The 126450-nt window shown below is 40.5% G+C and overlaps 2 protein-coding genes across 2 annotated transcripts; one reads left to right on the top strand and one right to left on the bottom strand.

Annotated features, from left to right (window-relative positions):
• Window positions 1–1373: 1373 nt before the first annotated feature.
• Window positions 1374–6195, bottom strand: LOC139376182 (myosin light chain 1, cardiac muscle-like). Its single transcript, XM_071118460.1, has 6 exons — window positions 5963–6195; window positions 3409–3436; window positions 2565–2714; window positions 2118–2291; window positions 1785–1862; window positions 1374–1673 (listed from the first exon to the last, which is right to left on the bottom strand). The coding sequence occupies exons 1-6, from the start codon at window positions 6062–6064 to the stop codon at window positions 1645–1647; spliced, it is 561 nt and encodes a 186-aa protein (XP_070974561.1). The 5' UTR covers window positions 6065–6195; the 3' UTR covers window positions 1374–1644.
• A 54108-nt stretch (window positions 6196–60303) lies between these two features.
• On the top strand, window positions 60304–118323 carry LOC139377047 (parathyroid hormone/parathyroid hormone-related peptide receptor-like). Its single transcript, XM_071120104.1, has 13 exons — window positions 60304–60477; window positions 75468–75570; window positions 87189–87299; window positions 87820–87944; window positions 90892–90986; window positions 95187–95373; window positions 97228–97381; window positions 102965–103025; window positions 105201–105267; window positions 105448–105542; window positions 115421–115562; window positions 115973–116014; window positions 117812–118323. The coding sequence occupies exons 1-13, from the start codon at window positions 60304–60306 to the stop codon at window positions 118184–118186; spliced, it is 1731 nt and encodes a 576-aa protein (XP_070976205.1). The 3' UTR covers window positions 118187–118323.
• The last annotated feature ends 8127 nt before the right edge of the window (window positions 118324–126450 follow it).

The following is a 126450-nucleotide window of genomic DNA, read 5'->3' as shown; positions in this document are numbered from 1 at the left end:
CCCAGGCCAACGTCATGACTAAGGCCATAGTAGCACACTGTACTATATGTGCTATAGAGCAGTATTTGGTTCACAATGTACAGTACCTCCACGAAACGAGTGACGGGAGATGTCCCATCCAGAGCAGGTTTTTCTATCAAGTCATTCAGGCTTAATGAATCTTTATGTTAGTTATTACAGAGAGCAGCATTCAGGGGGTCTTCCTGGGGTTGAGCCATGGGGACTGGGGCTAAAACAACATGTCCGAAGTGCTACAGTACATTAGGACAATGAGTTGAGAGACTGCTGTTCACTCTACAGTACTCTTCCTAGGAGTCAGATAATCAAATTAGCAAGACGTTATCCACACGAAAGGTAAATAAGTTACAATGTATACTGAAATGGAAATATTGGGGGGGGGGGGGACATCATGTGGACACTGGTGACTGATGTGGACCTACTGATCTGTAACCGGACAGTTATCCAATCATCTTAAATCCGATTTGTAATACCAGGTGATTATGGTGTGTTTTCCTGCTGAGAACAATCAGTTAAACAAGCCAAACACAGATGCTGAAAGGTCTCTGGTTTTCAGACCACGGGCTTAATCTATTTGTGGAAGGTAAGAAGCCAGTTATTATAATGTACATACACTACATTGGAATATTTAAAACAAACTCTTTAATTTTTATAAACTAGTTTGATTTTTTTTACAGTTCATACTTGAAATGAAGCTCTTATTCATCCTGATAATATATCAATTTGGCATTTCTCTGACATATTAATAGTCATTTTTCTTTCAGTACTTGATACATGTCTGCCCTCTTGTGTCTGCAACCAGGAAAATCAAGTGGCATCATTAAGGTGGCATAGGTTGTGTGGTTTGATAAACCAAAGAAGAGAAGAATGGAGACATGAAAAGGTGGAACATGGTGTCTGCCTGGAATGTGAATGTATGTGATAGAGAGACTACAATGGCTACTGACTGTGTGTGAATGAAATATATTACATGTCAGAGCACACATGTCCAACTGAGTCCATCTCTTTTCGCCATAAAGATTTTGTAAGATTGTTCATGAAGCTTAACTTGATGCAGTACGAAGAATTGTCATTGTTGATGTATGATTATGAAGGACCTCCATACGGAGTTTGCCTGTTCCTTTTCTGTATTTTATTTTTTAGCAGTTTCTTTTCATGTATCACTGTGAGCTGATTGTTTGGTGAAGTATATTAGTTAGACCAATGACACCCTCTATTGGATGTAGGCTACATGAGGCTGCATTGACTTTAGACCCCAGTACAGTATACCGTCACATGGCAAGGAAAATATGACTAATGAACATCAGTTACGATAGGTAAAATTCGGAAGTACAGTATTGCACAATACTATAATAATGAATCATTCTGTTTAATCACACGTTTTGATCCACAAATGAATAGTACAATCACATTTGTTATTTGAGTGAACAAGATGGGGAGCAAATGAAAACAACAAACAATTAGTTTAAGTTAATTGGTCCCGTCACCTGATGGAATTGTAATCCAATTGGGCACATAGGGATGAGCACATGAGATGAGCACATGGGATCAGGGACATGGTGTGGACTTTCCATAAACATATGAACAATCCCCAGTCTTCAACTATCGGGTGTCTTGGCAGCCTTTTTAAGATGCCATGACGTGTTTTACAAAATCTGAGAGGAAAAATAGACGAGGGAGTTACATACAGAAATCTTGATTGATTTAAAAGCTATGTTTTGGAATGTTTAGTCAACGATAGCAAGAAGAGGGTATCATTTCTTAACCTTCGTAGTTTACACAGCCGTTGGCGTCCTCCTGGTTTGTCATGAGCTGCTCAACCTCATCCTCCTTCATCTTCTCACCTTCAACCAATCAACAATACTGTTCAATTCCCTTTTCTAATACCGTTGAACTTGAGTCTGTCCTAAAACCTTTATGGCCTACTTTAGCCTGGTCCAATAATGAATGTGCTTCAGCCAACTCTTCTAACGTTGTCAACGGTATGACAATAAAGAGTTGGTTACAGCACATACATTGTAGGACCAGGCAAGGTCAAACTATTTTTGTTTGTATTATTGTATGGTGTATGTTAAAGATGTCTGAGGCGTTGGAATCACCTAGTGAAGCCAGAACGTGCCTGAGCTCAGCGCCCATGACTGTGCCATCGCCCAGTTTGTCGAATACCCTCAGACCCTCAACAAAATCCTCATATGTGCCGCGGTCCTTGGCTTTGCAGATGTGTTGGTGGATTGGCAGGAAGCTGTCGAAGTCCAGCATCTTTGTCGCCATCTCTTTGTATGAAACAACAAAGTCAAATGTCATTGAGACCGTCCACACCATCACCAACACAGGGGTTAGAAATGTATAACATTGACTTAGATTGAATTAAAATAATACATATTAAATGTATGATTACCTCTATTACATTTCAAATATAAAAAGTAATAATAGCTAAATGTTAAAAGCTTATTGATGAAACATCGAAGAAAGCAAACTGAGCAGTATGTTTTTATTTGAGAAAAACGCTAATAGAAAACTGATCATAGATTGTTGCGTGGACTTACCCTCAGCCTTGGGCTTTCCAAGGACGTACGTGATTTCAGCGTTGGTAGGGTTCTGCCCCAGTGCCCTGATCACATCGCCACACTGTCCGTATGTGATTTTCATCTCATTGAGTGGTGTCCTGTCAAACAGCTGGAAAGCATCCTTGAAATCTGTGGAGAGAGCAACACGAAAGTATCACTGTGTGTCTAAAATCTGTTCCGCTTAGCTTTCCGAGTGCAGTGAGTGTCTGGCAGGGCCCTAAAAGCAGGCAGGTCTCACTTTGAGGAGAGGCTGGAAATGCCACAATCTGTGGTATGCTAACAGTGTGCCGCCACGTGTTGATGTGGTGAGGAAATCAAAGGGGGATTGCCTCCTGCTTTCAATATATAACTTTTTTCCTATATGTAATATAAGCCATTTAGCAGACACTTATATCCAAAGCAACTTACAGTCATGCATGAACACATTTTGCATGTGGGTGGTCCTGGGAATTGAACCCACCATCGTGGCAATTTAAGCACCGTGCTCTACCAACTGAGCTACGAGGACCTATCTCTTGCACTATACTGTCAATAGAGAAAAGTTATCATTGTTGTCATCTGTCACACACCACTGTAAATTAATGTAAATTGATATCGTTGCACTCAGAACACTTCCACAAACCATCAATTTAATTTGCTAATGACTAGAGAACAAGCTCTCAGCCTATCAAATGCCAATAGTTTCCAATTAGTCATCTCAACTGTATGAGGCACTTCTTGGTATTCTCATGTTCAAAAATACTAAAATACAACCCCAAAACAACCTCTATTATAATAAGTGTACCATTCTAGGTCACAACTGTAACTACAATCTCAATCTTACCCTCAATCTGCTCAGGAGTGAATTCAAGCTGAAAGGAAAAACAAAAATAACATTTTGGTTCAGGATGTGGACACAAAGTAGTGATTTAAAATGGCCAACAACATAGTTAACTGCATGTTGTGAGCAACAGTAAAAATGACTTTAAAAAAACTGAGGTTAAATACGTAAAGCATGACTCTTTGGCCTTGATGGTAGTAGTATCCCCCACTCTGAATGAACCTAAATGTAAAGTGAATGGAAAATGGAGGAGTATAGGCGGAGAAGGACATGAAAATGTAATTGTGCTTCACCAACCTTTCAGGTTATCTGAAAAATGTCAAAGGTCTAACCTAAAACTGTATTAAAATCAAATCCTATTTATATTCATTTGATATCCTTCATGTAATGAAGATAGGAAAGGAACGTCCCTCTTGCACTTGTTCACCATTGTAAACGCTCTTGACGATTTTCCTATTGTGTATGTTGTGCGAAAATATTTTCAAATACCACATTTTTGCAAGTTTTAAAATATTTGGCCTTGGTTAGAAATATATATATTTATCTTTGCAGTTATTTCTTATTTTTGTGCACAAATAAGGCATTCCGATTTGGGTGGTCTGCTATGCATGGCCATAATTAAAATCACATTAAATGGTTTTAACCTCACTACATAATACAGCTGTTCCCTCAACCATGAAAATGTTTACTTATATAGAAGAGGCAGAGTCAGCAAGAAACAAACTTTGCCTTGTGTAAGCCAATATTCTCCCAACTTTAAGCTCCATCAAGTTCAAGCTACTGTTGCTTAAGTACAAAATAATGGGACTTGTGACGATGTAAATAGTAGTATGAAGATAACATGCTCTATAAAGGTCTTGAAATGCATGTAGATATTTGCCTGTCATGTTAATTATCATTGTTCCTCTTCAATCTGTCATGCTACTCGTATTATCTTATCTTTAAAGTAAAAAACTTGATTTTATATATATTTCCACAATATGAGGTTGGAATAGTACTGTGAAATTGTGACAATTATGATAATTCCCTTTTAGTGTAAGAGCTGTTTGAAATGACTGCCTGAAATGTTTTGGCCTGACTTTTGACATCACCAGGTGGTAAATTAGTTACTAGACCAATAAGAAAGAGAGTTCCAAACCTCTATACCAATAACAGCTAGTTCAATTTTCCCCTACCCACTCCGTCCAACCACTCTTTGCTAAGAAGCATTTAGATTTGTTTTTTGGACATTTTAATTGAAAACAGTCACACTAGCTAGGTTTCCATCCAATTGGCGACAGATCTTCATGAGACTATTCTAAAATCCGCATGAAGAAGATATGCGCCTTTTCCGCAACTGACTTTTTGCGGAAAAGTCAGTGAGTGATGAAATAGTGCACACAATATATTATTTTTTTCTTATGTTTTCATGTACCGAATTCAAATCTAAAGTTCAATGTGTTTCCATCATATGTTCAACTCTACCGATAGTTTTGTCGCAAAAACTGCTGCGTTAAATAGCCGACAGTTCGCAGATATAGGGTGGTCTACATGGTGAGTTAACTATGGATAAGAACAAGAATATGTTTATTTGTCAAACGGCAGTCAAGCATCAATCATCATGTCACCAGAATATGACCCTCGCTATTTATTGAAAATGAGCATCAAGCTCATTACCATGTACTTTCTCCACCCTGTGAAGTTCATCATAACGTATCTAATCTGTAGCCTAATAAACTGCATGGTTTCCCTAGTCATAGTGGTTGGACCACACACTATACCATCGCGTGACTCCAAGTTTACTTCGGTATGATGGTTATCATATCAATATTTGCACATAAAAGCATTTCCACCACCATTTCTCGCATAATACATTTTACCTACGCAAAAAGATACCACCATGTCAAACGAACAAATGACCTGTCGCCATTTTCAAAATTGTGCCGAAACTACCTGTTTCCATCATAGTTTTTTTATTTTTTATTATTATTATTTTTTTTATCTACGGTGACTTCATTCACATAAAACACTGTGGATGGTAACTTGGTTAGTAAGATACTTAATTGTTACACAGACATTTTTTGATAGTGACTTGAAAATGGCTGCATTGGACCTTGTCCAAACGGCTAAACTGTAGGACTCCTATTTGCATGCACTGCACTGTTCACGTCACACGGTGTCTCTGATGTTCTTGAAAAACACAGATGACTATCAATGGAAGACCAAACTGTTATTACCATCTCTGGCTTGATGTTGAGATTAACAATATTACATTTTTCTTATCAATTTGATGAATATGAAAAGAATGGAACCTCACCCAAATGATAGTGAAATTATGTGCTGTAGGATAGCCCAGTTACAATTTTAGCATCTAACAAATACATGAGTAACACACCTTTTTAGTCTTAAATAAATCCCTAATAAAACAAATCATTTTAAACACGTTCGAAGATAACAAATAATCAAATAAAAACATTGTTATGTTGATGTTTCCCCCATCCAACACCTACATCCAAAGCTCATCATATTTTCCCTATTCCCTTCATGCAAACCAGTGAAAATAGGAGTTATTCTGTACCACGACTTCTGTGGGGTTAAACTCCGGGATCTTGACTGGCTCAGGCTCTGGGGCCTTGGGTTTGGGTGCTTCTTTGGGCTCTTCCTTCTTCTTGGGCGCCATTGCGATGCACGACTATACTCAGGGCACACAGGAGGAATGACACTGCTAACACACACTGGGTAGAGGTGTCCTGGAGTGTCTGGGACCCTTTATTCTTTCTTCACCCCCTCCCTGACTGCAATGCTGCCAACAATAGGGGGACTACTATAAAAGGCCATGCTTTGTGCTTCTATTTAAGACCTACAACAGGCTGCGGATGCATATCATCAAGAAGGCTACTAGGAAACCAATTTGGATAGAATTCCCCCGCCTGGATCCTCATCCTTGAATCCAGCGATTTCTATTGAGTCCATTTATGTGTTTCGGTCTGTTTAAAAGTCCATCACAGTGTTGTAAGTGCTTTGATCTACCAGTTCATTGAGCTAAAGGTGTTCACTGAGGGCAGGTGACCATCTGAGAAACAGACGGTGAATGCGACTCAAATTATCCTGCCATAATAATATTGAATGATACCCTGCAAATACTCTACACTCCGATTAAATATTGTCTAATGACTGAGTATTGTCTCCTAAGGATAGGACAGGACCGGAGGACGTGTGTGTGGGCAGGCATGGCGGGTCTGTGAGATTATTATATATTTATGGGACAGATGTTCCTATCTGCAAGGATTTACAGAGTGTTAGTGGCAGAGGGGAGAGACATTTGAATAGTCACTCTGCGGGCAGTAGGCCTGACGGCATATACATTTTTCTTCGACTGGACTTTTCAGATGGCAGTTTATGGACCTCCAAAAAAATGGATGCAGCAACTGCTGCTTGACCCTTTAAGGCCAACACTGCTGATTTCATTAACACCAGTTGTGATAACCCATAAATTATATTTCATATTCACATTTTTAACGTTGATAATTAATCGTTGCATTGTTGTGCCAAACATTGATGATGAACTGTCCCATGTGGCTCAGTTGGCAGAGCATGGTTTGATTCCCACGGGGGACCAGTATGAAAATGTATGCCCTCAGGAGCGTCTGCTAACTGATGTAATGATGTAATGAACTCTAGTATTGTCATTGCTGGTTGCACTTGCACTTGAACAGAACCCCAGCCAGTCAATGAGTGTCAACCTACATAGAGAGACAGATGGAAACTCAGTGTGTCAGTCAGGTTATAAATGGATCAAGCCCTGCATAGCTCTAACTGCCATCCCATGAACATTATATCAGGTGATTTTCATTGAAGACAGCTAATGCAACCATCCCAGTATGTCCACCCCATGGGAAGCTTGTAAAACATTCAGGTCCTGTCATGATTGCTATTTTGGTGCCTGCCCGTTGTTCGCTATGGTATGTACCTTGGAAAGGCTCCAGACGATTTACAACGCCAATTGTTATTTGACCCCCAAACAAAGCAAAGCAACCTTCAGTGCAGCTGTAACAGGGGCAGTTTAGTTTAGCAAGCTAAAGTCATAAGTAAGTATAGACACATACACTTAGTTTGGACTTTACTGGTTGGATCCAATTACAAGAGACTGAGACACAGTAACGTTCCTTTAATCCAGTAGGGAATCACAGAGAAGGGTACTAACTAAGATTCATTCATTTATGAAATGTACACTGTATATTAACAACTGTACACTCTTCCAAAAGGGTTATTCAGCTGTCCCCATAGGATAACCATTGTTGGTTCCAGGTTGAACCCTTTTGGGTTCCATGTAGAACCCTCTGTGGAACGGGTTCTACATGGAACCAAAAAAGGTTTTACCTGGAACAAAAAATGTTTCTTCAAAGGGTTTGCCTATGGAGACAGCCAAATAACAATTTTAGGTTCTAGGTAACATGTTTTTTTTAAAGAGTGTAGCACACATTTATCAGGGAAATTCAGAAGACTCAAATTAGGTTTCATTTAACTATTTGCATAATAGTTAAATGGCCAGGACGAGACTGGCTAATTAGAGCTTTCCTACACCGGAAATCCACATTTTCTGAAGAACTATTTAAGTGAAATAAACTAATTTTACTCATGTGAAACTCATGTTTTACATGTTTGTATATTGAGAGTCACAATGGTCAATATCGCTGACAAACTTTTAAAGACAATTCAATTTGCCTTGCTGTAGCATGTTGTACACATGCATTGCTGAATAATGTTGAACCAAGTCTCCAATCAGATAGTAGTTTCTAAGAAATGATGGTACGAGCACAGTTTGCAGTACACTACAATGGAATCATAGTCGTCACACTGTGCCATCCTACTGTGGCAATTTAATGGTAATAGTTAAGATTGATCAACTTTCAGTGAACTTTTTGTAACCTTCACATGTGCAACCGCATCATGTTCAGAATGAATGTTATGTTGATGACAATGTGGTTGGCATTTACCTCTGGAAAAATTGTTCCTCCAAATTGGTCTTTCAGTGCTCATAGAAACAACTGACTCATGGTTCAAGGCTCAGCTCCTCTTAGTGTTGTCCTTTACTGAAAGAGAAACAAATAAAATAAAGAAGCATATTTCAAAATAAAGGATAGAGTATTACACAAAAAGTAATTTCACATCCTGAGGGATATTATAGGTTTAACCCAACAAGCTGAACATATATTACTTTCTGAGTTTATTAACTTTCTTGTATATTTATTTGTCAGTGGGGTCTTGTATTTGGATTTGCTTGTTTCTGATTGGAGTAATTCAAGGTGTTCCAATTGCAATGTACCAATTGCCCTCGGCCTCTCCTATAGGACTGTTTTGATGGAACTCACAAGTTATTCCGATTTATTGTTACAGCATAGCATGGATGAATGTATATCATATACAATATGTATTTGCTGAAGACCTGCAGTATTGAAAGCAATCTTGTATGCTGTCACTTAAAGAATGTAAAACTATTATGGGCCAGCTCAACAGTCTAACGGTTGTCTAAATAGAGACAGTTACCTAATACCGGATCACTTTATAGTTTTCTAAAAGGCATTGTCTTTTAGCAGTGTGCTGTGATATCTGAAAATAACAAATGTGCTTATCATGCTACTGTACTTTTATTATGAAATTAATTGAAGTTAGGGTCTCATTTTGGATCGAGAAAACAGAAACTAACACGGGCTACATAGATTTGTGTTGATCCTTTTGAATCTTACTTTAATTAACAAAGTAAGGGTTGGATGGTAACACAAGGTAGAGCATACTAAAACAAAGGCTACAGAATCCATTCAGCCATTCAATTTTGTACCTTATGTTCTCCCAGCAAATTTGTCTGACGCTTCATCTGAGCTGTAAATTGTCTCCAGTCCACATCCCTAAGACAATCAGACATTTGGAAGTACGTTGCTATCAGGCATACACTGACTGTACAAAACACCTCCCTAATATTGAGTTGCACCCACGTTGCCCTTAGAACAGCCTCAATTGGTTGTGGCATGGACTACAAGGTGTCGAAAGCGTTCCACAGGGATAGTGGCACATGTTGACTCCAATGCTTCCCACAGTTGTGTCAAGTTGGCTGGATGTCCTTTGGTTTGCGGACCATTCTTGAAACACACGGGTGTTTGCAGTTCTTTTTTCTTTCCACTTTTTTTATCCCCAATTTTGTGGTATCCAATTGGTAGTTACAGTTTTGTCTCATCACTGCAACTCCCGTACAGGAGAGGTGAAGGTCGAGAGCAGTGCGTCCTCCGAAACACAACCCAACCAAGCCGTACTGCTTCTTGACACAATGCTCAATTAAACCGGAAGCCAGCCGCACCAATGTGTCTGTGGAAACACCATACACCTGGCTACCGTGTCAGCGTTCACTGCACCTGGCCCGCCACAGGAGTCACTAGTGCGCAATGGGACAAGGACATCCCGGCTGACCAAACTCTCCCCTAACCCAGACAATGCTTGGCCAATTGTGCGCCACCCCATGGGTCTCCTGGGTCGCTGCCGGCTGAGACAGAGCCTGGACATGAACCCAGAATCTCTAGTGACACAGCTAGCACAGAGATGCAGTGCCTTAGACCACTGCGCCACTCGGGAGGCACAGGTTTGCAGTTCTTGACACACTCAAAGCCGTGCGCCTGGCACCTGCTACCATACCTGTTCAACGGCACTTACAGTACATCTTTATTCTTGCCCCTTCACCCTCTGAATCGCATACATTCACAGTCCATGTCTTAATTGTCTCAAGGCTTAACAATCTTTTTTTAACCTGTCTCCTCCCCTTCATCTACACTGCTTGAAGAGGATTTAACAGGTGACATCAATAAGGGATCATATCTTTCACCTGGATTCACCTGGTCAGTCTAATCTTTTGTACAGTCAGTTTATGCTTTCTACAGGAACTCTGTGCTCAGGTCTGATAGTCTCTTTTCCCCTCTATTCCTCTCTGACCATTGAAGTCCACTTATGTCGAATAATATGGGGTTATTATGCATTCAGTGATAGGACTAGACCTCAGGATTCCTGATTAGATTTACATATGAAGAAGACATTTTTTCTTTAATAAAAAAAATCCCCATTTTGAACTCCCTGACAACAGTGAATTGTATGGTATGTACATTACATTGTCTGGTAATTATGAACATTTCAAACCATACAACAGAGAGCAGCACTGAATAGAAAAAAACATTCACTGAACATGAACCTGCTACTATGAGGCAAGCGCCACACTGTCAAACTGTCACCAGGAAAAACGGGACCACAGTGCCCTCCTTTGGCTAAAAAGTTAAATATGTGAGATGGAGTCAACACCCACTTACTTTCTGTGTGACAGATGAGGAACAAGCTGTACAATTTTATATGAATGAAAGCTGTTGAATAAATGAAAGTGTGATTAAATGACCCACTCATTATAATTATTGGAGAAAGTATCTGAAGAAAACTTTACAAGAGCTCTATTCAAGCTTACAATGCCATCACTTGAACAAACTTTAAATTTTACATTAAATTAAACGTTACATTACATTAAACGTCAAAACAAAGACTACCTGCACAACCCTTGCCTGAGAGCCCTAGAAACTCAGCAGCTATTCTCGCTGTGCTCAGATCTAGTTGAGGGCTCTGATTGAAGCCAAAGTGGTTCCTTGATTGCCAGGGCCGGCCCTGGACATAAGCAGCAGCTAGGGGGCCTGTCATGCCAAATAATGTCCCCCAGCCAAAAAGTGTCCCCCTCTGCTGGGATTTAATGAACTATTAGTGTCCGTTGCTATATCAACGGTGTGATGACCTAATGATTCGAATTTTGGATATCATGACAGCCTAAATTATATTATTTTCATCATCGCTATGCAAACAAGGCTGATCTCCGTGATCATTTTGCTGTTTAAACAAGTTTCGTTTAGCTAATAAAATGAAACCTTTACTTCAAACTACTTTTGGGTACCTTGGTAACATTACAACATAAAAACAACATGTCTTAAATGTTGCTTCATTTCGGAAATGGCAATCTGCTTGTAATCTGCTTGACACAAAGTTACTCACCTTACAGATCAAAAAGTCATCTAATTTCCACTCCATTCTTATGTAAATCCACCTGATTCATACACCAGATTGTCTGGCTGTAATGTTTTTATTTTAACCTGGCCTTCCCTTATCTACACTGAAATAATATTATTTCAGTAAGTCCTCCTCATTAGTACACCCTTGTGGCTGAATATAAATGTATCTACTGTAGATACATATTGTAGATCCTAGGATACAATGAATAATGTTGAACAAATAAATATAAATACCATCAAAGGATACATTACAACTTACAATAATGAACACCTTTTTTTTAAAGATTATTGTCACACCCTGATCTGTTTCACCTGTCCCTATGATTGTCTCCACCCCCTCCAGGTGTCGTTTATTATCCCCAGTGCATTTATCCCTGTGTTTCCTGTCTCTCTGTGCTAGTTCATCTTGTATGTTTAGTCAAGTCAACCAGCGTGTTTTTTTCCCCGTACTCATTTTCTATTCTCTTTTGCTAGTCTTCCCGGTTTTGACCACTGCCTGACTCTGGACTACTTTCCCGCCTGCCTGATCATCCTGCCTGCCCTGACCTTGAATCTGCCTGGACTTCGGTACCAATTGGACTCTGAACTGGTTTTGACCTTTTGCCTGTACACAACCATTCTCTTGCCCTTTTTAAACCCCTTTTTGGGTTAATAAACATTGTAAGACTCCAACCATCTGCCTCCTGTGTCTGCATCTGGGTCTCTCCTTGTGCCTTGAGCCTCAGAAGTGGGACTTGAAGAGTGAGACGGCAAAGTCTAGGCAATACTGCTCCCTTTGTTCTGAATGTTTGCAGTGCTAGTGTTTTTGGTTAATCTGTGTGTCTCACATATTGTGTGGCCAGTATAATAGAGCAAAGAAACATTCTTAGCAGATAATGACAACATGACAATAACAGTAGCTGTAGATGATGTAATGAAAAGTTGGAGGGTGGTTGGTAATGGAGGACATGAGGTGGATCCACATCTGGGCGTTGGGCAGAACCCCTAGGTCCTGGAGAACAGGAGCAGAGTTAAAGGGAACAGGGTAGGTGATGTAAACAAACAAACACACAGGTAACACTTTACTGTGAGAAAATGTGATGGATTAGTGCAGTGTTATAAATGGGAGATATGTACTTTTCAACACTTTTGGAAGGTATAGCCTACCTCATGCTGGTACCCCTCCGACTCAGAGCACAGAGAATCAGACTGATCCAATCTCACTGGTTCTGGTGGATGGGATACCTCCTGGGGGGCTCGGAGAGTCGATGGTCTTAAAGTCATTTGGAGAGGTAAATCAAAGAGATACATTTTTATAAGCTCAGCATAACTACCATTTATTGCTTTCTCAAATGTCAATCAAAGCTTACTTTCTCAAATGTCAACCAAAGCTCAAGCTTTTATCTGATAAAAAACCTCCACATCCTTCTCAGTCCGTGCCTGAAGGTGGTCCTCAAAGGCTTTCTGATCTGGTTCGACAACTTCCATCACATCAGGTGGAGCTTTAGTGATCTGAAAGTACGTTATACAAAAATAGCAATAGACAAACACGAAGTCAATCACAAATTTGAAAGACTACAGTGTATGCAATAAATTGTATATACAAGTGCATTGTTTACCTCAGTCAACAGCTGCGGCTCCCGTCGATACAGAGGCCTGGATGCTGCTGTTGTGTGCAAAAATAATTACATTCAGATTGTTCTCCCACCCTTCCTGGTACAAATCAAGGGTCTTGCCCATGGCGGTCTTGAGGGTCTGTTTGTTCCATTCACTAAACCTGGAGGAGGAGGTAGGAAAGCAATATCTATTGACAATGTAAGATATTGAAATATGTCCTATTATGTACCATGAACAAAAAGCTAGAAAAGAAATAAAACAAACCATTGGTGACAGAATATAATCCTATAACATTCAAACCTTGTTCCAGCGTTCATGACAACGGTCACTCAAGATGACCTCAGGAGACCCGTGGGTGTTGAAGATGTCCACCATCGCCTTGGAGGTGGCTTCGCCAGTCTCGTCCTTAATGGGTATCAAACAAAACTAAAATCTATTATTGGTTCCAAGCACTATTTTTAATGTGCTACAGAAGGGAATTTAGAGTAAAGCATGTACTCTTCCTTTACTGACCTAACTAGACAGGGTACTGACCTTTAAGCAAAAAGTGACAAATTGAAACATTGTGTGCTCTCTGATGTGATTTTTTTTTTAAATCATAATAATTTCAGATATAATAGAATGTGATTGATAAACAAAAGGTTTACATTTGCCCAGCTTTCCACCTCGTTGACAATCCCCTGTCAGAAGAAGTGTAGGTTGATTTTTGCAATCATATGCTTAACTTCGAAACGGCCAGCATGCATCTCGGTCAGCACGACCCCCCTTCTCCTTAGTAAAAATCACCCTCCTGTGTGGCTGGCCATCCTTCCCCCGTAGGTTCATATGATTGCCTGTCAAGTTGTAAGGGGAGTTGTTGAAATACTCAAGTCCAAGTACATTTGCACTGCTGGCTTTCTCTCTCTCTGTTTCTCTCTCTCCATCTCTCTCTCTGTCTGTCTTCCACTCTGTTTCCATCTCTCTCTCCCTCTCTCCCTTGTATCCTTTCTTTCTTCCTCTTCCTCTCTCTCTGTGTCTGTCTAGTGAAGAAACCTAGTAAAGAGCATTTTAAATCACCATAATTGCTTACACCTATCCATTTGATTGATCAGGTTTAACTTCTCATTTACACCTACAACCTCGCCAAGATAAAGCAAAGCAGTGCGACAAAACAACAGTTACATATGGGATAAACAAACATACAGCCAATAACACAATAGAAAAGTATATGTACAGTGTGTGCAAATGTAGTACGATTAGGGAGGTAAGGCAATAAATAGGCCATAGTGGCGAAATAATGACAATTGAGCATTAACACTGGAGTGATAGATGTGCAGATTATGTGCAAGTAGAGATAGTGGTGTGCAAAAGAGCAAAAAAATAACCATATGGGGATGAGGCAATTGGGTGGGCTATTTACAGATGGGCTGTGTACAGGTGCAGTGATAGGTAAGCTGCTCTGACAGCTGATGCTTACATTTAATGAGGGAGATTTAAGTCTCCAGCTTCAGTGACTTTTGCAATTAAATGGTATCACATTGAAACCACGCGTTTGACACCTTTCTAGACATTATTAGAGCCATCCTCCCCTCATCAGCCTCAACTGAACTATATGTATAGCTAGCAACATGTAAATGACCAACTACCTAGATGAAAAATGGTAGTTGAAAAATGGTTGTACATAGCTACAGTGGGGCAAAAAAGTATTTAGTCAGCCACCAATTGTGCAAGTTCTCCCACTTAAAAAGATGAGAGAGGCCTGTAATTCTCATCATAGGTACACTTCAACTATGACAGACAAAATGAGAAAAAAAATCCAGAAAATCACATTGTAGGATTTTTTATTTATTAATTTGCAAATTATGGTGGAAAATAAGTATTTGGACAATAACAAAAGTTTATCTCAATACTTTGTTATATACCCTTTGTTGGCATTGACAGAGGTCAAATGTTTTCTGTAATGCTTCACAAGGTTTTCACACACTGTTGCTGGTATTTTGGCCCATTCCTCCATGCAGATCTCCTCTAGAGCAGTGATGTTTTGGGGCTGTTGCTGAGCAACACAGACTTTCAACTCCCTCCAAAGATTTTCTATGGGGTTGAGATCTGGAGACTGGCTAGGAGACACTGCAGTGTGTTACTGATGGTAGGCTTTGTTACTTTGGTCCCAGCTCTCTGCAGGTCATTCACTAGGTCCCCCCGTGTGGTTCTGGGATTTTTGCTCACCGTTCTTGTGATCATTTTGACCCCACGGGGTGAGATCTTGCGTGGAGCTCCAGATCGTGGGAGATTATCAGTGGTCTTGTATTTCTTCCATTTCCTAATAATTGCTCCCACAGTTGATTTCTTCAAACCAAGCTGCTTACCTATTGCAAATTCAGTCTTCCCAGCCTGGTGCAGGTCTACAATTTTGTTTCTAGTGTCCTTTCACAGCTCTTTGGTCTTGGCCATAGTGGAGTTTGGAGTGTGACTGTTTGAGGTTGTGGACAGGTGTCTTTTATACTGATAACAAGTTCAAACAGGTGCCATTAATACAGGTAACGAGTAGAGGACAGAGGAGTCTCTTAAAGAAGGTCTGTGAGAGCCATAAATCTTGCTTGTTTGTAGGTGACCAAATACTTATTTTCCACCATAATTTGCAAATAAACTCATTAAAAATCATTAAAAGTGTACCTATGATGAAAATTACAGGCCTCTCTCATCTTTTTAAGTGGGAGAACTTGCACAATTGGTGGCTGACTAAATACTTTTCTAAATACTATATCTGTCCAGTTATCTAATAGTAGTTAACTGCTTAACGTTACCCTGAATTGTGAATTTCTCTGAATGTTGCTCCTCTTGTCGAGATCAGTGGTGCCTTCATAGTACTTCGCCTGGTTGGAAAGACAAAATAAAATCTCCTTGAGGGATGCCATTGTAGTGCAAACCAACAGTTACAGTAGCTAGCTAGCTAACGTTAGCTAAATAAAACTGTCTGGCATGCCTGCTAGCTAGCTAGCCAGCGTCAACAGCTAGAAATGATTCCTTCCTATTTAACAATATTTAACGTAAACTCACTCACTTTTGTACATCGCCTTGGTCCGTACAATTGACCTTATTTTAGCGCCCAAAAAACATACATAATACTTCCAGATCAACTGTAATGTCAATACCATTGTAAAGCACAATTTCTCCCCTTTCCAACAGAATTCATGCCGAGACCTCCACGCTGCCTGTTTCTGCATGACTGAAGAAGGCAATGAGCTCCTTCGGATCTTTTTAAAAATGGCGGGTGGGGAAGCGAAACTAATGCGTGGTAGAGAGAAGGAGAGGAGATGTGTGGGAAAATGCTATTTTTTCACTCGATCTGTCCAACTTATCACCTTATCACCTCTAAAATGTAAATAAAACACTAAAGAGTTTATATAATGTGTCATTACATACCTATTTGAAGGTTTGTGTCGAATTTGAATCGGGTTTTTAGGACGGTGCTAAAGTGATCTTCAGAAGTTAACAGCGGCTTTGAGAGTGACAATCGCTTACAGTGATGACGCAAAAAATGACTAGGTATCCCCCCCCTTACCCCCGTTACTGTCCATTTATTGTTTATAAACAATGAGAGAAGTGCTATACCTGGTGGAGATAGATTGTAAGACAGAAATAGTTGCTTTATGCATGCTGTACGTTACGGCATGACACGTCACAATGTAACGGAGGGTCAGTTTTTTCCAACTTTTCTCCAATACTATAGAGCCATTACCATGTCGATCAACGCTTGAATAGAAACGTAGTTCACACCCTAAATTTTGAAGTCAACACAGTCGCTACAGTCCCATTAGTTTTCTTTGCAGCCTCGTTTGAATGTCGCGGTTACATTACATTTGTACGGCATGGGGTTACTTATATAAAGACAAATATATGGTAAAGAAAGAGTGTTCTCTTTCCAGTCTTTTCGGTCCTCTGAAGCAGCAGGTAGTCAGCAGGTTATCACCGTCAAAAACACTGTCCTTGGAGAGCAATTCTGAGGTAATAATTTTGCTTGGACTTAGCGAACGTTTATGAGGTGAAATAGAACTATAACTGCCCGTGTCCTCCTTCCTTCGCGACTGCTACAAGGTAAAATAGAGCCAAGCAACCAGCCAAGCAACGGACGCTTTGGGGGCGGGGGCACTTTTTTGGCCACTATGTGGCATGACAGGCCCCCAACCAAAACTTAGTTTGGGTCTCAATTTACTGTTTAGAACTAGAATACACAAGGTGCAATTTCAAAATTTGGTAGTGCATCAGCAGTTTTTCTCTTGTAATGTCACTGACAGTCACTCAATTAGCCTATGTCAGCAATTATTTTGTTGTTGTTTAGTCTAGCCAGTTATCTACACCTGGTAGTAATCATTGCCAAATTAATGACCAGGAATACAGGGCATGTGCCCAGGGGCCCTGATATCATATGAACATGGCATAAGTCATGGCAAAATGGGTAGAATTGCATGAAATTCATTTTAAAAAACTGCAACATTTTGTTTCCACCCCATAATAACATATTAAGAATAGCAGGAAATTAGCTGTAAAACTGCTACATGTTCTGTCCGCCCCATGGCTCAATGAGCAGAATTTCACAAAGTTAGTTTTAAAACTGCAACATTTTCTCTCTGCCCCATGGCATAATCTGTAGAATTGTAGAACATGCACTTTAAAATCAAATCAAATGTATTCATATAGCCCTTTTTACATCAGCTGATATATCGAAGTGCTGTACAGAAACCCAGCCTAAAATCCCAAACAGCAAGCAGTGCAGGTGTAGAAGCACGGTGGCTAGGAAAAACTCCCTAAAAAGGCCAAAACTTAGAAAGAAATCTAGAGAGGGACCCGGCTATGAGGGGTGGCCAGTCCTCCTCTGGCTGTGCCGGGTGGAGATAACAGAACATGGCCAAGATGTTCAAATGTTCATAAATGACCAGCATGTTCAAATAATAATAATCACAGTAGTAGTCGAGGGTGCAACAAGTCAGCACTTCAGGAGTAAATGTCAAACTATCACCTGTTCTCTATGCCCCATGCAAAATGTAGAGAATTGCAGGAAATTAACTTTTAAACGTACATTTCTTCTCTCCGGTGTAAATAGGGGGGCCACAAAAAATATTTTACAAGCAAGGTGGGGTGAACCAGAAACTAAATCTAGTTTAGGGCCCCCAAAAAGCTAGGGCCGGCCCTGTTGATTTCCTTCCAACCTCAAACCATGCTCCTCCAGGTTTTCTATGTAATTTTACACTTGGGCAGTGCTCAGAAGGGACCAAACACCCCCACAGTGCTCTAATAGGGCCCATGCTCCTCCATGTTCTCTATGTCATTTTACACGTGGGCAGTGTAAAGCTTTGATGTGGAGAGTATCCTTGTGGGTAGGCTACTAGGCTGTAGATTTATCCAACAGTATACCGTTTCCTAAATCAAGAAATATCCTGGATTTGAGTTCATTTTGATTTAGATTTCTTTGGATAATTTTTGGGGGGGTTCATCGTCGGTTTGTTTTTGTTTGAAATTAATCAAGAAATAATCTTATTTGTAGGTCTATATATCAATAAATGTACATTGTTTGAAGCACACTTTTAGTGTCTCAGTTATAAATGAAAGTTCCAATAAGCCCCTTATGGTGAATGACATGTGAATGAGAGGATTGTAGAATCATGACTCTTGAGTTTCAGTTCATCGTTCGCCTGTAGGGGGTCCTGCGTGCTCTGTGCATTACTGACTGAAATTAACTAATTGAGTTGAAAGATTTGTTCTTTTGGCTGAACGAATCGAAAAGATCAGAGTCAGCAAAAATAACTTCCTGTCACTACTCCCAGGCGGAGAAGTTTGAAAAAAGGAAAAAGTGGCTAGGTCAATCACATTCAGGCCTGTCTCGGCCAAAGTAACCTAACTTAGCAGGCTTAAAACAAATGTGTGAAACTAGATCCACTACATGCTGGCCTTGATGAGAAGCCAAAAAACTGTCATGGGAGGTTCTCTTCTGCACTGCTCAATCAATCCAGTAATTGTGGAGGAGGAGTTAAGACGTAGTGTCGCCTTGACGTCCAAATGCGGAAGTCACGTCACAGGCATCCACCGAAAGCTGGAACAACTGGTTGTTGGGGACTAGGCATAGGCTACTGCCTATGCAAAATGGTTTGTTTCAAAAACAATTTTGAGATGGAGGTTTTACTGAATGTTTTTTCTGAAATGTATGCTTTGGCCAAGCAAAGGACAATTGAACAACGTTATGTGGGTATGAGCAAACAGAATATGAGCTTTTAAAAATGACATTTTTACTGGACAGTTACTTTCAATGAGATCTCTAGTATTGAAAATAGATAGATGGTATGTGATGTTATGATTGCGTCTGCTTCTATACGTTTGTATAGCCTTCAGCTTGTAAATGAAGTTTCAACCAGTTATAATTGGATGAGTCAATGTTTTCCTCCCCACGTAGTGATGCAAGGTAGGCCCTATTTCTACCTGGCATTGCCAGTGATCTCTAAGTACTGATGGGTAGACTACTAGGCTGTAGATTTGTCCAAAGGTATACCTGTCATGTACTGTCATGTTGTGTCTTGTCTCTGTCCTTTCCCTTCATCCTGTCTCCCTCTGCTGGTCGTTGTTAGGTTACCTTTTCTCCCCCTCTTTCCCCCAGCTGTGCCTTGTCTCCTCCTAACCACCTCGTCACCCCTTTTCCCACCTGTTCCCTTTTTCCCTCTGATTAGGTCCCTATATCTCTCTCTGTTCCTGCTCCTGTCCTTGTCGGATTCTTGTTTGTTGTGTTTCATGCCTGAGCCACTATCGTCATGTTTGCTGTAACCTTGTCCTGTCCTGTCGGAATCTGCCGGTCTATCTGAGCCTACCTATGTTTGGTTATTAAAGAAGCTCTGTTTAAGTTAGTTCGCTTTTGGGTCCTCATTCACTCACCATAACAGAAGAATCCGACCAAGAATGGACCCAGCGACTTCGGATCCTCTCCACTCAGCCGTCGGGATCCAGGGAGCGATGCTAGGCAGACACGAGCAGGAAGTGTCCGCTGCTCGACATGCCGTTGAGACCCTGGCCACCCAAGTCTCCAACCTCACAGAACAGGTTCACCATCTCCGCCTCGATCCACCGGCCACTTCCAGGGCTTTCGAATCTCCGGAGCCCAGAATCAATAACCCGCCGTGTTACTCTGGGGAGCCCACTGAATGCCGCTCGTTCCTCACCCAGTGTGATATTGTGTTTTCTCTCCAGCCCAACACTTACTCCAGGAGCACTGCTCGTGTCGCCTACGTCATATCTCTCCTTATTGGACGGGCTCGTGAGTGGGGCACGGCAATCTGGGAGGCAAGGGCTGAGTGTACTAACCAGTATCAGGACTTTAAGGAGGAGATGATACGGGTTTTTGATCGATCTGTTTTTGGGGAGGAGGCTTCCAGGGCCCTGTCTTCCCTATGTCAAGGCAATCGATCCATAACAGACTACTCTATTGAGTTTCGCACTCTTGCTGTCTCCAGTGGCTGGAACGAGCCGGCCTTGCTCGCTCGTCTTCTGGAGGGTTTCCGCGCAGAGGTAAAGGATGAGATTCTCTCCCGGGAGGTTCCTTCCAGCGTGGATTCCTTGATTGAACTCGCTATTCGCATTGAGCGACGGGTTGATCTTCGTCACCGAGCTCGTGGAAAGGAGCTCGCGCTCTCCGTCGCCTCCCTCTCCGCATCACTACCATCTTCCTCTGCCGGCTCGGGTGCTGAGCCCATGCAGCTGGGAGGTATCCACATCTCGACTAAGGAGAGGGAACGGAGAATCACCAACCGCCTCTGTCTCTATTGCGGTTCCGCTGGTCATTTTGTCACTTCATGTCCAGTAAAAGGCCAGAGCTCGTCAGTAAGCGGAGGGCTACTGGTGAGCGCTACTACTCCTGTCTCTCCTTCAAGATCCTGCACTACCTTGTCGGTCCATCTACGCTGGACCGGTTCGTCAGCTTCCTGCAGTGCCTTAATAGACTCTGGGGCGGAGGGCTGTTTTATGGACGAGACCTGGGCTCGGGAACATGACATTCCTCTCAGACAGTTAAAGGAGCCCACGGCCTTGTTCGCCCTGGATGGTAGTCCTCTCCCCAGGATTCAGCGTGAGACGCTACCTTTAACCCTCACTGTTTCTGGTAATCATAGTGAAACCATTTCTTTTTTAATTTTTCGTTCACCTTTTACACCTGTTGTTTTGGGCCATCCCTGGCTAGTTTGTCATAATCCTTCCATTAATTGGTCTAGTAATTCTATCCTCTCCTGGAACGTCTCTTGTCATGTGAAATGTTTAATGTCTGCTATCCCTCCTGTTTCCTCTGTCTCTTCTTCACAGGAGGAGCCTGGTGATTTGACAGGGGTGCCGGAGGAATATCACGATCTGCGCACGGTGTTCAGTCGGTCCAGGGCCACCTCTCTTCCTCCACACCGGTCGTATGATTGTAGTATTGATCTCCTTCCGGGAACCACCCCCCCCCGGGGTAGACTATACTCTCTGTCGGCTCCCGAACGTAAGGCTCTCGAAGATTATTTGTCTGTAGCTCTTGACGCCGGTACCATAGTCCCCTCCTCCTCTCCCGCCGGAGCGGGGTTTTTTTTTGTCAAGAAGAAGGACGGGTCTCTGCGCCCCTGCATAGATTATCGAGGGCTGAATGACATAACAGTGAAGAATCGTTATCCGCTTCCTCTTATGTCTTCAGCCTTCGAGATCCTGCAGGGAGCCAGGTTTTTCACTAAGTTGGACCTTCGTAACGCTTACCATCTCGTGCGCATCAGGGAGGGGGACGAGTGGAAGACGGCGTTTAACACTCCGTTAGGGCACTTTGAATACCGGGTTCTTCCTTTCGGCCTCGCTAACGCTCCAGCTGTCTTTCAGGCATTAGTCAATGATGTCCTGAGAGACATGCTGAACATCTTTGTTTTCGTTTACCTTGACGATATCCTGATTTTTTCACCGTCACTCCAGATTCATGTTCAGCACGTTCGACGTGTCCTCCAGCGCCTTTTAGAGAATTGTCTTTTTGTGAAGGCTGAGAAGTGCACTTTTCATGCCTCCTCCGTCACATTTCTCGGTTCTGTTATTTCCGCTGAAGGCATTAAGATGGATCCCGCTAAGGTCCAAGCTGTCATTGATTGGCCCGTCCCTAAGTCACGCGTCGAGCTGCAGCGCTTTCTCGGCTTCGCGAACTTCTATCGTCGTTTCATCCGTAATTTCGGTCAGGTGGCAGCTCCTCTCACAGCCCTTACTTCTGTCAAGACGTGCTTTAAGTGGTCCGTTTCCGCCCAGGGAGCTTTTGATCTCCTCAAGAATCGTTTTACATCCGCTCCTATCCTTGTTACACCTGACGTCTCTAGACAGTTCGTTGTCGAGGTTGACGCGTCAGAGGTGGGCGTGGGAGCCATCCTTTCTCAGCGCTCCCTCTCTGACGACAAGGTCCACCCATGCGCGTATTTTTCTCACCGCCTGTCGCCGTCGGAACGTAACTATGATGTGGGTAACCGCGAACTGCTCGCCATCCGGTTAGCCCTAGGCGAATGGCGACAGTGGTTGGAGGGGGCGACCGTTCCTTTTGTCGTTTGGACTGACCATAGGAACCTTGAGTACATCCGTTCTGCCAAACGACTTAATGCACGTCAGGCGCGTTGGGCGCTGTTTTTCGCTCGTTTCGAGTTCGTGATTTCTTATCGTCCGGGCTCTAAGAACACCAAGCCTGATGCTTTGTCTCGTCTCTTCAGTTCTTCAGTAGCCTCCACTGACCCCGAGGGGATTCTCCCTGAGGGGCGTGTTGTCGGGTTGACTGTCTGGGGAATTGAGAGGCAGGTAAAACAAGCGCTCACTCACACTCCGTCGCCGCGCGCTTGTCCTAGGAACCTTCTTTTCGTTCCCGTTCCTACTCGTCTGGCCGTTCTTCAGTGGGCTCACTCTGCCAAGTTAGCCGGCCACCCTGGCGTTCGGGGTACGCTTGCTTCCATTCGCCAGCGTTTTTGGTGGCCCACCCGGGAGCATGACACGCGTCGTTTCGTGGCTGCTTGTTCGGTCTGCGCGCAGACTAAGTCCGGTAACTCTCCTCCTGCCGGCCGTCTCAGGCCGCTTCCTATTCCCTCTCGACCGTGGTCTCACATCGCCTTAGATTTTGTCACCGGACTGCCTTCGTCAGCGGGGAAGACTGTTATTCTTACGGTTGTCGATAGGTTCTCTAAGGCGGCTCATTTCATTCCCCTTGCTAAGCTTCCTTCTGCTAAAGAGACGGCACAAATCATCATCGAGAATGTTTTCAGAATTCATGGCCTTCCGTCAGACGTCGTTTCGGACAGAGGTCCGCAATTCACGTCTCAATTTTGGAGGGAGTTTTGCCGTTTGATTGGGGCTTCCGTCAGTCTCTCTTCCGGCTTTCACCCCCAGTCTAACGGTCAAGCAGAACGGGCCAATCAGACTATTGGTCGCATCTTACGCAGTCTTTCTTTTCGTAACCCTGCGTCTTGGTCAGAACAGCTCCCCTGGGCAGAATACGCCCACAACTCGCTTCCTTCGTCTGCGACCGGGCTATCTCCTTTTCAGAGTAGCCTCGGGTACCAGCCTCCGCTGTTCTCATCTCAGTTCGCCGAGTCCAGCGTCCCCTCCGCTCAGGCTTTTGTCCAACGTTGCGAGCGCACCTGGAAGAGGGTCAGGTCTGCACTTTGCCGTTATAGGACGCAGACTGTGAGGGCTGCTAATAAGCGTAGAACTAAGAGTCCTAGATATTGTCGCGGTCAGAGAGTTTGGCTCTCCACTCAGAACCTTCCCCTTAAGACGGCTTCTCGCAAGTTGACCCCGCGGTTCATTGGTCCGTTCCGTATTTCTCGGGTCATTAATCCTGTCGCAGTTCGACTTCTTCTTCCGCGATACCTTCGTCGCGTCCACCCGGTCTTCCATGTCTCCTGCATCAAGCCCGTCCTTCGCGCCCCCGCTCGTCTTCCCCCCCCCCCCCCCATCCTTGTCGAGGGCGCACCCATCTACAGGGTCCGTAGAATTTTGGACATGCGTCCTCGGGGCCGTGGTCACCAGTACCTCGTAGATTGGGAGGGGTACGGTCCTGAGGAGAGGAGTTGGGTTCCCTCTCGGGACGTGCTGGACCGTGCGCTGATCGAGGATTTCCTCCGTTGCCGCCAGGTTTCCTCCTCGAGTGCGCCAGGAGGCGCTCGGTGAGTGGGGGGGTACTGTCATGTACTGTCATGTTGTGTCTTGTCTCTGTCCTTTCCCTTCATCCTGTCTCCCTCTGCTGGTCGTTGTTAGGTTACCTTTTCTCCCCCTCTTTCCCCCAGCTGTGCCTTGTCTCCTCCTAACCACCTCGTCACCCCTTTTCCCACCTGTTCCCTTTTTCCCTCTGATTAGGTCCCTATATCTCTCTCTGTTCCTGCTCCTGTCCTTGTCGGATTCTTGTTTGTTGTGTTTCATGCCTGAGCCACTATCGTCATGTTTGCTGTAACCTTGTCCTGTCCTGTCGGAATCTGCCGGTCTATCTGAGCCTACCTATGTTTGGTTATTAAAGAAGCTCTGTTTAAGTTAGTTCGCTTTTGGGTCCTCATTCACTCACCATAACAATACCAACTCCTGGATTGAGTTCAGTTTAATTTAGATTTCTTTGGAGAAATATTTTCTTGTTAGTTTGTCCTTTTTGCTTAATTTGCCAACATTCTTTTCTATCCTAACCACTGCTACCATTACTATCCTTATTTTGTAAATGAAACCACCATTTTTGCATCCCATTGCCTCATTCCTGCCTGCTGCATGCCCTTATTAAGACTGCAAGACACACTTACATTTTCACATTGTCGGAATAAGACATGGACCATTTATTGTACATTATCAAACCATAAATTATATGAAACACAAAGAAAAAATACTTTGGAGTACCTTAAATTATATAATGTGCAGAAAACCCAATTAATCACTTTCGTTCATTGAAGTTGATGGGTCACTTATAACAAAACCTTTCAATATACTCCTAGGTATAAAATCAGATGGTCAATTATCATGGTCAAGTAATATTGCTAAAGTTGTGGTGAAGATGGGGAGGGGTATACTGTATCTGTTATGCAAAGATGTTCTGCATTTTTGACACACATCAACTGTGCTAGTTGTTCAGGCTCTGGTCTTGTCCCATCTTGATTTCTGTCTGGTAATATGGTCAAGTGCAGTAAAGAAAGACCTAGAAAAATGGCTCAAAACAGAGCAGCATGTCTTGCCCTGAACTGCACATACAGAACTAACATCAACAACATGCACGCTAGTCTTTCCTGCTTGAGGGTTGATGAGAGATTAACTGCATCAAGTATTTATATATATATATATATATATGCATATTATTATGTTGAAATGTCCAAATTGTCTGTATAATCAATTTACATATGGCTCTTACAGACATACCTACCCCAAAAGACATGCCACCGGGTGTCTTTTTACAGTCCCCAAATCCAAAATAAATTCAAGGCCATGATCACATGGAACTCCCTTCCAGCTCAAATTACTCAAGCAAACAGCAAAATGAGCTTTAAAAAACAAATAAAACAACACAACACCTCTCCCTTATCTGACCTAGTTGTAATGTATGTAAATTGGTAAGTGTTTTTGTCCGTAATGTTTGTTTTTGCTATGTGTCAAACCCGAGGCAGACTAGCTATCGCCATTGACGTCGGCTCATGGGGAGCCCAATAAAATAAAATAATTGTAATTCCATAGTCGGAGTTTATTTTCTCTCGCTTCTGCTACAATAATGGCCGCCATTGATTTCACCAAATGTTGAGTAATTGTTTTGTGGTTGCGTCATATTTGTTTGCGTACTTAACATTGAAACTTGCATCGATGCATTCTTTAAAATATGTACAAACATAGTACGCATTCGAGAAGTACCCTCTGGTCTCTGTTTCGTATACTTAGATTTTTACTCATACTCCGACTCTCCCGTCCAATATGAGTGTTCGGAGCACGGCAGTATGCATTTGGTAAAAAATTCTTTATGTTCCTTATTATTTACTTAGTATTATCAAACTTCATCCAGATATTACACTGTTGATGTGTATGGAGTAGAAAATCACTTTGCTTGCATTCGCCAAACAATAACACCAGTGTTACTGTAACAGAATGTGTATACTGAAGTAAAGGTTATAGCCAAGAGAGGAGGAAGTTGTGGCTTGTTAGAACACAGCGATGGTTATAATTTCAGTGGTGCTCATGAGGATCCCCATAACAATTCTATTGTCAATGTGGCCCACCTCAAACATATTGTAACATAGGAACCCCTCATGTGATCAATGTGTGATAGGGCCCTGAGCACAGGAGTAGACTAAAATGAACCTCTGGGCTTTCTGTACATTATAATCATTTATTTTCCATTCCATTGTTTGCTTAGCTTGTAATTGTAGTTGGTTACATAAACATGAGTTTATTTTTTTTACAATTTCATCCACATCCTCCCTTTATGTCAATATTACAATATTGCCAGCTTGCTCGGCCTCTGCTTGGTTCAGGCTATGTGCTTGGCCTGCATCACACAGCCCAGGAGTCCTCAGTCCTGTAAGACACATGAAACACATACAGTAGGTTGTTGAATTGTCATTATGTCTGTCATGGATCTTGCCCATACATGACTGTTGAGCTGTTCTCAATTTAGCCCAGAGAACTGAGAATCAGGTAGGGATTCCTGCTCTCTGTATACAGTCAAGACAATGCTGTCGGGTTCCTACCCACATCAACACCCGGGTCAGGGCCACCCATGATTGTGCAGCCTTGTCATAGTCCTGACTCTACTTTACTTCACCTAGGTGGTGTAGGGATTTTCGGAGGGTTGGATAATCATGGGAGAGAGATTTTTGGGAGAGAGAGAATCCTGGGCGTGTGCGAGTTATGATGTTATTTACAGTGACATAGGCCTACTTTCACAATAAGCTACTCAAATAAATGTGTACACCGCATTTTTTCTGGAAAATCTTCGGTGAGGATTGATTGTTTTGTCTGTTGACTCCTGAAACACAGACACAAAAGGGGAGTAAGTGAATAGACACATTGTAAGATTGTCTGTCTGTCATGGATCAATGTACAGCCTAAATTCTATGAACTTGACAATGGCATACTCAAACATTCTCAGTGGAGAGGAAAGTGTCTGTCTGGCCATGGTTTTACTTCTGTGGCCATGCAGAGCAGAGGGGGATGGCAAATAGGCAACTACAATATTAGTTCTCACATTTGGTGATTGTTGGACAGGACAGAATGTTACTCTGCTAAACACAGAAGTGCACAAATTGAGGGATGAACACATTTCACTAGCTACATACATCCAATCTCTCAACTTTGAGCAAGCTAGCTAGCTACAGAAACTAAAACCAAAACTGAAAGGAGTCTCTACAGTAATAAACCTAGCTGTCAAAGGGGATGTGCTGACTGGCCAATGTGATACACAATGCTGCAAAATAATATCAAAACTTGCAAAGGACAAGACATAATTATGACGCAACTTTGCGTTTGCTGACAAAGCTAAGCCGATGCGGTAGTGTTAGTATTGGTAAAACAGTGGTTTACTCACTGAGTTATAAATTAACTTAATTCACATGGATTTACTTCACTGCACAGTTAGATATGCTAGCTATAGCTAGCTAGCCAGACAGCCAAACTTGTATAGTTAGCGAGCAACTGCTACTTGCTAGCTAGCCAGCTAGCTGCACGCATACTGTAGCGCCACCATGCACAATGTGTCTCCAGAAACAATGAGGTGTCCCAGCTGTGTTGACATTTCTCCGATCCACTTCATCCACTCATCAGAATAAAATAGCTACAGTGGCTTGCGAAAGTATTCACCCCCTTGTCATTTTTACTATTTTGTTGCCTTACAACCTGGAATCTAAATAGATTTTATGGGGGTTTGTATCATTTTATTTACACAACATGCCTACCACTTTTGAAGATGCAAAATATTTTTTATTGTGAAACAAACAAAAAATATGACAAAAAAAAACAGAAAACTTGAGCGTGAATAACTATTCATACCCCACAGTCAATACTTTGTAGAGACACCTTTTTTCAGCAATTACAGCTGCAAGTCCTTTGGGGTATGTCTCTGTGAGCTTGGTACATCTAGCCACTGGGGTTTTTGCCCATTCTTCAAGGCAAAACTGCTCCAGCTCCTTCAAGTTGGATGGGTTCCACAGGTGTACAGCAATCTTTAAGTCATACCACAGATTCCCAATTGGATTGAGCTCTGGGCTTTGACTAGGCCATTCCAAGACATTTACTGTAAATGTTTCCCCTTAAACCACGAGTTTTTCTGTAGCAGTTTGCTTAAGGTAATTGTCCTGTTGGAAGGTGAACCTCCGTCCCAGTCTCAAATCTCTGGAAGACTGAAATAGGTTTCCCTCAAGAATTTCCCTGTATTTAGTGCCATTCATCATTCCTTCAATTCTGACCAGTTTCCCAGTCCCAGCCAATGAAAACATCCCCACAGCATGATGCTGCCACCACCATGCTTCACTGTGGGGATGCTGTTCTCGGGAGGATGCGAGGTGTTGGGTTTGCGCCAGACAGCATTTTCCTTGATGGCCAAAAAGCTTCATTTTTTTGACCAGAGTACCTTCTTCCATATGTTTGGGGAGTTTCCCATATGCCTTTTGGCAAACACCAAATGTGTTTGCTTATTTTGTTCTTTAAGCAATGGCTTTTTCTGGCCGCTCTCCCGTAAAGCCCAGTTATTTGGAGTGTACATCACAAAGTGGTCCTATGAACAGATACTCCAATCTCCGCTGTGGAGCTTTGCAGCTCTTTCAGGGTTATCTTTGGTCTCTTTGTTGCCTCTCTGATTAATTCCCTCCTTGCCTGGACCTTGAGTTTTGATGGGCGGACCTCTCTTGGCAGGTTTGTTGTGGTGCCATATTCTTTCCATTTTTAAATAACAAATTTAATGGTGCTCCTTGGGATGTTCAAAATTTCGGATATTTTTTATAAGCCAACTCTGATTTGTACTTCTCCACAACTTTGTCCCTGACCTGTTTGGAGCATTCCTCTTCATGGTGCCGCTTGCTTGGTGGTGCCCCTTACTTAGTGGTGTTGCAGAACTTCAGAACTGGTGTATATATACTGAGATCATGTGACAGATCATGTGACACTTAGATTGCACACAGGTGGACTTTATTTAACTAATTATGTGACTTCTGTAATTGTTGCACCAGATCTTATTTAGAGAATTCATAGCAAAGGGGGTGAATACATATGCACCACCACTTTTCCGTTTTTAATTCAAGTAAAGTAAAATAAAAGTAATTTTAAAGTTTTTTTTTTTCATTTGACTTCACCAATTTGGACTATTTTGTGTATGTCCATTACATCAAATCCCCCCCAAAAATCTATTTAAATTACAGGTTATAATGAAACAAAATAGGAAAAACCCCAAGGGGGTGGAATACTTTTGCAAGGCACTGGAATACTTTTGCAAGGCACTGTACTTTCTTACTTTAAGTTCCCACTTTGGATTTTCCACTTCAAGCCCAAATGTATCATACTTAGACTCAAATTCGACTTATTTTGCTAAGCTCTACGCATCGTATTACAGCAGAAAAAAGATTTTAGCTGGTGTGGGTGTTTAACGCATCTGTCTGGATGTCTGGGCAGGATATGGTAAATGACCTGATGTCTCATTACTGAATACCACTAAATATATATTCACTCTCTAGTATACATTTTACTGGTTCAGTAAGCAATATGCATTCTGCCTCCAAATGAAGTTCACAGAGAAAACTACAATTAAATCAGTTTAGTTGAGAGTTGCATGTTGTACCCTATTAATGTTTTCCCTAACCATATTAAAATTGCTGCATATTTGGATATAATCAAGTTATGGTGCCAGGCTATCGGCTACAGCTGACCTCCAAAAAGCATGTGAGGAAAATGGTTGTTAGGTAAAAATATATTATTGATGGGTAAAGAACTCAACAGAATAGGCTGCCATAATAACTTAATGAAATAATCAGGTTGTTTGAAACACATAGTATTTTTTACAGCTTGGGGGAAGATTCAGAGATTCCCTGTCCGGCTTGGATCTTATTTCCTGTTTCTTCATTTCACATTGGGAGATCAGAGTGGTGAGCTGCCAAGGCAATACGTATTGCCTTCATATGAGATTGAGTTGACCTAGGTCCTCATTCCCTGGAGGTGTGACTCAACTATTGTTCTGTGGTGTTCAGAGAGAGTGTCCCACCACCTCGTTTTTTTGTTCTGGAACAATAATGAAATCATAATTAGAGGATAAGCCAAAGCATTATGTTGTAATTAAGGGTTTATTACCATCTATTACCTCATATTTCTGTGGTAGAGAAATAATGCCAAAACAAAGCATTAGAGGGGATGAGGGATGAAGGAAACTGGCGGACCATGAGCTTTTACTGTAACTTAATGTATATTGGAAACATATGTACACTGAGGTCCGGAATTATTGACACACTTGATAAAGATGAACAAAAATGACTGTAAAATAAACAAGTAAATTACTGAACAATATTGTATTCTCCAAAAAAATAGGGACATTATATTCCTTTTTAATAATAAATTTGCTCAGAGAAAGGTATTTTGTTTAACAAGTCACCCTTTTATTTTTCTAAAAAGGAATGGGTCAAAATTGTTGACATCCCTGCTTTCAATAACTCACCTTGAGAGGATAATGACACTGAGCCTTTAAAAAAAATGAGTTAGAGAACACATTAGGAGGGATCTTTGACCATTCCTGCATACAGAATCCTTCCAAATCTTTGATATCCTTCTTCTGCATTTATGGACTGCCCTCTTCAAATCAAACCACAGATTTTCCATTGGTTTCAAGTCCGGAGATCGAGATGGCCATTGCAAAGTGTTGATTTTGTTTCCATAACCATTTATTTGTGGATTTTGCGATGTGCTTTAGGTTACTGTCTTGCTGGAAGATACATTTGCGGCCAAGTTTCAGCATCCTGTCAGAGGCAACCAGGTTTAAAAAAATATCTCGGTACTGGGCAAAGTTCATGATGCCGTTGATCTTAAAAAGGGCACCAGGACTGCTACCTTTTTTAGAAAAAAAAGATTACTTGTTAAACAAAATATCTTTCTCTGAGCACTCTAGACCACCTTTACTCCACACACAGAGATGCGTACAAACCTCTCTCACCCTCCATTTGGCAAATCTGACCATAATTGTATCCTCCTGATTCCTTCCTACAAGCAAAAACTAAAGCAGGTAGTACCAGTAACTCGCTCAATACGGAAGTTGGTCAGATGACGCAGATGCTTAAGTACAGGACTATTTTGCTAGCACAGACTGGCTTCATCAATAAGTGCATCGATGATGTCGTCCCCACAGTGACCGTACGTACATACCTCAACTAGAAGCCATGGATTACTGGCTAAATCTGCACTGAACTAAAGAGTAGAGCTGCCGCTTTCAAGGAGCGGGACTTTAACCTGGACGCTTATAAGAAATTGTGCTATGCCCTCAGACAAAAGATCAAACAGGCAAAGCATCAATACAGGACTAAGATTGAATCCTACTACACTGTCTCCGACATTCGTCGGATGTGGCAGAGCTTGCGAACTATTATGGACTAAAAAAAGAAAAGCCCAGCCACGAGCTGCTTAGTGGCACGAGCCTACCAGACGAGCTAAATTACTTCTATGCGTGCTTTGAGGCAAGCAACACTGAAGCACACATAAGAGCACCAGCTGTTGTGGACAAGTGTGTGATCACGCTCTCTGTTGCCGATCTGAGTAAGACCTTTAAACAGGCAAGATGTATACTCAGAGCATGCGCTGACCAACTGGCAAGTGTCTTCACTGATATTTTCAACCTGTCCCTGACCAAGTCTGTAATAACTACATGTTTCAAGCCGACCAACATAGTCCCTGTGCCCAAGAATGCCAAGGTAACCTGCCTAAATGACTACCGACCCGTAGGACTCACATCTGTAGCCATGAAGTGTTTTGAAAGGTTGGTCATGGCTCACATCAACACCATCATTCCAGAATCCCTAGACCCACTCCAATTCACATACTGCCCCAACAGATCCACAATCTCTATTGCAATCTACACTGCCCTTTCCCACCTGGACAAAAGGAACACCTACGTGAGAATGCTGTTCATTGACTACAGTTCAATGAGTGTGCAAAGCTGTCATCAATGCAAAGGGTGGCTACTTTGAAGAATCTGTAAAATATATTTGGATTTGATCACTTTTTTGGTTACTACATGATTACATGTGTTATTTCATAGTGTTGATGGCTTCACTATTACTCAAAAAAAAATAATAGTAAAAACAAAGAAAAACCCTGTAGGTGTGTCCAAACTTTTGACTGGTACTGTACATTGGGGTGGTGAGATGCTCCATTACAGGTGGATGCAAAATCTGTGACTGTGAATCTGTTGACAATTTCTGTGGCAGAGACATAACTCTCCACCATTTATAATAGATATGGACTGGATGGTATCTTACTCCAAATCAACAGTCCCTCACAGCATGTCCCAAGACTGTAACGACCGTTGGTGGAAGAAGGTGAGGACCAAAGCGCAGCACATGTTTGTCGTTTATTAAATAGAACTGAACACTAAATACAACATAAGAACAACCGAAACAGCTCCATCAGGTACAAAACAGAAAGCAACTACACACAAAACCCACGTGGGCAAGAGCTACCTAAGTATGGTTCTCAATCAGAGACAACGATAGACAGCTGTCCCTGATTGAGAAACATACCCGGCCAAAAACAAAGAAATACAAAAACATAGAAAAAGGAACATAGAATGCCCACCCTAGTCACACCCTGCCCTAACCAAAATAGAGAATAAAAGCCTCTCTACGTCCAGGGCATGACAAAGACAATTACTTACTCACATTTCCTTTTCACTTTATGTGTGGTAGGCTACAGGCAAGCTTCTATAAAAATATGCTTTGACTCAGTACTTTTTTTTACCACATGAATAGGCCAGTTTTCTAATAAAGTGATACTGTAGTTATTTGCCTATCTGTTCTAATGAGTAAGCAGTATGATTTACAGTTGTGATCTTACAGTAGGTACTTAGCTACTGACCCTGACCGATGTAAAATGTCTTTGAATTTGTCATCTGAATGTGTTGACATTCTAACAATGCAAGAGAACTGACATAGATGGATTACAGATGCTCCTCTAACAAAACCATTTGATGAACCAATGGTGTCAGACATTTAGCTTATTCTTCCTCTCCCTTTTTGTCCGGAGAAAAGCCTCAATTTGTTGCGGCATGGACTTTACAAGGTGTCAAAAGCATTCCACAGGGATGCTGGCTTACGTTGACTCCAATGCTTTCCACAGTTGTGTCAAATTGGCTGGATGTCCTTTGGGTGGTGGACTATTCTTGATACACACGCAAAACTGTTAAGCATGAAAAACCCTGCAGCCTTGCAGTTCTTGACACAAACCAATGCATTTGCTGTGGGTTTTGGTTGTGTTTCAGACTATTTTGTGCCAAAAGAAATTCATTGTAAATCATGTATTGTGTCATTTTGGAGTCACTTTTATTGTAAATTAAAATAGAATATGTTTCTAAACACTTCTATGATCATGTGAATGCTACCACAGATAGTCCTGAATAAATCCTGAATAATGATGAGTGAGATAAAATCACCTGCTGGACGAATTTGGCCCGCAGTCCGCGTTTTGGGGAACCCTGATGTAGAGGATGCGTACAGTAGGCTACTAGGAAAAAAATAATAAAATTTGACATGTTTCTGGAACATTTTACTCCTCCTATGCATTATGTGTCGATAGCAAATACAGTTAAAGATGTTGGCAGAAATTAATTGGCAACACTCAGAAATCGGTTGAATGTGGAGATTGTGTGGAAAGGGTGACAAAATATGTCGTTTTAGAGTCGTGGTTTAATCTAAAGCAAGAGTGCGCGGACCAATGAGATCCTTTCATGCGCCTGTCTAATACCTGCCTCTTTCCACCCCCACTTTTCATCCACATTACTCACGACTGATTTCGAGCCGCTGTCGTCAACATTTGGAGCCGCGTTGAATATTAGGGATAACTCTTTGAAAGGAAGCTGCCTTTTTAGATGTAGGTGGTTCTGAAATAGGTGAAATGAATCAGTTTGTTTTCTCTCAAATAGCGTAAGTGTGATCTTGGTAGGCGAGTTGGCGTTTTCCTTGGACTGTCTAAATCACCATGCGTAAATCGCGTTACGTTTTGGGATTTGATACATCCACATAGACTGGTATAACTGAAGCTAAACTTTTTATAGTTCGATACAATGTATAGATTGATCATTAGTGTGAATGGGCCAACTATTCTTTTCCGAAATTAATGTCTGGGGGGACAGCCAACGATAAGATGTTTCGCCAAAGCAAGAATCTTATTAGGAAAAGTTCAGAATTTTATGACTGACGTGACGTGACGCTTTGTCTTGAGATGCATTTTGTATGCTAAAATCCGTCATTATAAGCAAGCGTCTTCTGTGAAATTATCATCTAATGAATTTGGCGATAGTTATTTAGTGTGATAGAGGACATGATGAGCCATGCGTTTGTGCACTATATGCAAATTAATTTAGTATTTTAATAAGTTAGCTACATCTTTTCGTATGAGTTTGACCACTTACCAATTAACATTTGGACAGAGTTAGTGAGAAGGAACGTTTGGGGTATGGCATAAAGGCGCACAGCTCCATACTGAAGTGTTTAAGTTAGTCTGAAGGACTAAAAAGACCTAAAAATACCGCGCTGGTTTCTTCTCCACAAAGAATCATTTGAACTTCCCACCGCAGAACGAGAGCGACATAAATAGTTCTGACATGTGGATGTAATTTCAGAAGAAGAAAAAAAACAGACAGACGCAGAGAAATAAAGTGAGCGGGCTCAATTTGAACGTGTTGCGGATTTAAAAAGAGGGAGGGAAAGCGAAGAGATTATAGTTATGATTTTACAAGCCACTATCAAGCCCATAATGAGAGGACAGATGGAGTGAAACATGACTAGCGCTTTTGGAGACAGTTAAAAGTAGATGAAGTAATTTTAACTGAAGCATCAACCTCTGTAAAAATTGCTTTCTGAAACGGGATGGGAGCCACTCTAGTGTTCCACAGTTTGGGCTTTCTTCTCTTCAGCTTGGTCCTAAGTCGTGTCTGTCTGGTAAGTCATTTTCATTATAGAACATGTTCTGCATGTCATCTGTGTATGTAGGCGGCTAACTTCACTCACCCTTACGAAAAAAAGATTGCCGTCAGAGTGCAGAATAACTGCAGTACTTTGCAGTATACCTAGAGTATTCTGCAAATACTGCGTCCAAAATCTTTACAGCAGTAATTTTGCCGTGTAACTGTAGTTAGTGTTCTGCAATTACTGGGTCCAAAATACCACAGTAGACTGCAGTTGCTGCACTTCTACTGCAGTTTCAAAACTGCAATATTTTTTTTGCTCCTGCTTTATGTCTATTCAGTCGTAACAGATTGAAGCTACTTTACTAACTGGGCTTTATCTTTTGAAATATTTCTGAATTTCATTGAACATCCAGCCCATTATAGCTGGATCATTTTGACAGATGATCAACCATCTGAGTGAACTGTCTAGAGAATGCATTTTCATGAATAGTCAGTAATGGCACAAATAAAACGGACACATTCTTGAATATCTCTTCCCATAGCACAGGTAGCGCAAGAGTGCTTCAATAGACATTTTACCTGCAATATGATATCGTTAACTATTCTTCTGCCCTGAGGCAATGCAGTAGGCTCCCCACCCTCCACAGAGGATGCTGTGGATAGATGCCCACCCACTCATTGCATTGCATTCACTTATGGTTGTGCCATAAAGATAATAGGTCAGGTCATTCATTCTATGCGGTGCTATTTCCTTGAATTCATTCTATTAACACACCTCTTATAATGTAGACATTTACTTCATTATATGAAGAATAGTTTTTTTTTACTACGGTAGACTATACTGTGTGTCGTTTGAATAATGCATGAATCATACACGGAGCCCCATCAGACTGAGCGATAAGAGTGCTTGTGTTAAATCGCTATGCTAATCCTTAGCAATGTTGACATGTCTATACAGTACCTAAATACTTCATAGGTGGAGAGAGTCTAAATACAAATGTAGCTTTTTGTTACCATACTTTGCATCCGGCATGGTATCTATTATATTCATAATAACATGCATTCACTTGTAATTACTTGTAACTTCAGTGTGGCCCTTTCTGAGTTAGAATGTTAGTGTACATGTACCACAGAGGGTGCAAATGCTCATTAACATTTTATGTCTGTGTAATGTCATGCTCATGTAGGTATTTTATGTGGCTAGGTAATGCTAACTTATTTTGTAATGCCACAAGGTTGATGATGGTATTTACAAATGTCAGATAATGTCAGTATAACTGTAGCTCTACTCCATAGCCTACACAGTGGCCTTGCCGACAGCATTACAGGCAACTGCAATGGGCAGTTCTGGTCCTGGTTTTTCTGTGTTTTTTGGCTGAGTGTGTTGAGCATTCAAAAGGCAGTTGGCTGGGGCTGTCAGTGCCTTTCCCTAGTGATGTGGTACATCACTGTGCCGCAGTCACTGGACTGCTGGCCTCGTTGGTTTAGATGGCAAGGGAAAACAATTATAACATGGCTAACTGTGTATTTATAGCTGATTCAACATTCAGTCGTTAAAGGCTGTGTCTGTGAATTGTGTTTACCCTTACAGTTTTGATGTTTTGTTTGTGTTCTAAAAAGTTCCCTTTAAGAGTTTATTTTATTTTATAGTGTATGACCAAAGATGACAGATCCCCCCCCCCCCCCCCCCCCAGTTTATGAAGCCGGAGTAATGAACCACTGAGAACATCTATAAATGCATTAGGAATGTCTAAATCCTAACTAATCCAGTTAGTGTGTATCCTTCCATTAAAGCCAGACTTAGGTCTCATTTGCGTAATTTGTGATCTTGAAATACCAAACTGTCGGGGTGACAAACCCAGGCAAGACATAATGTAAACACACCCAGGCAAGACGTAATAACGTGCTCTGTCTGAGACTTCTCAAGCGGCCGCAGAGCCAGCCGCCCATGATCAGTCAGTATCAAGACAGCAGGTGTTCTCGTTTGCTTGTAGCCTATAACAAGCATGTAGACCACTATACTGTATTATAAAAAATTACAATTTATAAGTGGAGTCAGCGACGAACATTACAGCAGTAAAATGTAATTCTAATTTACATAGACAGGTTAAACAATATTGATCGCCAACTGCGGTGCTAAGGTAGCACTGTATCAGCTGGGATCAGCTATATGTTGCGGTGCAAACACTTGCCTGGAAAAGTCGACACTCAGAAACTATAGGGTTGAATTATAAAATAAATTAGACATCAAAAGGTTGCAATAGTAAATGCAACATCCAAGAGGAAAACAATTAGCTAGCTAGCAACTCCAGCAAAGTTTGCATGTAACTGCAATGTTCATTTGTTTGTGGGCTAAATCACCCACCGGTAGGCTATACACATTTTCAAACAATGTGTGTGTGGATCTGTTTGCTAGCCAGCTAAATTAGCTCCCGTAATTTCCAGACTATAAGCCGCTACTTTTTTCCCACGCTTTGAACCTTGCGGTTTATACAATGACGCGGCTAATTTATGGATTTTTCCCGCTTTCACAAGATTCATGCCGCCAAAAAACTGAGCACCGTCACATAATGTGACGTAAATTGAGCGCGCTCAAACTTCCCATCATTCTGATTACGGTAGTCATTTTGTCACCCTCATCATGGCAAAGACACGAAGAAATGCATATGATGCAGCTTTCAAATTGAAGGTGATCGATCTGGCTGTTGGAAAAAGAAATAGAGCTGCTGCACGGGAGATTGGCCTTAATGAGTCGATGATAAGACGTTGGAAACAGCAGCGTGAGGAACTGACTCAGTGCAAAAAGACAACAAAAGCTTTCAGAGGGAAGAAAAGCAGATGGCCCGAACTAGAAAATGAGCTTGAAGACTGGGACAACACACAGAGAGCAGACGGCCGAGGTGTTTCAACTGTGCAGATCCGACTAAAAGCCAAAATAATCGCCACCGCAATGAAGTTTGAGGATTTTAGAGGTGGACCATCGTGGTGTCTAAGATTTACGAGACGTAAAGGCCTGTCCATCAGGGTACGGACGAGTCTGTGTCAGCAGCTCCCTCCCGACTATGAGGAAAAAGTTTCAAACTTCCGCAAATTCACTGATGCAAAGATAGAGGAGCATTCCATCGGCCCGCACGACATCATAAATATGGATGAGGTTCCTCTGACGTTTGACCTGCCTCTCACTCGGACTGTCAACAGGAAAGGCGAATCATCCGTCACGCTGAAAACAACTGGGCATGAAAAAACGCACTTCACCTGTGTTCTGAGCTGCACGGCATTGGGAGAAAAGCTTCCACCAATGTTGATTTGTAAACGCATGATGATGCCAAAAGAGAAATTCCCGAGAGGAATTGTTATGAAAGTCAACAAGAAAGGATGGATGACGGAAGGCCTAATGCATGAATGGCATACGGAGTGTTACGGCAAGCGACCGGAAGATTCTTTCACAAGAACAAGGCATTGCTCGTGTTGGACAGCATGAGGGCCCACATAACAGATTCTGTGAAAGAAGCCATCAAGAGGACAAACTCAATTCCAGCTGTGATTCCTGGGGGCAGAACAAAGTATTTGCAGCCACTCGACATCAGTGTAAATCGTGCATTTAAGGTGGGGCTCCGTGTTCAGTGGGGGGCTTGGATGACAAGTGGGGAGAAATCCTTCACTAAAACGGGCCGCATGCGAAGAGCCACTTATGGTCAAGTCTGCCAGTGGGTCCTGACAGCGTGGAGCATTGTCAAAAAATCCACTATCATCAACGGGTTTTCGGAAGGCTGGACTGCTGCGTGTTGTTGAGGGCAGTTCAGCGGGGAATTCACCTCCGGATGAAAGTGATGAGAGCGACAATGAAAACGATTCAACATCGGATGAAGCAATTCTGAGGCTATTCAACTCCGACACAGTGCCAAGGAGGAGGAAGATGGTGACCAATGACTTTCTTGGTAGGCTATTGTTTAATTTCTGTTACAAGCCGTGTTTCGTTAAAGCCTATTTATTTTTGTTACAAGCCGTGTTTCGTTTAAAGGCTGTGTAAAGTTCATTTGTTTCAATGTACCGGTAGGCACCTGCGGCTTATAGACATGTGCGGCATATTTATGTACAAAATACATATTGTTTAATAATTTAATAATTTGTTTAATAATTATATTCAGGTGCGCTTAATAGTCCAGCAATTACGGTAATTCGTTTCTTCAATTACCAGTAGACAGAGCTGGCTTTCGTGCTTATTATCTATAGTGTCCAGTATGCGGGCACTGGTCGTGCTGAGGAGTCTCAAATATGGTCCAACTAGTAAGTGTTGCACTAGGAAAATATTCTCAATCCCTTGCTGAATGAAAATTGCCCACAATTCCAGTTTTCATTCAAAGTCTCAAGCAAAGCAACTTTGTAACAAGAGACCAAATCTGTGACCCTGCGCATAGTCAACTGTCGCACAGGCAGGCAGACACACTGACAGCCAGGAGCCAATATTATTTACTAATAAGACATGCATTTTTCAGCTAAATTACCCTTCTGTATCAGTCAATTCTCATTTATAATGAGTCTTGTTTGTAATGAGATTGAGATAGCTAGATATGTTTTGCTGTAGTCGTGGATGGATCAGAGGAACATAAATTATCAATAGGCCTATGTGTCATAATTACCTTGAGAAATCTGACCTGTAATTTGCAAACAAAGCTGTTGTACTTATAATTTGTGAAACCTTAATTTATCACTTTGAAGCGACCCAAATTACAAATTAATCCATCTATACATTGAGATATTAAAACCAGAAAAAAGTGACGTTTTATTTTGGACTTGCTAAATCTGGCTTTAAGCTGTACTTTGTCATTTGAAATCCTTTAAAACAAATGTATACTGATGGTGCTTGCTGTAGTTTACATACAGTACATGTATCCAGTAGTGGAAAAAGTGCCCAAATCATACTTGAGTAAAAGTAAAGATACCTTAATAGAAAATTACTCAGGTAAAAGGTGAAAGTCACATAGTAAAATACTAAAAGTAAAAGTCTAAAAGTATTTGGTTTTAAATATACTTAAGTATCAAAAGTAAATATAATTGCAAAAATATACTTAAGTCTCAAAAGTAAGTGTGAATCATTTCAAATTCTTTATATTAAACAAACCAGAAGGCTCAATTTTGTTTTTTAAATTTACAGTTATCCAGGGGCACACGCCAACACTCAGACAATTTACAAACAAAGCGTGTGTGTTTAGTGAGTCCGTCAGATCAGAGGCAGTATGGATGAACAGGGATGTTCTCTTGTTAAGTGCGTGAATTGGATAATTTTCATGTCCTTTTAAGCATTCAAAATCTAACGAGTACCTTTGGGTGCCAGGGAAAATGTATGGAGTAAAAAGTAACATTTATAGAAATGTAGTAAAGTAGAATTTGTAAAAAAAAAAAAAAAAAAAAGTAAAGTACCCCCCCAAAAAAACAACTTAAGTAGTACTTTAAAGTATTTTTATTTAAGTACTTTACACCACTGCATGTATCTATGGAGACATTGTCGTTCTGTTCTCACCCTGACACTTAGTTTAGTGACAATTCACAGACATGGCCAAAGCACTGCTGCCTGCCTAGTAGGATCGCCTTTCCTCAGCGTGAGTGATTCAGAATTTATTAAGAGGAAATGCTACTTTCAGGACCACTGTCGGTGTGCATCGCCATCCAATTCCTTCTGCATGACTGTGTTTTGTCTGTCTGATGACTTGCGCTTGTCATGTCTTCCCCCCAGAGTGAGAGTTAAACACAAAGTAGCCATGTCTGATGTGTGATTCAGTCAATATGTTTATTCAAAAAGCTAATTCAGTGTAAACACATTGATATAGACTTGTACATGCCGAGTCTTGAAAACCTGACGAGCTAGCTAAGTCATGGAAGCCTGACGAGCTAGCTGAGGCATCCTCGGTAGACTCGGCAACAGACGCTTGACCCGCCAACCGATTCTTGACACCCAATGTACCAGCTGAGGCATGAAAACCTGAAGCGTCCTTCGGTTTCCCCGGCAGTGGAACCCAGACCCGACGTCACCTCCAACACAAAAACAAAAAACATTCCCTAATGCTTCCCTTTGGTGAGGCGTTATTCTGTAACAATGGATGCTGAGAGTCGGGAAGCAAGTTCAGGGAGTGAATACATTTAATAAATAAATGAACATGAACAAAACAAGAAACACTAACAGCACACCGACATGAAACAGAAACAAGGGGAAGAAACCAAAGGGAGTGACATAAATAGATCAGGTAATCAAGGAGGTGATGGAGTCCAGGTAAGTGTCAATAAGCGCTGGTATGTGCCGATGGTGACTGGTGTGTGAAATAATCAGCAGTATGGTGACCTAGAGGCCAGAGAGGGAGTATACGTGACAGCTGTGGTTGCTGACACGTATATGGTTGAATCATCAGCATATGTGGACACACAGGATTTGTTTAGCGCGAGTGACATGCCATTGGTAAAAATAGAAACTAGAGGGTAGAGGGCCTAGAGAACTGCCCTGCGGTACACCATACCCTACATTTGACATTAGAGAAGCTTCCATTTATAGAAAACCCTCTGAGTTTTATTAGATGTATAGCTCTGAATCCACGATATGGCAGAGGTTGAAAAACCATGAAACATACGTTTTCTTAACAACAGGTTATGTTCAATAATATCAAGGGCTGCAGTACAGTTCCCTCAATGTTCTTATTGTCAATTTCCTTAAACCTATCATCAGTCATTTGTGTCAGTGCAGTACATGTTGAGTGCCCTTCTCTGTCGTGGAATTATTTTGGCTTCCCTCCTGGCCTTAGGACAAACGCCTTCCTCTAGATTTAGATTAAAGAAATGACAGATAAGAGTGGCTATAGAGTCTGCGATTGTCCTCAGTAGCCTTCCATCTAAGTTGTCAATGCCAGGAGGTTTGTCAATATTGATCGATAACAATAATACAGTATTTCCACCTCTTACCCTAACTTGACAAAATTCTAAAATAAAATGCATTCATTATTTCGTTTTTTTATGCATGAATACTATGGCTCACTGTTCATTGTTGGCATTTCCTGCTTAAGTTTGCCAATTAAGTCATCATTCAAATAATCGGCAACATCAAATGGTTTTGTTATAAATAAGCCATCTGATTTGATGAAAGATGGAGTTGAATTTGTCTTTCTGCCCATAATTTCATTTAAAGTACGTCAACGTTTTCCCCCATCATTCTTTATATCATTGATCTTGGCTTCATAATACAGTGCTGAAATGGGATCCACTGTGCAGCAGACGTATAATTGGCAAAATATGTTTCACTGTATTATATACAGATTAGCTACCTGGATTGGTTGTTGTCCTTTCATCTGATGCAGGAAGAGAAAGCAGTATCATCAGATGTGCATTAGACAGATATTATTGTCTCATCACTTTTTCACTCTGTATTATGCGAATAGGTCAACTTTTCAAGTGCATAAAGAAATAAAGGAGCATTCAATAACCTTTTGGGGTTCAAAAGATTGTAACTCTGGGTAACCTTTTCAGGTCAAAGGTTCCTTGAGGAATCGCTGTGACATTATGCATATATTTTTGCAAAGTGGTGCAGATTGATGTTTATACGCTGATACTGGGCTGCCTGTGTAAAGTTTCAAACAGGTACCCTTTTTTTATGGGAGGGGTTCAATTTTGAACCTCTTTAATAAAATATTATACAGTGGGGCAAAAAAGCATTTAGTCAGCCACCAATTGTGCAAGTTCTCCCACTTAAAAAGATGAGAGAGGCCTGTGGTTGAAAAACAAGTATTAATGTCTCCAACCTAAGCGTATGTAAACTTCCAACTTCAACTGTACCATAGACTTCCAGTAATTTATTGCGTGCTAGTAGATACCATAGACTTCCACTAGTTAGCTCTAACGTCCTTCATACTGGATGCAGAGAATAGTATCCATGAGTGCATCTGAATGCATCTGACTCTGGGGAAGTTGATTAATGACGTCATAGCCAAAATCCACAAGTATCCCTTTTAATATTGCTGATTTATATATAGTAATAAAATGGTAACTATTCCAACATTGGGATTTGCATAGGCTCTTGAGGAACTCATACACCTCTGTAAGCCTCATTACTACAAAACTATTAGTGTTCAATCTTAACATGTAATGACAATACAACAGAACAGATAGTCCGGAATGACATTTACTCTGTGTGGCCAAAAATAAATATCTGAAAACCACGCCCCTAATGAGCCATGTAACTTGTCTTCTGATATGACATGTTGAGTCATATTTTGATAACCCAGCATGGCTGTTTTTTAAAGAAAACAATCCAAATAAGTGACCCAATGCCTGCAACCCAGCAGTCATCCAAACAACCAAGCATTTTCAAGAGTGTAGGCTAGATTGAAGATACTGTAGCTATTGTGCATTCTGAAAGTATTCAGACCCCTTCACTTTTTTCCACATTTTGTTACGTTACAGCCTTATTCTAAAATGTATTACATTGTCCTCCCCCCCCCCCCCATCAGTCGACACACAGTACCCCATAATGACAAATCAAAAACTGTATTTTAAAAAAAATGTTACAGATTAAAAATACAAAATTAACTGAAATATTACATTTACATAAGTATTCAGAACCTTTACTCAGTACTTTTTGAAAGCACCTTTAGCAGCGATTACAGTCTCGAGTATTTTTGGTTATGACGCTACATGTTTGGCCAACCTGTATTTGGGGAGTTTCTCCCATTCTTCTCTGCAGACCCTCTCAAGCTCTGTCAGGTTGGATGGGGAGCGTCACTGCACAGCTATTTTCAGGTCTCTCCAGAGATGTTAAATCGGGTTCAGGCCTGGGCTCTGGCTGGGCCACTCAAGGACATTGAGACTTGTCCCGAAGCCACTCCTGCATTGTCTTGGCTGTGTGCTTAGTGTCGTTGTCCTGTTGGAAGGTGTACCTTCGCCCCAGTCTGAGGTCCTGAGCGCTCTTGAGCAGGTTTCCATCAACGATCTCTCTGTACTTTGGATCCGTTCATCTTTCCCTCGATCCTGACTAGTCTCCAAGTCCCTGCAGCTGAAAAACATCCCCACAGAATGATGCTGCCACCACCATGCTTCACCGTAGGGATGGTGCCAGGTTTCTTCCAGACGTGATGTTTAGCATTCAGGCCAAAGAGTTCAATCTTGGTTTCATCATATCAGAGAATCTTGTTTCTCATAGTCTGAGAGTCCTTTAGGTGCCTTTCGGCAAACTCCAGGTGGGCGGTCATGTGCCTTTTCCTGAGGAGTGGCTTCCGTATGGTCACTCTACCATAAAGGCCTGATTGGTGGACTGCTGCAGAGATGGGAGAACATTCTAGAAGGACAACCATCTCCACAGAGGAACTCTGGAGCTTTGTCAGATTGACCATCGGGTTTTTGGTCACCTCCCTGACCAAGGCCTTTCTCTCCCGATTGCTCAGTTTGGCCGGGCATCCAGCTCTAGGCAGAGTCTTGGTGGTTCCAAACTTCTTCCATTTAATAAGGATGATGGCTACTGTATTCTTGTGGACCTTCAATGCTGCAGACATTTGGTTCCTAGATCTGTGGCTCGACACAATCCGGTCTCGGAGCTCTATGGACAATTCCTTTGACCGCATGGCTTGGTTTTTGATCTGACATGCACGGTCAACTGTGGAACCTTATATAAATAGGTGTGTGCTTCTCCAAATCATGTCTAATCAATTGAATTTACCACAGATGGACACCAATCAAGTTGTAGAAACATCCCAAGGATGATCAATGGAAACAGGATGCACCTGAGCTCAATTTCGAGGGTCTGAATACATTTGCCAAAATTTCAAAAACTGTTTTGTTTTTTGTGGGTATTGTGTGTAAATTGATTTTAGTGTGTAGTATCGTGATGGTATCAAGTATCGTGATACTAAACCTGCTATCGGTATCAAAGTAAAAATTATTGTATCGTGACAACACTAAAGTGTACTAGCAAATGTCCTGACTGGCACACACGTGTGTGTAACTCTGTGTGTGTCATTCATTGCAGACACTTGCAGTGCCTTCAGAAAGTATTCACACCCCTTGACTTGTTCTACATTTTGTTGTGTTACAGCATGTGTCAAACTCGTTCCCCGGAGGGGAGAGTGTCTGTGGGTTTTTGCTCCACCCTTGTATTCGGGTTGATGAATTAAGGTCACTAATTAATAAGGAACTCCTCTTACCTGGTTGTTTAGGTCCTAATTGAAAGGAAAAAACGAAATCTGCAGATACTCGGCCCTCTGCAATATTTGTTTTTCTGTCACTGGCCTACACACAATACCCCATAATGTCAAAGTTGAAATATCTTGAGTCGATAAGTATTCAACCCCCTTTGTTTGGCAAGCCTAAATAGGTTAATAAGAAATTTGCTTAACAAGTCACATAATGAGTTGCATGGACTCACTCTGTGTATAATAATAGTGTTTAGCATGATTTTTTTAACAACTACCTCATCTCTGTACCCATGACCCACAATTAACTGTAAGGTCCCTCAGTTGACCAGTGAATTTTAAATACAGATTCAACCAGAAAGACCAGGCATGTTTTCCAAGGCCTCACAAAGAAGGGCACATATTGGTAGATTGGTAAAAAAAAAAAAACAAAAAAAAAAACAAGACATTGAATATCCATTTGAGCTTGGTGATGTTATTAATTACACTTTGGATGGTGTATCAATACACGTAATCCCTACAAAGATACATGTGTCCTTTGTAACTCGGTTGCCGGAGAGGAAGGAAACCTTTCAGGGATTTCACCTTGAGGCCAGTGGTGACTTTTAAAACAGTTAAAGAGTTTAATGACTGTGATAGGATAAAACTGTGCATGGATCAACAACATTGTTGTTAATCCACAATACTAACTTAATTGACAGAGTGAAAAGAAGGAAGCCTGTACGGAATACAAATATTCCAAAACATGCATCCTGTTTGCAACAAGGCACTAAAGTAATACTGCAAACAAATGTGGCAAAGCAATACACTTTATGCCCTGAATACAAATCCAATATAACACATTACTGAGTACCACTCTCCATGTTTTCAATTATTGTGGTGGCTGCATAATGTTATTGGTATGCTTGTAATCTTTAAGGACTGTGGAGCTTTTCAGGATACAAAAGAAGCGTAATATCCTAGAGGAAACCCTGGTTCGTTCTGCTTTCCACCAGACACTGGGAGAAGCGTAATATCCTAGAGGAAACCCTGGTTCGTTCTGCTTTCCACCAGACACTGGGAGAAGCGTAATATCCTAGAGGAAACCCTGGTTCGTTCTGCTTTCCACCAGACACTGGGAGAGGAATTCTCTTTTCAGCAAGACAATAACTTTAAACATAAGGCCAAATCTACACTGGAGTTGCTTACGAAGAAGACAGTGAATGTTAGCGTCCTAGTTATAATTTTTACTTAAATATTTGGAAAGACCTGAAAATGGTTGCCTTGCAATGATCAACAACCAATTTTACAGCGCTTGAAGGCTTTTGCAAAGAATAAAGACACAAATTCACAATCCCGGTGTGGAAAGGTCTTAGAGACTTACCCAGAAAGACACACATCTGTAAGGTGCTTCTACAAAGTATTGGCTCGGGAGTGTAAATTATATTTTTCTGTATTTAATTTTCAATACATTTGTAAAAACGTCTGGAAATGTGTTAACTTTGCCATTGTGGGGTATTTTGTGTAGACTGGTGAGAATTTCTTCTTTTTTTTAAGTCAAGCTGTAACACAACAAAAATGTGGAATATTTTCTAAAGGCACTGTATGTATTACCATTGTTAACATTGATCTAGTGCTAAATTGATATGGATTACTCCATTGGTGGGTTTGGAGCTTCCAAGAAAGGCATTTCGCTGTACTTGTGCACGTGACATTAAAACGTTAAACCGGGACTGCTTCCTCACATTCCCTTCAGAAGTACCCCTTGTTTTCCAGTCACCAAGACGCACTGAGATATTTGGTTGACATAGGAGGGTTTGGCGGAATGAGAAATGCCTACTATTGTGTGTGTGTTTGTGCACGAGCGTGATAAACTACTGAGAAGTGAAGAGGGCAGTAGGAAACGAGGTAGTCTTTAATGGATGTGACACTGAACCAGTATAATTATTTAATTCACACCCCTCCAGCCTAACATTTTAAGTAGTACAAGGCTTAAGGGGAATTGCAAAAGGTTTATACGTAATTTTCCTCGTTAACATGCAAATTCATGAATCATTATGAACCGTCATAGCTTATTGGTTTGTAATGTATGATCTTCATTTTAATGCATTTCAGTGCTATAAATCTGAGTGCCAAATAGTGATTTCATACTGTATATTGAGAGTTAGTTGTGAGCTACTGCTGTAAACATACTAAATATTCATGGATTGAGGACATTTCTTTTCATTCCAGTCGGTGTGAGAAGGTCAACCACTGTCGTCATTGCCTGGTCTCTTCAAAGTGTGTTTGTGTGATTATTATTATTTTTTTCCTGGGATTAATTTGAGATTCCTCACACAAGTACACTTTTAGAGGCTAAAAACACTCCTTACACATCATTATCCCAATCAAATAGTTGTTTTATGCAGTTTCCTTACATTTTCTTAATAGAGAATTTTAAATATATCTTTGACATTTCTTATATTCAAAATGTATGTCTCTATCTATTATTACACATGCATGTTGACTGACACATAGCAGGGCTTTTGAAAAGGACTGTGACTCAGTCTCATAACAGGCCTGTTAATAGTCAAGTCTTTAGTTTCGTTGGCATGGTAAAGTTATACCATGGCTGTGTTTGACTCAGGAAAGAGCTTGTTTTCTTGACTTTTTTTGACCTTAGCTTTTTTTTCTGAACTTTTCCACTTAAAGAATGCAGGAGTGTGAGTAACTCAATGCCACTTTTACACCTCACTGAAAAAGTTACACCACTAATCAGGTTTCCATCCAACCTTTTTATGCGAGTAACTTACATGTCTGATAAAAAAAAAGAAGTCATGACAGGCCCGATGGTAAACTTTCCTAATGTCGACAAAACAAAATACACTAGACAAGTTGGGATCTAATGTCTGCAAAATGAATTAAGCGAGAAATATTGGTGAAAACACTTTCAATGCGTAATTATTGATATTATAAGTCAACTTGGAGTCACGCGATGACATGTGTGGTCCTCCCAATACGACTCAGGAATGCATGCAGTTGACTAGACCTACAGATTTAAAAAATGCTGATGAACTTCACAGGGTGGTGAAAGAGCAAGGTGGTGAACTTGATTCTCCTTTCCAATAAATATCTAGGGTCGTATACTGTTCACAGGATCATTGATGCTTGGCTGCCTTTAGACCAAATAAAAATAATCTTGCTCTTTTGTCCATAATAACCTTATCATGTAGGTAGCCTGTCTGCGAGCTGTTGGCTAGATCACACGTGCCAATACCAGAGGTTCACACTTGCTATATATATTGAACATTTGATGGAAACCCATTTAACTTGGAATTTTTTTATTCAGTACATGGAAATTTAACCGCAAAAGATATTTGTATGTGCACTACGTCATCACACTCAGCCTGTTATCTACAACAAGTCAATTTGGTGGAAACACATCTCTGGTGGGAAAATGTTGCCAAGTAGATGGAAACCGAGCTACTAACACAGATATTTTAGTGATGTGCCTCTTTTTTTCCATAGGACTTTTGGCGGGTCTCTAATGCTCTTTCTAGCCAAGATAAACCTGTTATTTGGTGTTTTGAATGGACCATTTACATTTTATAGTATACACGTATTGACGTTTCTTGACAGGATTACGCTTAGCACCATGCTTTATTTATGATCCTGTGAGAACAGAACATCTCCGAGTTGTTTCAAAGCTTACAGTCTGATCTGGTGATCCATGGGTTTTTGTCTGGGGAATATATAGTCATTTCTAAGGTTAAATGGTACTTACATTAGTCTGGCTAACACCTAACTCCAAGTCCTCCCGACTTCAGAATCTGGAAAGGCTGATTTTGATGTTGTCGGCACAATGCATCGATAATGGAGGGGGATGTGCTTTTACTGGTTGTTTTTCGTGTGTCTTTCTCACTCAAACATTAACGCGCACAGCCACACACAGCCCCTAAGCTCCACCCTTTCCATTACAACTGTTGGATTTTCCAAACAATGACAAGTCTCAACCCCCCCCCCCCCCCCCCCCAGGGAAAAAAACAACCTTTTGAGAGAACCAATCAATGCTTCAGCTAAATTACAGAGCAAATACTGCATTTACAATTGGCCTCCTGTCCAGACCAGTTTGTCACAGCTCTTCTGCTGCTGTGAGTCACATGAGTCGCATAAGCTAGGCTATACTTAAATAGCGTTATGTTAAAAATATGAATGATCAGCATTGCGTGACAAAAGTTCCAAACACAATTTAAAGTGTGCCCTCTCTGTGGGGAAGACACATAATCCCTGTGGCAATGAATGAGTCCTTGAATCAAAGGGAGCAACCACTTGTGGTGCACAAACAGGTTTGAAAATACATTTCTCAATATAATGGTTGTGTGGGTCGTGGTCGTGAGAAGGGTCATTCCACCGATTCGGTGCCCTTTAAGAAGTGTTACTTGGTAAAAAAAAAAAAAAACTTTGTTAAAATCAAGCATTCATTCATCTTAAGATAGCTATTTTATCACATTCCAAGTGGTTCAGAAGTTTACATACACTCAATTAGTATTTGGTAGCATTGCCTTTACATTGTTTAACTTGGGTCAAACGCTTCTGGTAGCCTTCCACCAGCTTCCCACAATAAGTTGGGTGAATTTTGGCCCATTCCTCCTGACAGAGCTGGTGTAACTGAGTCAGGTTTGTAGGCCTCTTTGCTCGCACACACTTTTTCAGTTCTGCCCACATACATTCTATAGGATTGAGGGCGGGTCTTTGATGGCCGCTCCAATAGCTTGACTTTGTTGTCCTGTGTTTATACTTGCGTACTATTGTTTGTACAGATGAACGTTGTTTGTACAGCTGTTTGGGAATTGCTCACAATGTAGAACCAGACTTGTGGAAGTATACAATCTGTTTTCTGAGGTCTTGGCTGATTGCTTTTGATTTTCCCATGATGTCAAGCAAAGAGGCACTGAGTTTGAAGGTAGGCCTTGAAACACATCCACAGGCACACCTCCAATTGACTCAAATTATGTCAATTAGCTATGTTCAACTTAATAAAATAAATAAGTGTTCCCATCTCAAGAGAAGACTGTAGTAAGTGCCAAATAAAGTAACGGGGTTGACCTTAACAGGGTGTACGATTTCATCTTAAATTAGCCATAAATCCCCTCAGGACAAAGGCAATGGAAGCCTCTTGTGTGCAACAAAGAGTGACAATTGAATGCAAGCTTCACAAAAAAAGATGAAATTCATAAAACATTTCTAGCCTATGGATAACAGGGTTCACTTGTTAGGCTCAATCCACTCAGTTTTCCACGCCAAAATTCACAAACTTACACTGTGATTTGACTATTAAATGTTCAATGTTTCTTAAAACAAATATTTAAGAAGGAATAGTTTCACCATATTAAAACAAGAATTCAGTTCACGTAATAGGATTGACCATACAGCAGAATGAGGGAAATACGTAAAGGACTCACTAGTCACATGAAATAAATAATAATATTCAGAAATTATTTTGTCAAAGCAACAAAATAATTAGGGCTTCACCATAATGGTGAAACTTGGATATTTTGTTGATTTTAAGTGGGTTTAAATCTTCTTAGAAGTGACCCAGGGTTGACGAAAGGGCATGTCAAAATGCTGAATTTTGGCACTTTAGCATACCTTTATTCACATTAACATGAATTATCCATGTGGTCTATATTAAAGGGCACTTTATTTAATATAACAGGCTTTTAAAATGCAACATTGATGAACAATTTCTATTTAAAATATCGAAGTGACGCAAAAGGCACTCATTTTGTGGAATGACCCAGAAAGACCACATAGTTGTGATGTTGTAGGAAAACACGGAGCCTCATTTATACTGGACAGTGAGAGGCTTCATGCCTAGACATGAATGTATGCTCAGACCATACAGTGTACTGTAAATTTGTGTTATCAACTTGTCCAGTACCTCGAAGAACACATTCCAGCATACTTTTGACTTAGACTCTGCTACTTTTTCTCTAGGAACCCTAGTTATTTCTAGTCAATTATAAATACAATGTTTCAAAGCCTCAATACCAGTGGCCTTGAAGTATATGGAAAGTGGAAAAGCCTATGCTGAAAGGACTTTTAGCAGAGCACTTCATTGTAATCTGCCATGTACAGTTCAAGCATACAATGCTGTATGTACACTCTTAGAAAAAAGGGTTCCAAAATGTTTCTGTGGCTCTCCCCATAGGATAATCCGTTTTGGTTCCAGGTAGAACTAGAACTTAGCTGAGAAAATAGAAAATATACTTTTCCCATTACGGAGCGAGTGCGGTTATGAAGTGGCCATGATGGGCATAGATTTAGGGTTATTTGGCAACTTTAGTTGTAAATTTATACAAACCTTTAGAATGTATTGGAAATCAAAACCGATATTGGTTGCATGATGTTACTATAGGCTATTAAAGATTTGAGAATTGTTTTAAAAAAAGCTTGCGCTCTGTTCCTTGACTCAGGCTACACACGCAGTTCTCTCATCAAGTGATCATATTGTCACCCATCAATCTAATCTCAATTTAATCTTGTCTTTACTAATATGTCAAATTAGTTTTGATTTAAAAGGGCCCCTTTTATTAAAGGGTCAGGAACGGGCAGGGGAAGAAATACGTGTCACTGAATTCAATGGAATAGCTAATACAGTCCACTTTCCCGCCAGTTAGTTTTTTTTCAATCAAGCCTGGTAGGCTACTCCGGTTATTTCACTCCTTGACTCAACCACTGTTTGAGGAGTATGCAGACTCTCGCTGTGCGACAGGTGATATTCCGCCCAAACTCTGTACACCATGGGCTATCCAACCCTGTTTTTGCAGCTACCCAGTACTTAATTTGGGAAACCAAGTGCAATCTGTTCAGGAACAGCAATAGTAACATGTTTTCACAACAAGACATTTAATTAAACTGTTGACAGCCCCTCTGCGTGCTCGAAAGGAATGTCATTTACATAAATAAAGTGGTTGTCACACCCTGACCGTAGATTGCTTTCAATTGTTGTTTGGTCAGGGTGTGATTTGGGAGGGCATTCTATGTTTGTATGTCTAGGTTTTTGTATTTCTGTTTAGTGTTTGTTTCACCTTGCAGGACTGTTTCGTGTTTTCCTTTTTGTTATTTTCGTAGTTCCTTTATATGAACACGTATCCCGCTGCATTTTGGTCTGACTATTCCTCTTCTTCCGATGAAAGCCGTTAGTGGTTTGCGAAAGTATTCACCCCCTTGGCATTTTTCCTATTTTGTTGCCTTACAACCTGGAATTAAAATGGATTTTTGTTGAGTATGTATCATTTAAATTAAACATGCCTACAACTTTGAAGATGCAACATTTTTTTTTTATTGTGAAACGAACAACAAATAAAACAAAAAAACAGAACTTAAGCGTGGATAACTATTCACCCACCCAAAGTCTACTCTGTTAGAGCCACCCTTTGCAGCAATTACAGCTGCAAGTCTTTTGGGGTATGTAAGCTTAAGCTTGGCACATCAAGCCACTGGGATTTTTGCTAATTCCTCAAGGAAAAACTGCTCCAGCTCCTTCAAGTTGGATGGGTTCCAATGTTGTACAGCAATCTTTAAGTCATACCACAGATTCTCAATTGGATTGAGGTCTGGGCTTTGACTAGGCTATTCCAAGACATTTAAATGTTTCCCCTTAAACCACTTTTCATGCTGGAAGGTGAACCTCCGTCCAGTCTCAAATCTCTGGAAGACTGAAACAGGTTTCCTTCAATAATTTCCCTGTATTTAGCGCCATCGATTATTCCTTCAATTCTGAACAGTTTCCCAGTCCCTGCCCATGATAAACATCCCCACAGCATGATGCTGCTACCATGGTGTTCTCAGGCTGAAGCGAGGTGTTGGGTTTGCGCAGACATAGCATTTTCCTTGGTGGTCAAAAAGCTCAGTTTGAATCTCATCTGACCAGAGTACCTTCTTCCATATGTTTGGGGAGTCTCCCACATGCCTTTTGGCAAACATCAAACGTGTTTGCTTATTTATTTTTTTAAGCAATGGCTTTTTTCAGGCCACTCTTCCGTAAGCCCAGCTCTGTGGAGTGTAGGCTTAAAGTGGTCCTATGGACAGATACTCTAATCTCAGCTGTGAAGCTTTGCAGCTCCTTCAGGGTTGTCTTTGGTCTCTTCGCTGCCTCTCTGATTAATGCCCTCCTTGCATGGTCCGTGAGTTTTGGTGGGTGGCCCTCTCTTGACAGGTTTGTTGTGGTGCCATATTTTTAAAATTTTTGAATAACGGAGTTAATGTTGCTCTGTGGGATGTTCAAAGTTTCTGATATTTTTTTCTAACCCAACCCTGATCTATACTTCTCCAACACTTTGTCCCTGACCTGTTTGGAGAGCTCCTTGGTCTTCAAGAGGCTCTGGGTGGTTGGGTCAGGGTGTGATTTAGGGTGGGTTATCTAGGGGAATTGTATATCTATTTTGGCCTGATATGGTTCCCAATCAGAGGCAGCTGTTTTATCGTTGTCTCTGATTGGGGATCGTATTTAGGTAGTCATTTTTCCACTGTGCTTTGTGGGATCTTGTCTATGTATAGTTGCCTGTGAGCATTATTATAGCCTCACGTTTCGTTTGTTCAATTTGTTGTTTTGTTTATTGAAGTTTTCTATTCCAAAATAAAGGATGGAAACATACCATGCTGCATCTTGGTCTACTACTTATAACGATCGTGACACCCAGTATCTGTTGCAAAACAGACTGAAGCAAGTTTTCCTGTAGGATTTTGCCTGTGCTTAGCTCTAATCCATGTATTTTTATCCCAAAAACCTTCCTATTCCTTGCCCATGACAAGCACAGCCATAATGTGATGCAGTTGGATTTGCTCCAAACATGACACTTTGTTTTCAAGACAAAGTTAATTTCTTTGCTACATTTATTGCAATTTTCCTTTAGTGCCCTGTTGCAAACAGGATGCATGATTTGAAAAATGTTTTCTGTACAAGCTTGCTTCCTTTTCACTCTATCAATTAAGTTGGTATTGTGGAGTAACTACAATGTTGTTGATCCATCCTCAGTCTTCTCCTATCACAGCCATTCAACTCTGTAAGGGTTCTAAAAGTCACCATTGGCCTCATGGTGAAATCCCTGATCTGTTTCCTTCCTCTCCGGCAACTGAGTTAGGAAGGATGCCTGTATCTTTGTAGTGACTGTGTGTGTTGATGCATCATCCAAAGTGTAAATAATAACTTCAACATGCTCAAATGGATATTCAGTGTCTGCTTTTTTTTACCCATCTAACAATTGGTGCCCTTCGTTGCGAGGCATTGAAAAAACAATCTGGTCTATGTGGTTGAATTTGTGTGAACCATCTGCTCGACTGAGGGACCTTACAGATAATTAATTGTATAATATAAATGAAATTTGAGGTGACCAGCATTAAAATACTATATACATGTGCATGGGGCAAAAGCCTCAAGGTGCAGGGCTGAGTAGCTGGCTACTGATGATCTGTTCATCAGATGGCCTGGTGATAGTAGCTGTTTCTCAGTCTCTCTGTCCCGGCTCTGATGCACCTGTACTGTCTCTGTCTGCTAGATGGTAGCAGAGTGAACAGTGGCTGAGGTCCTTTAATGATCTTCTTGGCCTTCCTTTGACACCAAGTTCTGTAAATGTCCTGGAAGGCAGGCAGTATGCCCCCGGTGATGTGTTGGGCTGCCCACACCACCCTCTGGAGAGCGATGCTGTTGAGGGTGGTGCAGTTGCCATACCAGGCGGTGATGCATCCCGACAGAGTTCTCTCAATGGTTCATCTGTAGAAGTTTGTGTGGTCTTAGGGGCCATGACGAATTTCTTCAGCCGCCTGATGTTGTGAATCAATTCTCATTTGAAATAAAAATGAATGAATAGGATTAATTATACATTTAATAGGATTTTTGCAAACTCTGCCAACAAATTTACTTGTGACGTTTTCTTTATTTGCCAGTAGGCTAGTGATAATAATCTACTAATGGTCCTGTCTTCTTTGTTATGTATCACAAGTTGGGTGACAACGCATCTTCTCCCTCTATGGTCGGTTGTTTCCCACCATCACAGCTCCTCCATGTTTCAATGCCTGGCTGCAGGGCTGTGTGATCAGCACTTGAAAATAAATTATTGCAGTCAAGTCAAAACATGACAGCTGTTGCACTCAGTTTTCTGGCCTTTAAGGGAGATAATATCCCATGAAGATTTATCGAAGGCATGAAATAGTTTGTTATCGTTTGATAGCATGCCTGAAATGTTGTTTTCTATGATGTTTAGTAACTCCATGCTTTCTCCTTATAGCCAAGCTATTTTTGCTGGCCCCTCTAGTAATGCCATTGGGCTGATGCAACATATGCAAATGTGAGTTACTTGTCTCTGTAGAGCTTACAATGCCACCCTGGTTGTTTATCTTATTCTTGAGATAAAATGCCCCTTCATTTTGCTTCAACAAGAGCATAGGACTTAACAGGTGATCTGCAGTTTGCTAAATGTATCACAAATACATTCCAGTTTTAACCATGGATGCATCAATAAGGAAAATCTGGGCCGATACGATAAGTGCACTGGTGGCTGGTCATTTAGTACAATATTGACATAGAATATAGGCTATAAAAATGACTTTTGGCCTACACTGCCGATAATTAACACCTGATGCAATGCATCTGTAATTGTAGCATTAAACCCCATTGTGTTTACTCTCCATGGTCAGCATCTATTAAAGGGTCAAATATCAGAAATCGAATTGATCATAGTACACTGAGCTTTATTACGGGCGGATTACCAGAAAGTTGGTTGGCCCTCCTTTTGATGTCACGTAGGTTGATATATTGCTACGTTTTCATTTATAAAGCCCTTTACAAAAAGTCCCACTGTACTTAACATCTTTACAGAACTTTAGATATATACGAGTTACCACAGTATAAACAGATACTGGGATGGTTAACTCTGGAAATTCCTCTGGTCTTTACTGATTTGGGTAAATCAACTTTTAGTCTCTTGCATCTTATTTGTCGAACATTCTTCAAAATGTTCTCTCATTTTATGTTCTGGTGCCTCTAGGGCAAATTCAGAAAGCTGATTGAGGACCGTATTACTGACGAACGGGTTTGTTTCTTATGACTGCGTTTTTCTTTCTGCTTGCATTTAGTATATTTTGATGTGCATTTTCTGTAATTCAGGGCTCATCTGTAAAATAAACCTTGGTCTCAGTATGACTCCCTGATAAAGTAAAGGGGAAACATTTCATAAAACAGACAACAGACTGAAGGAACATGCATAGCTGTCCTGCTGAGCTTTGCGCTCTCTCAATTTTAGCTTTCACATAAGTAAACCCTTTTTTGATTTGGCTCTTCAGTTTTAGTGGATGTAGCACAGCTCCTCTGCAAGCACTCCAGGCTCCGTTTGACCTTGCCATCAAGGTTCACTTGGAAAAGACCTTTCAACAAATCAAATCAGAGGGGCTGGATGTTTGGGGAACAAGAGACACCTCGGATAATTAAGCAGACGCCGATTATCCTCCAATATGCGATGCAGGCCGTCACGATTAGGGGCATTACACAAACGCCTGATCCTACTCTGCTCCTTTGCTGGAGGTTGGGCACTTATATGACTGTGCAAATTCCCAATTTTTCATGCAAGGGTCGGGGCGTCAAACCCTTTCAGGGAATTGACTGTGCCATGTACTTGGCCCATTCAGAGAAAGATATGGTGATGGTGAAGAAGTCTACAACATGTCTTGATTCATATGACAGTTTCATGTGAGGATTGTGGAGGATAAAGATAGATGGTGCAAATCATTCCAACACAGTCATTTTTCTCCATTATGGGCTTGGGCAATTTGGTATCGCTCTGTTTGGTTTTGTGGGTTATCTCTAATCAAATATTCCACACAGACCGTTAGTAATGTGTTTAGCACAAAATACATAATAGGGGGGCAAAGTTGATTGCCAGCAAACTTTTGTATGTGCAAAAATCTTACTATATTATTTTAGTTTCGGGTGCCATTTTAGTACTAGCTCAGCTATGGTGGCACTGCCAATATATTTACATTTTTCTATCCTGGATTCTACTTTTGGACGTGCAATCCATGTATTCTGAGAAGCATGAACAAAGATAACACATTCTGAGGAATGTTTGAATAAATATGAACTGAAAAAGCATGCTTGAATTAAATCAACCTTAATGTACTGTAGGTAGTTGTTCGTTCATCTGGAATCTTCTCTGGAGCATAACCTAATGCTCTCAGGGGGAAAATAGCTTAACATTTTAGAATGTCCTACAGTGTTCTTCCTCTGGTTAATCCTACCTGACCACACATGCTGTCTGAACCATCTTTTATAAACACGGACTGCCCAAAGAACGGACAAAACAAACTTTTGGATCACTTTAACAACACTTTACTTAACACAGAGGTCAGAACATTATTACTTGTTCGAGGCATTTAAAAATATAACTTTATTTAACTATGCAAGTCAGTTAAGAAAAAAATATAATTTTCAATGACGCCTCAGGAACTGTGGGTTAACTGCCTTGTTCAGGGGCAGAACGACACATTTTTACCTTGTTAGCTCAGGGATTTGATCTTGCAGCCTTTTGATTACAAGTTCAACACTCTAACCACTAGGCTACCTGCCACCCCATTTAGAGGCCTTTATAATGTATAATTATGAGGCTTATAATAGTATATCTATACGTAGAAAATTCTTTATAATTGTTGGCTTTAACAATTGAAAGTGTTACCAAGCTTTTAAAAACAGGTATCCTAGAAATGCGTAAAATCCCCACTAAAAACGACAAGCGTGAGTAATCACTATGATTCCGCTCAGTTGCCATGGCCGTTGGAGGCCTTTTCATATGGTTAAAGGGGCGACACTGGATGATATTTAGTCTTCTAAAAGGTGTTGCGGTGCTGCCTGAGACGCCTCTATTGTAGTATCTGGCACGAGAACCCTCTATTGTAGTAACAATGCTGACAAACCTTTCAGAATAACTTTCAGAGCGATAGAGGTTATGAAGGTAATGAAGGTAAGACCCAGATGCAGACAACGTTGAATTAACAATGGTTTAATAATCCAACAGGGGCAGGCTATAGACAGGCTATAGACCGGTCAAGGCAGGCAGGGGTCAGTAAACCAGAGGTGGGGCAACGGTACCAGATGGCAGGCGGGGTCAGGGTATGCAGAGGTCAATTATCCAGAGGTGGGGCAAAGGTACAGGTCGGCAGGCGGGCTCAGGGTCAGGCAGAGTGGTCAGACAGGCTCAGTCAGGACAGGCAAGGGTAAAAACCAGCAGGGCGAGGAAAAAGAGAGACTGGGAATAGCAGGAGCTGAGAATTAAAATGCTGGTTTACTTGACAGACAAGACAAACTGGCAAAAGACCAACAGAGAACACAGGTATAAATACACAGGGGATAATGGGGAAGATGGGCAACACCTGGAGGGGGATGGAGACAATCACAAAGACAGGTGAAACAGATCAGGGTGACAGAGTAGAGAGGCTATACATGAGATGCCGAAGTGCGACAAACTACTGTACAGTGTCCGTTTAAACAAAGCAGCAACCCTCTCATTCAATCCATTGGGTTGAAGACAAACCAATCACAACTAAGAGACTAACCTGGAATGATAATGGGATGTTAATGTGTTTTGCCCCACGTACAGTACAAAACCTATTGACTTAGCTAGCAGCAGAATGTTGATTGTGGACTTAGATTGGTGTTATGGGAAATGTGCTGGAATGAAAAAGAAAGTGAAAGGCATTTGTCTCAAATTATGATAAAGCTGTAAATGTGAATGTTGAAAACAAGTCATGAAGAAACTTGAACCAGGTTGGGATATTTTAAAGTGGATTGTGGTGAACCTTTTGAGCTCCCCTGTCCTGGCACTAAACTTTCATTCACTGTCATTCATTTATGGTATTTTTTATTAGGTAAAAAAAAAAGAGTACCTGTGGAAAGCTTTTAGACATTTCAGGAGTCTTCCTTCCCTCTTGATGTGTTATTTGTCTTATTTATTTTACGTAACTAACTTTAAAAAATGTATGAATCCATTAGAACACATTTGCAGTCCATCCATGGTAAATATTGTTGCGTCTGGCTTCCTGACTCACCTAGTCTTTTTTCACAATAAGGTTATGTCTATGTGCAAGCGATTCAATGAGTTTGGTCCACAATAGTCTCTTTCCCCTGTTATATACATTACATATGACTTATTACTCATTCCATTTAAAATAAGTAGCACATTACATCACAATATTATTTTGCGTCAAAAGCAACATGGTATATTACTTTGTTACTTTAATGAAAAAAAAGGGGGGGAGGATCTCACTGTTTGTCTGACTGTCGTAGGGAGCAAGGCGAGCCACTCATGCTCTACCAAAGATAGGCTACTTACTAACTCAGGTTAGATCACTAGTTTCTGGGCTGCTTAATTAGCCATATACACTGACTATACCAAACATTAGGAACACCATCCTAATATTGAGTTGAACCCCACCCCTTTAACCCTCAGAACAGCCACAATTCGTCAGGGTGTTGCAGTTCTTGACACAAAACGGTGCGCCTGGCACCCACCACCATACCCCATTCAAAGGCACTTAAATATTTTGACTTGGCTGTTCACCCTCTGAATGGCACACGTATACAATCCATGTCTCAAGACTCAAAAAAAATATTTCTTTAACCTGTCTCCTCTACACGAAGTGGATTTAACCCATAACATTCTAAGCCCAGTCTATGCCGGGGTTGGGGGGGGGGGTTCTACTAGGTTATATGGAATTGTTTTTAGAAGGTCACCGCCTTTCCAACAAGTCAGTCTGTCAAATCTTTGCTCTGCTAGAGCTGCCCCAGTCAAGTGTAAGTGCTGTTATTGTGAAGTGGAAATGTCTAGGAGCAACAACGTCTCAGCCGTGAAGTGGTAGGTCACACAAGCTCACAGAACGGGACCGCTGAGTGCTGAAGTGCATAGCTCAGTTCCAAACTGCCTCTGGAAGTAATGTCAGCACAATAAATGTTCGTCGGGAGCTTCATGAAATGGGTTTCTATGGAAGAGCAGCCGCAATCAAACCTAAGATCACCATGCGCAATGTCGAGTGCCGGCTGGAGTGGTGTAAAGCGCACCGCCATTGGACTCTGGAGCAGTGGAAAGGTGTTCTTGAGAGTGATGAGTCACGCTTCACCATCTGGCAGTCCGACGGACAAATCTGGGTTTGGCGGATGCCAGGAGAACGCTAGTTGCCCGAATGCATAGTGCCAACTAAAGTTTGGTGGAGGAGGAATAATGGTCTGGGGCTGTTTTGAATGGTTCAGGCTAGGCCCCTTAGTTCCAGTGAAGGGAAATCTTAACGCTACAGAATGCAATGACATTCTAGACGACTCTGTGTTCCAGCTTTGTGGCAACAGTTTGGGGAAGGCCCTTTCCTGTTTCAGCATGGCAATGCCCCCGTGCACAAAGCAAGGTCCATACAGAAATGGTTTGTTGAGATCGGTGTGGAAGAACTTGACTGGCCTGCACAGAGACCTCAACCCCATTGAACTCCTTTGTGATGAATTGTAACGCTGACTGCGAGCCAGGCCTAATCGCCCAATATCGGTGGCTGACCTCTAATGCTCTTGTGGCTGAATGGAAGCAAGTCCCCGCAGCAATGTTCCAACATCTAGTTGAAAGCCTTCCCAGAAGAGTTGATGCTGTTGTAGCAGCAAAGGGAGGACCAACTCTATATTAATGCCCCTGATTTTGAAATGAGTTGTTCGACCAGCAGGTGTCCACATATTTTTTGCGACGTAGTGTAAATCTAAAAATGTTTTAATTGATGAGCCTTGCTGCTATTAGCCGTTACAAACGCATTGAATAATAGATAGTCCCCCCAAAAAATGAAAAGGGAAGTTTGTTCTGAAGTGTCTGTTCTATATATGAAAGATATAAGAAAGATTTGTACATGTGTTTAACCCATTCCTTTTTTCAACTGGTACCATGGGACGTGTCTTGTGAGGCCTGTGTGCATTATAGTTTAGTTTTTTAAGCAAAACTATTCGGACGCTACAGACCATTTTTTTTCAGGCTGTCTCATGGTCTGACAAACACTGCTCTAGCTCTGTCACCTTTTCACTGCAGATGCGGAAGTGCGACATCGGCTGATGTGGTGGATTGAGATGCATCCAATGCCAGAAAACGGATATCTCTATCTTAAATTGACCGATTTCTTTGAGATTAGATTCCACGTGGATATCGACTATTTTCTTTACAAGTGACATAAGGGATCATAGCTTTCACCTGGTCAGTCTGTCATGGAAAGAGCAGGTGTTCTTTATATTTTGTATACTCAATGTGTATACTGTAAGCTAAACATCTGTACAGATTTCCTATCTTTTCATTCAAAGTCTTCTCTCAAACCCTTAGTTCTGGTTATAGACCGCAGATACACAGACCCATTTAAGATGTGTATATACTGTACATGCCACTAGACGGGAAATTGTCTCAATGGGCTTTGCTGTCAGAAGCGATCAATGGCAAAGATCAGAGGTGCGCCCTCTATATGTTTCTGCAGCTACAGTACCATGACATTTCCTCAAACAGCCTTCCTCCACTCGCTCAAAAACTAAATGAGGACGCAAGTCGAGATCAGCTAATGGAAACACGCGCCCGGTAGTGATACGGTTCTGAAAGTAACGCACACATTGTTTGAGGAAGTACCTCGTAATGTTACCCAATTTGAAAAAGTCGCACATTACTTTACTCAACTACTCATAGAAGTGATCAGATTACGTAATGCGTTACTTTTGTAACGCGTTACCCCAACACTAGAAATGATACAACGGTGAACGATATAGTAGGCTCTACAATGTACATCATATACATCTGTGAAACTTTCCACTAAGTTGCTCTTATACTTATGTATTAACACTATACTTATTTCAGAATCAACATTACGATGCAATTAAGCAAATGTAATGGAGTCTAGCGTTTTTAAAATGTATTTATTTTTTATGTATCTTTCACACAGTGTTCATGATTTTTAAATAATGAATATTTGCATGGAATAGATAACACACTAACCTGTATGAACAATGTAATTTGAAGGTTGCCTTATGAGTTGACAGGTTACTGTGTCTAATTTATATAGATATATATATAGAGAGTTACACTCAGCTGTATGATCTGGAAAAAAAAATATTTTATTCTATTCTACTGTATTTTGGTCTATGCCGCTCTGACATTGCTCATCCAAATATGTATATATTCTTAAATCCATTCCTCTACTTAGAATTGTATTGTTGTGAAATTGTTAGATATTACTTGTTAGATATTTGTGCACTGTTGGAGCTAAAAACACAAGCATTTCGCTACACCCGCAATAACATCTGCTGAACACGTGTATGTGACCAATAAGATTTGATTTGATTAAAGTGTCACAGTATCAAGAGTAAAACGAACAGGTTCTGTTGCAGTATCTCAAAATAGAAACCTCTTAGGAGAATTTAAAAAATACATATTTAATCCATAATCTAGATAATCTGGCATGTGTATGTCAAAAGAACCACTTCCCTTAACAACATACTGTGCATATACTGCATTCCCTAGATGCATGTAAATATAACCTATTATCATGCTGGCCACCTCCACCCTCCAGCCATCCCTTCCCATGTTAGTCATATCTGAAACGTCCATTAGGATATTATGAAATGTCTGGTGTCTTTAAGTGTTATATAACCATTAGTAGTTTATAAGCTTTTGATAAATTAAAATGCTGTCATCCTGGCTGGTATTGCTTTAGTGACAGCGAGACAGAGAACTCATACACACTCTGTATTAAAGGCAAAGCACTTATATAACTTTAAAATAATACAGTGGGGCAAAAAAGTATTTAGTCAGGCACCAATTGTGCAAGTTCTCCCACTTAAAAAGATGAGAGGCCTGTAATTTCCATCATAGGTACACTTCAACTATGACAGACAAAATGAGAAAAAAAATCAAGAAAATCACATTGTAGGATTTTTATTTAATTTATTTGCAAATTATGGTGGAAAATAAACTTTTGTTCTTGACCAAATACTTATCTCAATACTTTGTTATATACCCTTTGTTGGCAATGACAGAGGTCAAACGTTTTCTGTAAGTCTTCACAAGGTTTTCACACACTGTTGCTGGTATTTTGGCCCATTCCTCCATGCAGATCTCCTCTAGAGCAGTGATGTTTTGGGGCTGTTGCTGGGCAACATGGACTTTCAACTCCCTCCAAAGATTTTCTATGGGGTTGAGATCTGGAGACTGGCTAGGCCACTCCAGGACCTTGAAATGCTTCTTACGAAGCCACTCCTTCGTTGCCCAGGCGGTGTGTTTGGGATCATTGTCATGCTGAAAGACCCAGCCACGTTTCATCTTCAATGCCCTTGCTGATGGAAGGAGGTTTTCACTCAATCTCACGACACATGGCCCCATTCATTATTTCCTTTACACGGATCAGTCGTCCTGGGCCCTTTGCAGAAAAACAGCCCCAAACATGATGTTTCCACCCCCATGCTTCACAGTAGGTATGGTGTTCTTTGGATGCAACTCAGCATTCTTTGTCCTCCAAACACGACGAGTTGAGTTTTTACCAAAAAGTTATATTTTGGTTTCATCTGACCATATGACATTCTCACAATCTTCTTCTGCATTATCCAAATGCTCTCTAGCAAACTTCAGACGGGCCTGGACATGTACTGGCTTAAGCAGGGGGACACATCTGGCACTGCAGGATTTGAGTCCCTGGTGACGTAGTGTGTTACTGATGGTAGGTTTTGTTACTTTGGTCCCAGCTCTCTGCAGGTCATTCACTAGGTCCCCCCGTGTGGTTCTGGGATTTTTGCTCACCGTTCTTGTGATAATTTTGACCCCACGGGGTGAGATCTTGCGTGGAGCCCCAGATCGAGGGAGATTATCAGTGGTCTTGTATGTTTTCCATTTCCTAATAATTGCTCCCACAGTTGATTTATTCAAACCAAGCTGCTTACCTATTGCAGATTCAGTCTTCCCAGCCTTGTGCAGGTCTACAATTTTGTTTCTGGTGTCTTTTGACAGCTCTTTGGTCTTGGCCATAGTGGAGTTTGGAGTGTGACTGTTTGAGGTCGTGGACAGGTGTCTTTTATACTGATAACAAGTTCAAACAGGTGCCATTAATACAGGTAGCGAGTGGAGGACAGAGGAGCCTCTTAAAGAAGTTGTTACAGGTCTGTGAGAGCCAGAAATCTTGCTTTTTTGTAGGTGACCAAATACTTATTTTCCACCATAATTTGCAAATAAATTCATTTAAAATCCTACAATGCGATTTTCTGGATTTTCTTTTCTCATTTTGTCTGTCATAGTTGAAGTGTACCTATGATGAAAATTACAGGCCTCTCATCTTTTTAAGTGGGAGAACTTGCACAATTGATGGCTGACTAAATAATTTTTTGCCCCACTGTAAGTGCTCAATTTCCAATTAGAGACAACACACAGACAGACCTCTTCTGGTCCCATGGTCCCATGCTATGTAAGGCTCTGCTGCAGCACACACAATGTTTCCATCAGGGACAAAAGTGCTGTTCTTCAGGCATATCTGGCCAGGCCAGGGTATAATTAGGAGCTGAATGCTGCTTTAAGTCAGAATGTGGTTTGCAGAGCATTTCCAAAGGACAACCAGTTTTGTGGTCTGTGGTTTTTATCATCAAATGCAAATTGCACAGTTGAAGAGGAGTGGCACTGACTCATAGAGTTTATAATATCCAGGAACTCACGTACGCTAAAACATTAATGCGGTGCAATATGTCAAAAGTAACATTCATGTTTTTTTTTCCCAGATAGTGGACAGGCCATTAAAAACAAGATTCAGCGGAGCTATAATTTACAAGATCCCTCTTTTTTTTCTCTTTTTTTTAAGTGTGGAGGGAAAGTCAAAAAAAGCCCTTGGGATCGCATTTTGAAAATAAGCCAACAACAAGGAAGGAAATGTTAGGCTCTGGTGTAAAGAAGGGCAAATGACCAAAACAAGTACAAAAAACAAACATATACCTGTATTCCCATAATTCAGGCGCTTTACGGGTGCAACAGGGTAAATATTATCTGTATATTATTTATCATCTATGTGACGAAGTGTGATCTGGAGCGGAAAGTCTCACTTTACGTTAAACCAAGAATCCCATCCTCAGTTATTTACTAACCAACAGAAGGAGGATTATTACTAGACTTACTTAAGCATTCAGGAAATTGATCTGAAGCACGTTTTCAATCAAAACGCCTACTGATCAGGAGTTTGGTGTTGACAGGCAAATCACAGAAACTGGAGTTGGACGTCTGAAAGTGGACATAGGACTTTTGTGTCAATAATATACAGTGTTTTCCTTTTTCTCCCCCAGCATTAAAAATGATTTAATGGTTTGGTGGCTGGACTTATCCCGAAATGACCTACGTTTTTGAAAATCCATCAAGTGCAATTTGCCATGAAATGAAAAGCAACGGTGAGATATAAAAAAAAAGTTCCCTTGTGTATGTTGGGTTGTCGGTTATTCACACCGATAGCTGAGCAGAAAGCACAATGGATACTCAATCTTCAGAATGGGGAAGCCGCTATTAACCTTTTATTCTTAACAATTTAAGGTTTAGGGGAGCAGATTTTCCTTCACAAGAAAACAAGCATTATTCTTACAAGCAATACATGCATTTAACACTAATATAAAGTGTTCCTATAGTCAATGTATGTTGTATTTCCGACTATAATGGCCTAGCTGTGTGTATTGAATGATACTTTGTCTGTCTTCACATTTGAACACCCCAACCCCACAAATGGCCCAAAATACACATCATAAACTTTTGAAACACAGCTTGTGGCATATTTTTCTGCAGTAGGCTATTGTATCTCACGTTCAACTTTCTTAATCTTAACCATCCCAGGTTAAGGTTAATGTATTAAATGCATGTCCTTCCGACTTCAACTGTATGTATGTGGAAGTTTACATACATTTAGTTTGTTCATTAAAACTCGTTTTTCAAATAGCCTCTAATACCTTACTCAACAAATTGGATGCAGTCCATCACAGTGCCATGCGTTTTGTCACCAAAGCCCCATATACTACCCACCATTGCGACCTGTACGCTCTCGTTGGCTGGCCCTCGTTTCATACTCGTCGCCAAACCCACTGGCTCCATGTCATCTACAAGACCTTGCTAGGTAAAGTCCTACCTTATCTCAGCTCGCTGGTCACCATAGCATCACCCACCTGTAGCACGCACTCCAGCAGGTATAGCTCTCTGGTCACCCCCAAAACCAATTCTTTCTTTGGCCGCCTCTCCTTCCAGTTCTCTGCTGCCAATGACTGGAACAAACTACAAAAATCTCTGAAACTGGAAACACTTATCTCCCTCACTAGCTTTAAGCACCAGCTGTCAGAGCAGCTCACAGATTACTGCACCTGTACATAGCACACCTATAATTTAGCCCAAACAACTACCTCTTTCCCTACTGTATTTATTTTATTATTTATTTTGCTCCTTTGCACCCCATTATTTTTATTTCTACTTTGCACATTCTTCCACTGCAAATCTACCATTCCAGTGTTTTACTTGCTATATTGTATTTACTTTGCCACCATGGCCTTTTTTTTGCCTTTACCTCCCTTATCTCACCTCATTTGCTCACATTGTATATAGACTTGTTTCTACTGTATTATTGACTGTATGTTTGTTTTACTCCATGTGTAACTCTGTGTTGTTATATATGTCGAACTGCTTCGCTTTATCTTGGCCAGGTCGCAATTGTAAATGAGAACTTGTTCTCAACTTGCCTCCCTGGTTAAATAAAGGTTAAATAAATAAACCACTCTACAAATTTCTTGTTAACAAACTATAGTTTTGGCAAGTCGGTTGGGACGTCTACTTTATGCATGACACAAGTCATTTTACCAACAATTGTTTACAGACAGATTATTTCACTTATAGTTCCATGTATCACAATTCCAGTGTGTCAGAAGTTTATATACACTAAGTTGACTGTGCCTTTAAACAGCTTGGAAAATTCCAGAAAATGTCATGGCTTCTGATCGGCTAATTGACATCATTTGAGTCAATTGGAGGTGTACCTGTGGATGTATTTCAAGGCCTACCTTCAAACTCAGTGCCTCTTTGCTTGACATCATGGGAAAATCAAAAGAAATCAGCCAAGACGTCAGCAAAAAAATTGTAGACCTCCACAAGTCTGGTTCATCCTTGAGAGCAATTTTTAAACACCTGAAGGTACAACGTTGATCTGTACAAAAAATAGTACGCAAGTATATGCGACCGCACAGCCATCATACCACTCAGGAAAGAGACGCGTTCTGTCCTAGAGAATGACCATTGTTATGTTTGGAGGAGAAGAGGGAGGCTTGCAAGCCAAAGAACACCATCCCAACTGTGAAGCATGGGGGTAGCAGCATCATGTTGTGGGGGTGCTTTGCTGCAGGAGGGACTGGTGAACTAAACAAAATAGATGGCGTCATGAGGATGGAAAATTATGTGGATATCTTGAAGCAACATCTCAAGACATCAGTCAGGAAGTTAAAGCTTGGTCGCAAATAGGTCTTCCAAATGGACAATGACCCCAAGCATACTTCCAAAGTTGTGGCAAAATTGCTTAAGCACAACAAAGTCAAGATATTGGAGTGGCCATCACAAAGCCCTGACCTCAATCCCATAGAACATTTCTGGGCATAACTAAAAAAGTGTGTGCGAGCAAGGAGGCCTACAAACCTGACTCAGTTACACTAGCTCTGTCAGGAGGAATGGGCCAAAATCCCCCCAACTTAATGTGGGAAGCTTGTGGAAGGCTTCCCGAAAAGTTTGACCAAGTTAAACAATTTAAAGGCAATGCTACCAAATACGAAGTGAGTCTATGTAAACTTTTGACCCACTGGGAATGTGATAAACAATAAAAGCTGAAATAAATCCTTCTCTCTACTATTATTCTGACATTTCACATTCTTAAAATAAAGTGGTGATCCTAACTGACTTAAGACAGGGATTTTCTACTAGGATTAAGTGTCAGGAATTGTGAAAAACTGAGTTTAAATCCATTTGACTAAGGTGTATGTCAACTTCAGACTTCAACTGTAAATGTTCAGAATTTCCTGCTTTTTTTGTGGAAAACATGATTTCAGTAATGACATACTTGTCTGTTGTTTTTATGTATATAATTGATACATGTTCATTTAATAATCTTGGAACACATACAGGCATTGTTGTTCAGTCTTTGGATTGGAAAACTTCCACTGTCAGCATTTTAGTCATAAATATACAGAGGGAACGATTTCAGAAAATGCTTTCTGCCATTGTAGAAGACTACATGTCTATAATCAAGACTATGGGTAATGTAGTGGGCTCAACTCATTCTTTTTGCAATCTTGTCATCACTCAGACCCCTTGACTTTTTCCCCATTTTGTTACGTTAGACTGATTCTGAAATGGATTAAATGAATGACCAAAGCAAAAACAGGAAATATCACATTTACATAAGTATTCAGACCCTTTACTCTGTACTTTGTTGAATCACCTTTGGCAGAAATGTCAGCCTTGAGTCTTCTTGGGTATGATGCTACATGCTTGGCACACCTGTATTTGGGGAGTTTCTCCAATTCTTCTCTGCAGATCCTCTCAAGCTTTGTCAGGTTGCATGGGGAGCCTCACTCCACAGTTAGTTATTTTTAGGTCTCTCCAGAGATGTTTGATCAGGTTCAAGTCCGGGCTCTGGCTGGGCCACTCAAGGACATTCAGGGACTTGTACCGACGCCACTCCTGCGTTGTCTTGGCTGTGTGCTTAGGGTCATTGTCATGTTGGAAGGTGAACCTTAACCCCAGTCTGAATTCCTGAGCGCTCTGGAGCCAGTTTTCATCAAGGATCTCTCTGTACATTGCTCAGTTCATCTTTCTCTCAAACCTGACTAGTCTCCCAGTCCCTGCAGCTGTAAAACATCCCTGCAGCATGATATTGCCATCCCCTTAGGGATGGTGCCAGGTTTCCTTCAGACGTGATGCTTGGCATTCTGGCCAATGAGTTCAATCTTGGTTTCATCAGACCAGAGAATCTTGTTTCTCATGGTCTGAGAGTCCTTTTAGGTGCATTTTGGCAAACTCCAAGCGGGCTGTCATGTGCCTTTTACTGAGGAGTGGCTTCTGTCTGTCCAATCTACCATAAAGGCCTGATTGGTGGAGTGCTGCAGAGATGGTTGTCCTTCTGGGAGGTTCTCTCATCTCCACAGAGGAACTCTGGAGCTCTGTCAGTGATCATCAGGTTTTTGGTCACCTCCCTGACCAAGGCCTTTCTCCCCCAATTGCTCAATTTGGACTGGCAGCCAGCTCCAGAAAGAGACTTGGTGGTTCCAAACTTCTTCCTTTTAAAAATGATGGAGGCCATTTTGTTCTTGGGGACCTTCAATGCTGCAGACATTTCTTTAGTACCCTTCCCCAAATCTGTGCCTCGACACAATCCTGTCTCGGAGCTCTACAGACAATTTACTTCGACCTCATGGCTTGGTTTTTGCTCTGATATGCACTAACTGTGGGACCTTATATAGACAGGTCCAAATCATGTCCATTCAATTGAATTTACCACAGTTGGACTCCAAGTTGTAGAAACATCTCAAGGATGATCAATGGAAACAGGATGCACCTGAGCTCAATTTTGAGTCTCATAGCAAGAGGTCTGAATACTTGTATGTAAATTTGATATTTCCATTTTTAATTTTTAATACATTTGCAAAACAAAATCTAAACTGTTTTTGCTTTGTCATTATTGAGTATTGTGTGTAGATTGAGGGGGAAAAAACTAATACATTTTAGAACAAGGCTGTAACGTAACAAATTGTGGAAAAAGTAAAGGGGTCTGAATACTTTCCGAATACACTGTATATGTGCATTTGCAACAAAACAAAAATAATCAATATTTTCTGCAGTATTTCAACAGAAACCAAATCTATTCTCTTGTGTTACTCAAACAGAATTGACGACAACTTTGAGTGAGCAGTAAATGGATGCAGTTTTATTTGGTCTATAAACTTAATAAAGCAAGAGTGGATCCAATTGTACTGTATATTCATCAACAGGCAATAGCCATAGTGGTACGACACTGATTGTTTCAATGGTCTTGTCCCTTCAGTCTATATGCAGCAAACTCAATATTGGTCTGCACAGTTCCTTGAAAATAGATTTTATTTAATTCATTTTCTTGAGTCTGTTCATTCAAGTAGTGTTTGTATTTAGAGGACCAATGATGAAAACTCATATTTATATGGTGTGTACTTTCCTCATTTTCTTTTTGGCACGCTGTCAAAAATATTTAACAAAAAGAATACTGTATTTTTTTTTTATATTAAATTCAGATAAATAAGAATGTGCATAGCTTCTCCCTGTAAGACTTATGTTTGTTTTGGTGGTTTGGAGCCTGGCCAGTGGAGAAGGAACCGTTTTTGAACACTATCGTAAGGCACAGGCTTATTACCCACAATACTCCTCTAAAGGGTGGCTCTAATCTGAATTGATATGTCATGATATCTTGACATTATAAAGAGGGATGATTTCTTCTTTACCAAGTCGGCTGCGCTGTCTTCTTGTAAAATATTGTCTGGAGTCTGCGGGCAATTCCATTATACCTGGGGGGCTCTCATTCTCTTTGACCTATTTCTGTCTTAACACACAGCCCCAAATGTAACCCCAATTACTCTTCCATGCAACAGGGTCACAAAACTAAGCCATACCAGAAAGGTCAAGGTTTACAGTAGAATATAGCTTTATTTATCCATTATATAGAGACAACATTTTAAAGGTGACAAAGGTATTTATCAAACTGTCATTTGTAGTTCAGGGGCAGACTCTTCCAGGAAGCCTTAAAAACACATTGCATGAAACTAAGGTTAAACACTGCCCTCTCTCTTACCTGCAGAATCAAATTGCAAAGTAAAAATGGTCTATACAGTTACGTTTAAGATCTTTGTTCTTCAACTTCCTTGTGCATAGTTTCTTTAAAGACCTCAGATGGCTACTTAATGTCAAACTTAATTATTTTCTGAATATGCCATCTTTAGATTTGGAACGAAGATGATGAAGACACCAGTCTTTTCAAGGGCTGACGTCAGCAAGCTCAGTTTAGTTGTTTTTCTGGCCTGTCACTGGCATTACCCCTGCATAAAGCAACATAAGTCAGCAGTGAATTAGATGTGAAAAAGATCTTCGCTTCTTTGGAATAGACCTGTGGAATATTCTATATTGGCATAGCCAGTACAGTAAACAGGTTGTATCTATCCTTGTCGCTGTGTGGTGAAATGTTGTTCCATCTGTGGTTGTTTACCGTCTTAGGCCATAAATGTCTTCTTTCCTCTATAACCCCATTCAGCTCTCAAAATGGACATCCTTATTTCAAGCCTTAAACTAGTGAAAATATTGATGGATCAAGCATTAGGGTTTCAAGTGCTGCAGTGCAGAGGGCCTGGTATGTGTCATGTAATATTATATCCCCTGAATCACATGGCTTCAGAGACAAAACTCACATCTTATTTCCCTAATGATATAAGGTAGATTGAAGTCACAATATGTTGTTTAGATATACAGACAACCGGCGTAGGCATTATAGACTGTACTCTGATACCTATTATTCATTAAAAAAAAACTAAGACTCAAGTTCACTTTCTCCTGGGAGTAGGCCTACATTAAGTCAAATGTCTCCTTTGGGTCAACTTGGTGGCACATTGGAGCATGCCAGCTTTTATGGGGTATATATCCATATCTGAAGGTCCCTACGCTGACATACAGTACCACATGCTGAGATTCTGACACTGGCTGAGGGATGAGGGTTTTATCACTTCTTTTGTCACAGTAGCTAGGTTTCCATCCAATTGGCAACAGATTCTGATGTAAATATGCAAATTTCCAAACAAACTTGATGCGGATAAATATCTGCATGTGGTGATGTAATGCACACAAAAATTAGCATTTTTTTTTTGCATAACATGCTGACCAGACCAGACACGTCAGTGCGCGAGTGTCGCAAAATACATGTAGAAATCCATGTTATCCAATTATTGCACCCACACTGCTCGTGCGCGTCAACGAGCGTCTGCGATGCCAAGGGCTAAAATAGAACTCCTATTTCTGACGCAGATCCCGCTGAAAGTCCTGCCTCTCCCATCTCCTCATTGGTTTATAGAAGCAGGTACCCACGTGCCATCTCCTCATTGGTTATACACACGTGGGTGACTGAAAGACGAACTGTTTTGCCAGTACTCATGGTAATACTATGAAAGTTTAGAAGACAATCACCATATAAGTTCAAAGATTAAAAAGCTGTGTAAGTTCCGTGTATGTTTTCATGTACCGAATACAAATCTAAAGTTCAATGTGTTCCCATCGCATTTTCAACTCCACCGATAATTTTGCCACAAAAACTGTTGCGTTAAATAGCAAATGGGCCTACTCTGGTCTTGGCACGTGCTCTCTAGCCATTAACTCGCAGATACAATGCAGGTAAATTGTGCGGGTAGGCCAGTCTCCATGATGAGATTTGTATGGCTAACAGTGAGAATGATTTTGTTTGTTAAACGGCAGTCAAGCATTGATCATCATGTCACCAGAATAAGACCATTGATATTTAGCATCAAGATCACCATCCATTTTCACCACTCTGTGATGCTCATCATAATTTATTTAATCTGTAGTTTAATAAACTGCATGGTTTCCTGAGTCGTAGTGGAAGGACCATCATCGTGTGACTCCAAGTTTACTTTGATATAATCTTTCATAATGGAACACTATTCACTTGAAAAATGTGTGCATATTTTTATGTATATACTGTATTCTACTGTATTTTAGTCTATGCCACTCCGACATTGCGCATCCTAATATTTATACATTCCTTAATTCCGTTCTTTTACTTTTAGCTTTGTGTGTATTGTTGTGAATTGTTAGATATTACTGCACTGTTGGAGCTCGAATGTATGTCTCGCATAAAGAATGTGGGTGTAAATGTGTTTAGAGAGACATTTTGGTCTAGATTCTAGGGTCAACCTTTTTTTTTTTTTTTTTTTTACTTTTGACATTATCGCAACACTGGCTCAGTTAGACTGTTCTTCCTGCACTTACAGTAAAAATATGTACAGTGATAAATGTAGTTGTGTGCGTTATGTGCCACTCGTTTAAATTCTACGGGATTTTCAACCATACATTTTCAAACAGTTGGAAAGATGCCTGCTGGGAAGCAAGCATATGAAATGTATTGTCATGAATGCCAAAGATGACACTTGTCAAAATCAATAGAACAATATGTGTTGCCGATGCGTTCCGATCCCAGCACTCAGCGTTCTGCCAAAGGCACCTATTAAATCGAATTATTCATCACACACACATTTTACAGCAGGTGTAAAAGGTGCCGTGAAATGCTTATGCGCTAGCTCCCTCAACAATGTAGTACATTGATCAATATCAATAGCCACACTTCCATGCACAGTTTTTCTGTGAGTAAAGTCATACTGTATAAAACATGGAAACAGGAAGGTTCGGTACAATTTTATAATTGCTGATGGTGGGATATTTTTGTGTCTAAAATTAATTATTTGAGAAATGGCGGCGGAATCACCATCATATCAAAGTAAACTTGGAGTAACACGATATGGTGTGTGGTCCTCCCAGTACGACTCTGGAAACTATGCAGTTTAGTAGGCTACAGATGATATAAGTTATGATGTACTTCACAGGGTGGTGAAAGTGCACTGTGATCTTGATACCCCTTTCTAAAAAAGATATCGACATGATGATCGATGCTTGACAGCCATTTGACAAATAAAAATGTTCTCGCTATTATCCATCATAATCTCATCATGTATACTATACCCGCACAGTCTACCAGCACTGTATCTGCGAGCTGTTAGCTAGCGAGCACGTGTCAAGACCAGAGTAGGCACATTCACTTTAACACAACCTTTTTTTGTGACAATACTATCCGTGGAGTTGAAAATGCGATGGAAACAGATTGAACTTGATTTTTGTTCGGTACATGAAAACTTGAGTGAAAAATAACATTTTTCAATTACATTTCATCACGCATGTTATTAGCAAAAAGTCCATTTGGTGGAAACACACCACTGGGTGGGAAAACGTTCATATTTTCTTCATCCGGATTCGAGAGTATTTGCATGAAAATCTGTCGCAAATTGGATGGAAACCTAGCTACTGATACGAATAAAATAATCAAGTAAAAAAATAACAAGTAATAGAGGTAGTATGATGTAATAATGGGCTGTATTTACAAAATAATGATCTAATTTGACTATCTATATATAGTGGGTAGTGAATCGGTCACGCAGTAGAATAAATAGTATACAGTATAATTGAAATGCCTTTGTGTGTAAGGGTTGGATGTATGGGTAGTCAGTGTAGTAATCTTTACAGTGCAGACATTTCATTGGATGGGAAAACCCCACCTGGGATATTATGGCTCTGTCTCCAGCACGGTTTGAAAGTTGAGCAAATGTGAGGTGTAAGACGAAAAGGTCATATCTGATTAGTGCTTAAATGGTACACCAGCCACAGAGTGACTAAAATCACACGAGTACCAGCTGGGACTATAAACAAAGAGCGAAACTGATACTGTTTAGACAAGAAACAGAAACCGCAAGGTCTTTGATAACCCCTTGCCTTCATGGGTAGTTAAGACGGGAATAAAAATATGTAACTGACTATACGTTTACCTAAACCACCGTGACTCACAGTTGGCCAAATGCCTCTTATTTGGTTCATCTTAATTGTACTGTGAAAGAAAATGCTTTTTTTGTGCTTTAGGAAACTGTTAGACTGGGACAATGAGAGGGATGGGGTTTTGATAACCGGGTTGTATTGCATCTATGTACACATTACACATGCTACCCCCTACTGCTGTTGGCTAGGCTTGTTGTTTGTTTACAATATGAGTGTGGTGTGTGTGAGTGTACACAACCTCCCGCTCTGCTATCTGATGTTTGTTACAAACTGTTTGGGTCAACCTCGCATAAAATAATGCTGTCAACCTAGCATAAAATGCTTATTGATATGGGAAATTAAATGTGGTTTCGCAACAAAGCATTCCCGCTCTGCTATCTGATGTTTATTAAACTTTTCCATTGTGTTTATGGAAGAACGATTGCTCCTCAGTGTACGAACTCAGTGTCATTGTCCTTTTTTTATGCAGGTAGAGGCAGATGATGTGCTCACCAAAGAGGAACAGATCGGCCTGTTGTTCAAAGCCAAACGGAAGTGTGAGGTAGCCATCAGGAACAAACACAAGCCTGGTGGTGAGTTTGAAATGGATTTTTAAATGTACTTTTTCTCAGATAAAAGTTCTTTAAACCTGATGTGTCAGCCTACCCCTTTTTCTTTATTGACATGAAAATGGTCCTGTCATGTTGATATTGGATAAATGACATACTGTATGTGGCTCTCTGCACAGTTAAATTAAATCTCTGTTGGTTCACTGCCTGCTCTGTTAACCAGGCATGAATGTAGTTATGTCACATTGACACACATATCATAAGTATAAGCATTATTTTGTCTACTACTGTGTGTTGTCTCAGCAGAAAAATCACACACAGAGCAGAGGAAACAGTCGACTAAGAGCCTGAGATGTATAGATTATTGAGCGAGTCAGAACTCAAAACAGGCATTCTGTAGGAATAATGATTTGACTGACAGAACGCCGGAAAATGGAAGCTTATTTTTTTTAGAGCCTGTCACAAGATAATGAATTATCTTGTGGAGGAAATGGTTTCCTTTGTCACTATTTGAATCATATTAGTCAAATTAGTGTGAATGCTGATGGCATTGATCCAATCCCAGATTGTAGCTTTAATATGGAGCATTCATTCAGGACAATTACGTATAGTACCATGGCTGGACTATAGTTTGAAATTAAGAGTGGAACATTTGATTCTATTTCTTCCTGTATGGTTAGGGTGGTCAGGGGATTTTTGAGAGAAGCTGATCCAGTCTGTATTTGTTTACTTGTGGTTGTGCGAATGACCGTCACTTTCAGGCAGACCCCAGATTTTCCGTGTCTGTGGTCAGTATATTTTTTTCAGTTTGATTATTCTAAAGAGGTTTTTGATTCCATATCCAGACAGTCATATTATTTTCTCTTTAACCCTGGTTCATTGTGGTCTTGTGTTCTTTCTGTGTTGGAAACAGACACATTCTTTCTCGTAAATGATACAATACAAATACAAATTTGTATTGTACTGTAGAACTAAGAAATACAAATGGTTGATGGATTCCCAGTAGTTATATTATCTCTCACAATATTCCCCAAATGTGCACAGATTCTGCAAATGTTCACAGCTTTCAGGCTTAACTTGAAATAGAACTTAAAAGAACATCTTTTTTTTTAAGATCATCAATCATCATCAATCATCATCAATCATCAAAAGACGTGTCGGTACGAGATGGTTTCAGTGTTTAAAAGGGAAAGGGTAAAGCATGCCTGTGGTTCCTCAAAGTGTATTGATCAGAATGATCCCAGACACTAACACTAAGCAGAGCACTTGGAGCCACATTAGAGCTGTCTAAGATGAGCCTCCTTACCACCTCTGACCACCATCAGCCCTAATGCAGCTTGACATGTCTTCTGTGTCACTGTCGAATGAGGCGTTATTACTTTTTCCAGGTTGCTGGGGGGTACAATTCCAGGGTAGATTTCATCCTTCAACAGCTTCCTCCTTCGTCATTTGGGAGAGTATTTGAAATTTTAAATTAAGTATGTGTTAAGTCGACCTAATATTTTATTACCATAGAGTATCTTACCTCCAGTTTTGGTCGGTTTCTTTTTAAATTAGTCCATTTGTGAAATGGACAGAAATGCAAATCACAAATTGAAATAATTGTCTTTAAAAAGCTCTTAAGAATCGGACCCTTTTTTTCCTTTCAATTTTCGCCGAAAATGATATACCCAAATCTAACTGCCTGTAGCTCAGGACCTGAAGTAAGGATATGCACATTCTTGATAACATTTGAAAGGAAACACATTGAAGTTTGTGAAAATGTAAAATTAATGTATGAGAATATAACACATTAGATCTGGTAAAAGATAATAGAAAGAAAAAAACATTTTTGTACCATCTTTGAAATGCAAGAGAAAGGCCATAATGTATTAGTCCAGCCCAGGTGCAATTTAGATTTTGGTCACTAGATGGCATCAGTGTATGTGCAAAGTTTTGGACTGATCCAATGAAACATTGCATTTCTGTTAAAATGTTTGTATCAAGACTGCCCAAATGTGCCTAATTGGTTTATTAATAACTTTGCACAGTTATGAACTTGAAATCTCCTCAAACAATAGCATGGTATTATTTCACTTGGAGCCACATTAGAGCTGTCTAAGATGAGCTACTGTAAATTGCTACTGTAAATTGGACAGTGCAGTTAGATGAACAATAATTTAAGCTTTCTGCCAATATCAGATATGTCTGTGTCCTGGGAAATTGTCTTATTACTTACAACCTCATGTTAATCGCATTAGCCTACGTTAGCTCAACCCTCCCGCAGGGGACCCACCGATCCTGTAGAGGTGATAATACATACACACAACAAGTAGGTCACATGGGGGAGAGGCGTTGTGCCGTGAGGTGTTTCTTTATTTGGTTTTTGAAACCAGGTTTGCTGTTCACTTGCGCTATATAAGATGAAAGGCAGTTGCATGCACTCATGGCTCTATATAGTACTGTATGTTTCCTTGAATCTGTTCTGCATCTGGGGACTGTAAAAAGAACCCTGGTGGCATACCTGGTGGGGTAAGTGTGTAAATGCTGTGTGTAAGTTGGCTATGCAAACAATTTGGAATTTCTAACACATAAATGTTTCTGATATGTTGAACACACCACTCGTGTTGCAAAATAAATGTACACATAAATGTTATTCAATCATTGCACCCACATTGCTCGTGCGCATCAACAAGCGTCTGTGTAGCCAGGTGCTAAAATATAACTTGTTTCTAGTCTCAGAATTTTTTTTACCTCCTCTCACTGTCAACTGTGTTTATTTTCAGTAAACTTAACATGTGTAAATATTTGTATGAATATAACAAGATTCAACAACTGAGACATAAACTGAACAAGTTCCACAGACATGTGACTAACAGAAATTGAATAATGTGTCCCTGATCAAAGGGGGGGTCAAAATCAAAAGGAACAGTCAGTATCTGGTGTGGCCACCAGCTGCAATAAGTACTGCAGTGCATCTCCTTCTCATGGACTGCACCAGTCCATGACTCATGGACTGCACCAACCATAGCTACACAAGCATTTGTGTAAGAGTATTGATAGCTAGCATAGCATTAAGCCTAGCATTCAGCAGGCAACATTTTCACAAAAACAAGAAAAGCATTCAAATAAAATAATTTACCTTTTGAAGAACTTCGGATGTTTTCAATGAGGAGACTCTCAGTTAGATAGCAAATGTTCAGTTTTTCCAAAAATATTAATTGTGCAGGAGAAATCGCTCTGTTTTGTTCATCACGTTTGGCTAAGAAAAAACCCCGAAAATTCAGTCATTACAACGCCAAACTTTTTTCCAAATTAACTCCATAATATCGACAGAAACATGGCAAACGTTGTTTAGAATCAATCCTCAAGGTGTTTTTCACATATCTATTCGATGATAAATCATTCCTGGCAGTTTGGTTTCTCCTCTGAACCAAATGGAAAAATGCACGCAGCTGGAGATTACGCAATAATTTCGACGGAGGACACCATGCGGGCACCTGGTAGTCTCTTATGGTCAATCTTCCAATGATATGCCTACAAATACGTCACAATGCTGCAGACACCTTGGGGAAACGACAAAGTGTAGGCTCATTCCTGGCGCATTCACAGCCATATAAGGAGACATTGGAACACAGCGCATTCAAAATCTGGGGTACTTCCTGTATGAAATTTCATCTTGGTTTCGCCTGTAGCATTAGTTCTGTGGCACTCACCGACAATATCTTATACGGAGACTTGATTACACACAGGTGGATTGTATTTATCATCATTAGTCATTTAGGTCAACATTGGATCATTCAGAGATCCTCACTGAACTTCTGGAGAGAGTTTGCTGCACTGAAAGTAAAGGGGCTGAATCATTTTGCACGCCCAATTTTTCAGTTTTTGATTTGTTAAAAAAGTTTGAAATATCCAATAAATGTCGTTCCACTTCATGTTTGTGTCCCACTTGTTGTTGATTCTTCACAAAAAAATACAGTTTTATATCTTTATGTTTGAAGCCTGAAATGTGGCAAAAGGTCGCAAAGTTCAAGGGGGCCGAATACTTTCGCAAGGCACTGTACATGTCGAGTGCCCTATATAAGCGTGCTGAAATTGTTAATTTGTTACAGAGACATAGTATTGTATTTGGTCAAACATAATTGTTTCCAACAGTTTGCTAAGAGCTGGCAGCAAGCTGATAGGTCTACTGTTAGAACCAGTAAAGGTTGCTTTATCACTCTTAGGCAGTGGAATGACTTTGGCTTCCCTCCAGGCCTGAGGACAAAGACATTCCTCTAGGCTCAGACTAAATATATGACAGATAGGAGTGGCTATAAAGTCAGCTACCATCCTCAGTAGCTATCCATCTAAGTTGTCATTGCCAGGAGGTTTGACATTATTGATCGAAAACAATCGTTTTCCCACCTCTCTCACACTAACTTACAATGCATTTTTTTCATTGTTAGTTTTTTATGCATGAATTAGGATGGCTCACGGTTTTCCCATTTTGCCAATGAAGTAATCGGCCATAGATACCCATTTCATGAAGCTCCCGACGAACAGTTCTTATGCTGACGTTGCTTCCAGAGGCAGTTAGGAACCTGTTCTGTGAGCTTGTGTGGCATTCAAGGCTGAGTCGTTGTTGCTCTTAGATGTTTTCACTTCACAATAACATCACTTACAGTTGACCGGGGCAGCTCTAGCAGGGCAGATATTTGACGAACCTGTTGGAAAGGTGGCATCCTATGACGATGCCACTTCAAAAGTCATTGAGCTCTTCAGTAAGGCCATTCTTCTGCCAATGTTTGTCTATGGAGATTGCATGGCTGTGCTCGATTTTATACGGGTGTGGCTGAAATAACCAGAATCCATTCATTTGAAGGGGTGTCCACATACCTTTGTATATACTGTATAGTGTGTCATTGATCTTGGCTTCATAATAGTTTTTCTTCTTTTTGTTGAGTTTAGTCACATAATTTCTTAATTTGCAGTCAGTCAGCCAGTCAGATGTCCAGCCAGACTTATTACCTACTCCTTTTGCCCAATCTCTTTCAACCATAACGTTTTTAAATTCCTCCTCAATCCATGGAGTCTTACATTCTAATTAATAACCTCTGAAATGTAGTGGCAAAATGTAGATTTCCGCCTAAATATACATACCCAAAAGTAGGTGCTATTCCTGTGTAAATACATGATTCTGACATGGCATATTTGGAAAGAAGACATCTGGGAGATGAAAGAAGACATCTGGGAGATTATGAGGAAATTAGCAGAAGATAGTTTGGCGTTACGTAGGCCAGGATACACAAGATCAAGCACACTCTGTTCTTTTATTTGAATTACTGATGACTAGAGCAGGAAAGACATCAGATGGCTTCCACAACATTGTGAGCAATATCAGAAAAAAATTGGATTTTATAGACCTAACAACTAGAAATGGACAAATGTTGTAGTAAGTGGTGTCAGGTGTGGTCACGGGACGCTTCCAAGTGTCCCTAAACCTCTCCAAAGCGGCATATGTCTGTAAATTATATAATTCCAGTGCTTTTATATATTTGAAATCCCTAAATGCAATTTGTTCAGTAAAAAAAACACAATTTATACCACATCAACCTCACTCAAACATTGTGGTGGTGTTATGGAGTATCCAGGCTACATTCAAGTGTCCTTTCAACCTCTCGAAAGTGTCCGAATGTGGTAATTGGACTGTGTTTGCACACAGGATGTGCATAAAAGTTATTGTTCAGTATTACAAACTAAAGTTCTGCATCGTCAACCTATCTCAAACATTGTGGCGGTGTCTGGGGAAGGACAGGGGATATGGATATCTACATTGCGTAAGCAGGCAACATATTTTTTATGCGCAAAGATATAGTTACTTGGTAGACATTCGACGTTAAGTCATACATCATCAGAAAACAGGCTAGATTTGTTCCTACCAACCTAAGGATTAATTTGATAACTCTCCCCCCCCCCCCCATGTAGCTATAACTCAAACACAGACCAAATTGAAGCTTACCTTGTAAGATGTTTGCTGTTTGGTGAAAACGTTGTGTAATATGAATATTTTGACTCTCAGGGCTGGTGATCAATAACTGTAGGTCACAGGCAGACAAATAAGATATCCTCATGATCTGTGAAGTCCCAGCTTTCAGTTTGTGTTAACTAAAAGCAGGCATCAGAGAGAGCATCCTGACTGGTTGCATCACTAGCTGGTATGGCAACTGCTTGGCCTCCGACCGCAAGGCATTAGAGGGTAGTGCGAACGGCCCAGTACATCACTGGGGCGAAGCTTCTTGCCATCCAGGACCTCTATACCAGGCGGTGTCAGAGGAATGCCCTAAAAAAAATTAAGACTCCAGCCACTCTAGTCATAGACTGTCCTCTCTGCTACCGCACGGCAAGCGGTACCGGAGCACCAAGTCTAGGTCCAAGAGGCTTGTAAAACAGCTTCTACCCCCAAGCCGTAAGACTTCTTAACAGCTAGTCAAATGGTTACCCAGACTATTTGCATAGCCTTTACACCACTGCTACTCTCTGTTGTCATCTATGCATAGTCACTTTAACTCTACCTACATGTACAGTTGAAGTCGGAAGTTTACATACACCTTAGCCAAATATATTTAAACTCAGTTTTTCACAATTCCTGACATTTAATCTTAGTACATAGTACATTCCCTGTCTTAGGTCAGTTAGGATCACCACTTTTATTTTAAGAATGTGAAATGTCCGAATAATAGTAGAGAGAATGATTTCAGCTTTTATTTCTTTCATCACATTCCTAGTGGGTCAGAAGTTTACATACACTCAATTAGTATTTGGTAGCATTGCCTTTAAATTCTTTAAAACTTGGGTCAAACATTTCGGGTAGCCGTCCACACGCTTCCCATAATAAGTTGGATGAATTTTGGCCCATTCTTTCTGACAGAGCTGGTGTAACTGAGTCAGGTTTGTAGGCCTCCTTGCTCGCACACTCTTTCACTTCTGCCCACAAATGTTCTATAGGATTGAGGTCAGCGCTTTGTGATGGATACTCCAATACCTTGACTTTGTTGTACTTAAGCCATTTTTCCACAACTTTGGAAGTATGCTTGGGGTCATTGTCCATTTGGAAGACCCATTTGCAACCAAGCTTTAACTTCCTGACTGATGTCATGCGATGTTGCTTCAATATTTTCACAATTTTCCTACCTCGTGATGCTATCTATTTTGTGAAGTGCACCAGCCCTCCTGCAGCAAAGCACCCCCACAACATGATTCTGCCACCTTCGTGCTTCACGGTTGGGATGGTGTTCTTTGGCTTGCAAGCCTCCCCCTTTTTCCTCCAAACATAACGATGGTCATTATGGCCAAACAGTTCTATTTTTGTTTCATCAGACCAGGTCTTGGCTGATTTCTTTAGAATTTCCCATGATGTCAAGCAAAGAGGGACTGAGCTTGAAGGTAGGCCTTGAAATACATCCACAGGTACACCTCCAATTGATTCAAATGATGTCAATTAGCCTATCAGAAGCCATGACATAATTTTCTGGAATTTTCCAAGCTGTTTAAAGCCACAGTCAACGTAGTGTATGTACACTTGTGACCCACTGGCGTTGTAATACAGTGAATTATAAGTGAAATAATGTCTGTAAACAATTGTTGAAAAAAATGACTTGTCACGCACAAAGTAGATGTCCTACCTCAAACGGTGTCCCCGCACATTGACTCTATTTGTACCCCCCTGTATATAGTCGCTATTGTTATTTTACTGCTGCTCTTTAATTACTTGTTACTTTTCTCTTCTCTGTATTTTTTATAACTGCATTGTTGGTTAGGAGCTCATAAGTAAGCATTTCATTGCACATGGAAAAATCACATTTTATTAGTCACGTGTTTATTTAATTTATGCTTCACAATGCTAACCGGAAGGTAGGTAGCAGCCATCTTGAAATGAGGTCATCGGCTCGGCCTGCCCTTATAAATTAGTGTACTCATATATGGTAGTAATGCTTCTTATTTATCACATCAGCCCAAATATTTTAACATCAATCATTTTTCCCCATATCATTTCAATGAAATTACAATGAACCATGGCGTATGCATCAGACATGACTACTTAACCTGTATACCTGGTGACGCTGTCAGAGAGTAGTAGAATCGACTTAGCCTGGTGGCTGTATCCTGACCCCTTTTTGAAAGGTTGCACACTATCAAGGCGAGACCCAAATGCAAACACAGGAGGCAGATGGTTGGAGTCCTACAAATGTTTATTAATCCAAAGGGGTAGGCAAGAGAGTGGTCGTGGACAGGCAAAAAGGTCAAAACCAGATCAGAGTCCAGGAGGTACAGGCTCATGGTCAAGGCAGGCAGAATGGTCAGGCAGGCGGGTACAAAGTCCAGAAACAGGCAAGGGTCAAAACCCAGAGGACTAGGAAAAAATGCAAAAAGCAAGAGAACGGGTAAACTGCTGGTTGACTTGGAAACATACAAGACAAACTGGCACAGAGATACAGGAAACACAGTGATAAATACATTGGGGAAAATAAGCGACACCTGGAGGTGGTGGAGACGACCACAAGGACAGGTGAAACCGATCAGACACGTCTTCACAATCATAGCTCAGCTGAAGCTGAAATGTGGGTATGCGTATTACCTACCTCTAAAGAGAGAGGAAAGGCTAGGTTGTACTTTCTTCCTGAAAAAGCTTTCAATGCCTTATTTGGTGTGCTTGATTAATTCGGTATTCTTTTTACTTTATAATTTTGAGCATTTTCATTTGAACTTCACTTCATAGGTGGCAAATACTTTGACATCATTATGTTCTGTACAGTATAGCCTATGCTGTAGTTAGTCTCATGATGACCCTGTAGAAATGTGTACCGTTGTACGCTGAGAGTCAGGAAGTTCAGGGAGTGAATACATTTAATAAATAAACAAATGTGAAAAAAAAACGAAAAAAGAAACACTAACAGAGCACCGACAAATACAGAAACAATAATGCCTAGGGAAGGAACCAAAGGAAGTGACATAAATAGGGAAGGAACCAAAGGAAGTGACATAAATAGGGAAGGAACCAAAGGAAGTGACATAAATAGGGAAGGAACCAAAGGGAGTGACATAAATAGGGCAGGTAATCAGGGAAGTGATGGAGTCCAGGTGAGTGTCAATAAGCGCTGGTGCACATGACGATGGTGACAGGTGCGTGTAATAATCAGTGGTCTGGTGACCTAGAGGCCAGAGAGGGAGTATACGCGACAAAATTATGGAGGAAACTTTTGCTGTTAACTGGCCATTATGTTTTATGAATAGTTTTTATTTTTGTAATGTTGACGACATTGGCTAAGAGAAAAGTGCCCTTTATTTGGAATGGGCTAAAGCTCATTCTGGTCTCCTCTATTGTGGAAAAACCTTGAAACTTGCATGCTGACTCAAACTCAAAGAATAGCAACTGAATACATTTTTGAGGTGTTTGTCTTTTCTTCCAGATTTGTCTTAACACCAAAGGGTGCTCACATAAGACATGGTTATGTGCCACTGTAAACTTGTGGTTAGCCAAACTATTAATAGAACTGTGGAGGGATGACTGTTTCAAATGGTTTGCACCGTGTGGTAGTAAAATTAGCAAATAGTAATGAACTGATCCTTCTATTCTAGCTATTTTGAAAGTGGTGGCTGGTAGGGTGGTGGGCCAACCTCAGCCCAAGACCAGGGTCTTGTTTAGTGTTGCAGTGTTTCACTGTGAAGTCCCATCTATTTGTTATTGTTTCTCATTTGTGCCTTAAATACACATGAGTTCTCCATTACTTCCCTGAGACAACGTTTTCATTGAGGGAGACGCTGAGGTTTGCCTGGTTAGGTCAGTGGAGGGATGTGGGCTCAAGACCCCAGACCTTGCAGTGTGTGAAAATAGCTCAGCATTCAAACCTGTGGTCTTGGTGTAAAATCATAAAAGCTTGCAACTATCAAAACTACTGCGATATGTTTTGACATCTGCAAGACTTGAATCAAATGACTGGAGGGAAAAAGAAAGCGTTATTACAAACCTCAATTACATCACCAATCCCGAAGTCCCCCACTCCCCCATAGTCCAATTTATATTTAAATCATGGTCATGGAAATTATAGGAAATTATATACGTGTGTGTGTTCTGTGTTTAATTTGAGCCCGTTGGTAGGTGGTCCGATGGGTTATAAAAGTACAGTGGAAAAAAACTCAAAACCTAAGACCGATTTCACTCCCAGGACATATGGTCATTGATATGGAAAAAACGTGAAGCATCAATGCATCTTCTCTCTCAGTCCAAAACCAGTTGAAAAAAATACAAAGTGTGCTCTCTAATTATGATATCCGAACGATGGGCGATTTTTGAAGGCACATTAAAAATAATGCCGTCATAGCCTCTTTGTAACATTGATTACATGAATGAGAAAGTAATAGATTCCATAGCAAAGAGAACAGTTTTTGTTTTATCCTTATCTAGTTATTAGTGGTGAGTGTGGGGAAGATGTTTTCAATAATAGAAAATGAAAGCGTAGCCAGAAAGTGGCTTCTGCCAGGGATCTGTGGGGAGAGGGTACTACATTCCCACTGTCGCAGGGCTAGGGTTTCTGCACCGTTTGGTAAAGCTAACAATTTAAGAATAATTTGGTTCTAAAATGCTACTGCTGCCCGCATGTATCAATGCGCATAAGGTTGCTTGACATCGATCTACGGTTTGTTCTGTTTGCCAAAGCAACAATTCCTTGTGAGTCGAAGGCGTTTTTTTTGCAAACTTGCTTAAAGTGTACAAACAACAACTTTACCGCGCTGTGCGCATACCCAGGGGGTGAGGAAGAAAGATTTTACAAGAGGGTAGAAATAAGAGAGGTTAGCAGAACCGCTAACTGCTTGACTCTGCTCCGTCTTCAGTGGTGTTCCATAGTATCTTTGTTTTTTCCCAAGGGATCCAGAAACCTGCACCATTGTCGCTGTTGTTTTCTTGATTTTGCCTGGAATTTCTACAAATAAGATCCATATTGAAACCACTTTTAACAGAAGAGATGCGCTTTATGTTGAGGTGTGTGAGTGCTGCGGTAAGATCATAAACATTCAATAAATAGTGCATTTAGGCCTATGCCCCTCCTATGGATCATTAGAAACATGCCTGCATAGGCCTACTCCGTTATTTCCTGACTGCAACATTGCAAGTCTCCTTTTAATGCGGCCTAACAAGCATGTCTTTCTTGTGAGGTGGACGTAAACAGTGGAAGCAGATTCATGCCAAAGCAAAGTACAATTAAAAACATTGAAGTATGATACATTTGCTTGAACATGTTGACATTTTGAGGTGTTTTGGGAATGACATGCTTGTTTGTTTAGCCTTAGTGGTAGTTTTGATGGAGAGCAGCAGCCACACATCTTCTCTGGATGATCAAACATACTGGTGTTGTGAAAAAGGGACATTATATCCATTTCCTACTTACCAACCAATTAGCAGCCTACTGGGGCCATCTTTCTCTACATGCTGTTTATGATCATGACATTAGGTTAACGTTCATTTGTGTATCCTTTTCAGGGGACAGCACAATCTAAAAACAGCTACTCATTGGTGTCTTGGAATACAACGAAGCCTAAGGCGACGTAATGTTGGAGCCAAGGCAGTGAACAGTCAGTCACTAGGCGCAAATGTCACTACTGCTTTGGCTCTATTCCTGCAGATGGTTACTGCTCGCCGGAGTGGGATGGCATTGTTTGTTGGCCTGAGGGGTCTCCTGGAAAGCTGGTGTCCACTGCCTGTCCAGAGTACATTTACGACTTCAACCATAAAGGTAAGACAGGCCCTGGGTAGCCTGCAGTTCAACAGTTCTTTCACTGAGCTCATTTTCAGTTTTACGTCAAATATGCGCACGCACGACTATAAGTCGCTTTGGATAAAAGCGACTGCTAAATGGCATATATTATAGGTAATGGTGGTCACTATTGTACAATTTGAAAACAACCACTTGTCTGCTTTACTCTGGAAGACGGCATGGGGCGTTGCTTTTGAATACATTTCCATAGTTACATCGACACAACACGATTTTGATCTTTAAAAACTTGAGTTCTTCATCTGACAAGGCTGTTACACTGGAAAAAGTACACATGATTTCTGATGTGATAACATTCTACCAAACTCCTAACATACTATTCACTTTGTTTCCTAGAAAAGGCCAACAGCCTTGGACATTTATTCTAGGAAATTGTCACGCATAGTATATCCTAGTATACAACACCAATATGTACTTACAGGTGAAAAGAAATTACACGTGCATTGTCATTCTGTTGTATTCTATGTGTTGTGTTCTACAGGACTAGCCTATCGTCGCTGTGACAACAATGGGACATGGGAGCTGACCACTACCAACAACAAGACATGGGCAAACTACAGCGAATGTGCAAAATTCCTCTCGCACTACAACCAAAATAATGAGAAGGTGAGAGTTGTGTCTATCCTAGCGTGCATTTCTTCACACCATTAGACAATGCCAACTTTGTCAGGGATGTGACACAATAGCAGTGGACAGGGACAATGGCCATTGTGTGTCTTTTCTGAAAAAAAGTGTGACATTTTATGTCTGTTTCAATCTATTCTATTGTTTGAGGGCAGTTCTCGCATTAGCCTACACAATCAATGTGGAGGTATTGGAATGTGTATGATATTGGACGTGTGATCTGATTGGTAAGAAACTAGGCCCTCTTTACTGGTGTAGGCTAGGCCGCTTTTCATTTCTGTCACAATTCAGATGAAGCTGTAGGGGGATTTGTGTGTGAGTGTACTGCAGGAGCTAGCTAGCTACTGCTCTGAGGTCTCAATAATTCTCGAACCTCACATGTCTGTAACTTCTTCTTGAACCTCTACAGTGTTCATTGTCTGTCTGCCATCCCCATTGTTAGACTTGTTTACATTCTGCTTTTTCTCATTTGCAGGAAACCTAACAATAACAACAGATATTTAGAAGATCAACATAAAAACCCTGTTTACCATTTAGATGAAGAATGTTGCCAAATGGAACAAAAGATGTGTCCCCTCAGAAATGTGAGGCTACTTCAAATGAAAAGCAGACATGCTAATTCTTTACTATTGACTTATTTCCCCCTTGGAGATTATGTGAATAATGTTTGGAATTATTATACTTGTGTTTGGACCAAAGAATCTATTGCTAGATGAAGCGAAGCGTTACCTCCATTGCACCCCTTCTTACAATCTGATATGATAGGCTTCTTCCTCTGACTTAAATGAATTGGAGCAGAATTGGATATCGGGATAAAGGCTATATGACCGGCACATCTCTCCAAAAATGGTGCTGTAGCCAGGAATTCGAGGAAAAGATTCAACGTGGAAAATTTAAGAAAAATGTCTTAAACACTTTAAATTAACTTTAACCATAGAAAGATTGCGGATACTGTTACGTCTTTACTTTGCTTAATTCCGTTATCATCACAGAGGTTATTCCAATTCTATTAATTCAATTATGTATTATTTATTTATTATTACATTTTAATTGAAGGCAGTAAATTCAGGAAGCAAGCAAAAATTACAGTTCAATAATCTATTTTTTTGTTGTTTATTTTCAATGACTTCTCAATAAACTGAACAGTAGAAGCTATTTCAAAAGTTTAGACATTTCTGAATTGTTTTATTCAAATCACTTCCTGAATTGACTGCCTTCAATTCGAATTGAGCCCAAGTCTAGTGGTCAGCAGGTTGCCATGGGTAACAGGTTGCCATGGGTAACACTGGGCCATGTAAAAGGAGGCGGTAAGTAATCAGTCCCTGAATGACGAGTCGAGGGCGCTAAGCAGGAAATTGTTGAAAGCTACTCCCCACTCTTAACCTGAGCAAGGTTATTTAGCGGTTAGCTCCAGCCAAGGTTCAGAAAAGGTCATCCTGAGTACTGTAGATTGGATTCAGTCTGGTTTAACCAGGCTATCTGCTTTTGGGCTTACTTCCATAATAACGTGCACCACGGATTGCTTACTGCAACCCAAAATATCTGGCTTCGTATGAATATTCAACCAAACTTCTCTGGTCTCTCCCCGCACGTGCATTCTTCTCTCTCCCTTTTAAATGTGGGTCTCAACATTACGGTTGTGGGCGAGGATGTCATGGGTATCCTTCCATCCACATTTCGAGGAGAGGGCCCCTGATTTATTTCTTCTTATACTTCAAATGTTTGTTGATGGTCTCCCGGTCCCAGGACTCATAGCAGCAGCTATAGTTAATGAAAAATGCATATGCACCAAATTAAACCCTTCAGCCGTGCACCACAACTTAGGAACCCTTGGGTTTGGCACTGGGTCCCCATCCCTAAATGATAACAGCAGTGGAGTAGGCTCTGGTTACAGCAGGCCCCAGAGGAGCCTCTCCACTAGGCTGTGTTGATCCAGCAACCACGGGTAGCTAGCTAGAGTCCAGACCTGGATTCAAACAGTATTTCAAATACTTTGCGAGTTTGATTGAGTCCTGCCTGGAATGCCAGGTGAACAGGATTTATTTTAGACAGGCAAGCTCAATCAAGTACAGCTAAAATATTTCAAATAAAACCAATCCTATTTGAATCCAGGTTTTTTTTTTTGCGTCTCACCTCTCCAGCAGTATGTCCTCTGGTTGCCTGCTCTGTGCTGTTATCTCCAGCTGGAAGCCCCAGCACGCACCACACCCCACCCCACCCAGGGCTTTTGTCAGTGCGGCACATCTCTCAAGCCAAATATTCTGTTTATTAGAAATCTCCAACTCAGTCTGACACTTGGCGGGCATCCCATTGCCTGGTGGGCGTCAGTCCTCTGGTGGGCAGCTCACTGTCAGAAGTATTCGGAAACTAATCAGAGGCCTGAAAATGGTTGCACACCGTGAAATGACCTTTAGACCTTGGAATGGTCGCGCACCATGACAGCACCTTCTTTGAACTTTAAGATGCATAGTGTTTTGTTTTTGGTCCGCAGCAGTTTTCTGTTTAGTAATGCGTAGCCTGTGAGTAATTTTTTTGCCGTGAGTAACATTATCCTCAGTGCCTCTATAAAGGCTCAAACATTGAGGCACAGAGACCCTATGAACGCGTTCAGCAGATTTATGGGGACAATATTGTGTAATTGGAATGTCCTGGGTCAATGACTTTTATGTTGTGAAACAATCAATGTAGCACACCAGGCACACCTATCAAACATCTATCACTTCCTCAAACAGGCTACTGTAAGTAGGCCAACAATTCTGAGTAGACAGTTCACTCCTGACCTGCCTCCTGATATGACTAACAATATCTCTCCTTCATATGACCTTGTCTCTCTCAACAGGAAGTATTTGACCGTTTGTACCTCATCTACACAGTGGGCTACTCCGTCTCTCTTAACATTTCTCCTTCATACGACCTTCTCTCTCAACAGGAAGTATTTGACCGTTTGTACCTCATCTACACAGTGGGCTACTCCATCTCTCTGGGATCACTTATGGTGGCTGTGATCATCCTGGGTTATTTCCGGTGAGTAGTACTTGTTGTCATTGGGAAAATTCCTTCCTCAGTCCATATTGTATCTCCCACCAAATCTCTCATCGAATGTTTTGTGTGGTGAAACAAAGAGACAAAGCCTGCAAAATGTGTTTGTATAATGTTTTACCTTTGCTTTTCCATGAGCGTTTGACTTTTAAAAGGATTAGAGGTGGCTGCCTTTTGAGGTTGTTGCCTTGGAGCCAGCGTGTAATTGTGAATCGTGCCTCATCTTGCTGGCATTTACTGTATATTCTTTGTTATTTTCATACTTATTCATCTCAGACCCCAGAGAAAGCCGTGGTTAGTGCGTATTGTTATTATATTTACTTGGTGGTATGTTTACATGAAGATATGGGCGGCAGGTAGCCTAGTGGTTGAGCCAGTAACCGAAAGGTTGCTGGATCGAATCCCTGGGCTGACAAGGTAGGAATCTGTCGTTCTACCCCTGAACACGGCTGTTAACCCACTGTTCCCCGGTAGGCCGTCATTGTAAATAATAATTTGTTCTTAACTGACTTGCCTACTTAAATAAACATTTATATCAGGTGTGGTGCGCAGTTTCAGCCTAATTAATATTCTGTCATGTCCAGGCAGAAGCCTTTAAGTCAGGCTGGAAGAGAAATGGATTGGCAAATTAATTCTGACAGTCAATTTGATATGTAGTGAATTTGGTTGGATTTTCTAGAGACAGTTACTTTGTTCTTATCATTGCCTTAGCCAAAACATTAATTATTCAAATTCAGCAGCATGAACACTAATCCTTGCACACAAGGTTGAATTTGTTTGACATTTTACATTGAATCGTTTCATTTTTCTTTTAGGTGATTAATGCAAGGAAACCTCCCCGTTATTTACAAATTTTTGTTTAGCGGCGGGAGAGTGTCAAGTCCAGGAATTGGTGTAAAGTTGTGTTTACAACGTGACTTAGAGCCTAAGCCAGGCTTCTCAGAAGGGAGTGAATGTTTTAAGAGAGAGAGAGAGACCCTAAACTGGCACCAGGAAATCTACAGGCCAAATTAGTTTAAACACACGTCTCGAGGGTCCCCGGGGGGTCTGGGCTGACGTCCCAGCAGCGCATTCAGGAGCACTCCAGCTCCGTCTCCCGCTTCCCTTTTAACATGTCAGACACAGGAGAGGCAGGTTCATAAATGTTTTCTGTGGAGAGACCGAGAGGGATGCATACTGCACATTAGCACGGGTGTTTATCCTTCTTCCTGTTCACAAATTAGTTTCCCTCACCACTTCACAAATCAAAGTTCCCCAAAGGAGAGCTTGTCCAATATCTTAATAGCCAGTTTAGAGGTAGCAAGTAGCTTAGTGGTTAAGAGCATTGGGCCAGTAATCCCTAAGCCAATTAGGGGAAAATCTGCCGGTGTACCCTTGAGCAAGGCACTTAACCCTAATTGCTCTTTTAAGTCGGTTTGGATAAGGGCGTCTGCTAAATTACTAAAATGCAGTAATGGGTTTGACTGCGGAGGTTAGACACAAGCAAATAATGATTAATGAGTTTTCTGCGGTTACTTGTTTTATATATATATATATATATACTCACTGCTTGCCACAGTAATACACTGATATAGGGCTGGGAATTGCCAGGGACCGCCCAGTATGATATTATCACGATACTTACGTGCTGATACAATGTATATTGCGATTCTCTCAATTTTTTATGACATGTTATTGCGATTTGATGTCCCAAAAATAATGCTCACTATCTGTCTGCTGCAGAGAGACGAGAGAACATGAGGAAATTCCATCAGTCATGGAAATATGAAAACATAATGGCTCGTTATTCAAAAGATATTGGAGAACAAGCTATGGAATGAAAAATACCAGAGTTTTGGTGCAGGTACAGCCGACTAGCGCCAAATAGCGCTATCTACCAATCGATACTTGGAGTCAAAGTATCAATAAAATATTGTCCAAAATAATATGTAACTGTATCGATTTTTTCCCCCATCACTACACTGATAAGGGTTTTTAGAATATTCTTAGCTAAATTGGCTTCATGCTCAATAATCATTTTATAGCGCTGGAGTATAACATTTGTTACCTACATTGGGTGTCTGAGAAATGCTTGGATTGACATGAAGGCAAATGTCAGAATATAGATAACCGTTTCTAGTTTGGTATAGTCTGTGTATTGACAACACAATACAAGCCAACGTAAACTTCATCAAATGCTCCCTTCAATGTTGGCAAGGGATGTTTTGAGGATAATGTGACAGATAAACTTTTGCTTGTCTGGGAGGAAATACGCATGCTCTTGGATCTGCTCAACACATGCTTGCAATTTTGTTTTTACAGCTCACTTTGAGCCCTGCAATTCAATATTTGTGCTTTTCAAGCCCCTAAATCGCAAGAATGTGTTATAGTCAGCGCGGAATTCAGCTGGCTCTAATTAGGATGAGTATTGTTCTGAAGAGTGTGAAAATACAAACACACGTGCACACACAAACACACACACACACATACGCACATGTACGTGCGCACACATACAGTACCAGTCAAAAGTTTGGACACACCTACTCATTCAAGGGTTTTTCTACATTGTAGAATAATAGTGAAGATATCAAAACTATGAAATAACACATGAAAAAGAGTTCAACAAATCAAAATATATTTTAGATTCATCAAAGTAGACACCCTTTGCCTTGATGACAGCTTAGCAAACGCTTGGCATTCTCTCAACCAGCTTTCCCTGGAATGCTTTTCCAACAGTATTGAAGGAGTTCCCACATATGCTGAGCACTTGTTGGCTGCTTTTCCTTCATTCTGCGGTCCAACTCATCCCAAACCATCTCAATTGGGTTGAGGTTGGGTTATTGTGGAGGCCAGGTCATCTGACACTCCATCACTCTCCTTCTTGGTCAAATAGCCCTTACACAGCCTGGCGGTGTGTTGGGTCATTGTCCTGTTGCAAAACAATTGATAGTCCCACTGAGCGCGAACCAGATGGGTTGGCATGTCGCTGCAGAATGCTGTGGTAGCCATGCTGGTTAAGTGTGCCTTGAAATCTAAATAAATAACAGGCACTGTCACCAGCAAAGCACCATCACACCTCTCAAATTTGGACTCATCAGACCAAAGGACAGATTTCCACTGGTCTAATGTCCATTCCTCATGTTTCTTAGCCGAAGGAAGTCTCTTCTTACTGGTGTCCTTTAGTAGTGTTTTTTTGTTGTTGCAGAAATTCAACCATGAAGGCTTGATTCACACAGTCTTCTCTGAACAGTTGATGTTGAGATGTGTCTGTTACTCATATTATTGGGGCTGCAATCTGAGATACAGTTAACTCTAATGAACTTATCCTCTGCAGCAGAGGTAACTCTGGGTCTTCCATTCCTGTGGCGGTCCTCATGAGAGCCAGTTTCATCATAGTTTGTGATGGTTTTTGTGACTGCACTTGAAGAAATGTTAAAAAATTCTTGACATTTTCTGTAGTGTACTGATGGATTGTCGTTTCTATTTGCTTATTTGAGCTGTACTTGCCGTATTATGGACTTTGTCTTTCACCAAATAGGGCTATCATCTGTATACCACCCCTACCTTGTCACAACGCAACTGATTGGCCCAAACGCATTAAGAAAGAAATTTCACAAATTAACTTTAAACAAGGCAGGTTAATTGAAATGCATTCCAGATGACTAACCCATGAAGCTGGTTGAGAGAATGCCAAGAGTGCTTTGATGACAGCTTTGCAGAAAGGGTGTCTACTTTGAAGAATCTCAAATATAAAATATATTTTGATTTGTTCAACACATTTTTTTGGTTTGGTTACTACATGACTCCATATGTGTTATTTCATAGTTTTGATGTCTTCACTATTATTATACAATGTAGAAAATGGTAAAAATAAAGAAAAACCCTGGAATGAGTATCTATGTCCAAATGTTTGACTGGTACTGTACATACAAACATGTGGAAAACTCTCCCCCCTCCCCCTCCACACACTTACCACCTTGATAAGATTTAAACCTGGGTTCCTAGTGTATTAACGGCTTAGTACTGTCAGTTTCTCAGAAGTTTTGCACGTGCATTTCTGTATTTTTCTCACTGATTTGCCTTTGGTTTGAGTAAGCCAATAGTATGACCTAGTATTACCACAGCACGACTATTGCTTGTCACTGTGAAGATTATATCTTTTTTTAAATGTTTATATAATTATCTCCTCCTCCTCCACTTATCCAGGCGGTTGCATTGTACCAGGAACTACATCCACATGCACCTGTTTGTGTCTTTCATGCTGCGAGGCATCAGCATCTTCATAAAGGATGTGGTGCTGTACTCTGGTTCTGCCCTAGAGGACATGGAGAGAGTCAGTGTGGAAGATCTCAAGTCCATCACTGAGGCTCCTCCAGCTAACAAAACCCAGTTTGTAAGTACCTAACATTATCCCCAGGCTATAGGAGGTTTAATACGTGAGAATAGTAAGTACCAGGCTAAGGGAGTGAAGTTATTGACCAAGGCACCTGTGTAATTATTTACGTACAACACATTTTCATAAATAGGGTTCTGACTGTTTTTGTGAAGCGTCTGTTCTACATGTGTTGGATCATTGTAAAAGGCCGTCCTCTAAGGGCATAGGGATCAATATTCGATATGAGTTGCTAAAGTCTTTCCAGCATTCAGTACATATGACTCTTGAGGCTTTTCATTTTAATTGTTTTATTACGGTCTCTCGCAGCATTTCTAAATAAGCTAAATCAATGCTATTTGTAAAGACTTGCCACAAAGAAAGTCTGATTTATAAAACTGGATAAGAAAGAGCAGGTGGTAGGAGAAAAAGCTAAGAGGATAAGTCTCTCTTGGCTCGCGCATATTATCAATAGTTAGTGTGCAAGCCAGGCTGAAGGAAGCAGCTACATACAGCACCAGTCAAAAGTGTGGGCACACCTACTCATTCCAGGGTTTTTCTTTATTTTTTATATTTTCTACATTGTATAATAGAATAATAGAAGCAAGCTGGTTGAGAGAGTGCCACGAGTGTGCAAAGCTGTCATCAAGGCATAAGGTGGCAAATTTAAGAATCTCAAATAAAACATATTTTGATTTGTTGAAAACGTTTTTGGTCACTACATGATTCCACATGTGTTATTTCATAGTTTTGATGTCTTCACTATTATTCTACAATGTAGAAAATAGTCAAAAAAATAAAGAAAAACCTTGAATGAGTAGGTGTGTCCAAACTTTTGACTGGTACTGTACATTAGGACCAGTAGTGGAGGTATACGCCTCATCAATTACTAAGCCTGATGGATCCGATCAGAATGTTTAGCTTAAAATGTTGATAAACGTTTAGTTCTTCACGTTTCAAGCGCAGCAATGTGCACACTGCGGTAGGCCTACGCGCAAATGTTCCAAAATGCAATTTGCGGGAAAATTGCACTCTGTCCTGAGATGGACATTTAGAGAGAGGGGAGATCTAACGATGCAACAACTATTATGGGTTGCTAATATGACAAGGATAATATCTTTAGCTGCCAGACAATGAAAGAACGTTTATTTGAAAAACAGTAGAACAGGAGAGCGGAAATGAGAAGTCTTTATAAAATAATTGCCTCCACGTTTCTATGGTGAGATTTTGGATTTAGGTTACTTTGAAACAAGGTAAGACATGCCTCATAATATGAAGTAAAACGTCAAGGTTTCATACAATTTAAGGAACCAGAAAAATATAGTGACGCTAATGATAGGCTTAAACATCTTCGGGTGGGCCGTTTGGGGGGGAAAATGGCAAAATTTGAGTATACCCACTTCTCCAGGGACCACTACACCACTGAGTAGGACAGACAGAGGCAGAGAGGTTGGCATCCCTTAGGGCGTACACAGGCTAAACTTCCAGGAATTCCCTGTTGTTTAATTCCCTGTGTATTTTATCAACCTCTCCAGGTTTGAGCAACACACAGTATTAATTGGATTAGAATACATCTTTCAATTTAAAAACCGTGCTTGGAACCTAGAAGTTTAATCATGGAGAGGCTTGAATGTTGGTTTACTCCCTGCAAAGTGACTATACATTTGTCAATGTACACACTACCCTTAGTGTTTCTGTATGTCACACAAGCCAAGCAGTATATAACAGTGCAAAGCAAGAGTGGAATCTACAGATTCAACATGTATGGCTTCAGGTCACTACACAAAGAACCTTGTGCTTGTGACCATGAAATAGCCATATTGTATTTAGTAAATTCAGTATATTAGATGTATTTGTCTGTTGTGTTTCCTTTAGATTGGCTGTAAATTAGCAGTGACCCTGTTCCTGTATTTCCTGGCCACCAACTACTACTGGATCCTAGTAGAGGGCTTGTACCTCCACAGCCTCATCTTCATGACCTTCTTCTCAGACAGGAAGTACCTCTGGGGATTCACTTTGATTGGATGGGGTATGTGATGTCATAGAAAACACATTTTTTTTACTGCAGATTCACTGCTACTAATGCAATATCTAAGCTTAAATGAACACCTTTAAAAAACACGCAGAGTTGAAGTCGGAAGTGTACATACACATTAGTCAATACATTTAAACTCAGTTTCTCACCATTCCTGACAATTAATCCTAGTAAAAATTCCCTGTCTTAGGTCAGTTAGGACCAACACCTTATTTTAAGAATGTGAAATGTCAGAATAATAGTAGAGAGAATGATTTATTTCATCACATTCCCAGTGGGTCAGAAGTTTACATACATTCAATTAGTATTTGGTAGCATTGCCTTTAAATTGTTTAACTTTGGTCACACATTTTGGGTAGCCTTCCACAAGTTTCCCACAATAGGTTGGGTGGATTGTGGCCCATTCCTCCTGACAGAGCTATTGTAACTGAGTCAGGTTTGTAGGCCTCCTTGCTAGCACACTCTTTTTCAGTTCTGCCCACAAATGTTCTATAGGATTGAGGTCAGGGCTTTGTGATGGCCACTCCAATACCACAACTTTGGAAGTATGCTTGGGGTCATTGTCCGTTTGGAAGCTTTAACTTCCTGACTGATGATGCTTTAACTTCTTGAATCTAGGGGGCACTATTTTCATTTTTGGAAAAAGAACGTTCCCAAAGTAAACAGGCTATTTTGTCAGGACAAGATGCTAGAATATGCATATAATTGACAGCTTAGGATAGAGAACACTCTAAAGTTTCCAAAACTGTAAAAACATTGTCTGTGAGTATAACAGAACTGATATTGCAGGCAGAAGCCTGAGAAAAATCCAATCCGGAAGCTCTGCGTTCCTATGCGTCCCTATTGAGCAGTGAATGAGATATCAACCAGATTCCTTTTTTCTATGGCTTCCCTAATGTGTCTAGTGTCACAATACATAGTTTCAGGCTTTTATTTTGAAAAATGAGCCTGAACGTCAACATTGAGAGACTCCAGCTGACCACTGACGCAGAGTGTTTTGTGCGTAAGGGACAAATGTGGCCATTGTTTCTCTTTCCTTCTAAGAAGCCATCTGTCCCGGTTGATATATTATCGAATAGATATTTTAAAAAACACCTTGAGGATTGATTATAAACAACGTTTGCCATGTTTCTGTCGTTATTATGGAGCTAATTTGGAATATTTTTTGGCGTTGTAGTGACCTTAATTTCCGGTCGAATTCTCAGCCAAATGTGAAGAACTAACGGAGTTATTTCGGCTACAAAAATAATATTTTGGGAAAAAAGGAACATTTGCTATCTAACTGGGAGTCTTGTGAGTGAGAACATCTGACGCTCATCAAAGGTAAACTATTTAATTTGATTGCTTTTCTGATTTTCGTGACCAGGTTGCCTGCTGCTAGCTAGGCATAATGCTATGCTAGGCTATCGATAAACTTACACAAATGCTTGTCTTGCTTTGGCTATAAAGCATATTTTCAAAATCTGAGATGACAGGGTGATTAACAAAAGGCTAAGCTGTGTTTCAATATATTTCACTTGTGATTTCATGAATATTAATATTTTCTAGTAATATTTATGTCCGTTGTGTTATGCTAATTGGTGTCAGTTGATGATTACGCTCCCGGCCGGGTCCGGGATGGGGAGTTCCAACATATCCACATCATTTTCCCTTCTCATGATGCAATCTATTTTGTGAAGTGCACCAGTCCCTCCTGCAGCAAAGCACGCCCACAATATGATGCCACCCCCGTACTTCACGGTTGGGATGGTGTTCTTTAGCTTGCAAGCCTCCCCCTTTTTTCTCCATACATAACGATGGTCATTATGGCCAAACAGTTCTATATTTGTTTCATCAAACCAGAGGACATTTCTCCAAAAAGTATGATCTTTGTCCCCATGTGCAGTTGCAAACCGTAGTCTGTTTCTTTTATGGCGGTTTTGGAGCAGTGGCTTCTTCCTTGCTGAGCGGCCTTTCAGGTTATGTCGATTTAGGACTCGTTTTTCTGTGGATATAGATACTTTTGTACCTGTTTCCTCCAGCATCTTCACAAGGTCCTTTGCTGTTGTTCTGAGATTGTTTTTGCACTTTTCGGACCACAGTACGTTCATCTCTAGGAGACAGAACGTGTCTCCTTCCTGAGTGGTATGACGGCTGCGTGGTCCCATGGTGTTTTATACTTGCATACTATTGTTTGTACAGATGAACATGGTACCTTCAAGTATTTGGAAATTGCTCCCAAGGATGAACCACACTTGTGGAGGTCTACAATTTTTTCTGAGGTCTTGGCTGATTTTCTTTTGATTTTCCCATGATGTCAAGCAAAGAGGCACTGAGTTTGAAGGTAGACCTTGAAATACATCCACAGGTACAGCTCCAATTGTCTCTAATTATGTCAATTAGCCTGTCAGAAGCTTCTAAAGCCATGACATAATTTTCTGGAATTTTCCAAGCAGTTTAACCTTTTGCGTCTACCAAACCCGGATTCGGGTTTCTATTTACAGACCTAAGCTCATTACCATAACGCAACGTTAACTATTCATGAAAATCGCAAATGAAATGAAATAAATATGCCATCTCTCAAGCTTAGCCTTTTGTAAACAACACTGTCATCTCAGATTTTCAAAATATGCTTCTCAACCATAGGAAAACAATAATTTGTGTAAAAGTGGCTAGCTAGCGTAGCATTTAGCGTTAGCATTAGCGTTAGCATCCAGCACGCAAGATTTCAACAAAAACATAAAAGCCTTCAAATAAAATCATTTACCTTTGAAGAACTTCGGATGTTTTCAATGAGGAGACTCTCAGTTAGATAGCAGATGCTCAGTTTTTCCAAAAAAGATTCTTTGTGAATTCGAAATAGCTCCGTTTTCTGCATCACATTTGGCTACCAAAAAAAAAAACGAAAATTCAGTCCTCAAAACGCAAACTTTTTTCCAAATTAACTCCATAATATCGACTGAAAACATGGCAAACGTTGTTTAGAATCAATCCTCAAGGTGTTTTTCACATATCTCTTCAATGATATATCGTTCGTGGAAGCATGTTTCTCCCCTCAATCAAATGGAAAAGTACAAGCAGCTGGCGTTTGCGCACCGAATTCCACGCAGGACACCAGGCGGACACTTGGAAAATGTAGTCTCTTATGGTCAATCTTCCAATGATATGCCTACAAATACGCCACAATGCTGCTAACACCTTGGGGGAACGACAGAAAGTGTAGGCTCATTCCTTGCGCAATCACAGCCATATAAGGAGACAATGGAAAACAGAGCTTCAGAGATTCTGCTAATTTCCTGCTTGACGCATCATCTTGGTTTCGCCTGTAGAATGAGTTCTGGGGCACTTACAGACAATATCTTTGCAGATTCTGAAACTTCAGAGTGTTTTCTTTCAAAAACTGTCAAGAATATGCATAGTCGAGCATCTTTTCGTGACAAAATATCGCGCTTAAAACGGGAACGTTTTTTATCCAAAAATGAAATAGCGCCCCTAGAGATCCAAGAGGTTAAAGGGACAGTCAACTTAGTGTATGTAAACTTCTGATCCACTGGAATTGTGATACAGTGAAATAATCTGTCTGTAAACAATTGTTGGAAAAATTACTTGTGTCATAAACAAAGTAGATGTCCTAACCAACTTGCCAAAACTATAGTTTGTTAACAAGAAATTTGAGGAGTGGTTGAAAAACTAGTTTTAATGACTCCAACCTAAGTGCATGTAAACTTCCGACTTCAATTGTATTAATCAATTCATTTGAAAAGCATTTCCTATGTCATAATGTTTCGTATAATATTTCACGGACAGCTGAATTTTGTTTGATCATTATTAACTATTCAATGTTTTGTGTGAATACTGTTATAAGCAGAACTCAAGAATAGTTCTGAGAGCTAGGCTGTACGGCTCCTGCATTGTACACACTGTGCGTAACGGTTATGTAAGCACAGCGCATACAATGTGGATGCTGTGTCGCCCAATTGCCTCGCCATATTAACAGTATATTACAAGGCAAATTTTGACTTGAACCCACTATAATAATTGGATGGAAATTGCTGTATTTTGTGTTTAATCATTATTTGTGTGATTTTATAGATCACTATAATCTGTTTTGCAGGGGTCTCAGCTGTTAACCTCTCTGGGATCGTTCGGGACGCTTGAGTCCCACCTCGCCAACAGCCAGTGAAAGTGCAGGGCGCCAAATTCAAAACAACAGAAATCTCATAATAAAAATTCCTGAACCATACAAGTATTTTACACCATTTTAAAGATACACTTCTCGTTAATCCAACCACGATTTCAAAAAGGCTTTTCGGCGAAGGCAGAACATGTCATTATGTTTGGTCAGCAACTAGTCACAGAAAGCATTCAGCCATTTTCCAGCCAAAGAGAAGTGTCACAAAAAGCAGAAATATAGATAAAATTAATCACTAACCTTTGACGATCTTCATCAGATGACACTCCCAGGACTCAATGTTACACAATACATGTATGTTTTGTTCGATCAAGTTTATATTTATATCCAAAAACCTCAGTTTACATTGGCGCCATGTTCAGAAATGCCTCCAAAACATCCGGAGAAATTGCAGAGAGCCACATCAAATAACAGAAATACTCATCTTACACTTTGATGAAGGATACATGTTTTACATAGAATTAAAGATAAACTTGTTCTTAATGCAACCGCTGTGTCAGATTTCAAAAAAGCTTCACGGCAAAAGCACAATATTAAATAATCTGAGAACAGCGTTCAGCCACAAAAGCAAGCCATACAGTTACCCGCCAAGTTGTTGAGTCAACAAAAGTCATAAATAGCATTATAAATCTTCACTTACCTTTGATCTTCGTCGGAATGCACTCCCAGGTCTCCCACTTCCACAATAAATGTTTGTTTTCTTCGATTACATCCATATTTATGTCCAAATACCTCCGTTTAGTTCACTATTCCAAAGGCACAATGCGCGAGCGCAAAATCCAGACGAAAAGTCAAGAGTTCCATTACAGTTTGTAGAAACATGTCAAACGATGTTTTCAATCAACCCTTAGGGTATTTTTATAATAAATCTTCAATAATATTCCAACCGGACAATAGCGTATTCATTACAGAGGAAAAAGAAGGAACGGCGCGCCCGCGTGACCGCGCTGTAAACAACTGATTGGCCTCAGCCTAGTCCACTTGTTGAAACAGCTTATTCGACACCCTTCCGCAATAGAAGCCTCAAACAACTTTCTAAAGACTGTTGACATCTGCTGGAAGCCTTGGGAAGTGCATTCTGGCCCCATAGACACAGCATATTGGATAGGCAGTCACTTAAATGAAACTACAAACCTCAGATTTCCCACTTCCTGGTTGGATTTGTCTCAGATTTTCGCCTGCCATATGAGTTCTGTTATACTCACAGACATCATTCAAACCGTTTTAGAAACGTCAGTGTTTTCTATCCAATACTACTAATAATATGCATATATTAGCATCTGGGACAGAGTAGCAGGCAGTTTACTCTGGGCACCTTATTCATCCAAGCTACTCAATACTGCCCCCCTGTCACCAAGAAGTTGTTGTTTTGAGATCCCATCTTGATGTTTGTTGTTGATTTGCAGGGGTCCCAGCTATGTTTGTGACAGTGTGGGCAAGTGTGAGAGCCACCTTGGCAGACACAGAGTAAGTATTGCGCTGTAATCTCAATTTGTCATCATTGATGTTGGCTCTGAACGCACAGTACTGTGCATTTGCCAGAATCGTTCATGGGAATGTGAGACAGAAACTTAGAACGTGTACGTCTTCAATTTAATCGAAACCCCATTGCAGTATTTACACGGTAGTAACTGTTTCCACATGGTTATATAAAATCACAGAATTACTTTTGAGTACTGTAGAAACATTCTACTATGAGCCTATCGCGTTGACTCCACTCAAAGGTCGATTCTGACCGTTTTCAGAATAAGAATTGTGTGTGTGCAGGCAGTAGCTTGTACACAAGGACCATGCGTAAAACATTGCTATGGCAGGTTGGATTGAATTCCAGCCAAGACTTTGGAGCCTAGGACCAGTCTGTAAGGGTTGCCAACTTCCCCATGTGTTGTTGTTACACTAGGATATACCGAAATAGATTAGTTCCTGAAAGCGATTAATTACACAATCATGCGTATCTACAGTGCCTTGCGAAAGTATTCGGCCCCCTTGAACTTTGCAACCTTTTGCCACATTTCAGGCTTCAAACATAAAGATATAAAACTGTATTTTTTTGTGAAGAATCAACAACAAGTGGGACACAATCATGAAGTGGAACGACATTTATTGGATATTTCAAACTTTTTTAACAAATCAAAAACTGAAAAATTGGGCGTGCAAAATTATTCAGCCCCTTTACTTTCATTGCAGCAAACTCTCTCCAGAAGTTCAGTGAGGATCTCTGAATGATCCAATGTTGACCTAAATGACTAATGATGATGAATACAATCCACCTGTGTGTAATCAAGTCTCCGTATAAATGCACCTGCACTGTGATAGTCTCAGAGGTCCGTTAAAAGCGCAGAGAGCATCATGAAGAACAAGGAACACACCAGGCAGGTCCGAGATACTGTTGTGAAGAAATTTAAAGCCGGATTTGGATACAAAAAGATTTCTCAAGCTTTAAGCATCCCAAGGAGCACTGTGCAAGCGATAATATTGAAATGGAAGGAGTATCAGACCACTGCAAATCTACCAAGACCTGGCCGTCCCTCTAAACTTTCAGCTCATACAAGGAGAAGACTGATCAGAGATGCAGCCAAGAGGCCCATGATCACTCTGGATGAACTGCAGAGGTCTACAGCTGAGGTGGGAGACTCTGTCCATAGGACAACAATCAGTCGTATTTTGCACAAATCTGGCCTTTATGGAAGAGTGGCAAGAAGAAAGCCATTTCTTAAAGATATCCATAAAAAGTGCCGTTTAAAGTTTGCCACAAGCCACCTGGGAGACACACCAAACATGTGGAAGAAGGTGCTCTGGTCAGATGAAACCAAAATTGAACTTTTTGGCAACAATGCAAAATGTTATGTTTGGCGTAAAAGCAACAAAGCTCATCACCCTGAACACACCATACCCACTGTCAAACATGGTGGTGGCAGCATCATGGTTTGGGCCTGCTTTTCTTCAGCAGGGACAGGGAAGATGGTTAAAATTGATGGGAAGATGGATGGAGCCAAATACAGGACCATTCTGGAAGAATACCTGATGGAGTCTGCAAAAGACCTGAGACTGCAAAAGACCTGAGACTGGGACGGAGATGTGTCTTCCAACAAGACAATGATCCAAAACATAAAGCAAAATCTACAATGGAATGGTTCAAAAATAAACATATCCAGGTGTTAGAATGGCCAAGTCAAAGTCCAGACCTGAATCCAATTGAGAATCTGTGGAAAGAACTGAAAACTGCTGTTCACAAATGCTCTCCATCCAACCTCACTGAGCTCGAGCTGTTTAGCAAGGAGGAATGGGAAAAAATGTCAGTCTCTCGATGTGCAAAACTGATAGAGACATACCCCAAGCGACTTACAGCTGTAATCGCAGCAAAAGGTGGCGCTACAAAGTATTAACTTAAGGGGGCTGAATAATTTTGCACGCCCAATTTTTCAGTTTTTGATTTGTTAAAAAAGTTTGAAATATCCAATAAATGTCATTCCACTTCATGATTGTGTCCCACTTGTTGTTGATTCTTCACAAAAAAATACAGTTTTATATCTTTATGTTTGAAGCCTGAAATGTGGCAAAAGGTCGCAAAGTTCAAGGGGGCCGAATACTTTAAGGCACTGTATATTTGTTTTCCATAAATTCCCTGTTTATCACTTACAGGTGCTGGGACCTAAGTGCAGGCAATCTGAAGTGGATTGTACAAGTGCCCATTCTAACAGCAATAGTGGTAAGTAAACATGTCAATTGAAAATGTTAATTGGCATAATGGCATTTAACATTTTCAATTGACAGGTTTAACTATCACAATTACTGACCACTATTACCACTATCGGCTTTCTGAGAGAGTTAGTAGTTGAAATATTGGGCTTTGGTGTGCTACATTGTGTCATTGTGTCTGTTATCAAAGGTGAATTTTATGCTGTTCCTGAATATAATCCGAGTTCTGGCCACTAAACTTCGAGAGACAAATGCTGGCAGATGTGACACAAGACAGCAGTACAGGTAAGAAGCCATGTTCCTTCCTGCTTTATCATGACATGTCTGCCCAAGCCCAGCTCAGTTAACCCCTACCATTGTGTTGCTGAGTTTTCATAATGCTTCAGCAAATGTACATTACCCCAGGGGCGTTGGTAGACACAATGTAAGTAACCTAATGTACAGTGCATTCGGAAAGTATTCAGACCCATTTTGTTACGTTACAGGCTTCTTTCAAAATGTATACAATCGTTTTTTTCCCTCATCAACCTACACACAATACCCATCATGACGACCTGAAAACAGGTTTCTCTAAGTTTTTGCAAATGTATTAAAAATATAAAACAAATGTAGCTCTAGGGGAATCCGGTTTCCGTTGATCATCCTTGAGATGTTTCTACAACTTGATTGGAGTCCACCTGTAGTAAATTCAATTGATTGAACATGATTTGGAAAGGCACATACCTGTTTATATAAGGTCCCACAGTTGTCAGAGCAGAAACCAAGCCATGAGGTTGAAGTAATTGTCCGTAGATGTCCGAGACAGGATTGTATCAAGGCACAGATCTGGGGAAGGGAATCAAAAAATGTCTGCAACATTGAAGGTCCCCAAGAACACTGTGGCCTCCATCATTCTTAAATGGAAGAAGTTTGGAACCACCAAGACACTGCCTAGAGCTGGCCGAACGGCCAAACTGAGCAATCTGGGCTGAAGGGCCTTGATCAGTGAGGTGACCAAGAACCCGATGGTCACTCTGATAGAGCTCCAAAGTTCCTCTATGGAGATGGGCTACACTTCCAGAAGGACAACCATTTCTGCAGCACTCTCCCAATCAGGCATTTTAGTTAGTGGCCAGGCGGAAGCCACTCCTCAGTAAAACACATGACACCTAAAGGACTCACAGACCATGAGAAACAAGATTCTCTGGTCTGATGAAACCTAGATTGAACTTTTTGGCCAGAATGCCAAGCGTCACGTCTGGAGGAAACCTGGCACCATCCTTATGGTGAAGCATGGTGGTGGGAGCATCATGCTGTGGGGATGTTTTTCAGAGACTAGTCAGGATCGAGGGAAAGATGAATGGAGCAAAGTACAGAGAGATCCTTGATGGAAACCTGCTCCAGAGTGCTCAGGACCTCAGACTGGGGTGAAGGTTCACTTTCCAACATGACAACAACCCTCAGGACACAGCCAAGACAACACAGGAGTTGCTTCATAACAAGTCTCTGAATGTCCTGGAGTGGCCCAGCCAGAGCACAGACTTGAACCCGACCAAACATCTCTGAGGAGACCTGAAAATAGCTGTGCAGCGACGCTCCCCATCCAACCTGATAAAGCTTGAGAGGATCTGCAGAGAATAATGAGAGAAACTCCCGAAATACAGGCATGCCAAGCTTGTAGTGTCAGCAAAGTACTGAGTAAAGGGTCTGAATACTTACTTAAATGTGATATTTCTGGGGGGGGTTTCATACATTTGAAAATAATTCTAAAAAACAGGTTTTGCTTTGACATTATGGGGTATTGTGTGTACATTGATAAATGTTTTTGTTTAATCATTTTAGAAAAAGGCTGTAACGTAACAAAATGTGGAAAAAGCCAAGGGGTCTGAATACTTTCCCGAATGCATTGTATATCCCTTTAACTGCCTTAAATTCCTACTGATCCTACAGCTATTGTACACAGCAATCATGTGCCTATGAACCAGTGCTATACTGTTAGCACTGTTAGCACTGCCTACAGGTTCATATGCCTCACCTAAAGCATATTCTTGTGGGAAGCTGATATAGACCACCAAGTGCTAACAGTCAGTATCTGGATAACGTGTGAAATGCTTGATAATGTATGTGATATTATCTGGGTGATTTAAATATTGACTGGCTTTCATCAAGCTGCCCACTCAAGAAAAAGCTTCTTATCAGTCAACCTACCAGGGTAGTTACAAACAGCACAGGAATTAAATTGTCAACGTGTATTGATCACATCTTTACTAATGCTGCAGAAATTTGCTTTAGAGCTGTATCCAAATCCATCGGCTGTAGGGATCACAATATAGTAGCCATATCTAGTTCCAAAGGCTGGGCCTAATATAGTGTATAAGAGGTTATACACAATGTTTTGTAATGATTCCTATGTTGTTGACATAAATAATACTTATTGGTCTGTAAAAAGGAGCAACCCAGACGCTGCACTTGACACATGTATGAAATAGTTTTATTCTAGTTACTAATAAGCATGATGAGGAATTGAAAAATTGTATGTTTGAGAAGGATGAGGCAAAAGGAATGGCAAATAAGTCTAGCTGCACAACTGATTGGCAAACATACTTCAAACTGAGAAATCATGTGACTAAACTGAATAAAAAGTAGAAACTACACTATGAACAAAATATAAATTATATCAAGAATGATAGTAACATTTTTTGGAGCTCCTTAAATTACATTTTGGGCAAAAAGGCAAACTCATCATTCAGTGAATCAGATGGCTCATTCATCACGAAACACACTGATATTGATTATTATTAATTAATTTGTTTTTCATTGGCATGATTCACATGGCATGCCAACATCAAACGCTGACACTAAACATCCAAGTATAACTGATCAAATTATGAAAGACAAGCATTGTAATTTTGAATTCTGTAAAATGAGTGTGGAAGAGGTGAAAGAAGTATTGTCTGTCAACAATGACAAGCCACTGGGGCCTGAGAATGAATGGAAAATTACTGAGGATAACAGTGGACGATATTGCCACTCCCATTTGCCATATCTTCAATCTAAGCCTACTAGAAAGTGTTTGCCCTTAGTCCTGGAGGGAAGCAAAATTGTATTCCGCTAGCCAAGAATAGTAAAGCTCCCTTTACTGGCTCAAATAGCCAACCAATCAGCCTGTTAACAACCCTTAGTAAACTTTTGGGAAAAATGTTGTTTGACCAGATAGAATGCTATTTTACTGTAAACAAATTGACACTTTCAGCATGCTTATAGGGAAGGACAGTCAACATTCAGCACGGCACTTACACAAATGACTGATGGCTGTGAGAAATTTATGATAAAAAGATTGTGGGAGCTGTGTTAGACTTCACTGCGGCTTTTGATATTATCAATCATGGAAAAACATGTGTTATGGCTTTACACCCCCTGCTATATTGTGGATAAAGAATTACCTATCTAACAGAACACAGAGGGTGTTATTTAATGGAAGCCTATCCAACATAATGCAGGTAGAATCAGGAATTCCCCAGGGCAGCTATCTAGGTCCCTTACTTTTTTCAATCTTTACTAATGACATGCCACTGGATTTGAGTAAAGCCAGTGTGTCTATGTATACGGATGACTCCACACTATACACATCAGCTACTAAATGGCTTGTCAAACCTGTATCATAATATGTAGGCAGGTTCTATAGGCCCTAGTTTTGTCAAACCTGGACTACTGTTCAGTCGTATGGTAAGGTGCCATGAAAGGGTACTTAGAAAAATTTAAATTGGCTCAGAACAGGGCAGCATGTAAATCTCTCATGACTCAAATTGGAGGAGAAATTTACTTCATCACTACTTGTTTTTGTAAGAAGTGTTGACATGATGAATGGACCAAGATGTCTGTTTAAACTACGAGCACACAGCCTCACAAGACATGCCACCGGAGGTCTCTTCACAATCCCCAAGTCAAGAACAGACTATGGGAGGTGCACAGTACTACATGGAGCCATGGCTACATGGAACTCTATTCCACATCAGGTAACTAATGCAAGCGGTAGAATCAGATTTAAAAAACGAATAAAAATACACTTTATGGAACAGCGGGAACTGTGAAAAGAGACACAGGCACAGACACGTATACACATAAGACACACACTCTACACACCCGTACACATGGATTTAGTATTGTAGATATGTGATAGTCACTGCCTGAGGGAACACACTTAATGTGTTGTGAAAAGTGTTATGAAGTGTAATGGCATGTAATATTTTAAATTGTATATAACTGCCTTGATGTTGCTGGACTATAGGAAGAGTAGCTGCTGCCTTGGCAGCATCTAATGGGGATCCTTAATAAATACAAATACAAATGTACTGTACAGATGTATTCTGTGTTATCTCCAGCATGCTGATAGAAGTATGTCATCTTTATCACACCAAAACATGCCACCAACCGTTGGGCACAAACTGGTTAAATCAACGTTGTTTCAGCGTAATTTGTCAACGTATTGTGACATGGAATTTACGAGGAAAATACATTGGGTTTGCAAAAAGTCATCAATGTTGTTTTGAAGATGACATTTCAACCACAGGATTATGTCATCATGGTTACCATTATTCAAGCTAGACAAACCGTATGTTGAATTTATACATTTGAAACAACTTCAGATTTTCAACGTTATATCCATTATCAGAAAAAAAACTACGTTTGGCAGCACCTCCTACTGGAGAGTTGATCTATCTACAGCTATCCCTTTGGTCTCCCATCCAGGACTTTAAAAAACTTAAAAAGATGAGAATGATTATTGAGAGATCATTTAATAACTAAATAGATTCGCTGTTGCTATCAAAGTCATTCCAACAGGTATGTTTAATAGAGCACATTAATGAAACTATTTCAATTTAACCCAGGGTTCAACTAAAAATAGAGCATACATATAGTCCTAGGGCTGGCGTTAAGGCGACACTAGTGTCAAACGCACACGTTGGCAATTTCAACTTGTAAAAGCCAGAACTCTGCTATTTTACAAACCTGGTGCCAGGGTTGGTAATTTACCTGTCTTATATCAGCTTGCTTGCGCTGAGGTGAGAGGGGTGGAAATATGAGATGTGTGTCCTTAAAAATGTGCCAATTTCAAGCAGCTCTACTAGTGATATTTAAGACTCACCAAAAACTGGTCTAAGCGGTAATGTGATTGGTTATGGCATCGATTTTACCAGTGGAGGCGCACAGCTTAATCAGTGGCCTATAGCCAATGTTTTATTAAAATATCATAAACAGAACAGTCAACTGACATTCCCGTTTTTTTTATTTTAATTGGACATAATTTTTGTCCATGCGAATTCTGTGAAAAGTTTGGACTCATTAGGCCTATGTTCAATGCCCATTCAATGAAAGGTGTCAGTGACTGTAGGAAGTCTGTTCAGGAAGATGAAGTTATTGCAATAGACTGCTTATTGTTTTTCCTTTATCATTTTGTTTTTAAAAAAGCATCTTGCACTTTTGTCTGTTTTCAACTGTCAACTCGCAGGATTTCTGATCGCTGTCCTTGGTGCTGAATCCGCTTGTATCCTAGACTATTTTCCAGTTTGTTTGTTTGTTTGTTTACCTTTGACGTGGCAAAGTCACTAACGGCGAGGGGAGGCTAATCTTATTCCAACGTTTGGGCAATGTCCAATTGTCTATGGCTCGAACATGCAGTGCATTTTCAAAATGCGAATGCAACGTGTGTAGATTAATATTTGCATGTTAAAACCAATAAAAACTTGATCGGCTAAATGTTTGTTATAACTAGGCCTATTGTAGGGTTACTGTATACTATTTAATGAACTATCTTGGATAGGACATCAATTCCGCCTGCCGAAGAGCCCTTAGGCCTACTTGTGCACACATTGCATTATGCTCATTGAATGAGAGATGCAATTTATTATATCATGCTTCTGACCCGATCCTATTTAGAAATATTGTTATTTGGCCTCCCGGGTGGCGCAGTGGTTAAGGGCGCTGTACTGCAGCGCCAGCTGTGCCATCAGAGTCCCTGGGTTCGCGCTCAGGCTCTGTCGTAACCGGCCGCGACCGGGAGGTCCGCACAATTGGCCTAGCGTCGTCCGGGTTAGGGAGGGCTTGGTCGGTAGGGATGTCCTTGTCTCATCGCGCACCAGCGACTCCTGTGGCGGACTGGGCGCAGTGCGCGCTAACCAAGGTTGCCAGGTGCACGGTGTTTCCTCCGACACATTGGGGCGGCTGGCTTCCGGGTTGGATGCGCGCTGTGTTAAGAAGCAGTGTGGCTTGGTTGGGTTGTGTATCGGAGGACGCATGACTTTCAACCTTCGAGCCCGTACAGGAGTTGTAGCGATGAGACAAGATAGTAGCTACTACAACAATTGGATACCACGAAATTGGGGAGAAAAAAGGGTAAAAAAATTATAATAAAAAAAAATCAGAAATATTGTTATTTAAAAAAATGGATGAATTATTTTTCGTTTTAATTTGGTTAAAGACAATTGTTTGTTTATGTTAAAGAACTCGAAGGCAATGCAATTGTCTATTTCTAGAGAAATGCAAACATTACATTTGGGAGCAGTATACTGGTGAGTGGGCATTCCCACTTTCTCTTTATATTGGATCTTTGTCCAGCTCCTGTGAAATGTTTGCATGTGTGTAAAACCATCCATATTCTAAGTTGCCTTGTTTTTTGTATATGCCCAGTATAAGCAATTATGATGCCTGTAACTGTATTTAGACATTGCCTATTTAAGACAGGTTGTTGTTTCATTATTATTAGGATTTTATTATAATTATATACTGTATTTTTAGGCATTATCAATAGCTTGTTGAATTGAATTTAGCTTATTAACTACGTTTGGCATGTCCAGACCGCAATTTACAGTAGGCCTAGCCCCTATATCAGTGTGAATGCTATAGTCTATGTTTAACAATGTATTCTAATATTGAAGCAATGCAATTAGAAGAATGTGGACTGCAAACATGTTCAACATATTTAGCAAATATGAGGCAGGCTATTTAACAAACTAGGCTATAGCAGACTAATATTCTATTGGAGTTAATGACGACACAATACATAAAAGACCGTAAATACACAAGTACACAAGCATCCACATATTAAGCCATGGACCACGTTCTGATTGGCTAGTGTGGTGTTAAGCCCCGACACAGCCACAACTTGTTTATTCATCAAATCCCAGCTCTTCCGCGCCACCGCCAGCTACTGCACCCCTAATTCCTGTTGTGAAATTAGCTAAAATATTTCTGACACACCCCTGAAGCTATAGCGCTACCGCCAGCGCGAAGATTCATCATTGTAAATCAAATCAAACTTTATTTAAAGTGCATTTTAAGTTTTCTTCGATTTAGTCCTATTCTTTAACTTTGATATTTGGTTGAGATGGAGAAGTGAATCCAACATATCAATTATTAATTTGAAGACGAACTGGATATTCAGAGTTCAGTGTGTCAAATCGGAGGGCATGTTGTCCGGTCCTCTGGCAGTCTCTATGGGAGTGCTACAGGGTTCAGTTCACGGGCCGACTCTTTTCTCAGTATATATTAATGATGTTGCTCTTGCTGCGGGCGATTCCCTGATCCACCTCTACGCAGACGACACCATTCTGTATACTTCTGGCCCTTCCTTGGACACTGTGCTATCTAACCTCCAAACAAGCTTCAATGCCATACAACACTCCTTCCGTGGCCTCCAACTGCTCTTAAACGCTAGTAAATCCAAATGCATGCTTTTCAACCGTTCGCTGCCTGCCCCCGCAAGCCCGACTAGTGTCACCACCCTGGATGGTTCCGACCTAGAATATGTGGACATCTATAAGTACCTAGGTGTCTGGCTAGACTGTAAACTCTCCTTCCAGACTCATATCAAACATCTAAAATCAAATATAGAGTTGGCTTTCTATTCCGCAACAAAGCCTCCTTCACTCACGCCGCCAAACTTACCCTAGTAAAACTGACCATCCTACCGATCCTCGACTTCGGCGACGTCATCTACAAAATAGCTTCCAATACTCTACTCAGCAAACTGGATGCAGTTTATCACAGTGCCATCCGTTTTGTTACTGAAGCACCTTATACCACCCACCACTGCGACCTGTATGCTCTAGTCGGCTGGCCCTCGCTACATATTCGTCGCCAGACCCACTGGCTCCAGGTCATCTACAAGTCCATGCTAGGTAAAGCTCCGCCTTATCTCAGTTCACTGGTCACGATGGCAACACCCACCCGTAGCACGCGCTCCAGCAGGTGTATCTCACTGATCATCCCTAAAGCCAACACCTCATTTGGCCGCCTTTCCTTCCAGTTCTCTGCTGCCTGCGACTAGAACGAATTGCAAAAATCGCTGAAGTTGGAGACTTATCTCCCTCACCAACTTAAAACATCTGCTATCTGAGCAGCTAACTGATCGCTGCAGCTGTACATAGTCCATCGGTAAATAGCCCACCCAATTTACCTACCTCATCCCCATACTGTTTTTATTTATTTAATTTTCTGCTCTTTTGCACACCAGTATCTCTACCTGCACATGACCATCGGATCATTTATCACTCCAGTGTTAATCTGCTAAATTGTAGTTATTCGCCTACCTCCTCATGCCTTTTGCACACAATGTATATAGACTCTTTTTTTTCTACTGTGTTATTGACTTGTTTATTGTTTACTCCATGTGTAACTCTGTGTTGTCTGTTCACACTGCTATGCTTTATCTTGGCCAGGTCACAGTTGTAAATGAGAACTTGTTCTCAACTAGCCTACCTGGTTAAATAAAGGTGAAATAAATACAAATAAAATATTGAATTTAGTTTGGTTGTCAATGCAACCAAATATCAACATTTGAAGGAAATGTACTGTGTCCTCTGCTTTTATAGTTCCATCTGTGCCACTGACTTAGTCTGACTTTAATTCCAGTTTGTCTACAAATTTAAAATGTCAGATTTACGTCTCCATCTCAACCAAATATCAAAGTTAATGAATTGGACTAAAAAATATAAAATCAAACTTTAAATTGACTTTAAATCAAGTTTAATTTGATTTTGTCATATACTTTACCTTAGATTTTTTGTTGATAGAAATGCATGGGGTCAATTTCACGCCATATGTATTGAATTCAAAATAAAATAAATTGTGAACATGAAAATAAAGATGAATGTAAACATATTTTTGAGGACGCCTGTCACCCATCCTAAAAAATACGTTTACATTCTCAACTTTATTGTCATGTTCACGATTTATTTTATTTTGAATTCAATACATATGGCGTGAAATTGACCCCATGGAGATATAAATAGCCTGTTAACGTGTCAACAATACAATTATATGTTGAATTCACATTTCCAACTTAACCACAAATAAAATATAAAGAACACGATTAAGCCAGTGGCTCAGATGAAACTAGCCAATCATTTAGATGCATCTCCTTTAAATGTTGATGTTTGGTTGAGTTGTCAACCAAACACAGTTCAATACTACTTTTGTAATACTGTTTAAAGTATTCTTAGAAACTAATAGAACACTATTTATTACATTTTAAAATGGCCATATTTTGAGGTTACTGTCACTATATAAGTCTTATGTAATCATAGAAAGTGTGTATGTTCAAGATAGCATGCAACGGTTGCAGGTCTGTGGAGATATTCACAATTGCTATAATAATCTGTGCAGAATCTCGAACAGCATTTATCACTGAGCCCTGTACTTTTAATGTTATCTCAGCTGCAATCCAGGTCATTTGGTTGTGCTATTAGAGGAAACACATTGATTCATTAAGTTGTATAAATACAACATATCTGAACTGTGTTGTGCTTTGAAATGGTTGAAATCTCAATGATAAAATATTTAGATGACAACTAAACCAAAAATCTTACATAGGTTTTTCCTTTGGAATTTGTTTATGCATTTAGAAGGTTGAAAACCATAGTGATAACATGGTAATTCAACAAACTGCTGGATGTCTTTTTGAGTGGGCGAATAAAGGTTGACTCATTTGATCAACGTCTCAACAAAATATTACCCAAATATCCACGTTGAAATGTCGTAGTGTGCCAAGTGGAGCAGTCATGTCGGTAAAAATGAATAATACAGTGAACATATCTATTATGATATAACATTTTATCTCCCCGTGACAACTGTCACACACAGTAAATGTCAAAATGAATCACTGCTATTATTCATTCTCTCCACAGGAAACTGTTGAAGTCTACTTTGGTCCTGATGCCACTGTTTGGCGTTCACTACATCGTGTTCATGGCCATGCCTTATACTGAGGTAACTGGAGTCCCCTGGCAGATACAGATGCACTACGAGATGCTCTTCAATTCATTCCAGGTACTGACTGGTCTTGAACCGCATGGATGAATGAACAAACAACCAAATTATGTTTTACTGCATGTGGGTTTAGTCACAGGCAGCCAGCAATGGATCTGAAATGATGAGCTGCTGCAGTACTGTAAAAAGGAGATATATCAATCGGCCAAAGTCCACTATGGGGCACTGCATATGCTGTAGTGGTGTGCTACACATAATTAAGTATTGAGTTGTGATGAAACTTTAATGAGTAAAATTAGAGAGAGCTGCGCAGCTCAGTGTTTTTCAGAGTAGGCAGCTGGTGTCAGTGACTTGAACTGTCAATTGAGATTGCATGACATTCGTCTAAAGTGCTCTGGATAGATGCTCAGGTCAACCTGTGTACTTTGAGTCATACGCAAACTTGTAATAATGGTTTATCTTCTTTCCAGGGATTCTTTGTGGCAATTATATATTGTTTCTGCAACGGGGAGGTAAGGACAACGTTGAACAATTTTATGAAGATTTATCTGTGAAAATGTCTTCAAGGAAATCCTAATAGATTATAGTATATTATTTAAGACACTATGTAATCCTGATATATAATATTGTGCTCGTAATTAATTGCAGTCACAGCATGCACACAGCATGCACACAGTATGCACACAAAAAAACCTCAGGCTCAATTATTGTATGCAGGGATGTGCACAGACCTTTCATGGGGCATGTTCTCAAAATGAAAAAGGTATATTTACTTATGCAACACATTTACTCATCACACATTGTAAGCAAGTTAGCGACAGTGCCTCTTGGAGGCATGATTGACATTGGGAATAGAGGGCGATCAGCTGATTATTGATGTAAATATGCTAAAAAAAAAAAGATGTATATCTTCAATGCTCTTAAATAATAACCTCATATTATAGCCTAATGTTCATTGTTATTTTAGTTTATGGTGGTTAACTAGAGTCTAGCCTACCTGTGTTCAGTGCTTCGTTTGTTAATTTGGGAGGAACAAAAAGTGAGCGAGAGAGGGGGGTCACCTAGGGAGCACTGAGGTACCGGAACGCCTTTAAAAAAAATACATTGCGGCTATAATAAAGAATTGCATGCATATCATCACATTTGCGTAGTGGCATAGAGAAGTAGCCCAGAGTAGAGGTGCACACAGAAGTTGCACATATGGGGAACATTTTTAGTAGCCTAGGGTCAGAAAACAGTTTGCCTTTTTTATAAACGCATTTTCTGCAATTCCACATCATTTTACATGACTGTGGAGACTTTATCAGAATGATGTTTAATACCGCACAAATGATCAAAATGACAAGCTACTTTGACAGTGACTGACTGAGAGGCCAAGGTGTGTGGAGACCCACATTATGGTACAATAGGAGGAGGAAATTAGTCTTAAGAAAGCTTTCCAGTTTCACTGACTCACCCTATGACGTCTCTTGTAAACAATGTTCACTCAATAGGCCCATTTGGAAGTTGAAAGATTGCTCTTCTCTTTTCAGCAGGGGCCATTTGCTTTCCAACCTGTGTTTTCCCACGACTGTATCTGAAATATTGTGAAAGGCCTGTTTTGACTGCATGCTGTTCACTGACAGATTTGCCGTGTGTTCCCGACTGCCTTGTTATAGGGTTACACACAATCCACAGCTAGGCACTTTTTTGTTCCTCTGTGGCTAACTTATAGGCCTACTCATGGTGAAGTAGGCTATTGAGAAGTATTTCATTAATTTCTGAACAGACAGCAGTAATTCTATAACTTTGGCAAATTTATTTCAATTTATCGGGGGTGCTGCAACACCAGCACCCTTCCCGCGGCTATGATTCTATAAGGAAATACATTGTGAAGGGCTGCTGCCAACCAACCAGACAGATATTGATGATGTAAATCAAGGGTTAATCAAATGTTATGCAGTACTGTTTATATTTAAACTAGGTAGCTTACGACACACACACACACTCAACCGGTGACCTGCATCACAAGCCATGCATGTTTGGATACCGGGCGCACGTGAGCTCCGTACAGGACAGGCCAACGGATGGGGGGTGGTGGGGTGCCGAGCTTGACGGCGTCTCGACGACAGTGGGTTCAGAACAACGACGACTAAAACTGTATTTAAAAAACGTTAGACCACCCAAAAGGGTACTTGACTAGTGGGAGAGCAAAGGGGAAAATGCTCGGCCACAGGTAGACACATATCTGTGCACGTGCCTGATTTAAATTCCACTGTCGGGTTTAGATTTACTTAGTGACAATCTTATTTCTATCCATCTTCCTTTAGGTCCAGGCAGAAATGAAGAAAACCTGGAGCAGGAGGACACTAGCTCTGGACTTTAAACGGAAAGCCCGTAGTGGCAGTAACACATATAGTTATGGACCTATGGTGTCTCACACCAGTGTAACCAACGTCACTGCCCGGGGGCCCCTGGCCCTCCATCTCACCACGCGCCTTGGGGCCCCAGTCACCGTCAACGGGCACCGGAACCTCCCGGGGTATGTGAAGAACGGTTCCGTCTCCGAGCACTCTATCCCTTCCTCGGGACAGGAGTTACACATTCCCGAGGAGGAGCAGCTATCCAATAACACGCCACCGCATTCTGTTGAGGAGGAGAAACCCTCGCCTGTGGTTGAGGAGGAGCGAGAGACCGTTATGTGACGTTCATGTGACCTCTAGTGAAAGACAGTCATGTCAATAGCCCCTCCGTTGTGAGGACGATCTCTGTAGGAATGAGTCATGGAACATAGCACCAGTCATTATTCTCAGGATGTTACACAGTAGGAGGATGGCTGCCTTTTGTCGACACTGCCAGTTTTTCTCCTGTGAATCGAGCCAGAATATTAGTGGGTGGATAAGGACTGGAGGACAAAGGCTCAAGGCTAAAAGGGTACCTCAGTGTTTGAGGTGAGCCACCAACACAGACAATCACCTTCTGTACTGTAGCAAACACCGCCGCTCTTTCTGAGACTATTTCCACCTGCCATACGGACAAGAATTCATATTTGTTTTGTTTTATTTCAATGAGTTGCAGCAGGTACTTTATATTTGATGAAAACCAACTTGCAGATTTTTAGCTTTTTCACATTCTAAAGCTATTATAAAACTTGTGGATCGTGAATGGTCTGTGGCTGGACAGTAGGCTAATGTGTCTGTCTGAAACCTACAGCGGTGATAGTGCACAGGTCCTGTGGTTGAAGGTGTCTAACAGCATATGTAGGTCCTCATTCTGGCAGGAGCATGTTAGCTGATGTTAGTGTAGCGGATGGATAAGTTAGCATACAGCCCACTAGCTTACATCTGTTACATTAGGAACTCCTAGTGATACGAGGAAATGCCTGGCTGCAGTTGCCTCTGCCCGCATGGTTGGGGAGATCTCACTACATTTCGATTGGTTTGAAAAATGGATGTCAATTCAGAAAACCTAACCCACTTTGATGTAAAAGGGAATCAAACTCAGGTACTCCAAACCCACCATTCTAGTGCATCACTTTGAGCTAGTGTGTACTGTAGTTTGAGGTGTGCTGGCTTCTAGTGTTGATTTATATGGAGGAAGGCCAATGGAAGGCTTTTCTCCATGATTATCAACTTTTTGTACAGTTTTTATTTTTGCTATTTAAAAGATACTATCCTGATATTCAACAGTGTAATGACTATGGAAGGTTATGTTGTTTCCATGATGTGCTGATGATTATATTCTTCAATGATAATATTCTGTTTCACAATATATAATGCCACAAAAGTAACCGAAACATATCAATGGAGTGGGAGAGAGGATTAAAAAAAATAAGCTTTTATATACTGTGCAGTGCCTTCTGAAAGTATTCATACCCCTTGACTTATTCCACATTTTGTTGTTACAGCCAAAATTTAAAATGGATTAGATAAATACAAAATCTTACCCATCTACACAATATACCCCTTATTGACAAATTGAAAACAAGTTTAGACATTTTTGCAGATTTATTGAAAATGAAATAATTTACAGCGATTACAGCTGTGAGTCTTTCTGGAGCTTTCTCTTAAGGGCTTTGCACACCTGGATTGTACAATATTTGCCAATTATTCTTTTAAAAATGATTCAATCTCTGTCAAATGTATTGTTGATCGTTGCAACACAACCATTTTCATGTCTTGCCATAGATTTTCAAGCAGATTTAAGTCAAAACTGTAACTCGGCCACCCAGGAACATTCATTGTCTTGGTAAGCAATTCCAGTTCAGATTTGGCCTTGTGTTTTAGGTTATTGTCCTGCTGAAAGGTGAATTAATCTCTGTGTCTGGTGGAAAGCAGACTGTACCAGGTTTACCCCTCAGACTTTGCCTGTGCTTAGCTCTATTCCATTTCTTTTATATCCTGAAAAACTCCCCAGTCCTTAACGATTACAAGCATACCCATAACATGATGCAGCCACCAGTATGCTTGAAAATATGGAGAGCGGTACTCAGTGATATGCTTGGGGCAAATCCAACACAACACAACACTTTGTATTTAGTACAGAAAGTGAATTTATTTTTTGCAGTATTACTTGATTGCCTTGTTGCAAACAGGAAAGCATGTTTTGGAATATTGTTTATTCTGTAAAGGCTTCCTTCTTTTCACTCTGTCAATTAGGTTAGTATTGTGGAGTAACTACAATGTTGTTGATCCATCCTCAGTTTTCTCCTATCACAGCCATTAATCTCTAATTGTTTTAAAGTCACCTTTGGCCTCAAGGTGAAATCCCTGAGCATTTTTCTTCTTATCTGGCAACTGAGTTAGGAAGGGCGCCTGTATCTTTGTAGTGACTGGGTGCATGGATACACCATATAAAGTGTAATTAATAACTTCACCCTACTCAAAGGGATATTCAATGTGTGCTTTTTTTTTTTTTTTTACACATCTACCAGTAATTTGTAAACATTTCTAAAAACAGAAATCCACTTTGATGTTATGGGGTATTATGTGTAGGCCAGTGACAAAATAAAAATCTACATTTAATCCATTTTTAAATTCAGGTTGTAACACAACAAAGTGTGGAAAAGGTCAAAGGGTATGAATACTTTCTGAAGGCACTGTAATTGCCGCAAACTACTTTTCTTAAAGTTTTCAAAGGGAGGCACCCTCTCCAAAACTCATTTTCGAAAATAAAATGTTATTTAAATGAGGAATTCTCCAATTTCACAGGAAAATTCCAAGGGAGACTTCCAAAGGAGACTCGTGAAGAGACGGTATGAAGGAACACCAGAACTAAATAGCACACAACGGTTATGTTTTATATGGTCAAGTGTTATGCTGCTCTTTTGTATATACAGTATGTATGCATTTGCATAAGAAGTCACAATGTTTACAATGATAATAAAAATCCATTCTAGTTGTGAGCTAAAATAGCATCACGGGTCATGGAAATGTATTCTCAATATAATTTGATGTTTGTACAGACTGTTCAAACATGTAAGGGACGTTTTGATGTTTGAAATATGTTATATTGTGTATATAGTCGTATATGTATAGAAACTGGAGGATATACTGTAGGTGAGGGACAATACTCTATGTATCAGGACTGTTAAAATGAGATTTCAGTAGAATGCCTAACAAAGGTATTGACAGAACATTAGACATAATTATTTGATTCAAGAACTAAATTGCACTTTGACCCTACAGTTTCCTCTCCCACCACTGTATATCCACATTTCTACACTCAAAACTTTTGTGAAAATATGTCTAGCTACACTTTATAAATATATATATATATATATACTGTATATTTATTATTTGTATTATTATTGTTTCTCTCTCTGCATTGTTATGAAGGGCCCGTAAGTAAGCATTTCACTGTTAGTCTAAACGTGTTGTTTACAAAGCATGTGACAAATCAAATTTGATTTTGATTTAAAATACCGCAGCTTTACAAGTTCAGTTCTATCACACAGCAATTTGTTTTCCAGACAATGTTCTCAGAGGGAATTGAAGGGTTAAAATAATTAGTTTGTTTGTTAGCTAGTTTGTCACAGAACCAGTATTTGTGTCTTTACACTCTGTAAAAGTAGCCTTGTCCTATACTGTAGCTATACTGTGCTGTAGCCAATGCTTCCGTCATTGTCATGCCTTATGTTTGGCATGAAAATAAACAAACACACACAGAGGAGTTTACTAAAGCACAAACAGACTGGAGCACCAGGCTATGTGTAAAGGTGTCACAGTTCCAATACTTTATGTGTCAACCTTATCTGTCCCAATAGTTAATGTACAGTATGTTTCATTCCTATCCATCCCAATATTTCAACGTTGTTTCAAGGGTTGACTTAACATAGTAAACGTACACTTGTGTTCCTCCATTTTAGTATGATATGTATTTATTAGGAGAACCCTTTTGGAAAACCTTTTTTGGTTCCAGGTAGAACCCTTTTCACAGAGGGTTCTACCACATGGAACTCAAAAGAGTTCTACCTGGAACCAAAAAGGGTTCTCCCATGGGGACAGCCGAAGAACCCTTTTTTTTTTTGTAGTTGCAAAGTTACTAATTAGCTAAAATGCGAAAGTTGTCTGTGATGTGATTGGAACACGCAACCTTTGGATCGCAAGATGTTTGCATTATACTCCCACATCTTTCCCTTTCATTTTTAGAGTAACACATTTACGTTTACTATGTTACTTCTAGTCTGAGCGGCCAGGCTATATGCGGCCAGGCATATAAGGTTCAAACCTTCCCTCCAAATGTACATTTCATTCCTAATCTTTGTGGTTTCCTATTTATTGTCATGGTCTTATATGGTTAAGGCACATTACCTTTTAAACCAGATAAATATAGAGCTAAATATAAGAACATAGTTCATTTTCTGCCTTACACAGTTCTGTTGCGTGATATACAGTTGAAGTCGGAAGTTTACATAAACCTCAGCCGAATACATTTATACTCAGTTTTTCACAATTCCTGACATTTAATCCTAGTAAAAATTCCCTGTCTTAGGTCAGTTAGGATCACCACTTTATTTTAATGTGAAATGTCAGAATAATAGTAGAGAGAATGATTTATTTCTTTCAGGTTTTATTTCTTTCATCACATTCCCAGTGAGTCAGAAGTTTACATACACTCAATTAGTATTTGGTAGCATTGCCTTTAAATTGTTTAACTTGGGTCAAACGTTTCGCCTGACAACGCTGGTGTAACTGAGTCAGGTTTGTATGCCTTCTTGCTTGTACATGCTTTTTCAGTTGCGACCAAGCTTTAACTTCCTGACTGATGTCTTGAGATGTTGCTTCAATATATCCACATAATTTTCCATCCTCATGATGCTATCTATTTTGTGAAGTGCACCAGTCCCTCCTGCAGCAAAGCACCCCCACAACATGATGCTGCCACCCCCGTGCTTCACGGTTGGGATGGTGTTCTTTGGCAAGCCTCCCCCTTTTTTCTCCAAACATAACGATGGTTATTATGGCCAAACAGTTCTATTTTTGTTTCATCAGACCAGAGGACATTTCTCCAAAAAGTACGATCTTTGTCCCCATGTGCAGTTGCAAACCGTTGTCTGTCTTTTTTTATCTCGGTTTTGGAGCAGTGGCTTCTTCCTTGATGAGCAGCCTTTCAGGTTATGTCAATATAGGACTCATTTTACTGTGGATATATATACTTTTGTACCTGTTTCCTCCAGCATCTTCACAAGGTTGATTTGCACTTTTCGCACCAAAGTACATTAATCTCTAGGAGACAGAACGCATCTCCTTCCTCAGCGGTATGACAGCTGCGTGGTCCCATGGTGTTTATACTTGCGTACTATTGTTTGTACAGATGAACGTGGTACCTTCGGGCGTTTGGAATTTGCTCCCAAGGATGAACCAGACTTGTGGAGGTCTACACATTTTTTTCTGAGGTCTTGGCTGATTTTCTTTTGATTTTCCCATGATGTCAAGCAAAGAGGCACTGAGTTTGAAGGTAGGCCTTGAAATACATCCACAATTGACTCAATGATGTCAATTAGCCTATCAGAAGCATCTAAAGCTATGACATCATTTTCTGGAATTTTCCAAGCTGTTTAAAGGCACAGTCAACTTAGTGTATGTAATCTTCTGACCCACTAGAATTGTGATACAGTGAAATAATATGTCTGTAAACATTTGTTGTAAAATTACTTGTGTCATGCACAAAGTAGATGTCCAAACTGACTTGCCAAAACTATAGTTTGTGAACAAGAAATGTGTGGAGTGGTTGAAAAATGAGTTACACTTACGTTGGAGTCATTGAATGTAAACTTCCGACTTCAACTGTACATGTAAGCGTGATATAAGGATACTATTAGAGAACGTGTTACCTAAAGATGCCATCTACGCCAACAAGGAAATTAAAAATAAAGTTGAATATCCACATTTTCTTATACAGTGGTTATCTTACACCCACCTACAGCCAACGAACATGCCACTAGTAAATAAGCTTGGTAGTATTGTGTATAGTAGATACGCTAGTCTGACCGTTAACTGTCCTTGTTTGATTAGGAGGGGGCGACACTAGAACCAGTGTTGATGGTAAAATATCATTTCAAACAAACATTTGTAGATTTATGCGCACTTTAATACCCTATTCCATTTCATATTGATTGTTTCATGTAAATTGATTGTGTTTTTGAATTCGATATGTAAAAAGGCCATTACTTTACAGAGATAATAGTGTACACTTTTTTTATTTTCTTTTTTACCTCTCATGGAAGTATATAAAATCACCTGATATTTTCGTAGTTTTTTTATTTATCTCATATTGCAAATGTATCTGTCCTCAGAGAGATAGGAGTTGGTATTTTGTGTTAATAGTCTACTGTATATGCCATGTGTGGAGAGGGTGTGACTGTTTTGTTTGAAATAGGACACCATACCTGGTTGATTTCGTGTCGGTTGTGTGAAGTCAATGTTGTAAACGTGGGTTTAAGAGGGAAATGTTTTTCAGTCTTGATGTTCATCATTGTATTGTGAATAAGACATTAAAATGTACAATTCTCTTTAAGTGTCCATTGAATTTGCACCATGAATCCAATCCCATACTAATTATGTCCTTGTTGATCATGAACAATGTAAGTAGATACAGTTTAACCCTTGTGTAGCCTTAACATTCTGTATACTCCCCTTGTCCTAAGGGTCAAAAATGACCTGCCTTCACTAAACCCCTAAAATAAAGCAGCTTCATTGAATTTTAAACCCCAAATCTATTATGCATGAAGAAACAACCTGCCATTCATCACAAACTTTGTGATGCAGAAAGACTGCATTTAATCAGTGGACACCACTCGTTTTTTTTTACAACACACCTTTTCATAATTGTATTCTTTAATAAAGTAAAGGTTTATTATTATTATTGCTAAATGTACTGCGTAGGAGTAAACATATTTTTTTTTGTAGCAAGAGATAGCACTTGTGTAGCCTAAGAAAGTAGAAGAAATGTGCAGAAAGTAGTTTTGAATGCATTTTATTGAAGGGAAACTAAGTAACATTTTTGGCAACATAGTGATATATTATTATATACTGTACAATGAGGAATTCAACTACAAAATGCTAGTCTTCTCCATTTTTTTAACCATTTCCCACAGCCACAAGGTGTATAAACAACAATAAATAAGAATAAAATAAGATAATAGATACATAACAAAAATGTGAATAACATAAATCAATCAACTCTAATTAGCACATGTAGGACAGCATGCAAGTGTGTGTGCATGGACTTTGCAGATGTATTTCTCACATGTGCCTTACATAGTATTTGTTTTGGGGGGCAGAATTGGCATCTCCTCTTCTTGCCTGTCCCAGCTGCAGCCTCAGGTGGGTCAGGACAAGATTCAGCTCCCTGAACAACTTCCACAAGCGCTGCAGAGGCTGCTGTGCGGGGGAGGCGCTCCCGTCTTTGAATGTTTGGGGTTACAAGTGCCTTTCCCAGCTGCTCCAGGAACACCCTCCTCTTGTTCTGCTTATCAGTCATCCAGGTATGGTTGATCTTGTTCCATATCACGAAGGCATTGTATGAGGACACATCAATGATGTTATGGAAGATGACCAGGGGCCAGCTGGCAGTCATCCTCCTGCAGCTGTAAGTTCCAATCACCTTGTCCAGGTTGTCCACGCCTCCTTTGTTGTGGTTGTAGTCCAGGATGATGGCTGGCTTCCTGACCTCACGATCACTGATATCAGCCGTTTTGTGCTGTGTTCAGAAGGACCACGTTCTTGTTCCTCTTTGGAAGGTAAGAAACTAGAGTGGTGGTGGGGGTGAAGGAAAACTTTAATGAGAATGCCTCTCTCCCCCTTGTTGTGAGGAGTGCAGGGGGGAGCTCAGGCTTGTTCTTTCTAACTGTGCCAACCATGGCAATATTCCTCTTCAGGAGCTGCTGGCTGAGTTCATAAGAGGTGAAGAAATTGTCACGTGACATTGTGCCCCCTCAGTCCATCTGTTACATCAAACACAACCAGTATCCCCTGGTTCTTCTCCGGGCCTCCACTGGTCGGCTTCCCTGTGTAGACTTGCATCTTTCAAGCGTAGCTGGATTGTGTGTCACAGACCACCCATATCTTGATGCCATACTTTGCTGGCTTGCTGGGCTTATACTGCCTGAAAGGACAGCGACCTTTTGACAAAAGAGATTACTATCAGTAATTAGTATCAGTGTCACAGAAAACAATCACATAAATCAATGATATTACAGCAGTACATAATAAAATGAACAGTGACAATCACTTACATTTCAGATGGATGGAACCAGTTGCTCATCCACTGTTACTTCAGGCCCTGGATTGTAGAGGTATGGTAGACGCTCCACCCACTTCTCCCAGACTTCTCTTACCAGTGAGCCAGTTTGTCTCACACGTCTTGCAGGTCTTGACTCATCAAATCGTAGCATTCTTGAGAAAGTGTGAAAGACTTTCAGTGGCATCGTGGCACTGAAAATCACCCTTCCACTCGCTGCATCCCA

The sequence above is a fragment of the Oncorhynchus clarkii genome, chromosome 20 (genome assembly GCF_045791955.1).
Source record: "Oncorhynchus clarkii lewisi isolate Uvic-CL-2024 chromosome 20, UVic_Ocla_1.0, whole genome shotgun sequence".
NCBI classification, from domain to species: domain Eukaryota; kingdom Metazoa; phylum Chordata; class Actinopteri; order Salmoniformes; family Salmonidae; genus Oncorhynchus; species Oncorhynchus clarkii.
This window is presented reverse-complemented; position numbering and strand designations above follow the sequence as displayed.

Coding starts and splice junctions, on each gene's coding strand:
- LOC139376182 (XM_071118460.1), bottom strand. CDS start 6,064: ATGGCGCCCAAGAAGAAGGAAGAGCCCAAAGAAGCACCCAAACCCAAG. Junction 2,715..3,408: donor CACTCCTGAGCAGATTGAGG/GTAAGATTGAGA, acceptor CTCTCTCCACAG/ATTTCAAGGATGCTTTCCAG. Junction 1,674..1,784: donor CGGCTGTGTAAACTACGAAG/GTTAAGAAATGA, acceptor TTTTCCTCTCAG/ATTTTGTAAAACACGTCATG.
- LOC139377047 (XM_071120104.1), top strand. CDS start 60,304: ATGGGTTTCTATGGAAGAGCAGCCGCAATCAAACCTAAGATCACCATG. Junction 87,300..87,819: donor TTACGACTTCAACCATAAAG/GTAAGACAGGCC, acceptor TGTGTTCTACAG/GACTAGCCTATCGTCGCTGT. Junction 105,543..115,420: donor GACACAAGACAGCAGTACAG/GTAAGAAGCCAT, acceptor TTCTCTCCACAG/GAAACTGTTGAAGTCTACTT.